The sequence below is a fragment of the Triticum urartu genome, chromosome 3A, assembly GCF_056163025.1.
Source record: "Triticum urartu cultivar PI428250 chromosome 3A, HENAU_Tu73, whole genome shotgun sequence".
Lineage (NCBI taxonomy): Eukaryota > Viridiplantae > Streptophyta > Magnoliopsida > Poales > Poaceae > Triticum > Triticum urartu.
The window spans coordinates 735,934,936-736,078,544 of record NC_141875.1 but is presented as its reverse complement, the minus strand read 5'-3'; the positions used below and the strand labels follow the sequence as shown (position 1 = coordinate 736,078,544).

The 143,609-nt window shown below is 46.8% G+C and overlaps 8 protein-coding genes, 1 long non-coding RNA gene and 2 pseudogenes across 9 annotated transcripts; 7 read left to right on the top strand and 4 right to left on the bottom strand.

Annotated features, from left to right (window-relative positions):
• Window positions 1–32,757: 32,757 nt before the first annotated feature.
• LOC125547377 (uncharacterized) lies at window positions 32,758–41,058 on the bottom strand. The gene is made up of 2 exons (XM_087545690.1): window positions 40,343–41,058; window positions 32,758–33,418 (listed from the first exon to the last, which is right to left on the bottom strand). Exons 1-2 carry the CDS (start codon window positions 41,056–41,058, stop codon window positions 32,758–32,760), a joined length of 1,377 nt encoding a protein of 458 aa, XP_087401816.1.
• A 19,753-nt stretch (window positions 41,059–60,811) lies between these two features.
• Window positions 60,812–61,395, bottom strand: LOC125542194 (uncharacterized; annotated as a pseudogene).
• Window positions 61,396–63,746: 2,351 nt separating this feature from the next.
• Window positions 63,747–67,014, top strand: LOC147982449 (T-complex protein 1 subunit beta-like). The gene is made up of 5 exons (XM_087517339.1): window positions 63,747–63,803; window positions 64,494–64,559; window positions 64,670–64,751; window positions 64,920–65,048; window positions 66,971–67,014. The coding sequence occupies exons 1-5, from the start codon at window positions 63,747–63,749 to the stop codon at window positions 67,012–67,014; spliced, it is 378 nt and encodes a 125-aa protein (XP_087373465.1).
• A 4,793-nt stretch (window positions 67,015–71,807) lies between these two features.
• Window positions 71,808–76,202, top strand: LOC125546329 (uncharacterized). The gene is made up of 3 exons (XR_007300598.2): window positions 71,808–73,882; window positions 73,959–74,030; window positions 74,842–76,202. It is a non-coding gene; the product is annotated as an uncharacterized LOC125546329 (long non-coding RNA).
• A 5,222-nt stretch (window positions 76,203–81,424) lies between these two features.
• Window positions 81,425–83,221, top strand: LOC125546327 (putative E3 ubiquitin-protein ligase RHC2A). The gene has a single exon (XM_048710574.2). It carries the CDS (start codon window positions 81,602–81,604, stop codon window positions 82,793–82,795), a length of 1,194 nt encoding a protein of 397 aa, XP_048566531.2. The 5' UTR covers window positions 81,425–81,601; the 3' UTR covers window positions 82,796–83,221.
• Window positions 83,222–86,634: 3,413 nt separating this feature from the next.
• Window positions 86,635–88,080, bottom strand: LOC125546328 (zinc transporter 1). Its single transcript, XM_048710575.2, has 2 exons — window positions 87,353–88,080; window positions 86,635–87,173 (listed from the first exon to the last, which is right to left on the bottom strand). The coding sequence occupies exons 1-2, from the start codon at window positions 88,026–88,028 to the stop codon at window positions 86,788–86,790; spliced, it is 1,062 nt and encodes a 353-aa protein (XP_048566532.1). The 5' UTR covers window positions 88,029–88,080; the 3' UTR covers window positions 86,635–86,787.
• Window positions 88,081–102,698: 14,618 nt separating this feature from the next.
• Window positions 102,699–103,910, top strand: LOC147982448 (uncharacterized). Its single transcript, XM_087516303.1, has one exon. It carries the CDS (start codon window positions 102,699–102,701, stop codon window positions 103,908–103,910), a length of 1,212 nt encoding a protein of 403 aa, XP_087372429.1.
• Window positions 103,911–113,716: 9,806 nt separating this feature from the next.
• On the top strand, window positions 113,717–120,516 carry LOC125547341 (uncharacterized; annotated as a pseudogene).
• A 1,065-nt stretch (window positions 120,517–121,581) lies between these two features.
• Window positions 121,582–123,568, top strand: LOC147982447 (uncharacterized). Its single transcript, XM_087517338.1, has 2 exons — window positions 121,582–122,802; window positions 123,059–123,568. Exons 1-2 carry the CDS (start codon window positions 121,582–121,584, stop codon window positions 123,566–123,568), a joined length of 1,731 nt encoding a protein of 576 aa, XP_087373464.1.
• Window positions 123,569–125,780: 2,212 nt separating this feature from the next.
• On the top strand, window positions 125,781–131,223 carry LOC147982446 (uncharacterized). The gene is made up of 4 exons (XM_087516302.1): window positions 125,781–125,877; window positions 129,434–130,019; window positions 130,103–130,628; window positions 130,888–131,223. The coding sequence occupies exons 1-4, from the start codon at window positions 125,781–125,783 to the stop codon at window positions 131,221–131,223; spliced, it is 1,545 nt and encodes a 514-aa protein (XP_087372428.1).
• Window positions 131,224–139,907: 8,684 nt separating this feature from the next.
• On the bottom strand, window positions 139,908–142,124 carry LOC147982445 (putative F-box protein At3g21120). Its single transcript, XM_087517337.1, has 2 exons — window positions 141,827–142,124; window positions 139,908–140,797 (listed from the first exon to the last, which is right to left on the bottom strand). Exons 1-2 carry the CDS (start codon window positions 142,122–142,124, stop codon window positions 139,908–139,910), a joined length of 1,188 nt encoding a protein of 395 aa, XP_087373463.1.
• Window positions 142,125–143,609: the final 1,485 nt, after the last annotated feature.

The following is a 143,609-nucleotide window of genomic DNA, read 5'->3' as shown; positions in this document are numbered from 1 at the left end:
TCAAGAAAGGTGGTCCAACTTGAGGGAGTCAAAATCGTCATCATCTAGCTCAAGTGGACCATGTGCAAGGAAAAGGTTTGCCCTTGATAGGTTTTCTATTTTACCGGTCTCATGGTGGTAGTTTGGAGACCGGGTTATAGGATCGTTTGCCGTACTATCAAGGGGGGCTCTCAAGTTGGTACCTTGATCGTATCATTAGTAGAGAGCTCAAACCATTGCATCCTTGCATCATCTTTATTGGTTCTTGTTTGGTTCTCTTTGTGAGTCTTAGAACTTATGGTCATCTTGATGACCAACTTGGTTTCATCGAAAACGGAGTTCGCATGTGTCTTCTATGATGTTTTCGGTGTTGGAGGTTTTACCGGTCTTTTCCGAGGAAGGGTTCTCACCATTTTCTTATGGGCCTTTTCTCATTTGCCTCTTATTGATATTTCTTTGAATATTGTGTTAGCCCTTGTCGCTAGCATTCCAACAAACTTGGTTTCATCGAATTCGGAGTCTGTTTGCAAAAGTTGTGGCAGTTTTGGTGTTCTGAAAAGGCTGCAGCGGTACTACCGTGAATTGGAGAGGATGTAATTTTTTACTACCGCTCCAGAGCAGTACACCCGCAGCTCCTATAGCGGTAGTACCGCTCCGGATCACAAACTCGTCCCAAGTCTTGCGGTGGTAGGCCCGTATGTATTTCTTTTAGTACCGCTCGCAAGCAGTAGTACCGCTACCATTTGCGGTAGTACCATGAGGTCGAGCGGTAGTACCGTGAGGACGAGCGGTAGTACCGCTCCGGCGGTTCTTCTGGCCTTTTGCCTCCTCGCTGTTGTTTTTCAAAGGGGTACTTCCGCTCTAGCGGTAGTACCGCTCCTTGGAGCGGTAGTACCGCTCTGTGCGGGCTGTGAGCATAACGGTTGGATTTTTCCCCACCTATAAAAGGGGGTCTTCTTCCCCAATGAACCTTATGTTTTTAGCTCGTGTTCTTCCCCCATTGTTGACCTTCTTTGATCTTGCTAACTCTCAATCCCTCCATGGATTCTTGCTGGTTTTTGAGGGAAAAGAGAGATGAGATCTAGATCCACATTTCCACCAATCACTTTCTCCTCTATGTGAGGGGAACCCCTTGGATCTAGATCTTGGAGTTCTTGGTGTTCTCCTTCTTGTTCTTCCTCTCATTTTCCTCCCTAGCATTAGTTGCTCCGGTGGGATTTGAGAGAGAAGGACTTGGGCAATCCGTGTGCCCTTGCCATTGCATTTGGTGCATCGGTTTGAGTTCTCCACAGTGATACGTGGAAGTGAAGTTTGAGAAGCTTATTACTCTTGGGTGTTTGGGCACCCTAGAGCTTGTTCCTCTTGGGTGCCTTGGTGCCCTAGACGGTTGTTGTTGTTCGGAGCTCAATCATTGTGGTGTAAAGCTCCGGGCAAGCGTCGGGGTCTCCAATTAGGTTGTGGAGATCGCCCCGAGCAATTTGACGGGTACTGGTGACCGCCCCCAAGGGTTTCCAAAGTGTACGGGTTCGGTGACTGCCCCCAAGGGTTGCCATTTGTACGGGTTCAGTGACCGCCCTCAAGGGTCCCTTAGTGGAATCACGGAATCTTGCATTGTGCGAGGGCGTGAGGAGATTACGGTGGCCCTAGTGGCTTCTTGGGGAGCATTGTGCCTCCACACTGCTCCAAACGGAGATTAGCATCCGCAAGGGTGTGAACTTCGGGATACATCGTCGTCTCCGCGTGCCTCGGTTATCTGTTACCCGAGCTCTTTACTTATGCACTTTACTTTGTGATACCATATTGTTTCTTATCATATATCTTGCTATCACCTAGTAGTCTATCTTGCTTAGCATAAGTTGTTGGTGCACGTAGGTGAGCCTAGTTGTTGTAGGTTTTGTGCTTGACAAATTAACCGCTAGGTTTATTCCACATTTGTTCAAGCCTAAACCGTAATTATTTTAAAACGCCTATTCACCCCCCCTCTAGGCGACATCCACGATCTTTCACCACTCTCTGCCAGCACAAAATAAAATTGGAGAAAGACGCGAAACCGGTTGTTGATCACCAACGACCACTACTATGGAAAAACCTAGTAGTAGCATGGGTTTCATGCCTATTAGTAGCACGGGGAACTGCGCTACTAGTAAGGCGCTACGGCTATTACTTAGCAATAGCGTGTGCGGCACACGCTACTGCTAACACATATAGCCACAGCGCGTGTTTACCCCGGCACTACTACTAATCTAACTAGTAGTAGCTTGTTTCCTGTCCATCGCTACTAGTATTATTATTTTCATTTTTCATATTTTTAGTGTATTTATACGCCGTTATACAAATTTTAGAATAATACCAATTATGAGGTTGTTATATCAATATGTCCATAACAGTGTGTCAAATGAAGGTGGATTAGGTTCAAGTGGAGGCAACATGTGGTGCATGTCAAAAGTATACTACTAATCCAAACTTGATCTAGTTTGGACTAGTAGTACTTTCGATGTGCCCCACATGTTGCCTCCACTTGAATCTAATCCGCCAACACAAGCTATTTAATCATCATCATAGTCATTACCACCAACAGTAGCTATTTAATAATCATAGTCATAGTGTAGCACACATCATCATCTTCAAACTCATTCTAGCTAGCTAATCACCACCAACACTAGCTGCGGTAGCTATATCTAATCACCACCATCACTAGCTAATAATATTCATCATAGTCATTACCACCAACACTAGCTATTTTATCATCATAACTCATTTCTAGCTAGATAATCACTCCTGCTGCTCTCTCTCAGGTAAAATAGCATAATACATGTGTAGCACTCCTGCTTCATCAAGTTGGAGCATGCAGAAGAACCTGTCTTCTAATTGTGGGTTGCGCTTCTGATTGCTGCTCCCTAGTACTTCTCTGCGATCGTTCACAATTTTGCTCTAATGTTTCACTATTAAGCATTCCTCGCTATTAGAAATCCTGAATGCACTAAAGTGCACTGTAGGATGTCTTGGCCATAAGCTAACAATTCTCATGTGACCTTTAGTCTCGATCCAGTGAGGCACAACATTCATCGGGAGTCCCTGTTGAAGAACATCATATAGTAACATACTTAGCAATGAAGTTTAGCTTAAAAAATAATGTATGCAAAAGATGCACTGAGGAAATATAGTAAAAATCTTACCATCTTTCCTAAATAGATGTGACCGTTGTTCAGTATGAACACTATTGGTCGCACGTTTTGAGTACTAAGATTTTTGAGTCCAGAAAAATAATTTGTCCTGACAGTATGAAGATCCTCAAGCCATGAAACATAATGACTTATCTACTCGTAGTTTAGTTCAGCCCCGGGACAGTAGTAGGTCCTGTCTACCAATCGCTAGACATGTTTGCTTGAACGGAAATAAGCTTTCAATAGAAATTAGTTGTCAACTATTTTTGAATAAACAATATCGTAGACATAAATATGGTTGAGAAACTCACATAATGGTATAACTAGAGGCGTATGCACATCGACCCAGATGTCGATATTACCTTCAATATCATCTTCCGGACGAATATCAAAGGTGATAACCATATCAGGCTCAAATGCATAAGTCTTGCATAGTGCTTGCCAAGTTCTGCATTCAAAATAGGTGTAGGTGTCTGCGTTGTATAATTTTGCATGGAAAGTATAACCATGCTCGGTCTTCAAGTAAACTCTCTTTACATCCATAGTAGTTTTCATAGGACTGAAGCCTATCTTATCCAAGACAAAAACTCATGCATGGCAGGGCATATGCTAGTACAATAGTAAAAAATTAAATTATAAGTTGAAGCAAATGAAGCAGATGTCATGCTTAATTACGAAAAAAAGACTTGTCATTGTGACTTACTGTATCCACTTCAAAGTTCTCGTCCAGCTTGATGCTGAAGCGCCTATCATCATCTAGGAAGATTCTGTCGCATAGGCCGTGCTCGTCTTTGTAATATTCCCAAATACTGAAATCCTTTTCGTCGTCAGACATTTCCTAGGTTCATAGTTGAAACATTAATTGAGAATCGATCGAAGGCAACTACCAGGATATTCAACACACAAATACGGGTCACTCGATATTTCCTAGATATTCTGGCACAAGTCATGCCAAAATTCACGGAAAAATCCGGCATGACCTTTGCTAAAATAGGACATATCGAGCGTCTGAAATTTGCCGAAACAGAAATGAATCAACACTCTGGCAAAACATAGACCACTCGGAGGTGTAACCTGCAAACATGACCGGCCAGTTGGGCAAGCACATATCCTATTTGAGCAACACAAGATATACATTTCAAAATATCTTATAGGACTCATATTGACATGAGCATTCAATAAGCAAAACCAAATTGTAAAATAAATAAGTATTCAAATTAGCATGCATTCAATAAGCAAAAGTAAATCATCTCATGCGTCTGTACATCATCGAATATTATCACTAATACATCTCGAGTAGTATCAATCATATAACATCACTAATACAACTAAAACCCTAGCGCACGACGGGTATCGGCGCGGGCGGTGGACACCCAAGGAGAAGGAACCATCACAGGATCATAGCTCCAGTGAGATCCTTGGAGAACCTGCCAGGTATTGGAGAACCTATGCTCCAACGCAAACAAGTAGCGACAGACGTGTGCATCCTCCTTGCTGACACGGTGATGTACCACCTCCGCGGGGTTCTCAAGCCTCTGCATCGTCACTGGTCCACGCGACCGCCACCAAATAAGGTTCGGTTCAACGACCGGCTGGCTCCTCACCAAGCTGCGCCCCCCGGTAGGTAGCGCCTCCCAGTACCAGCCCGGCGGAGCCAAGTCCCGGACATGGCCCATCTGGTCAAGCAGGTGTCCTCCACTGAGTCGATGACGAGGATGCGGGATAGGCATCGTCGACGTCGGTGCAGGAATAATTGCTTTAACTAAAAAAATAACAACAATGTGACATGTTCAACTAGTTCTATTAATTCAACTAATTCTTACTAAAAATGAACTTACTATAAATAAAATTAAACTAGTACCTAATTAGTACCGAGTTCTTACTAACTAATTAGTACCTAGGAACTACTGCCTAATTACCATCTAATTTGATGAACCTAGGGGTGGATAGTGGTAGCGATAATCCGAAATATCCGATATTCGTATTCGATTGGATATTCCAATTATCCAACTTAAAAGTCAAATAAGTTGTCAAATTTTACTCGTTTTATGATTAATCTTAGAAATTATTATGCATTACAATAGTGTTTATTCAAAAACCTATTTATCATTGACCTATTGTATGTCACAAGTTGAATACTTCATGTCACATAGCTATTGACTAATACACTTAAGAAATATGTCGCTATTATTCGTATCCATTTCGAATCAAGAAAACAACCAATTTGTTTCCACCACTAGATGAACCCTAACTAATTTGATGCAATTAAAATTTGAAGAACCCTAGGCAGAGGTAGGGGAGGGGGAGGAGTAGGCGTGCTCACCTCGGGTGCCTGCAGCGAGGGAGGGGCAGGCGGCGTCGAGGTCGGGGTCGGGCCTCGGGCGCGCGGCGGAGGGCGGCGTCGAGGTCGGGGGCGGGGGCGGCGTCGAATCCTTGGTCGGGGGCGGCGTCGAGGGTGTGTGGCGCGCGGCGGCCGACGGGCGACGATGGCGGCGACAGCCGAGGAGTTTGGATATGGGGAAAGTGGCCGTGGGGAGGAACGAACCGCACGGTTAAGTCAAAAGTAGCAGTAGCGCGTTCTGGGAAGAGCGCTACTGCTAAGTTAGCTATAGCGCTTTTCCATATATGCGCTACTGCTATTCCTTTCTCTTTTTTCCCTTTTTCATTTATTTTTTATTTACATTTTATTCTTTTCCTTTCTCCTTTTTCTATTTCTTTCATTTTCATTTACTATTCTATTTGATTTTCATTTAATTTTATTTCCTTTAGCAGTAGCGCCTTTGTGCGTAAATGCGCTGCTGCAAACCAACTACCAGTAGCGCTGTTCGCAGTAGATCGCTACTACTATGTGTAGCCTATCGGCTTGGCAGTGGGAATTTTAGTAGTAGCGATTTTATCTTCAAGCGCGCTACTGCTAAAATTGTATCTGTAGCGCGGTTTGCACCAACGCGCTACTGCTACTTAGCACGCGCTACTGCTAAAGTTCTGTGTATAAGGTTTTCCCTAGTAGTGGACAGTTAAATCCTAAGATGAAAGAAGTGGTAAGAAAAAAAATACTAAAGCTTCTGGAGGCAGGTATAATTTATCCCGTTGCTGATAGTCAATGGGTAAGTCATGTCCATTGTGTCCCTAAGAAGGGTGGTATTACTATTGTTCCTAATAATAAAGATGAATTGATCCCACAAAGAATTGCTACAGGTTATAGAATGGTAATTGATTTCTGCAAATTAAATAAAGCTACTAAAAAGGATCATTACCCTTTACCTTTTATTGATCAAATGCTACAAAGATTATCCAAACATACGCATTTTTGCTTTCTAGATGGTTATTCTGGTTTCTCTCAAATACCTATGTCAAAATAGGATCAAGAAAAGACACTTTTTCTTACCCTTTCGGTACCTTTGCTTATATACATATACCTTTTGGTTTATGCAATGCACCTGCTACTTTTCAAAGATGTATGACTGCCATATTCTCTGACTTTTGTCAAAAGATTGTTGAGGTTTTCATGGATGATTTCTCCGTTTATGGAACTTCTTTTGATGATTGCTTAAGCAACCTTGATCGATTTTTGCAGATATGTGAAGAAACTAATCTTGTCTTGAATTGGGAGAAGCGCCACTTTTTGATCAATGAATGTATTGTCTTCGGGCATAAAATTTCTGAAAGAGGTATTGAAGTTGATAAAGCTAAAGTTGATGCTATTGAAAAGATTTCGTGTCCCAAGGACATCAAAGTTATAAGAAGTTTCCTTGGTCATGTCAGTCTTTATAGGAGGTTCATTAAGGACTTCTCTAAAACTTCTAGGCCTCTGACTAATCTCTTACAAAAAGATGTTCCTTTTGTTTTTTATGATGACTGTGTAGAAGCCTTTGAAATACTTAAGAAAGCTTTGATTTCTGCACCTATTGTTCAGCCTCCTGATTGGAATTTACCCTTTGAAATTATGTGTGATGCTAGTGATTATGTTGTAGGGGCTGTTCTAGGACAAAGAGTTGATAAGAAATTAAATGGTATCCAATATGCTAGTAAAACTCTAGACAGTGCCCAATGAAATTATGCTACTACTGAAAAAGATTTTTTAGCAGTTGTATTTGCTTGTGATAAGTTCATACCTTATATTGTTCATTCTAAAGTAACTATTCACACTGATCATGCTGCTATTAAATATCTTATGGAAAAGAAAGATGCTAAACCTAGACTTATTAGATGGGTTCTCTTGCTACAAGAATTTGATTTGCATGCTATTGATAGAAAGGTAGCTAAGAAACCCGTTGCAGACAACTTGTCCAGGTCAGAGAATGTTCTTGATGACCCACTACCTATTTATGATAGCTTTCCTGATGAACAATTTGCTATGATAAATGCTTCTCATACTGCTGCACGGTATGCTGATTATGCTAATTATATTGTTGCTAAGTTTATACCACCTAGTTTCACATACCAGCAAAAGAAAAGGTTCTTCTATGATTTAAGACATTACTTCTGGGATGACCCACATCTTTATAAAGGAGTAGATGGTGTTATTAGACGTTGTGTACCTGAGCATGAACAGGAATAGATCCTACGCAAGTGTCACTCTGAGGCTTATGGAGGACACCATGCTGGAGATAGAACTGCACATAAGGTATTGCAATCCGGTTTTTATTGGCCCACTCTCTTCAAGGATGCCCGTAAGTTTGTTTTGTCTTGTGATGAATGTCAAAGAATTGGTAATATTAGTAGACGTCAAGAAATGCCTATGAATTATTCACTTGTTATTGAGCCATTTGATGTTTGGGGCTTTCATTATATGGGACTGTTTCCTTCCTCTAATGGGTACACACATATTTTAGTTACTGTTGATTACATTATTAAGAAACTTGATGATGCATTATGGGCCTATAGAACTGCATACAAAAATCCTATGGGTATGTCTCCGTATAAAATGGTTTATGGAAAGGCATGTCACTTACCTCTTGAACTAGAACATAAGGAATATTGGGACATTAAAGATCTCAATTATGATTTCAAACTTGCCGGTGAGAAGAGGCTTTTTGACATTACCTCACTTGATGAATGGAGAACCCAGGCCTATGAGAATGCCAAACTGTTTAAAGAAAAAGTTAAAAGATGGCATGACAAAAGGATACAAAAACGTGAGTTTAATGTAGGTGATTATGTATTGTTATACAACTCTCATTTAAGATTTCTTGCAGGAAAACTCCTCTCAAAATGGGAAGGTCCTTACATTATCGAGGAGGTCTATCGTTCCGGTGCCATAAAAATCAACAGCTTTGAAGGCACAAATCCGAGGGTGGTGAACGGTCAAAGAATCAAACATTATATCTCAGGTAATCCCATAAATGTTGAAACTAATGTTATTTAAACCGTAACCTGGAGGGATACATAAGGGACACTTTCCAAAACATTTCAGACTCCAAAAAGGAATAGGTACGTGGTACGGTAAGTAAACTGACTCCAAAACAGTTCTAATGGCAATTTTTCTCCTTTTTGGAATATTTAAGAAAATAGGAAAATAAGAAGTAGTCCGGGAAGGACACGAGGCGTCCATGAGGGTGGAGGGTGCGCCCTACCACCCAGGGCGCGCCCCCTGCCTCTTGGGCACCTCATGTGCTCTCCGGACTCCGTTTTCTTGCACGATACTTCTTTTGGTCGGTAAAAATTCACAATATAATTTCCCGAAGGTTTTGACCACTGTATCATGCAAATATCCTCTGTATTTGTTTCGAGTTGTTTATGCTGCAGATTAGAGCAATATGTCATCTCAAGATTCGGAGGGAGAAAGCTATGTGGCTGACTACCTTGCAGATCATAAGGTCTACGGGGACTTGGAGCATTGTGGTTGGACCACGGAGGAAGAAGAAGACTATGAGCCTAGGGGAAAGGAGGAGACGAGCTCAGATGAAGATGAAGTCCCATTAACTCAAATTGGGGACATGCATGTGGAGTTCAAAAATTCAAGCCTCCCGAATAGAGCAAAGAAATCTAAGATCGAGTTTATCCCTTTTCGTCTCTTGCAGGAGAATAAACAAGAACTATGCAAAAAGGTATTAAGCCTTGAGCAGGAGATGGAGGACCTAAGGGAACAAAATTCTATCCTTAAACGCAAATTAAGGAAGAAGCACACGCCATCAACAACTCCATCATCACCACCTCAGAAGAACTGAGTATCGGGTATGGGCACTCCCCTTGGCAACTGCCAAGCTTGGGGGAGTGCCTTGGTATCGTATCACCATCACTTTTATCTTTACCATTTTTCTTAGTTCGATCTTTTTGGTAATATCTTGATCTAGTAGAATAAAGTATTAGTATGATCTAGTTTTGAGTTTTGCTTTATGATCCTTCTATGTAATCGAGTCCGTGAGCTATATATAATAAAGATTAGTGTTGAGTCAAGAGCTTGATTACCTTACAATGATCTTGAGGGAATAAAATAAAAGAAAAGGAATAAAAAGAAATAAAGGGATCATGTGGATCTTATGGAGAGTAATGACTTCACATATAAAGAGTATGATGAATAAAAGTTGTTGACAGTTGACAAACATAGTTTTGGTCATCGTTGCAATTAATAGGAAGTAATAAAGAAAGAGAGGTTTTCACATATAAATATACTATCTTGGATATCTTTTATGATTGTGAGCACTCATTAAAATATGACATGCTAAAGAGTTGAGGTTGGACAAGGAAGACATCGTAATGGGTTATGTTTTCTTACATCTGAGATAAATTATATTATCATGGATCATCCAGCATGTTGAGCTTGCCTTTCCCTCTCATGCTAGCCAAATTCTTTGCACCAAGTAGAGATACTACTTGTGCTTCCAAATATCCTTAAACCCAGTTTTGCCATGAGAGTCCACCATGTCTACCTATGGATTGAGTAACATCCCTCAAGTAAGTTGTCATCGTTGCAAGCAATAAAAATTGCTCTCTAAATATGTATGATTTATTAGTGCAGAGAAAATAAGCTTTATACGATCTTGTGATGTGGAAGAAATAAAAGCGACAGACTGCATAATAAAGGTTCATAACACAAGTGGCAATAAAAAGTGACGTTCTTTTGCATTAAGATTTCGTGCATCCAACCATAAAAGAACATCACAACCTCTCCTTCCCTCTGCGAAGGGCATATCTTTTATTCTTGCCTTATACTTCATACAAGAGTCACGATGATCTTCACCTTTACTTTTTACACTTTATCCTTTAGCAAGCACAATGTGTTGGAAAGATCCGGATATATATAGCTAATTGGATGTGAGTTTTCATGAACTATTATTGTTGACATTACCCTTGAGGTAAAAAGTTAGGAGGCAAAACTATAAGCCCCTATCTTTCTCTGTGTCCGGCTAAAACTTCATACTCATAAATATTGCGTGAGTGTTAGAAATTGTGAAAAACTAAATGATAGTTGAGTATGTGGACTTGCTGAAAAGCTCTTATTGAATCTTTCCTATGTTATGATAAATTGAAATTGCTTCAATGACTGAGATTATAGTTTGTTGGTTCTCAATGAAGTTTCTGGTTCATACTTGAAACTGTGAATGAATTGTTACTTTAGCATAAGACATCATATGACAATATATATATATATATATATGTTGTTGTTGTTGTTATAATAATGATCATGATGCCCTCATGTCCGTATTTTATTTTATCGACACCTCTATCTCTAAACATGTGGACATATTTTCCGATTTCCACTTTCGCTTGAGGACAAGCGAGGTCTAAGCTTGGGGGAGTTGATACGTCCATTTTGCATCATGCTTTTATATCGATATTTATTGCATTATGGGCTGTTATTACGCATTATGTCACAATACTTATGCCTATTCTCTCTTATTTTACAAGGTTTACATGAAGAGGGGGAATGCCGGTAGCTGGAATTCTGGGCTGGAAAAGGAGCAAATATTAGAGGCATATTTTGCACATCTCCATATGTCTTGAAACTTCAGGGAGCATGTTTCAGAATATATAAAAAATATTGGGCGAAAGAGGTACCAGATGGGGGCCACCCACCGTCCATGAGGGTGGGGGCGTACCCTACCCCCCTGGGCGCGCCCCTTTCCTCGTGGGTCCCTTGGCAGCCCTCTGATGCCCATCTTTGGCTATATGGAGTCTTTCATCGAGGAAAAAATCATAAGCAACTCACGGGATGAAACTCCGCCGCCACGAGGTAGAACCAATCTAGGGCTCCGCCGGAGCTGTTCCGCCAGGGAAACTACCTTCCGGGAGGGGGAAATCATCACCATCGTCATCACCATCAACCCTCTCATCGGGAGGGGGTCAATCTCCATCAACATCTTCACCAGCAGCATCTCATCTCAAACCCTAGTTCATCTCTTCTATCCAATCTTTGTCCCAAAACCTCAGATTGGTACCTGTGGGTTGCTAGTAGTGTTGATTACTCCTTGTAGTTGATGCTAGTTGGTTTATTCGGTGGAAGATCATATGTTCAGATCCTTTATGCATATAAATACCCCTCTGATTATGAACATGAATATGATTTGTGAGTAGTTATGTTTGTTCCTGAGGACATGGGAGAAGTCTTGCTATAAGTAGTCATGTGAATTTGGTATTCGTTCGATATTTTGATGAGATGTATGTTGTCTCTCCTCTAGTGGTGTCATGTGAACATCGTCTACATGACACTTCACCATTGTTTGGGCCTAGGGGAAGGCATTGGCAAGTAATAAGTAGATGATGGGTTGCTAGAGTGACAGAAGCTTAAACCCTAGTTTATGAGTTGCTTCGTAAGGGGCTGATTTGGATCCATATGTTTCATGTTGTGGTTAGGTTTACCTTAATACTTCTTTTGTAGTTGCGGATGCTTGCAATAGGGGTTAATCATAAGTGGGTTGCTTGTCCAAGGAAGGACAGTACCCAAGCACCGGTCCACCCACATATCAAATTATCAAAGTACTGAACGCGAATCATATGAACGTGATGAAAACTAGCTTGACGATAATTCCCGTGTGTCCTCGGGAGTGCTTTCCTTTATATAAGAGTTTTTCCAAGCTTGTCCTTTGCTACAAAAAGGATTGGGCCATCTTGCTGCACCTTATTTACTTTTACTATTTGTTACCCGTTACAAATTACCTTATCACAAAAGTATCTGTTACCGATAATTTCAGTGCTTGCAGAGAATACCTTGCTGAAAACTGCTTATCATTTCCTTCTGCTCCTCATTGGGTTCAACACTCTTACTTATCGAAAGGACTACGATAGATCCCATATACTTGTGGGTCATCACTCGACGATCACTGGTTTCACCGACTACACCTCGAAGCAGTCACCTAGATAGTTTGACATTGATTTAGTGGTATAGTTATGTACCTGCTGATATGGACTTGGATGGCCACTTGCGATGCTTTTTATTGTATGAGTGATGAATGCTTATGTGGATTATGTATAATGTGCATTATTTCTTGTTCTTTTGTAGATGAACTGGTATGTGGTATACAAAGGAAGGTGTCCAGGAGTCTACGATTCATGGTCGGAATGCAATGAACAAATACTTTGTTATGAAGGCACATCCCACGCCTCATTCAACAACAGAGAGACGGCAGAGTATCATTACATTCAGTATTTGCTTAAGCAAAAGAGAAAAACTGAATTACGCAATGGTGCAAGCCAGACACGGCCTAGCTAGTTCAGTGGATTGAAGAACTTCATAATTCTCTTTCAGTTTGTCATAATTGTGGTGTTGCCTTTTATCATATGGTGCATGCATGTAGACCACTTTGTTGTTTAATTAGTAAGTAGGCACTTGTACTAAAGAGCTACTTTGTGATTTGAAATGAAGCTTATGTGAACTATTTATGGATTAATGCTTATGTGAGTTTGTTGTTAACCTGTGTGACTTGAAATGGAAGTTTGAGTATTGTACAAATGTTTTTGCTGCACCGACTCGAGCAAAAAAAAGTATGAACAGAACTAGGAACAAAACTTTACCGAGGGTGGAACTCGGCAAAGAGGCATGCTCTAGGATCTGGAGGAAGTTGGCTGTTGCAGTTATACCGAGAGGGCCTCTCGTTGGAGCAGTTATTACCGAGGGTCGATTATAGGCAACTTTTTTCGAGAGACCCTCTCGGTAAAGCATCTAACCTAGATATTTTTCCTTCTTGTGCATTCTCAATAATATGTATTATACTTTTTTGTTGTTTTCTTCCATGCTTGGCAAATAACCTTAGCACATCATAATTACCGTCTTGTGTTTTCTTTTTCAGATGGGCCTCGCCCGGTCTCTAGATCGAGCACTCATCTACTGGCCCCGACGGTCTAGGGCGTTGTTCGGCACCGAGAGGTTGTAGGCCACGGTGAATAACTTCTTCTTCGTGTTAGTGCATGTCATAGCGAGATGACAGATCAAGTTTAGGCATGTTCTGTCACGGGATCACCCACCGGAGACTCTGTCTCGCGGACGAACGCAGCCAGTCCTCGATGTTCCTGCCCCGTGTTTGTGGTTTGTGAGGCATGTGCCACGTCAAGGACATGCATTGCCTATTCAAATACCACACCACCCCTGCATGCATATACATGGGCCACACGCATGTAGGGGTGCCCCCCCCCTCGGGCGGTCTCTAGATCGAGCACCCATCCGATGGCCCTGGCGCTCTAGGGCATTGATCGGCACCGAGAGGGTGTAGTCAACGGTGAATAACTGATTCTCCATGTTAGTGCATGTCATCGCGAGATGACATACCAAGTCTAGGCCCGTTCTTCGAGATAGTCTATGGGTATCGAGAGGGAATGTGTCTGATTTGTGCAGGAAGTGCGGGTCCTGTTGCTCCGTTGGCCTCGAAACTTCTCGTGCTCTCAAAGGAGGCCATGGCATGTATATGCATGGGCCATCCGGTGGCCCCTGCGGTCTAGGAAGTTGACCAGCACCGAGAGAGGGGGTAGGCCACGGTCAACAACTGCTTCTTCTCACGTTTATTACTTTACACTCTTTAAAGTTCTCTCTTGGTGCCGGTCTAGGAAGTTGACCGGCACCGAGGGTGGAGGTAGGCCACGGACAACAACTGCTTCTTCTCATGTTTATTACTTTACACTTTTTAATGTTGAGTTTTGAACAAATCTAACCCAAAAAGCTATACATATATATATATATGAGTGCATCAAAAGCCTTTATCAAAAAAATTCATCAAAAGTCATGGCATTTTCAAACTTTGGTCATAAAAACATAGGAAATATGAGATACAAAAAAGAGAGTGCCAAAAAAAAACTAAAAGAGAAGAAAACCAAAAATTAGAGCAGTTGTTACCGAGGGTTGATTATCAGCTCTCGGTAATGGCGTCTTTTTCCGAGAGACCCTCTTGGTAAAGTATCTAACCTAGATCTTTTTCCTTCTTGTGCATTCTCTATAATATGTATTATACTTTTTTGCTGTTTTATTCCATGCTTAGCAAACAACCTTAGCACCTCATAATTACCGTCTTGTGTTTTCTTTTTCAGATGGGCCTCACCCTGTTCTAGAGACCGGCACCCCTCCGGTGGCCCCGACGGTCTAGGGAGTTGTTCGGCACCTAGAGGGGGTAGGCCACGGGGAATAAATGCTTCCTCGTGTTAGTGCATGTCATCGCGAGATGGCAGACCAAGTCTAGGCCCGTTCTGTCATGGGATCACCCACCGAAGACTATGTCACGCGGACGAACGCATCCGGTCCTCAACGTTCCCTCCCGTCTGTGTTGTGAGTCATGGGCCACGTCAAGGAGGTGCGATGCATACGCATGGGCCACACGCATGTAGGGGTGCCCCCCCCCCCCCCCGTCGGGCGGTCTCTAGATCGAGAACCTATCTGGTGGCCCCGACGGTCTAGGGCGTTGATCGACACCAAGAGGGTGTAGTCCATGGTGAATAACTGATTCTCCATGTTAGTGCATGTCAACACTTGATAACATACCAAGTCTAGGCCCGTTCTTCGAGATATTCTATGGGTATCGAGAGGGAATGTGTCAGGTTTGTGCAGGAAGTGCGAGTCTTGTTGCTCCGTTGGCCTCTAAACTTCTCATGCTCTCAAAAGAGGCCATCGCATGTATATGCATGGGCCATCTGGTGGCCCCTGCGGTCTAGGAAGTTGACCGGCACCGAGAGAGGGGCTAGGCCATGGTCGACAACTGCTTCTTCTCATGTTTATTACTTTAAACTCTTTAAAGTTCTCTCTCGGTGCCGGTCTAGGAAGTTCACCGGCAGCGAGAGAGGGGGTAGGCCACGATCAACAAATGCATCTTCTCATGTTTTTTACTTTACACTCTTTAAAGTTCAATTTTGAACAAATCTAAACCAAAAAGCATATATATATATATATATCTATGAGTGCATCAAAAGTCTTTTATCGAAAAAATTCCTCAAAAGTCATGGCATTTTCAAACTTTGGTCGTAAAAACATATGAAATATCATATACAAAAAAGAGAGTGCCAAACAAAAACTAAAAGAGAAGGAAAACCTAAAATTAGATTTGTTGTTGCCGAGGGTTGATTATCGGCTCTCGGTAATGGCCACTTTTTCTCAGAGACCCTCTCGGTAAAGTATCTAACCGAGATCTTTTCCCTTATTGTGCAATATCGATGAAATGTATTATACTTTTTTGTTGTTTTCTTCCATGCTTGGCAAACAACCTTAGCACATCATAATTACTGTCTTGTGTTTTATTTTTTTGATGGGCCTCGCCCGGTTCTAGAGACCGGCACCCCACCGGTGGCCCCGATGGTCTAGGGCATTGTTCGTCACCTAGAGGCGGTAGGCCATGGGGAATAACTGCTTCTTCGTGTTAGTGCATGTCATCGCGAAATGACGGACCAAGTCTAGGCCAATTCTGTCACGGGATCACCCACCGAAGATTCTGTCTCGCGGACGAACACAACCGGTCCTAGACGTTCCCGCCCGTCTGTGTGGTTTGTGAGGCACGTACCACGTCAAGGAGGTGCGTTGCTTATTCAAATAGCACACCACCCCTGCATGCATATGCATGGGGCACACGCATGTAGGGGTGCCTCCCCCCCCTCGGGCGGTCTCTAGATCAAGCACCCATCCGATGGCCCCGACGGTCTAGGGTGTTGTTCGGCACCGAGAGGGTGTAGGCCATGGTGAATAACTGCTTCTTCGTGTTAGTGCATGTCATCACAAGATGACACACCAAGTCTAGGATCGTTCTGTCACGGGATCACCCATCGAAGACTCTGTCTCGCGGACGAACGCAACCGGTCCTTGACGTTCCCGCCCGTGTATGTGGTTTTTGAGGCACATGCCACTTCAAGGATGTGCGTTGCTTATTCAAATAGCACACCACCCATACATGCATATGCATGTCCCACACGCATGTAGGGGTGCCCCCCCCTCGGGCGGTCTCTAGATCGAGCACCCATCTGGTGGCCCCGGCGGTCTAGGACGTTGATCGGCACCGGGAGGGTGTAGTCCACGGTGGATTACTTACTCTCCGTGTTAGTGCATGTCATCGCGAGATGACATACCAAGTCTAGGCTCGTTCTTCATGATAGTCTACGGGTATCGAGAGGGAATGTGTCGGGTTTGTGCAGGAAGTGCGGGTCCTGTTGCTCTGTTGGCCTCGAAACTTCTCGTGCTCTCAAAGGAGGCCATCGCATGTATATGCATGGGCCATCCGGTGGCCCCTGTGGTCCAGGAAGTTGACCGGCACCGAGAGAGCGGGTAGGCCACGGTCAACAATTGCTTCTTCTCATGTTTATTACTTTACACTCTTTAAAGTTCTCTCTCGGTGCCGGTCGAGGAACTTGACAGGCACTGAGAGAGGGGGTAGGCCACGTTCAACAACTGCTTCTTCTCATGTTTTTCACTTTACACTCTTTAAAGTTGAATTTTGAACAAATCTAACCCAAAAAGCATATATATGTATTAGTGCATCAAAAGTCTTTTATCAAAAAATTCATCAAAAGTCATGGCATTTTCAAACTTTGGTCGTAAAAACATATGAAATATGAGATACAAAAAAGAGAGTGCCAAACAAAAACTAAAAGAGAAGAAAACCAAAAATTAGAACAGTTGTTACCCAGGGTTGATTATCGGCTCTCGGTAATGGCGTCTTTTTCCGAGAGACCCTCTTGGTAAAGTATATAACCTAGATCTTTTTCCTTCTTGTGCACTCTCGATAATATGTATTATACTTTTTGTTGTTGTTTTATTCCATGCTTGGCAAACAACCTTAGCACATCATAATTACCGTCTTGTGTTTTCTTTTTCAGATGGGCCTCACCCTGTTCTAGAGACCGGCAGCCCTCCGGTGGCCTCGACGGTCTAGGGCATTGTTCGGCACCTAGAGGGGGTAGGCCACGGGGAATAACTGCTTCCTCGTGTTAGTGCATGTCATCACGAGATGGCACACCAAGTCTAGGCCTGTTCTGTCATGGGATCACCCACCGAAGACTATGTCATGCGGACGAACGCAGCCGGTCCTCAATGTTCCCTCCCGTCTGTGTGGTTTGTGAGTCATGGGCCGCATCAACGAGGTGCGTTGCTTATTCAAATAGCACACCACCCCTGCATGCATATGCATGGGCCACACGCATGTAGGGGTGCCTCCCCCCTCGGGCGGTCCCTAGATCAAGCACCCATCCGGTGGCCCCGGCGGTCTAGGGCGTTGTTCGGCACCGAGAGGGTGTAGGCCATGGTGAATAACTGCTTCTTCGTGTTGGTGCATGTCATAGGGAGATGACAGACCAAGTCTAGGCCCGTTCTGTCACGGGATCACCCATCGAAGACTCTGTCTCACGGACGAACGCAACCGGTCCTTGACGTTCCCGACCGTGTATGTGGTTTGTGAGGCACATGCCACTTCAAGGATGTGCGTTGCTTATTCAAATAGCACACCACCCATACATGCATATGCATGTCCCACACGCATGTAGGGGTGCCCCCCCCCCCTCGGGCGGTCTCTAGATCGAGCACCCATCTGGTGGCCCCGGCGGTCTAGGACGTTGATCGGCACCGGGAGGGTGTAGTCCACGGTGAATTACTTACTCTCCGTGTTAGTGCATGTCATCGCGAGATGACATACCAAGTCTAGGCTCGTTCTTCATGATAGTCTATGGGTATCGAGAGGGAATGTGTCGGGTTTGTGCAGGAAGTGCGGGTCCTGTTGCTCTGTTGGCCTCGAAACTTCTCGTGCTCTCAAAGGAGGCCATCGCATGTATATGCATGGGCCATCCAGTGGCCCCTGTGGTCCAGGAAGTTGACCGGCACCGAGAGAGCGGGTAGGCCACGGTCAACAATTGCTTCTTCTCATGTTTATTACTTTACACTCTTTAAAGTTCTCTCTCGGTGCCGGTCGAGGAACTTGACAGGCACTGAGAGAGTGGGTAGGCCACGTTCAACAACTGCTTCTTCTCATGTTTTTCACTTTACACTCTTTAAAGTTGAATTTTGAACAAATCTAACCCAAAAAGCATATATATGTATTAGTGCATCAAAAGTCTTTTATCAAAAAATTCATCAAAAGTCATGGCATTTTCAAACTTTGGTCGTAAAAGCATATGAAATATGAGATACAAAAAAGAGAGTGCCAAACAAAAACTAAAAGAGAAGAAAACCAAAAATTAGAACAGTTGTTACCCAAGGTTGATTATCGGCTCTCGGTAATGGCGTCTTTTTCCGAGAGACCCTCTTGGTAAAGTATATAACCTAGATCTTTTTCCTTCTTGTGCACTCTCGATAATATGTATTATACTTTTTGTTGTTGTTTTATTCCATGCTTGGCAAACAACCTTAGCACATCATAATTACCATCTTGTGTTTTCTTTTTCAGATGGGCCTCACCCTGTTCTAGAGACCGGCAGCCCTCCGGTGGCCTCGACGGTCTAGGGCATTGTTCGGCACCTAGAGGGGGTAGGCCACGGGGAATAACTTCTTCCTCGTGTTAGTGCATGTCATCACGAGATGGCACACCAAGTCTAGGCCCGTTCTGTCATGGGATCACCCACCGAAGACTATGTCATGCGGACGAACGCAGCCGGTCCTCAATGTTCCCTCCCGTCTGTGTGGTTTGTGAGTCATGGGCCGCATCAAGGAGGTGCGTTGCTTATTCAAATAGCACACCACCACTGCATGCATATGCATGGGCCACACGCATGTAGGGGTGCCCTCCCCCACTCAGGCGGTCTCTAGATCGAGCACCTATCCGGTGGCCCCAGCGTTCTAGGGCATTGATTGACACCGAGAGGGTGTAGTCCATGGTGAATAACTGATTCTCCGTGTTAGTGCATGTCAACGCTCGATAACATACCAAGTCTAGGCCCGTTCTTCGAGATAGTCTATGGGTATCGAGAGGGAATGTGTCCGGTTTGTGCAGGAAGTGCGGGTCCTGTTGCTCTGTTGGCCTCAAAACTTCTCGTGCTCTCAAAGGAGGCCATCGCATGTATATGCATGGGCCATCCGGTGGCCCCTGCGGTCCAGGAAGTTTGTGAGTCATAGGCCATGGTCAACAACTGCTTCTTCTCATGTTTATTACTTCACACTCTTTAAAGTTCTCTCTCGGTGCCGGTCGAGGAAGTTGACCGGCACTGAGAGAGGGGGTAGGCCACGTTCAACAACTGCTTCTTCTCATGTTTTTTACTTTACACTCTTTAAAGTTGAATTTTGAACAAATCAAACCCAAAAAGCATATATATATATATATATATATTAGTGCATCAAATGTCTTTTATCAAAAAATTCATCAAAAGTCATGGCATTTTCAAACTTTGGTCGTAAAAACATATGAAATATCAGATACAAAAAAGAGAGTGCCAAACAAAAACTAAAGGGAAGGAAAACCAAAAGTTAGAGCAGTTGTTACCGAGGGTCAAGATAGTCTATGGGTATCGAGAGGGAGTGTGTCTGGTTTGTGAAGGAAGTGTGGGTCCTGTTGCTCCGTTGGCCTCAAAACTTCTCGTGCTCTCAAAGAAGGCCATCACATTTTTATGCATGGGCCATCCGGTGGCCCCTGTGGTCTAGGAAGTTGACCGGCACCGAGAGAGGGGCTAGGCCATGGTCGACAACTGCTTCTTCTCATGTTTATTACTTTACACTCTTTAAAGTTCTCTCTCGGTGTCGGTCTAGGAAGTTGACCTGCACCGAGAGAGGGGGTAGGCCACGGTCAACAAATTCATCTTCTCATGTTTTTTACTTTACACTCTTTAAAGTTCAGTTTTGAACAAATCTAACCCAAAAAGCATATATATATATCCATGAGTGCATCAAAAGTCTTTTATCGGAACAATTCATCAAAAGTCATGGCATTTTCAAACTTTGGTCGTAAATACATATGAAATATCATATACAAAAAAGAGAGTGCCAAACAAAAACTAAAAGAGAAGGAAAACCAAAAATTAGAGCAGTTGTTGCCGAGGGTCGATTATCGGCTCTCGGTAATGGCCACTTTTTCTGAGAGACCCTCTCGGTAAAGTATCTAACCTAGATCTTTTCCCTTCTTGTGCATTCTCGATAATATGTATAATACTTTTTTCTGTTTTCTTCCATGCTTGGCAATCAACCTTAGCACATCATAATTACCGTCTTGTGTTTTCTTTTTCAGATGGGCCTCACCCGGTTCTAGAGACCGGCACCCCTCCAGTGGCCCCGACGGTCTAGGGTGTTGTTCGGCACCTAGAGGGGGTAGGCCATGGGGAATAACTGCTTCTTTGTGTTAGTGCATGTCATCGCGAGATGACGGACCAAGTCTAGGCCAGTTCTGTCACGGGATCACCCACCGAAGATTCTGTCTCGTGGACGAACGCAACCAGTCCTGGACGTTCCCGCCCGTCTGTGTGGTTTGTGAGACACATCCCATGTCAAGGAGGTGCATTGCTTATTCAAATAGCACACCACCCCTGCATGCATATGCATAGGCCACACGCATGTAGGGGTGCCTCCCCCCTCGGGCGGTCCCTAGATCAAGCACCCATCCGGTGGCCCCGGCGGTCTAGGGCGTTGTTCGGCACCGAGAGGGTGTAGGCCACGGTGAATAACGCTTCTTCGTGTTGGTGCATGTCATAGGGAGATGACAGACCAAGTCTAGGCCCGTTCTGTCACGGGATCACCCACCGAAGACTCTGCCTCACGGACGAACGCAGCCAGTCCTCGACGTTCCCGCCCCGTGTGTGTGGTTTGTGAGGCACATGCCACGTCAAGGACGTGTGTTGCTTATTCAAATAGCACACCACCCCTACATGCATATGCATGTGCCACATGCATGTAGCCCCCCCCCCATCGTGCGGTCTCTACACCGAGCACCCATCTTGTGGCCCCGGCGGTCTAGGGCATTGATCGGCACCGGGAGGGTGTAGTCCATAGTGAATAAATGATTCTCCGTGTTAGTGCATGTCATCGCGAGATGACATACCAAGTCTAGGCCTCTTCTTCAAGATAGTCTATGGGTGTCGAGAGGGAATGTGTCTGGTTTGTGTAGGAAGTGCGCGTCTTGTTGCTCCGTAGGCCTCGAAACTTCTTGTGCTCTCAAAGGAGGCCATCGCATGTATATGCATGGGCCATCCGGTGGCGCCTGCGGTCCAGGAAGTTGACCGACACCGAGAGAGGGGGTAGGCCACGGTCAACAACTGCTTCTTCTCATTTTTATTACTTTACACTCTTTAAAGTTCTCTCTCAGCGCCGGTCGAGGAAGTTGACCGGCACCGAGAGAGGGGGTAGGCCACATTCAACAACTGCTTCTTCTCATGTCTTTTACTTTACACTCTTTAAACTTAAATTTTGAACAAATCTAACCCAAAAAGCATATATATATATATATATATATCTATTAGTGCATCAAAAGTATTTTATCAAAAAAAATCATCAAAAGTCATGGCATTTTCAAACTTTGGTCGTAAAAACATATGAAATATAAGATACAAAAAAAGATAGTGCCAAACAGAAACTAAAAGAGAAGGAAAACCAAAAATTAGAGCAGTTGTTACCAAGGGTCGATTATCGGCTCTCGGTAATGGCCACTTTTTCCGAGAAACCCTATCGGTAAAGTATCTAACCTATATCTTTTTCCATGTGCATTCTCGATAATATGTATTATCCTTTTGTTGTTGTTTTCTTCCATGCTTGGCAAACAACCTTAGCACATCATAATTACTGTCTTGTGTTTTCTTTTTCAGATGGGCCTCGCCTGGTTCTAGAGACCGGCACCCCTCCGGTGGCCCCGGTGGTCTAGGGCGTTGTTCGGCACCGAGAGGGTGTAGGCCACGGTGAATAACTGCTTCTTCGTGTTAGTAGATGTCATCGCGAGATGGCAGATCAAGTCTAGCCCTGTTCTGTCACGGGATCACCCACCGAAGACTCTGTCTCGCGATGAGTATATCCTTTCCTGACCAACCCCTCCGATTTATATAGACACCGGGGGGATCTAGGGTTTACATAGAGTTGGTTACATAAGAAGGAATCTTCATAGTCGGTCGCCAAGCTTGCCTTCCACGCCAAGGAGAGTCCAATTCGGACACAGGTACAGTCTTCGGCCTTCATGTCTTCACAGCCCATCAGTCCGGCCCATGGATAACAGGTCGGACGCCCGAGGACCCCTTAGTCCAGGACTCCCTCAACTACATCGGTTGCTAGTACTTTGATTCATCCCTCTTGTTCCTCAATTATTCGATTTTGTCTAACTAGGTGAAGGAACCCTGGATGAAGGACGATTGTTGGGAGGCCCTGGTTAACATGTGGTGTGACCCAGCATGGCAGGCGCAGCATGTGGAGAAGGGAAACAATCAAGCTAAAATGCCAGGCCCGGCTCATGTCCAGGGGAGCCGGAACCTAACCGCTCTTAAGCAACACATGGTATGTGGATTAAGATGTTAACTTTTTCACACGATGCATATTGGTTCATTAAACTTGATGGTTAATTTTGCAGGAGGCGAAGGTTGGTCGCCCGGTCCACATCCTGGAAGCCTGGAGAGAAGGCCACAAGGGGAAGGATGGCGCCGAGTTCTACAACGAGTCGGTGGAGGATAAGTGGGGGACCATCAAAGAGGACTTCTAGGTGGTGCACGGGCAGGAAGCCGAACCTACGTCCAAGCCCCTTGATCCTGAGCTTCTCATCATTGCTGGCCAGGAGAAGGGCCATGGCCGCCACCTCCTTTGCAATGGGGCGATCGCCACCTCCTCGGATCACAAGCTGCACGAGATACGTGCGTCGAGCACTAGCTCAACTCCATCCATACGGAGTCGCCCAACCACCGCATCACGTGAGATAGAGCGTCTCAAGGTTAGCATCCTAACCTTTCATTTATGTCCATGCCTCGAAATAGCACTGTTCCAACCTATATGAGCCTAATGCCATGTTACAGGATTTAATGAAGCAACAGGCTGTTGAAGAGGAGCAAAGGCGGAAGGATGAGCAGGCATCTAGAGAAAAGGAACGGGCAGACACGAACAATAGGTTGAAGCTGCTTGAGGATCAACTACAGGTAGAACATTCTCTAAACTAGAGTAGAAGATTCATTACATAGGGACGAACCACCCTCACGTGACTCTACTCTTATAGGTTCTTATGCAATCTCAAAGCAGTGCAAGTGATGCCCCTCCTCCTCCTCCGGAATGTTAACCTGATGGCCTCTCCTCCTCAAGATGATCTATATATGAGTAAGTGTACTTCTATTGTGAAGTGCACGTGTTTTGCAAGTAGTGACAATATGTATGAATTTGCGACTTGTGTGTGACGTCTACTAGGATACTACAATCGACTTGTGTGTGACAATATGTGGACTATCCCTAATTATGTTGGAAATATGCCCTAGAGGCAATAATAAAATGATTATTATATTTCCTTGTTCATGATAATTGTCTATTATTCATGCTATAATTGTGTTATCCGGAAATCGTAATACATGTGTGAATACATAGACCACAATGTGTCCCTAGTGAGCCTCTAGTTGACTAGCTCGTTGATCAACAGATAGTCATGGTTTCCTGAATATGGACATTGGATGTCATTGATAAAGAGATCACATCATTAGGAGAATGATGTGATGGACAAGACCCAACCTTAAACATAGCACAAGATCGTATAGTTCGTTTGCTAGAGTTTTTCCAATGTCAAGTGTCTTTTCCTTAGACCATGAGATCGTGTAACTCCCGGATACCGTAGGGGTGCTTTGGGTGTACCAAACGTCACAACGTAACTGGGTGACTATAAAGGTATACTACGGGTATCTCCGAAATTATCTGTTGGGTTGACACGGATCAAGACTGGGATTTGTCACTCCATATGACGGAGAGGTATCTCTGGGCCCACTCGGTAATGCATCATCATAATGAGCTCAAAGTGACCAAGTGTCTGGTCACGGGATCATGCATTACGGTACGAGTAAAGTGACTTGCCGGTAACGAGATTGAACGAGGTATTGGGATACTGACGATCGAATCTCGGGCAAGTAACGTACCGATTGACAAAGGGAATTGTATATGGGGTTGCTTGAATCCTCGACATCGTGGTTCATCCGATGAGATCATCGAGGAGCATGTGGGGGCCAACATGGGTATCCAGATCCCGCTGTTGGTTATTGACCGGAGAGTCGTCTCGGTCATGTCTACATGTCTCCCGAACCCGTAGGGTCTACACACTTAAGGTTCGGTGACGCTAGGGTTGTAGAGATATGAGTATGCAGTAACCCGAAAGTTGTTCGGAGTCCCGGATGAGATCCCGGACGTCACGAGGAGTTCCGGAATGGTCCGGAGGTGAATAATTATATATAGGAAGTGCAGTTTCGGCCATCGGGAGAGTTTCGGGGGTCAGCGGTATTGTACCGGGACCACCGGAAGGGTTCCGGGGGTCCACCGGGTGGGGCCACCCATTCCGGAGGGCCTCATGGGCTGAAGAGGGGAGGGAACCAGCCCATAGTGGGCTAGTGCGCCCCCCCCTTGGGCCCCCCATGCGCCTAGGGTTAGGAACCCTAGGGGAGGGGGCGCCTCCACTTGCCTTGGGGGGTACTCCACCCCCTTGGCCGCCCCCCCCCTAGGAGATCCCATCTCCTAGGGCCGGCGCACCCCCCTAGGGGGCCTATATAAAGGGGGGAGGGAGGGCAGCCGGACCTCAAGCCTTGGCGCCTCCCTCTCCCCTGCTACACCTCTCCCTCTCGCAGAAGCTCGGCGAAGCCCTGCTGCGGTGACTGCTACATCCACCACCACGCCATCGTGCTGCTGGATCTTCATCAACCTCTCCTTCCCCCTTGCTGGATCAAGAAGGAGGAGACGTCACGCTGACCGTACGTGTGTTGAACGCGGAGGTGCCGTCCGTTCGGCGCTAGGATCTCCGGTGATTTGGATCACGACGAGTACGACTCCCTCATCCCCGTTCTTTGAATGCTTCCACTCGCAATCTACAAAGGTATGTAGATGCATCCGATCACTCGTTGCTAGATGAACTCATAGATGGATCTTGGTGAAAACGTAGGAAAAATTTTTGTTTTCTGCAACGTTCCCCAACAAATTATGCATATATACGTGGACTAGATCAAATTATGCCTATATATGATCAAATTATGCCTATATATGTGTGGACTACTCCAAATTGCACGGTAGTTGTTTTCATCTACAGGGATCAGAAAAGAAATTGCTTAATAGAAGAATGGATGGGAAAGATTTCGAGAGCAACACTCAGAAAACGACATACTACCGAGAGCACCTCTCAGAAAAATGGTCGTCTGGGAGACACTACTGTTGTGCCACACCTTTTTCGAGAGCACCTCTCAAAAAACTGGTCGCCTGGGAGGCACTGCTGTTGTGCCCACACCTTTTCCGAGAGCCGCTCTCGGAAAAGAAGATGAGCATTGCCGAGACAAGCTCTCGGCAAAGATATGTAAACTGTCAGCTGCCATGTGGACCATGTTGTCCTACTGGTCAGGAGAATTGCCGAGAGCAGCTCTCGGCAAAGATATCTTCATTTTTTTCAAAAATATTTAGCAAATTATTTGAAACTTTTACTGATAAATGTGACCAGTGGGACCACATGTCAGTTAGAAAGAACACACGAAAAAGAAAATAGGATGTGCCATATACTTTGCCGAGTGTCGTTTGGCGGCTCTCGGTAATGTACGTAGTAACTGACGGAGCCGTGTGTTGCGGACGGGCATGCCAGGTGGCTCTTGGCGTCTTTGCCGTGAGCGGCTCTCAGCGTATGCAGGGTTTGCCGTGCGGTGCCTCTTTGCCGTGAGGCAGTGACGGCAAAGAAGGCAGTTTGTCGTGAAGCTAGGTTTACCAAGAGTGACTCTCGGCGTTGTTTTCTTTGCCGAGTGTTCGTGTTTTTGCACTCGGCGAAGAGAATGATACCCGGCGTACGTGAAAATTCCAGTAGTGACGGCAGTCTCTTGAGACTTATTGCACCAATTCTGGACAGATGGTGAGTGTGACAAAACAAGTATCTTTTTCTGGCCCAATGTTGCCCTCGGTGTGAAGTTAGATATTGGTGCGTGCCTACGTGTCGATAAGGAAACTCTCTCTGATAAATACCTTGGTGTGCCACGTTGGTTGGGCTGGACAGAAGTGATTGCTTTATACATTTTGAGTAGAGAGTCAAAACATACACACAAAGGGATGGATGAGAGACAATTATGCAGGTATACAATGGAGTCTATGCATTCTTTTGTATTTACCCAAGTCAATATGACCACACGGAACGTTGAAGGCTGACAACTTTCTTTGCTCGTGAATCTGAATAATCTTTATCATTCCAAACTTCAGTAACTTTCAGGTTTGCTGCTTCAACTTCTCATGCATGTATTTAATTTCCAAATACATCGTCCTTGTACCGTCCCTTTGGATATTTTTTCATAAGCATGTAGTATTATAGTCACAGGCCCACCATTGATAGAAGATATGATAAGTGAGGGGCTTAAATGGCATCTTAGTGAATCATATATAGCGCACTTCCGACAGGTTAAGAGTACATGCCATTTTTTTCATTTGAGAATATAAGTACATGTTCAGAATTCATATAGCAACAATTCAATCTCTAATACTTTAAAGCTATGGTAAGGTATCAATTGCATGCAAATGAAAAGGGAAGCGAGTACATGCGTGATTGTCTCAGTTAGAAAATGAAAATATCAATTTCATATGAAAAGAAAAGGGTTGGCAGCAGCAACAAAGTCAAACAGGAAACAACTTCACATGATAAGTATTATTCTCATTGGAACATACCGTAAGGCGGAACCAAACATAGAATCAATCAAAGAAAACTGAATAATTACATGACACTGAAATTAGATGCCTATAAATAATTTCTTATCTCTATACTACGATCTAAATGTTATTATTTTTTATTTATTTTTTGTAGAAAAGGAGGAAGACCCCCGGCCGGGCGATACATGCAGCCACTTTATTAACTATTCACAAAGACCTTACAAAGTGATACATCATTATATCCAACATGTTTTTGCTACACTAATAGCTCACTGGAGGTTGGGATATCTATTTCTTAACTTTCCTTTTAGTTTAGAATATTGTTTGTCAATGCTAGCTGATAAGCTTTCTCATCTGGAATTTCATAGATTATGTATTTCCATTCCTAGCCATTAATTCTATGGTCAATGCTACCTCCCAACAAAAAGTCTTTAGGGAATTGTAGTGTGAACAAAACTAAGTGCAACCATCTGTACAAAACCGCAGAGATGCGAGATGCTCTATCAATTTCACCCTTGCTATTTACTATGCTGAGATATCTATTCACTTTGGATTTCCTAAAATGGGGCAAGAGGCCCACCTCGACGTGTAAGCATGAGTTATGCTATGCTACTTATATTCAACATGGATACTCTGTATTATTTTCTCATATTAATAAATATAAATGTTCCATACAAATAATACTCACAGAGATATGTCGCAACCAATTCCTGCAGCAACACGCAAGGAATCATATAATTTTAAATATATCATTCAAATAAAACTTATTTCAGTCATTTCAAAAGACTAATTTCACTCGATTCACTTGAAAGACATGTTTCAATAATTTTCAAGACTTAATTTCACTTATTTATAAAAAATTACTTGTTTCGGGAAGCCGGTACAGGGCAAATACAACTAAGGGAAGCACTAGGAATCAGACTACTGATTCCTAGCCAACCATCAGACTAGCATGCAGCTGTTGGATCACAACCTGGTGGACCGTTGGATAGTACTGAGTTATTTGGATTTTGGAAGCAAGTTTGTTGAGATATGGAAGCACGTAATATATAGGGAAACTAATACCAGATATTTAGGAAACCAATCGAGGAGTTTCAGGAAAATAATTAGGGGGGAATTAATGTAGCGTAGAGACTTTCCAAAAGAATTTTTCTTCCTTATGAATCACAGTTTATTTCCTTACAAAGCACTTCTTGTTTCTAGTATTCCTTCAAATTGCATCGAGCAAAAACAAAATGTGCTTCGATCTAAAAGAAACTGTTTTACTTGTTAGCAGTTGCTGACTATAATTTTGCTTCCATGTGGAAATAATGTTGGTTAATTAGGATTAGTTTCAAACAAATGGATGTGGAACGGAAGCATTCCTTTGATTCATGGAAATATTACAAATAAATGTAGTAAAAAAATCCAAGGCGTATGTCTATGCAATGATAACATAGCATTTGTGTGCTTCCTTGAAAACATCCCAGTAGACCAAAGCAAATAATTTGTAGTGCAGCAGAAACATATTGATCAACACAAGCATTTGATTTGTGCTATGTTTCTAAGAGCTTCGGAACCAAAATTTTGATGTAAAGGGAACACTCTTTTTGTATATAATGGAAACATTTCCTTTGGAACCAATTACAACTCTTTTTTGCACCAAAACTAGAAGACTACTAGAACACTATTGTAACATTGTCATAGCTAGCGTGGTGGACACTGGATAATCTGATCACGATGGGATGATTTGCTGATGCCACGAGCCCTACGTCATTCACAGCACAACCGACAACCTAGGGCCTGTTCGGAGTCTCACCACTCCAGAACTCCACTCCCGGAGCGAGGGTAGCTTCAGCTGAAAATAAAGGAGCAGGGAAACACCCGCTCCGCAGATCCTCGTATTTCTTGGAGCCGTCGGACTATCGAACAAGGCCTTAACTTGATCTCATCTCATACATACTCAACGCATTAGAAGATCATTGGGAGTATGCTGGTAACAACGAAGCACAGCTAGAATCAGGTGTGGCAAAATATCTGTACAATAGAAGCATCCGGTGAGAACGAAGGAAGCACACTGTAGTGATAAGAAAATCACTAAACAAAGCAAAATAATTGTACAACAAAATTTACTAACAGAAGCAACACCGGTAATGGTGAATTACATTAGTAGTGGTTGAAGCATATGCTAGTATCTGATAATGGTTGAAGCAAAAAAAATGTATAAAAGTAGCACACACTTACAATGATGGAAGCAAAAAAATTACATTAGATAGAAATATGCAAGAAATTAAAGGAGGAAGCATGGTGGATTGGAAGCATAGTTTCATTTTATCACACCATATACAAGACACCTGGAAGCACGCAAATTTGATCGCTAGCATGATTAGGGCATAAAGTTAATTAAAATATAGAATCTTAGCTAATATGAACATAGGATATTGTGAATATAACCACAAATATGAACAAGACTAAACTATTTTCAGTAATAAAACTATTAGCAAACTGATCGTGGACTATTGCCACCAATTACAAAGATTGAAGAAGCAGATCTATGATGCTTAGGAATCATGGATTTTTGAAGCATCAATGATATCTCAACATAAAACAAGAGTACACAAATAAAAGCATATTTAGAATGTCAACTCTACGTAGTGAAGAAGTACAAGTATGATGCATATGAAACATGGATATTTGGAAGCATCATATTCATACAGCCTCAACAAAGCTTGTACATACTTCAAGAACAATATTGGAAATTGAGGATAACCCATGCTTGCCACCAATACGTGAGTCCAATTATTTTAGATCTAGAACAACAATTTCATCGAAACTAATTGTTGGTTTGGTGAGCTCACACACATTTCAATCTAAGACGTCATCATTGAGCCGAAGTGCTGCATATCGACCCTTGAGCATACAATCTGTTTCGGCATGTTCATTGGTGTGTGTCCAAATATGGGAATTGAAGGAATAAACCGAGACACGAACAGGTTCACTGAAAGTAAGTGTATGGAAGCAAGACAATGGAATTAAGAAGCTTATCCTATGTACCTAAGTACTCCCTCTGTCCCACCATATAAGACATTTTTGCAAGGTATGCTATCTTGCAAAAACTTCTTATATTATGGGACGAAGGGAGTAGTTTATTAAACACAGTATGTCGATTCGTAGGAAGCGTGGAAATATGACAGCTCAACATTATTCGTCTTGGTCGGAAGCATAGAAATAGATAATAGAAACAATTAAGATTGCTTCTAACATGAGGATGTTGCTTTTCGTCGCCTACATACAAATTTAACCAATTTTTTAGTGACCAATGGAAGTAATTTTCTTGACAAAGAAGCATCAAAAAGTGAGCTCGGTACATTTGTATTATTACTTGGAAGCATTGAAAATTGAAAAAAAAAGGCACAAATACTAATATTGCTACCAACCAAGGAGGCATATTTGTGTGATGCATCTACCCAGTTCACAAAAATATTGTGGTTGATTTAGTGATCCAATACATGCTAGACGGCACAAATTCACACCAACAAACATGGCATAAACCAAGGTATTGGCATCTAGGTATCATATGAAAATCAGAAAACAATTATTTTAGGAATCAACTAGCACTGCATCATTAAAAAAGTAGAAGAGGAGAGGACTCAAACCCTAGTTCTGATGAGGATGTGGTGGGAGAACCTATGATACTCCATACGAGCTTGCTTTGTTCCTGAACCGAGTGCTACACCAACGAGGTGGACCGGAGTCCAGAACGGCAAGTGGAGCGGGGCCTGATCCCGGTGGAGATAAGTGCGACGGTGAGTTAGCTCGTGAATTCGTTGCTGACCAAGGACGCGGAGCTGGCCGGTGGAGTCAGCTGTGTGTGAGGCGGGGGAGAAAGGGATCTGGGCGAGGCAAGCTAGAGGGCTGGAGGCGATGCGCATGAGGTGCAGGGAGAGCTGGGTGCTGCGTGCGAGATTAGGGAGAGAGATTTACGGGCTTTGATTGCGGATCGTTAGTCCGATTGGATTTTTATAATTTTTCATTCACATAAGAAGCAGAACCTTAAGCATCCGATTTCAATCGAATCGACAGCAGTCAAGTGGTCTGGCGTTGGCATCTTTTCAGACTATAGATAGAAAGTGTTTCCCTATAACTAAAACTGAAACAAGTGAACGAAGCAACTTCACAATAAATGCACTGAAATAAGGAGTTTCACAAAAATCATATTTCAATTTGAATACTGAATTCACTCATTTAAAATTTATTGTTCAAACAAAATTTATTTCACACATTTCAGAAAAAGAATTTCACCCATTTCATCAAACAACTAATTTTAGTCGTTTCAATTGAAAGAAACACATGTTTCAATAAATTTCAAAAGCTAATTTCACTCATTTCAAAATAAAAATACTCTTGTTTCAGAAAACTGATTTCCCTCATTTGAAACGTTGAAATTTATACATGTTCGAATGTATTCAAGGTTGATCTTGTTCTAAAGGTCTTGGCCCCAAGAGTTCAAATATATAAAAAGTTTCAAAAGGTTGATCTTGTTCTAAAGGTCTTGGCCCCAAGATATGGTGAATTTATATTAGCATAGGTTGAATAAAAGGATGGATTTGTTGTGTGGGAGAGTGAGAGTGAGTTTTTATCTGCCATGCATCCATGTGGAGGAGAGAGATAGAGAGAGGAACATGTGTGGGGTCTACCTAGATTTGACTTAATCGTATATACGAAAAGTGGGCTGAAAAATACAAAGCAATACAATGAAGTGGGCCTACAACCAACACAAATCACATTGCACTTGGACGGCAGATCATTCGCCGCCACATACAGGAACCGGTAAAAAGTCTTCGTGATTATAGAAAGACATTGTTCCACCATACAATACCCCTTTTTCTACTCTCCACAAATTTATATTTCTACTCCATGGGTATAGATTTGTGAGCTTTCTCTCATGCCCAACCATTGTATACACGTCCAGCACCGGTGAGCTCCTCACTCTCCCCATCTTCCTCGACATGTTTTCCCTTCAGGCTTTTCTCCGGCTTCTTTTGCACATGAATATGAGAAGTCGAGAGATAGAAACGGAGAAATTTGATCGGCACTGATTGATCACATGATGCAGTGCAGTGATGTGCAAGTCTTGTTTATCTTCTTTTTTGTGGGAAAACGCTTTGTAGTTATTTACCTAGAGCTAAGCGATTGATATAACATTGCATCTTATAATACAATAACTGAACTCTGGCGGGCTATATACCGAAATGAGGTAACGACTAAATTCATTACATATTGGACAAATTAAGCAAATAAATAGATAATCCTAGTCAATAACCTGACCATGATAACTATTACAGTAAAACAATTTAGACAATTATTATAATCGAGCACTCCAACTACATCTCCCCATACTCCGGGTGGAAAGAACTTTACTCCGTCGACGCCTCTGTTTCACCATGCTCACCTCTGCAGCACTTATGGCGACCATTGCAAACCCTGTGAGGTCTCGGTCTTCTTCTAGTATATCACCTTGCCACCAAACAGTCTACTACTGAATATGCTGAACAATTGTTGCAGCAAGCTGAACAATCGTTGCAGCATGATGAACAAGTGATGCAGCCAAAAGCTCTTCGCTCTGAGAGGTAGGTTGGACATCAGCACCCAAGCACAAGTTTTATTGCTTCTTGAAGTAGTAGCTGGACCCTGGTTGACTGGAGCAATTGTGAGCTGGGGGAGGAGCCACACACACATCTCCTGGTCCCATCCTTGGGGCAGCCACTCGACAAACTCTGTCGTGTTGTTGATGAGGTTGTGCCTGAACACGCCATGTCGCTCGTGCAACCGGCAGCCGCCCTGGTCGTCATAGTACAAGAAGTAGGCGAACCCACCGCTCATGCCGAGACGGGACGCGTCCAGGGCGAAACTATTGGGCCACCCCAGGAACAACACGCGGTCCTCCAGGCTCCGGCCATCCTTCCTCGTCCACAACAACTTTTCCGGCTCCTTGGTGACCTCCTCAAGCGTGTGCATGGACATCGAGAGTGCATCGACGAGGTCATTGACGCCATTCTTACCTTGATCGGGGTAATGCATCAAAATGTGCACCGACACCCACAGCAGCTCCCCGCGGGACTCGAGCACATAGCTGCGCTCGTACAAGTAGCCGTCACACTGGCGTCACTACCGGAATCGCACCCTATGCCGACGGCCAGGGCCGTCGGCATAGCCCTGAATGGCCGTCGGGACAGGCCTATGCCGACGGCCCCCGTCGGCATAGGGCCATCGGCAAAATATCCGTCGGCGTAGCCAGAAAGGCCGTCGGCATAAGACCTATCCCGACGGTGTCCGTACATCTATGCCGACGGCCAAGGCCGTCGGCAACGTTATCGCCTAACGGTGGCCGCCGTCAAGTCTGCCCAACGACTTGTCTCCACGTGGCAGCCCTATGCCGACGGCCTAGCCATCGGCTTAGTCGAAAACTGTGCCGACGGCTAGACCGTCGGCATAGATGTGCCACGTGCCGACCGGCCGCTGCTCGTGGGCCAGGGCTATGCCGACGGCCCAGCCGTCGGCATAGTCTGAGATTAAGCCGACGGCCAGGCCGTCGGCATAGTCCTTCAAACAGAGATCCCAGTTGCTGACACGTGGGCACCTATGCCGACGGCCAGGCCGTCGGCTTAATTTCAAACTATGCCGACGGCTAGGCCGTCGGCATAGGTGCCCACATGTCAGCAACTGGGAGCTCACGCTGGCCCTATGCCGATGGCCTAGCCATCGGCATAGTTTGCTTTTAATTTTTTTTTCTTTTTTCTGTTTGTTTTCAAATCAGTTCAATTCAGATAACATCACATATATAACAGCACATATCAGCAGCACATATCAACGAACGTAAGCATAAGCATCATGACAACAATAGATCATCATCACACAAGCATAAGCATATCAATGAATGTAAGCATAAGCATCATCACACAAGTCAGCTAAATGATCATCAGCACACACAAGTCATCTCAAGCATCATCATCACATCTCAAGCATCATCGAGCACCGCGGAGGTCGTCACCGCCAAGACGGCCAAAGTCCAGGTCATCAGTGCTAGCGGCAGCGCTACCGCCTCCGCCTCTGTGGATCGGAGTGGTCAGGCTCCGTGTCTCCGGAGTGCTGCGAAGACCACTGCCAACGGTAGATCCACCTGTTCCCTGCATGTTGAAAAGACATGTGCACGGGATCTATGACTGTGTTGAAAGGCATGACATGCTTTGGGTGAATAGATTGGGGATGAACTAACCGGCGAGGGGCCAGCGTTCTATGCCACAAACTCCTCAAAGCTCATCAGCACTGGTTGTGCTGGAGGGCATTGTGCTGTAGGGAACTGAGGACACCTGCCGGCCGCCATATCCTGAAAAGCCTACTGCATCTGGCTATCCCTCTGCACTTGGTGTTCATAAAGCCTCTGATGCCACGCCATGGTCTCCTGGCGTGTGTACTCCATGTAGGCCTACGGTATGACATGATGGAACTCATAAAACTACTAAATGCGGAAAATGAAGTGAGAAATGAAGATAAGAGGGAAAATACTTACAGATTGTTGCTCCTGAAAGAGGGACTATGTACTAGTCACTGGCTGGCTCGTGCGCTGGCTCAGGCTCGGGTCGATCCGACGAAGCTGTGTGTAGGAGATACTAGGAGTGATCACAGCATCGAGAACCGCATCCCGACCGTGCTCCTTGGGCCCCATCCTCACCACCGCCATGTCGTCCAGAGGCGCCGCAATGGGGTCAGGTGTGTCAGGATGTAACTCCAGATACGCTTCGGAGTAGGCCTTCTTCCTCCCTGCGGTCTTCTTGCCGTAGTACTTGGGCTCGCCAGGCTTGGGGTCCTTCCGCGTATGGGCGATCTCCCACGCCTGCATGTGTGAGAGCGGCCACTTCAGTTTCTCCTCCTGCACCACCAAACAGAGGTTAGTCATACATAAGAAAGTGATGGTAAATAGAAGAAGAAGAAGAATGTTTAATGGGGTTAGTCATACATTAACTGCCTTGTGGAGATAGTGGTTTCGGTTTCCCTGAGCATGTACTCCCTCCGTCCCTCGGTTAGCCTTATTTTGGGTTCTCATAGCCGCCCAGGCTCCAGCCTCATCACACCAAAGATCCACCAATGCCGCCCAGGACTCGTCTTTTCCATAACACCAATTTGGACACACCTACATAATAAAAGCATAATGGCATGTAGGTGTGTCCAAATTGGTGTTATGGAAGCATAAAGCATAAAGCATAATGTACCACAAGGTAATGAAAGCATAATATATGAAAGCATAATGAAAAATCTTTTATACTTACCGCCAAGAACTCGGGCCTCTCCAAGGTAATGCCCATCCTCCGCGCTTCTTCCTTGGTCATCTTCACACCAAGATAGTCGTGGTAGTATGTGGAGATGGCCACATAGCGCACCTCGTACTGCATCTGGCGGGCCTTCTTCTTGCATTGGCGCAGCACGATCTGGTCCGCTCTAGCCCTATGATCCGGAAGAACTCGATAGAATTTCTACAATCATGCATGAAACAAGAATGGGAGAAGCCATGAGTTAAATCATTCATGAAACTAGAATGGACTTGTGCTTCTGAAGAGAACTCACCCAGAAAGTAGTGATCACGGCCTTGGCATGGGTCTCATGGTCCGCGTGGCGGGCCGCTTCCCAGTGGTCCCAGCTCGTGGCCAAAACCCGACGGTCCGGCTGCCTGACTGGATCAGGACAGTACAACCCCGGCCAATATAACTTCAGCAAGACGGTGATGAGGCCGTTGGGAATACGGACCCCTTTAGAATATATCCAGTTGCTGCAAAAGAATGAACTATTAGCATGTGACAAGAAAAATAAATAACAACCGGAATAAGCATGTGACAAGCAACATAATGAACCACTTACTCTTTTCCCGTGGGCTCAATGAGCCACTTCTGCTCCTCAGTAGCAGGAACCTGCTTTGGTAGCTTTGCGTTGCCACGCAGCCACCCCTTCGTGTCAACCCCCTTCCCGTCACCACCATCATCCCCGCCACCACCCTCCTCCTCACCTGCCTTCCCCTCCCCAACCTCCTCCCCAACCTCCTCCTCCTCCTCCTCCTCGCCTGCCTCCTCCTCCTCCTCCTCCTCCTCGCCTGCCTCACTAGAGGAGGGTACCTCACTAGAGGAGGGCCTCGAAGACAACACCCCTAAGTCGGTGAGGGTGCGCTCTTTCTGGCCGCGACCCCCTGTAGTGGCTCTCCCCCCAGCACCTCGTCCTCTAGAGGCTCTCCCCCCGCCCCCTCCTCCTCTAGGGGCACCTCTCCCTCGACCTCCCTGTGAGGAGTCATCGTCAAGTAGCCGAGGGGGAGGATTACGTGCTCGACCACTCCGACTAGGCTGGCTGACGACCTTGCGTAGGAAACCCACGCCGTCGGCCTTCCCCTTGCCCATGTTCCACGAACCTGCATTGAAAAGAGAAAAGGCAATTAGTAAATTAATGAAATGAAGGAAAGGCATGATAATAAACACATTAATAAAAATGCATAAAAAGGCATATTCCTAAACTGTAGAAAAAAATACTTGAAACGTACATCTGCTAGGGAACATACCCAATCTACACATCCTCGGGCTGTCCGTGGAAAACGCTGGACAATCCGAAAGAGCTGCGGTGATAAATATGCAATTGAATGCATATTTATCCATGCAACCCTTTCGGACAGGAGACGCCTAGGTTACGTCAGTTGACTTGAGAATGAAATCTAGTCACATGATTCGTAGCTCACCCTCGGCTGTAGAGGAAGTAGTCCAATAACAGAGGGACAATCGGGGACCAACAACTCTTACGATGATCACTCCACCGAGATGGAACACCACAGAACCTGCACCATGACAAAAATTAAGAACATCACAATATCATCATTATCATCATCATCTATCATCATGTAACAATCATCGAAGCATAAAAAAATCATCATCGTCTATCATCTCTTCCGCAAAAAAATGGACATCATCATCATCATCTAAAAATTAACAAGGCATAAAAAAGCATCATCATCTATCATCATCAACATCATAATCTATCATCATCAACATCATGATTTATCATCTAATTTTTTTTGCATTTCTTGCATTTCTCACATTTCTAACTATCATCAAATCATCTATCATCTAACTATCATCATACATAATTCATCCATCCATCTAACCATCTATCATCATACATAATGCATCCATCCATCTATCATCTAACTAAATTAACAAAAAAATTGCTTCAGAGAGGGAGGGAAGGAGCTCACCATGGGGAAGGGCCGGCTCGGGGGAGGGCAGGCACGGAGGGAGAGACGTAGGGGAGCTCGGGCTCGGGCTAGGCTTTATCATTTAATTTTTTTGTTACGGCATTTTTTATTTTTTATTTTTTTGTTACGGCATGTGCTGCACCCCCCAACACCATTCCGGCCCAAACCACCCAAAGATACCCTCCGTGTCGGCCCGACGTGGCCGTTTCCCCCCTCCGGGACACGGCGGCTGCCACGCCCGTGAGGTCTACACGGCAGGACGGGGGTCGTGGGGGGTAGGAATGCCACCGGAGCGTCGCACCGGGCCCTCATACATGCGGGGTGGTGTGGTGGCATGTCCGAAGAGGCGGCACGCGTCTCCGGGGTGTGCCCCCCCTCACGGACGGCGCCGCCGCCGGCACCTGGAGGGGGGAAACGGACGCGTCGGGTCTACACGGAGGGGATCTTGCTGTGGGTCTGGCCCGGATGTTGCTCCAGAGTGTTCCTATGGGCTGACCTAACACAACCGGGTGGGGAGGTCCACTGGTCAAAGCCAGTGTGACCAGTGGAACTATCCACCCGGTCGTGTTAGGTCAGCCCATACGAACACTTTAGAGCAACATCCGGGCCAAACCCACAGCTAAATCCACTCCGTGTAGACCCGATGCGGTAGTTTCCCCACTCCAGGTGCCGGCGGCGGCGCCGTCCGTGAGGGGGGCCACGCACCGGAGACGCGTGCGGCCTCTTCGGACATGCCACAACACCACCCCACATGTATGAGGCGCGGTACGACGCTCCGGTGGCATTTCTACCCCCCAGGGCCCCCGTCCCGCCTAACCCTGTAGCGTTTGACCACGGGATCTAGCCCTTTGACTTTGCACGGACGGGCTTTGACCAGCGGACCTCCCCACCCGGTTGTGTTCGGTCAGCCCATAGGTACACTTTGGAGCAACATCCGGGCCAGCCCCACAACAAGATCCCCTCCGTGTAGACCCGCCGCGTCCGTTTCCCCCCTCCAGGTGCCGGTGGCGGCGCCGTTCGTGAGGGGGGGCACACCCCGGAGACGTGTGCCGCCTCTTCGGACATGCCATCAAACCACCCCGCATGTATGAGGGCCCGGTGTGATGCTCCAGTGGCATTGCTACCCCCCCCCCCAGGGCCCCCGACCCGCCTAACCCTGTAGCGTTTGACCACGGGATCTAGCCCTTTGACTTTGCACGGACGGGCTTTGACCAGCGGACCTCCCCACCCGGTTCTGTTCGGTCAGCCCATAGGTACACTTTGGAGCAACATCCGGGCCAGACCCACAACAAGATCCCCTCCGTGTAGACCTGACGCGTCCGTTTCCCCCCTCCAGGTGCCGGCGGTGGCGCCGTCCGTGAGGGGGGGCACACCCCGGAGACGTGTGCCGCCTCTTCGGACATGCCACCACACCATCCCGCATGTATGAGGGCCCGGTGCGACGCTCCGGTGGCATTGCTACCCCCCAGGTCCCCCGTCCCGCCTAACCCTGTAGCGTTTGACCACGGGATATAGCCCTTTGACTTTGCACGGACGGGCTTTGACCAGTGGACCTCCCCACCCGGTTGTGTTAGGTCAGCCCATAGGAACACTTTGGAGCAACATCCGGGCCAGACCCACAACAAGATCCCCTCCGTGTAGATCCAACGCGTCCGTGAGGGGGGGGCACACCCCGGAGACGTGTGCCGCCTCTTCGGACATGCCACCACACCACCCCGCATGTATGAGGGGCCGGTGCGACGCTCCAGTGGCATTGCTACCCCCAGGGCCCCGTCCCGCCTAACCCTGGAGCGGTTGACCACGAGATCTAGCCCTTTGACTTTCCACATACGTGCTTTGACCAGTGGGTCTCTCCACCCGGTTGTGTCAGGTCAGCACAGAGGGACACCCGGGAGCAACATTTGGGGCCAAACCGACAGCTACATCCCCTGCGTGTAGACCCGATGCGTCCGTTTCCCCCCTCCAGGTGCCGGCGGTGGCGCCGTCCGTTAGGGGGACCACGCCCCGGAGATGTGTGCCGCCTCTTCGGACATGCCACAACACCACCCGGTTGTGGTAGGTCATCCGATATATATAAACACTTGGAGCAAAGTCCCCTTCGTATAGACCCGATGCAGCTGTTCCCCATTCCAGTTGCCGGCTGGCGGCTGCACCGTTCGTGAGGGGGGTCACACCGCTCTGTACAGAACCGAAAAATAATGTAGGTATGCTTATTAACACATACGGTATGTAAGTTAGTTAAATAATAATAATAAAGAAAACAGTGAAGAAAAAGAAAAAAAAACTATATGTATGCTTATTAACACATACTATATGCTTATTAACATACTATATGCTTATTAACACATACTATATGTATGCTTATTAACACATACTGTATGCTTAATAATAATAATAATAATAATATATGGAAAAAAGAAAAAAAAGAAGAAAAAAACTATGCCGTAGCTGCGGCCAGGGCAGATGGACAGCGCCGCGGATCGATGACGTGTCGGATATGCCGACGGCCGCCCATCACGGCCGTCGGCATAGATTTGACGTCGTTAGCCGACCGTGATGCCCGTTGTCAGCGGGCCCGCATCTATGCCAACGGCCTATATATGCCGACGGCAGCTGTAGGCGTAGTCTTGGATAAGCCGACGGCTGTTGTGTGCCGACGGCTGCTGTCGGCGTAGACGTGGATAGCCCGACGGCCATTGTACGCCGACGGCCAGGAGCTAGCTGTCGGCATAGCTCTGACTAGGCCGACGGTTGCCGTCGGCATATATTTGGCTGTCGGCTTAGAGCCCTGTTCCGGTAGTGCGTGGCATCGACCGTGGCCTAGGAACCTGTACGTCGTCGTTGTTGGTTGCGGCTGTGGACTCCCCTGTCACGCTCACGACCTGCCAGAGGCTGTCCTCAACGGTCACATGGATCTTGCCGTTGTGATAGGCGACACAGAACGCTCCGTCGAAGGGGGATTCGAGAGTCCTGTGGACAAACATCCACTCGGTGTCACCAGGACGCAGGAGCGCCGCCCTGAACTCGGCGGTAGTTGTGTCGAAGCTGTCGTGTTTGCTGAACAGAAGGACGGCCCCGTTGTTGTAGATGATGCCTGTGGGATTCTCCTCCAACCGGCGGAGGACGTTCTCGCCAGGCAGGTGGGTGGGGGGGCCTTCGGCGAGAGGGTCGTGGAGGGTTAGGCCGTGAGGTTCGAAGGCGGTGAAGTAGCGGACGGTGGTGCCGTCGGCGCTGGCCACCCAGTTCATCCCGGTGCCACTGCCACCAGATATGGCCGGCGGCGCGACGTAGCTTGTGTTGGAGAAGACGCATCTGAAATTGAGGGAGTCCCCGCTCTTCTTGATGGGCACCAGGAGCCACGGCAGGAACTGACCAGCCCCCGTCGTCGTCGATGGTCCGTGTGAGTCGCGCCATGGCTTACACACGGCGTGGAAACGGATGAAGTCGGCGCCGACGTGCAGACGGCAGGAGACCTCTCGGAGCAGTTCCGGCAGGAGGTCCGGCCACCACGTCCCGTGCATCGCGGCAGGTTGGTTCTAGATCGTGATGTGATCGACAATCGTATATAGCTGGCACCTGTACGTATCGGTACCTAATCCGATTCGCTCTGGTGTGAAGTACTAACACGTCTATATTTTGCCGCTGGAATTTTCAAAGTAGAGAAAAGGTGTTTTCGGACCTCACCAAGTTCTCCGGAATTATCTCCAAATTTGATCTATCAGATTCAGAACTCGTTCAATTTTAACAAATTTTAAATTTTCCCACAAAGAAAAAGACTTAAATTAAGGACTCTAATGTCTACATGATGTTCAATCTGGAAGGAGCATCCAGCAAACGAATCGTTTCTTTTTCTTTGTTCTTTTTTTCTTTTTGTTTTTTTCTTTTTTCCTTTTGATTTCTTTTTCTTTATAGTTTGCCTTCTTTTTGTTTTTGTTCCTTTCCATTTTCAAATTTGAAAACTTTCAGTTTCTTTTTTATTTTCTTTTCTACTCTTGTATGCGGTTGAGCTATGGACGACACATTCACATCGTCCAGGCGTGGACATTGTGGAGGTGGATTTAGAGGATGTGCTTGTTTGGACATCCATTTACATGAGCTGTTGGACGTCCGTTTTGGGCTCATATTGTGGAAAACTAGTATAGACTTTCATATAGACAAGCTATTGGAGATGCTCTAAGCGCTCTAGATTTCATTCACACCATTGCAAGCTTGAATAATTTCCAGCGAAACTGATTCAACAATCAATGGTTGACATCCAAGGTCTTCCAACAGTTCTAGTCCTCGCTGAAGTGCGATCGCCTCCGCCGTTATCGCATCATGGATAGACTTAGAGCATCTTCAATAGATGGTCCAAAATCTGGCGGTCCAAAACCGGAGATGTAAAATTTGGACCGTCAAAAAGTGCCTTTTGGAGCTCCGAAAAAACCTCAACTCCAACAGATGGTCCAAATTGATGGTCCAAAAGAGCAACTCCAATAGATGGTCCAAAATGAAGATGTAAATTTCTTAAAACAACAAACTACTAGTCCATTCAACATAGTTCAAACATCAAATTCAACATAGTTTCATACATGAACTTCAACTACTACTTATTCATGTTGGAAATATGCCCTAGAGGCAATAATAAATTAGTTATTATTATATTTCATTGTTCATGATAATCGTTTATTTTCCATGCTAGAATTGTATTGATAGGAAACTCAGATACATGTGTGGATACATAGACAACACCATGTCCCTAGTAAGCCTCTAGTTGACTAGCTCGTTGATCAATAGATGGTTACGGTTTCCTGACCATGGACATTGGATGTCATTGATAACGGGATCACATCATTAGGAGAATGATGTGATGGACAAGACCCAATACTAAGCCTAGCACAAGATCGTGTAGTTCGTATGCTAAAGCTTTTCTAATGTCAAGTATCATTTCCTTAGACCATGAGATTGTGCAACTCCCGGATACCGTAGGAGTGCTTTGGGTGTGCCAAACGTCACAACGTAACTGGGTGGCTATAAAGGTGCACTACGGGTATCTCCGAAAGTGTCTGTTGGGTTGGCACGAATCGAGACTGGGATTTGTCACTCCGTGTAACGGAGAGGTATCTCTAGGCCCACTCGGTAAGACATCATCATAATGTGCACAATGTGACTAAGGAGTTGATCACGGGATGATGTGTTACTGAACGAGTAAAGAGACTTGCCGGTAATGAGATTGAACAAGGTATCGGGATACCGACGATCGAATCTCAGGCAAGTACTATACCGCTAGACAAAGGGAATTGTATACGGGATTGATTGAATCCTTGACATCGTGGTTCATCCGATGAGATCGTCGTGGAGCATGTCGGAACCAACATGGGTATCCAGATCCCGTTGTTGGTTATTGACCGGAGAGTTGTCTCGGCCATGTCTGCATGACTCCCGAGCCCGTAGGGTCTACACACTTAAGGTTCGATGACGCTAGGGTTATAGGGAAAGTATGTACGTGGTTACCGAATGTTGTTCGGGGTCCCGGATGAGATCCCGGACGTCACGAGGAGTTCCGGAATGGTCCGGAGGTAAAGATTTATATATGGGAAGTCCCGTTTTGATCACCGGAAAAGTTTCGGGTGCTATCAGTAACGTATCGGGACCACCAGGAGGGTCCCGGGGGTCCACCAGGTGGGGCCACCAGCCCTAGAAGGCTGCGTGGGCCAAGTGTGGGAGGGGACCAGCCCCAGGTGGGCTGGTGCGCCCCCCACCAAGGCCCAAGGCGCAAGGGAGAGTGGGAGGGGGAAAACCCTAGGTCCAGATGGGCCTTAAGGCCCACCCTAGGTGCACCCCCCTCTCTCCCCCCTTGGCCACCACCCTAGATGGGTTTTGGGGCTGCCGCCACCCCTAGGGAGGGAACCCTAGATGGGGGCGCAGCCCCTCCCCTTCCCCTATATATACTTGAGGTATTGGGGGCTGCAAGACACACGAGATCATCTCCCTCTTGGCGCAGCCCTACCTCTCTCCCTCCTCGTCTCTCGTAGTGCTTGGCGAAGCCCTGCTGGAGTCCCGCGCTTCTCCACCACCACCACGCCGTCGTGCTGCTGCTGGACGGATTCTTCCTCAACCTCCCCCTCTCTCCTTGCTGGATCAAGGAGTGGGAGACGTCACCGGGCTGCACGTGTGTTGAACGCGGAGGCGCCGTGGTTCGGCGCTTAGATCTGAAAGTGCAACTATCCCTAGGTGGTTTTGGTAATTCATAACAACATATAGCTCATTGAGCTAATGCTATTCCAAGATGACTATTTCAGGAAAGCTCAATGATTGGCATGGCATGGATGTGAAAGTGGAACCCTCAAAATTCTAAGGACAAAGGATTGGCTCAAGCTCATAAGCTCAAGACTCTTCATTTTATATTTTAGTGATCCAAGATCACATTGAGTCTTTAGGAAAAGCCAATACTATCAAGGAGGGATGAGGTGTTGCTTAATGAGCCTCTTGCTTCATGTGCTTAGTGATATGCTCCAAAACCCTCAACTACTTTCCCATATCCACATATGACCTAAACCCAAAGCCAAACTCGGTCCTACCGATTCTTTCTATCCGGCGCCACCGAGTTTCACTTGTCATAAGCCACTTCCAAACCCTAGCAAATCGGTTCTACCGATAGGGATCTCGGTCTCATCGAGATGGGATTGCAAACTCTCTGTTTCCCTTTCGTAACTTTTCGGTCTCACCGAAAGAGCGGATCGGTCCCACCGAGATTGCAATGTAAATTCAGTGTTTCCTTTTTGTAACTTTTCGGTCTCACCAAAAGAGCAAATCGGTCCCACCGAGTTTGCCTGACCAACTCTCTGGTTAGCTAATTACCAAAATCGGTCTCACCGAGTTTGTGTAATCGGTCTCACCGAGATTACGTTATGCCCAAACCCTAACCATATCGGTCCTACCGAGTTGCATGTCAGTCCCACCGAAAATCTCTAACGGTCACTAGGTTTACCTTTTCGGTCCGACCGAGTTTGTTGATTCGGTCCCACCGAGATTGGAAAACTGTGTGTAACGGTTGGATTTTGTGTGGAGGCTATATATACCCCTCCACCTCCTCTTCACTCGTGGAGAGAGCCATCAGAACACATACACAATTCCAACTCATATGTTCTGAGAGAGAACCACCTACTCATGTGTTGAGACCAATATATTCCATTCCTACCATATGAATCTTGATCTCTAGCCTTCCCCAAGTTGCTTTCCACTCAAATATTCTTTCCACAAAATCCAAATCCTATGAGAGAGAGTTGAGTGTTGGGGAGACTATCATTTGAAGCACAAGAGCAAGGAGTTCATTACCTACACACCATTTGTTACTTCTTGGAGAGTGGTGTCTCCTAGATTGGCTAGGTGTCACTTGGGAGCCTCCGACAAGATTGTGGAGTTGAACCAAGGAGTTTGTAAGGGCAAGGAGATCGCCTACTTCGTGAAGATCTACCGCTAGTGAGGCAAGTCCTTTGTGGGCGATGGCCATGGTGGGATAGACAAGGTTGCTTCTTCGTGGACCCTTTGTGGGTGGTTGCTTCTTCGTGGATCCTTTGTGGGTGGAGCCCTCCGTGGACTCGCGCAACCGTTACCCTTTGTGGGTGGAGACCTCCGTGGACTCGCGCAACCGTTACCCTTTGTGGGTTGAAGTCTCCATCAACGTGGATGTAGGATAGCACCACCTATCCGAACCACGGGAAAAACATCCGTGTCTCCAATTGCGTTTGATTTCTCCAAACCCTTCCCTTTACATTCTTGCAAGTTGCATGCTTTACTTTCCGCTGCCATTATACTCTTTGCATGCTTGCTTGAATTGTGTGATGATTGCTTGACTTGTCCTACAATAGCTAAAATCTGCCAAGAACTAAAATTGGGAAAAGGTTAAGTTTTTATTTGGTCAAGTAGTCTAATCACCCCCCTCTAGACATACTTTCGATCCTACAAGTGGTATCAGAGCTTTGGTCTCCATTTGATTTGATCTCCATAGCTTTTGGTGGTCATAGCCTTGGTTTCACAACCTAGGAGAGTATGGCGTCTAGCGAGGGAAATTATCACCGTAGAGGTCCTTACTTTGATGGTACTAACTTTGCTAGTTGGAAGCATAAAATGAAAATGCATATTCTTGGACATAACCCCGCCGTTTGGGCTATTGTGTGTGTTGGTTTGCAAGGTGACTTCTTTGATGGGAAAGAACCAAACCGTGAAGCTACCGCGGATGAGTTGAAGATGTTGCAATACAATGCTCAAGCTTGTGATATTCTCTTCAACGGATTGTGCCCCGAAGAATTCAACAAAATCAGCCGTCTTGAGAATGCAAAGGAAATTTGGGACACTTTGATTGATATGCACGAAGGTACCGACTCCGTCAAGGAATCCAAGTTGGATGTGCTTCAAAGTCAACTTGACAAGTTCAAAATGAAGGGTGGTGAAGGTGTCGCTGAAATGTACTCTAGGCTTGCTCTCATCACAAATGAGATTGCCGGCTTAGGAAGTGAAGAGATGACCGATAGATTCATCATCAAGAAGATTCTAAGAGCCTTGGATGGAAAATATGATACCGTGTGCACATTGATCCAAATGATGCCCAATTACAAAGATCTCAAGCCAACGGAGGTGATTGGAAGAATTGTTGCTCATGAGATGTCACTTAAGGATAAAGAGGAACTTCACAACAAATCAAGTGGTGCCTACAAAGCCTCATGTGAAGCCCCTACATCATCAAGTGAGAAACAAAACTTCAATGAAGAATTGAGCTTAATGGTGAAGAACTTCAACAAGTTCTACAAGAGTAGAAGCAAAGATAGAAGCTTCAAGTCAAGGTCCTACAATGACAAAAGATCTTCTAGTCGAGAGCGAAACTGCTACAGTTGTGGAAGACCCGGACACTATTCCAATGAGTGTACGGCTCCCTACAAGAGAAGAGAAGATTCTCCAAAAAGAAGACGCAAAGAATCACCACCAAGAGAGAGAAGGAGTAGAGATGATCGTTATGAACGAAGATACTCACGGAGAAGCAGGGATTCGGAAAGGAAGGAAAAATCATCAAGGAGCTACACAAAACGAAGACATCAAGCTCATGTTGGTGAATGGGTATCCGGCTCCGACTCCGACAGCCACTCCGAGAGAAGTTATCACTCCGACTCCGAAGATACTCAAGATGAAGGTGTTGCCGGTCTAGCACTTGTGTCAACCAACTCCTACGACATATTTGACTCACCAAATGAAGGAATTGGAAGATGCTTCATGACCAAAGGTCCTAAGGTAACACACCCCGAGTATGTTGATTTGAATAGTGATGAAGATGACTTGTTAGGTGATGATTTGCTTGTTGACAACTCTAGTGATGAATACTATGATGAAACGTCAATTAATCATGCTAATCAAGATAAAACGAATGACAATGATAAGGAGAAGATTGAGGCTCTAACTAAAGAACTAAACACTCTTAAGTTAGCTCATGAAATTATCTTCGAAGATCATCGAGAACTTTTAAGAGCTCATGAGAAATTACGCTTTGAAAAGCTCAATCTTGAGCAAGAGCATGAGTTCTTAAAAGCAATCAATGATGATCTCCGCAAGAAAAGTTCTTCTTACATTGCCAAGCATTTACTCTTATCCACTTACATGCCTCAAGTCAAGTCTAGTAACAAGAACAAGAAAGATTCTTCCTCTAGCAGTAACAATGATCATGCTAAATCCAATATTGTTGCTTCTAGTAGTTCTCTTGATTCCACTAATGATTCTCTTAGCCAAGTTACACTTGAGCAAGAAAATAGCTTATTGAAGGGAATTATAGAGAAAGTAGTGTACAAAAGCCTTGCCAGGAGTAAGCAATTCGAGGAAATTGTGCGCAAACAAGGAATGCACCGGAAGAATCAAGGTGTTGGTTTTGAACGAAAGTTCAATGCCAATGGAGTTGAGTGGGAAGAAGATCAATACCCCAAGACAAAATTTGTTCCTCAACAAGAGAAGTATGATACTTCTTTCAAGGGGACACAAGCTCAAGATGATCTTCCACCACAAGACTACAAGCAAAAAGGCAAGGACAAGCTTCAAGAGGAAATTGATGCATTTGAAGAAGCTCCTAAGACCTTAGTCAAGTGGATTCCCAAGACTACTTCAAGTTCCACTTCATCAAGTACGACTACAACTCCAAGGATTCCCATCAAGATGGTGTGGATCCAAAAGAAGAAGAACTAGAGAGTTCTTGAGGGTGACTCCGCCAACATACTTCACTCTTATCAATTTGGCAAGAACAAGTGCAATCAACTTCCACATCTTGCACTAGTTCAAGGAGTCACAAACCCTCTTGTTGGTAAGACAAGGGACAAGGTAACCTAAAAGTTTTCATGGACATCATCTTGTGTGTGCATCACTCTATGTCTATGGATATCCTTGTTTGTTCCTTGTGGGACTAACCCATGTAGGTATTGAAAGTGCAATTCACTCAAATGGATAGCTCCAAGTGATCTACATCAACATTGAGCATCCACATCTTCAACATCTATATGAAGTCATCATCGACAAAACCCGAGGTTAGTTCACCCCTCTAAGGGGGATATCACATCTAGGGGGAGCTTTACTCTAAGACTTGAGCTAAAGCAACTCTAAAGATGTGAACACAACAATGCTTTATGTAAAAGTGGTAACCCCACTTGAGCTTAAACGATGAGTATGACCTATGATCAAGTGTTCTCACTTGACTCCTAAGTCAATATACTCATATATAGATGACCTTGTCATCGCAAATTGCTTGGTATATGCTAGAATTGGTTGTGCATGCCTTGTCACATATTTCATTTGCCATCTTATTGTGTGAGCATGCTGGTTGCATATTTTACTCATTCGAGGACATCCACTTGTTGTTTTGATTGTTTGGTTTTATTTCCTTTTGCCAAGTGGATGGACAAGAATGCCTAAGAACCTCCTCTAGCTATCTATGCTTTTCTCGTCTCAAACTCTATTCATGCTACATCACAAAATTTGATCAAGTCAGATTCGAACCACTCTGTGTGAGGAGCGCTCGGAGTCCCCGATTCGTCATAGACTTAAACTTCCAAAACCTCTTTATGATTCTCGGTCTGACCGATACCCCACTTTCGGTCCTACCGAGATCATTAAGTTGATCTAGGTTTTCGATCTCGGTGCAACCGATTTGAACCTTTCGGTCACACCGAGTTGCAACAACTGTATACAGCTTTGCATCTCGGTGTCACCGTGTTGTTCCACTCGGTCACACCGACATGGTCGGGCTATATATAGCCACGGGCAAAAATTTGGAAATTTCTCCAAACCCCTTCGCCCGCGCGATAGCCTGCTCTGCCAACGTGGTCTCCGGATCGTCTCCTCGCCGCCAGCCGCCTCCAGTCGCTGGTCTCCGTCGCCGTCAACGGGAATTCTACCCCGCCGTTGCCGCCGTTGCCGCCGTAGCGAGTCTCCGCCGAACTAGGGTATGGACTCGATCTTTGTGCTATTCCCCAATCCGATTCTTAGCACATTGTGATCATCATGATTCTTGCCACGATTGAAACACTCCTATCCAGTCAATGCGCTCATAGATTAGGTTTGATTCGAAAATTCTAGGTTTAGGTTTCTGCCGAAACCATCTCAGACCCACCGAGTTGAAAAACTCGGTCCCACCGATTTGGCTTATGCCATTGCACAAGTGAGACTCGGTCTGACCAAGAATTACTTATCGGTGTGACCGATTTTGGAGCTCTATGAAACCCTAGCAGTCTCGGTGCCACCGAACTGTGACTCGGTCCAACCGAGTTCACTAGTTTAGGTTCCAAAACTGCTTCGGTATCACCGAGTTTGAAAATCGGTAGATCCAAGATGATTTCAGTGGGAAACTAAAACTAAGTTTTTGAGTCATTCTTTTGCAAAAATCTCTGCATTTTGTGATGCTCATCTATTCTACCTCATCTATAAACTGTTCACAGGGTCAGCAGTCAGCTTGTTCATCATGTCAGACCAGAGTGATAGCCAGAACATGTCAGAAGAGCAAGTGCAGATGAGTGAGGGCACTAGTCCCTCAAGCTCTTCAGATGATGGTAGCAGAAGTACTCCTAGCAATTTGCCAAAAGCTGCCACCAGACAAAGGAAGAAGAGAACCTCAGAATCAGAGGATGAGGATTATGTGGCAGAAGAGGAAGCAACTTCAAAGAGAGTAGTTCTTGAGAAGGAACATGGCTCAGCTCAAGGCACAAAGCCAGGCCTGAAAGTCAAAAGGCCAGCAGGCAGGCAGCCTATGTCAAAGGCCAGAGCTTCAACTGAAAAGCCTGCACCCATAGAGCCAGTTGCTACTGAAGGCAAGAAGAGGAAGGAAAGGGTCAAGAAGACCGTAGCCAGAGTGCTTGGAAAGGCTTCCATCATGGAAGAAGAGGAAGAAGAAGAGGTAGCTGCACCAGCACCTAAAGCACCCAAGCTGATGGGTGATGCCATATGATTAGGGGCAGCTGCTTCCAAGGCCAAGCCAGCTCCAAAGCCAAAACCAAAGAGAAATACAAGAAGCATCCCAGCTGCTGAAAAGAACAAGGCCCCAGTGCCTGAAGCTGCAGAAGAAGAGGAAGAGAATGTTCTGAGAAAGCTCAAGCCCAAGATCCCAGACCACAACGATGCTCATCCTGTGGCTGAGGATATGAAGCTCAGGAGAGACTCAGGGCTCAGGAAGTGGAGAGAAGCAGATCCATATGCTTCAAGGAGAAGAACTGCTGTGGATTACAGATTTCACACCAAGGAACAGCAGGACTTCTATGAGACAGTTTTGCTTGACAAGAAGCCAATAGTTTGTGACATGAGATGGGTTGATTGGGAGTACATCAAGGACAATGAAGAGCACTATCCTGGAGTGCAAGATAGCTTTAGTGCTTGTGGAGTTGCAGACTTTGTTGGGCAGAAGCTCACAAAGTGGAATGAGGGGCTTATCATGCAGTTCTACTCCACAGCACACTTTTATCCAGATGGTAGGATAACTTGGATGTCTGAGGGTACGAGGTACCAATCTACAGTTGCTGAATGGGCTCAGCTGATCAATGCCCCTGAAGAGCATGAGGATGACTTGGATATCTATGCCAAGAAGAAGATGGATCATAACTCAATGTCCAATATGTACAAAGAAATTCCAAATGAAGCTCTTGAAACTTTCAAATTTGGCTCAGTGCATTATCTTCTGTCAGGGCTGCCAACTATCAATTGGATCTTGAGGCACACCTTATTGCCCAAATCTGGAGATCACAAGATGATCTGAGGCCATGCAATCAATTTGCTTCATGTATTTGATGTTCCTCAGAAATTCAAGGTCATGAGCCTCATAGTAGAGACAATCAAGAGGACAGCAGCAGACCAGAAGATGATCTGTGGATATGCCCCACAGATTCAGGAGCTCATCAACTCAAAGATGGGCACAGGCATATACTCATTGGACAAGGAACACCTGCCCATCCGTCCAGATTTTGAGGATAATCAAGTGGTTATGACTGAGAATGAACCATCATCAGCACAAGCACAAGCAAAGAAGGAGAAGGCAAGGAAGGAGAAAGCTGCCAAGATGCCAACTCAAGAGGAGGCATCTAAATATTTCTTGAAAACTAAACAAGAGCAGCTTGGTTACCTAATTGCATCCACCCTGCGGATTGAGAAAGGACTAGCCACCCTAACTCAGAACCAGGCAAGCCTAGAGAGAATTATGGAACAAAAGTTCTATGACTTGGATGTCAAGGTGACAGAGATTCAGACTGCAGTGGAGCAGCTCCAGGATGACATGCAGGAGAGGAGAGGCAGGACTACAACTGATGCCTTTGCTAGAGTGCCACGAGGTCCAAGGTCGTCTGCAGTGCCAGTTGCTGACACCAGAGCCACCACTTCTGCACCAGCTACAGCCTCAGTTCCACCAGCTCCAGCATCTACTTCAGCCCCAACTCCAGCGTCTACTTCAGCGTCTACAGAAGCCTTCGTCCTTGGAGTGATCCGGACTCCACCACCACTTGAAGATCAAGCCTGAGCATCGATCTAGCACTATGCATTTTCTAGGAACTTTTTGGTAACTTGTTGCCAAAGGGGGAGAAACATGTATAGATCATAGGCTTCGAGAGAGAGAGAGAGTGTTGCTTTTTTCTCTCTTGCTTTATTTGGTGGTTTTTTGAACTTTGTTTGCTTTTGAGTGCTTGAGATACTATGTCATTGCTCTTGAGACATTGATGATCATGTGTTTGATCATAAGCTACACTTAATGTTTGCTTAATGCTATTATCTTATCTATCTTATGTGATCATTCACTATTCTTGGTGATGAATGCATGTATTTCATTCTTATCATTTTAAGCGCTCCACCAAGATGTATGTGACATGGAAGAGTAACCCATGACTCTAACTCTTTGTGCATTTGCAGTCCAAAGCAAATTTTAAATATGCACAAATTTAGGGGGAGCTCTTACTTATCACATACTTCTCAAAGCGACGATATATTTCATGCTTATTATCATTTGTCGAAGCTTTGATCTATATGTTGTCATCAATTACCAAAAAGGGGGAGATTGAAAGTGCAACTATCCCTAGGTGGTTTTGGTAATTCATAACAACATATAGCTCATTGAGCTAATGCTATTCCAAGATGACTATTTCAGGAAAGCTCAATGATTGGCATGGCATGGATGTGAAAGTGGAACCCTCAAAATTCTAAGGACAAAGGATTGGCTCAAGCTCATAAGCTCAAGACTCTTCATTTTATATTTTAGTGATCCAAGATCACATTGAGTCTTTAGGAAAAGCCAATACTATCAAGGAGGGATGAGGTGTTGCTTAATGAGCCTCTTGCTTCATGTGCTTAGTGATATGCTCCAAAACCCTCAACTACTTTCCCATATCCACATATGACCTAAACCCAAAGCCAAACTCGGTCCTACCGATTCTTTCTATCCGGCGCCACCGAGTTTCACTTGTCATAAGCCACTGCCAAACCCTAGCAAATCGCTTCTACCGATAGGGATCTCGGTCTCACCGAGATGGGATTGGAAACTCTTTGTTTCCCTTTCGTAACTTTCGGTCTCACCGAAAGAGCGGATCGGTCCCACCGAGATTGCAATGTAAATTCAGTGTTTCCTTTTTGTAACTTTTCGGTCTCACCGAAAGAGCAAATCGGTCCCACCGAGTTTGCCTGACCAACTCTCTGGTTAGCTAATTACCAAAATCGGTCTCACCGAGTTTGTGTAATCGGTCTCACCGAGATTACGTTATGCCCAAACCCTAACCATATCGGTCCTACCGAGTTGCATGTCAGTCCCACTGAAAATCTCTAACGGTCACTAGGTTTACCTTTTCGGTCCGACCGAGTTTGTTGATTCGGTCCCACCGAGATTGGAAAACTGTGTGTAACGGTTGGATTTTGTGTGGAGGCTATATATACCCCTCCACCTCCTCTTCACTCGTGGAGAGAGCCATCAGAACACATACACAATTCCAACTCATATGTTCTGAGAGAGAACCACCTACTCATGTGTTGAGACCAAGATATTCCATTCCTACCATATGAATCTTGATCTCTAGCCTTCCCCAAGTTGCTTTCCACTCAAATCTTCTTTCCACAAAATCCAAATCCTATGAGAGAGAGTTGAGTGTTGGGAGACTATCATTTGAAGCACAAGAGCAAGGAGTTCATTACCTACACACCATTTGTTACTTCTTGGAGAGTGGTGTCTCCTAGATTGGCTAGGTGTCACTTGGGAGCCTCCGACAAGATTGTGGAGTTGAACCAAGGAGTTTTTAAGGGCAAGGAGATCGCCTACTTCGTGAAGATCTACCGCTAGTGAGGCAAGTCCTTTGTGGGCGATGGCCATGGTGGGATAGACAAGGTTGCTTCTTCGTGGACCCTTTGTGGGTGGTTGCTTCTTCGTGGACCCTTTGTGGGTGGAGCCCTCCGTGGACTCGCGCAACCATTACCCTTTGTGGGTGGAGCCCTCCGTGGACTCGCGCAACCGTTACCCTTTGTGGGTTGAAGTCTCCATCAACGTGGATGTAGGATAGCACCACCTATCCGAACCACGGGAAAAACATCCGTGTCTCCAATTGCGTTTGATTTCTCCAAACCCTTCCCTTTACGTTCTTGCAAGTTGCATGCTTTACTTTCCGCTACCAATATACTCTTTGCATGCTTGCTTGAATTGTGTGATGATTGCTTGACTTGTCCTACAATAGCTAAAATCTGCCAAGAACTAAAATTGGGAAAAGGTTAAGTTTTTATTTGGTCAAGTAGTCTAATCACCCCCCCCCCTCTAGACATACTTTCGATCCTACAAGATCGGAATCAACCGCGATCTGAATCGCTACGAGTATGACTCCTTCATCCGCGTTCTTGCAACGCTTCCGCTTAGCGATCTACAAGGGTATGTAGATGCACTCTCCTTCCTCTCGTTGCTAGATTACTCCATAGATTGATCTTGGTGATGCGTAGAAAATTTTAAATTTCTGCTACGATCCCCAACAGTGGCATCATGAGCTAGGTCTATGCGTAGTTTCTATGCACGAGTAGAACACAAGTTGTTGTGGGCGTCGGTTTTGTCAATTTACTTGCCGTTACTAGTCTTATATTGATTCGGCGGTATTGTGGGAAGAAGCGGCCTGGACCGACCTTACACGTACTCTTACGTGAGACTGGTTCCACCGACTGACATGCACTAGTTGCATAAGGTGGCTAGCGGGTGTCTGTCTCTCCCACTTTAGTCGGATCGGATCCGATGAAAAGGGTCCTTATGAAGGGTAAATAGAAATTGGCATATCACATTGTGGTTTTGGCGTAGGTAAGAAACGTTCTTGCTAGAAACCTATAGCAGCCACATAAAAACTTGCAACAACAATTAGAGGACTTCTAACTTGTTTTTGCAGCATGTGCCATGTGATGTGATATGGCCAAAAGGATGTGATGAATGATATATGTGATGTATGAGATTGATCATGTTCTTGTAATAGGAATCACGACTTGCATGTCGATGAGTATGACAACCGGCAGGAGCCATAGGAGTTGTCTTAATTTATTTATGACCTGCGTGTCAACATAAACGTCATGTAATTACTTTACTTTATTGCTAAAGCGTTAGCCATAGTAGTAGAAGTAATAGATGACGAGAAAACTTCAAGAAGACACGGTGATGGAGATCATGATGATGGAGATCATGGTGTCATGCCGGTGACAACGATGATCATGGAGCCCCAAAGATGGAGATCAAAAGGAGCAAAATGATATTGGCCATATCATGTCACTATTTGATTGCATGTGATGTTTATCATGTTTTTACATCTTATTTGCTTAGAACGATGGTAGCTTAAATAAGATGATCCCTCGCAATAATTTCAAGAATTGTGTTCCTCCTAACTGTGCACCGTTGCGAAGGTTTGTTGTTTTGAAGCACCACGTGATGATCGGGTGTGATAGATTCTAACGTTCGAATACAACGGGTGTAAGCCAGATTTACACACGCAATACACTTAGGTTGACTTGATGAGCCTAGCATGTACAGACATGGCCTCGGAACACGGAAGACCGAAAGGTCGAACATGAGTCGTATAGAAGATACGATCAACATGAAGATGTTCACTGATGATGACTAGTCCGGCTCACGTAATGATCGGACACGGCCTAGTTGACTCGGATCATGTATCACTTAGATGACTAGAGGGATGTCTATCTGAGTGGGAGTTCATTAAATAATTTGATTAGATGAACTTAATTATCATGAACATAGTCTAAATTGTCTTTGCAAATATGTTGTATATAAATAGCTCACGTTGTAGCTCTCTGTTTCAATACGTTCCTAGAGAAAGACCAAGTTGAATGATATTGTAAGCAATGATGTGGACTGGGTCCATAGTCCGAGGAGTGTCCTCACTGCTACACAGAAGGCTTACGTCTTTGATGCACCGCTCGATGTGCAAACCCCTACAATGTCGTATGTGGATGTTGTGAACACCTAACAGACACATCCTGATGACTACTTAATAGTTTAGTGCACCATACTTTACGGCTTAGAATCGGGATTCCAATGACGTTTTGAACACCATAAGACATATGAGATGTTCCAAGAGCTGAAATTGGGATTTCAGGCTCATGCCCGTGTTGAGAGGTATGAGACCTCTGACAAGTTCTTTTGCCAACAAGATGGAGGAGAATAGCTCAGAATGTCTAGGTGCTACAATCACTTAAATCAAGTGGGAGTTAAACTTCCAGATAAGATAGTGATTGATAGAGTTCTCTAGCCACTATCACTAAGCTACTAGATCTTCGTGATGAACTATGACATGCAAGGGATGGAGTTGATCCCGGAGCTGTTCGCGGTGCTTAAGACCGCAAAAGGTAGAAATCAAGAAGGAGCATCAAGTGTTGATGGTTTAACAAGACCACTGGTTTCAAGAAGGGCAAGGGCTAGAAGGGAAACTTCATGGATGGCAAACCAGTTGCCGCTCCAGTGAAGGAACCCAAGGTTGAACCCAAACCTGAGACTCAGTGCTTCTATTATAAGGGGAACGGTCACTGGTAGCCTCACTAGTACTCCTGGTAGCACCTGGGTATTGGATACCGGTTCAGTTGCTATTATTGGTGACTTGAAGCAAAAGCTACAGACTAAACGGAGACTGGCTAAGGGCGAGGTGACGATGTGTGTTGGAAGTGTTTCCAGAGTTGATGAGATCACCATCGCACGCTCCGTCTGCCTTTGGGATTAGTATTGAACCTAGATAAATGTTATCAGGTGTCTACGTTGAGCATGAATATGATTAGATCATGTACATTGCAATACGGTTATTCATTTAAGTTAGAGAATAATGGTTATTCTGTTTACATGAATAATACCTTTCATGGTCATGCACCCTATGTGAATGGTTCAGTGAATCTCAGTCGTGGTAATACACATGTTCACGCCAAAAGATGTAGATAGTACCGCTTTCTTGTGGCACTGTCGCTTAGGTCATATTGGCGTAAGATGCATGAAGAAACTCCATGTCGATGGATGTTTGGAGTCACTTGATTTTGAATCGCTTGACACATGCGAGCCATGCCTCATGGGCAGGATGACTAAGACCCCGTTTTCAGGTAAAATAAAACGGGCAAGTGACTTGTTGGAAATCATACATGCTGATGCGTGTGATCCAATGAGAATTGAAGCGTGCGGTGGATATCGCTATTTTCTCATCTTCACTGACGATTTGAGTAGATATAGGTATATTTACTTAATGAAGCACAAGTCTGAAACATTTGAAAAGTTCAAGCGATTTCAGAGTGAAGTTAAGAACCATCATAACAAGAAGATCAAATTCCTACGATCTGATCGATGAGAATTTCTGAGTTATGAGTTTGGCAATCACTTAAGACATTGTGGAATTGTTTCACAGTTGAAGCCACCTAGAACACCACTGGGTTATGGTGTGTCCGGACGTCGTAATCGAACCTTATGAGATATGGTGCGATCTATGATGTCTCTTACTGATCTACCGTTTCATTTTGAGGTTATGCGTTAGAGACAGCTACATTCACTTTAGATAGGACACCATCTAAGTCCGTTGAGACGACGTCATGTGAACATTGCTTTGGCAAGAAATCGAAGTCGTCGTCTCTTAATGTTTGGGGCTGCGATGCTTAAGGCTTCAGCCGGAGAAGCTCGAACCCAAAAGAGGACAAACACATCTTCATAGGATACCCAAAGGTGACAGTTGGGTATACCTTCTATCTCAGATTCGAGGGCAAATTGTTTGTCGCTAAGAACGGGTCCTTTCTCGAGAAGGAGTTTCTCTCGAAAGAATTGAGTGGGAGGAAGATAGAACTTGATGAGGTTGTCGAACCTTTACTTCAACCAGAGAGTGATGCAACACACAAAGATGTTTTCTGTGGCACCTATGTCGGTTGAAGAGGAAGTTAATGATAGTGATCATGAAGCTTCGGATCAAGTTGCTATCGAACCTCGTAGGTCGACAAGGATATGTACTACTCCTGAGTGGTACGGTAATCCTGTCTCAGATACCATGTTGTTAGACAACAATGAACCTACGGGCTATGGAGAAGCGATGGTGGGCCAGTATTCCGACAAATGGTTAGAAGCCATGAAATACGAGATAGGATCCATGTATCAGAACAAAGTATGGACTTTGGTGGATTTGTCCGATGATCGGCAAGCCATTGAGATAAATGGATCTTTAAGAAGAAGACGGACGTGGGCGGTAATGTTACCATCTATGAAGCTCGACTTATGGGAAAGAGTCTTTTCACAAGTTCAAGGAGTTGACTACGATGAGAATTTCTCACCCGTAGCGATGCTTAAGTCCGTCGGAATCATGTTAGCATTAGTTGTATTTTTCGATTATGAAATCTGACAGATGGATGTCAAAACAAGTTTTCTTACCAGTTTTCGTAAGAAAAAGTTGTATGTGATACAATAAAAGGTTTTGTCGATCCTAAGGATGCTAAAAGGTATGCTGGCTCCAGCAATCCTTCTGTGGACTAGAGCAAGCATCTCGGAGTCAGAATATATGCTTGATGGAGTGATCAAAGCTTTTAGGTTTATACAATGTTTGCTAGAAACTTGTATTTACAAGAAAGTGAGTGGGAGCATTACAACATTTCTGATAAGTATATGTGGATGACATATTGTTGATCCGAAATAATGTAGAATTTCTGGAAAGCATAAATGGTTGTTTGAAGAGTGTTTTTCAAAGGAAGACCTGGATAAAGCTGCTTACATATTGGGCATCAAGATCTATAGAGATAGATCAAGACGCCTGATGATACTTTCAAAGGACGCACACCTTTGACATGTTTTTGAAGGAGTTCAAAATAGATCAGTCAAAGAAGGGGTTGTTACCTGAGTTGTAAGGTGTGAAGTTGAGTAAAACTCAAAGCTTGACCATGGCAGAAGAAAGAGGAAGGACGAAGGTCGTCCCCTATGCTTTTGTCATAGGCTCTATACGGTATGCCATGCTGAGTACCACACCAGATGTGTGCCTTGCCACATGTCTGGCAAGAGGGTACAAAGGTGATCTAGGAGTGGATCACCAGATAGCAGTCAAAATTATCCTTAGAGGAATAAGGAAATGTTTCTCGGTTATGGAGGTGATAAAGAGTTCGACGTAAAGAGTTATGTCGATGCAAGCTTAACACCTATCCGGATAGCTCTGAGTAGAGATATCGGATACGTATAATGGAGCAACAATTTGGAATAGGTCCAAGTGGAACGTGGTAGCAGCATCTACGATATGACATAAAGTTTTACGAAATACATAGGGATCTGAATATTGCAGACCCGTTGACTACAACCTCTCTCACAAGCATAACATGACCAAACCCAGAACTCATTGAGTGTTAATCACATAGTGATGTGAACTAGATTATTGAGTCTGGTAAACTCTTTGGATGTTGGTCACATGGCGATGTGACCTGTGAGTGTTAATCACATGGCGATGTGAACTAGATTATTGACTCTAGTGCAAGTGGGAGACTGTTGGAAATATGCCCTAGAGGCAATAATAAATTAGTTATTATTATATTTCATTGTTCATGATAATCGTTTATTTTCCATGCTAGAATTGTATTGATAGGAAACTCAGATACATGTGTGGATACATAGACAACACCATGTCCCTAGTAAGCCTCTAGTTGACTAGCTCGTTGATCAATAGATGGGTACGGTTTCCTGACCATGGACATTGGATGTCGTTGATAACGGGATCACATCATTAGGAGAATGATGTGATGGACAAGACCCAATACTAAGCCTAGCACAAGATCGTGTAGTTCGTATGCTAAAGCTTTTCTAATGTCAAGTATCATTTCCTTAGACCATGAGATTGTGCAACTCCCGGATACCGTAGGAGTGCTTTGGGTGTGCCAAACGTCACAACGTAACTGGGTGGCTATAAAGGTGCACTACGGGTATCTCCGAAAGTGTCTGTTGGGTTGGCACGAATAAAGACTGGGATTTGTCACTCCGTGTAACGGAGAGGTATCTCTGGGCCCACTCGGTAAGACACCATCATAATGTGCACAATGTGACCAAGGAGTTGATCACGGGATGATGTGTTACTGAACGAGTAAAGAGACTTACCGGTAATGAGATTGAACAAGGTATCGGGATACCGACGATCGAATCTCAGGCAAGTACTATACCGCTAGACAAAGGGAATTGTATACGGGATTGATTGAATCCTTGACATCGTGGTTCATCCGATGAGATCATCGTGGAGCATGTCGGAACCAACATGGGTATCCAGATCCCGTTGTTGGTTATTGACCGGATAGTTGTCTCGGCCATGTCTGCATGACTCCCGAGCCCGTAGGGTCTACACACTTAAGGTTCGATGACGCTAGGGTTACAGGGAAAGTATGTACGCGGTTACCGAATGCTGTTCGGGGTCCCGGATGAGATCCCGGACGTCACGAGGAGTTCCGGAATGGTCCGGAGGTAAAGATTTATATATGGGAAGTCCCGTTTTGGTCACCGGAAAAGTTTCGGGTGCTATCAGTAACGTATCGGGGCCACCAGGAGGGTCCCGGGGGTCCACCAGGTGGGGCCACCAGCCCTAGAAGGCTGCGTGGGCCAAGTGTGGGAGGGGACCAGCCCCAGGTGGGCCGGTGCGCCCCCCACCAAGGCCCAAGGCGCAAGGGAGAGTGGGAGGGGGCAAACCCTAGGTCCAGATGGGCCTTAAGGCCCACCCTAGGTGCGTCCCCCTCTCTCCCCCCTTGGCCGCCACCCTAGATGGGTTTGGGGGCTGCCGCCACCCCTAGGGAGGTAACCCTAGATGGGGGCGCAGCCCCTCCCCTTCCCCTATATATACTTGAGGTATTGGGGGCTGCAAGACACACGAGATCATCTCCCTCTTGGCGCAGCCCTACCTCTCTCCCTCCTCGTCTCTCGTAGTGCTTGGTGAAGCCCTGCTGGAGTCTCGCGCTTCTCCACCACCACCACGCCGTCATGCTGCTGCTGGACGGAGTCTTCCTCAACCTCTCCCTCTCTCCTTGCTGGATCAAGGCGTGGGAGACGTCACCGGGCTGCATGTGTGTGGAACGCGGAGGCGCTGTGGTTCGGCGCTTAGATCGGAATCAACCGCGATCTGAATAGCTACGAGTACGACTCCTTCATCCGCGTTCTTGCAACGCTTCCGCTTAGCGATCTACAAGGGTATGTAGATGCACTCTCCTTCCTCTCGTTGCTAGATTACTCCATAGATTGATCTTGGTGATGCGTAGAAAATTTTAAATTTCTACTACGATCCCCAACAATTCAAACTACTAGATAAACTACTCCTCATCGTCAGAGCTACGGAACTGCGCCCAGAACTCCTCCTTCTCCGGGTCGTCAACCCCTCCTCCTCCTCCTCCGAGAAGTCTGCCTAGTCCTCCTCGGAAGAGGACTCGATGGGGATCACCGTCGAGGGACCGTCCTCGTCCTCCTTCTTCGCCCCCTTCTTCTTCTGCCCCGCCTCACGCTTCCAGTAGTACTCCAGCTCGGCCTGGACGTACTCCGAATGCTCCCGAGCAAACCTCACCATCACCTGCTCGTCGGTCTCACCGGCACTAACGACAACCGAGGGCTTCTTCGCCGTCTTCTTCTTCGTCGGGATCTCCTTCATCTTGATGCCCTGTGGCACAAGCATCTCCGCTTCCGCCCGACTCTCGATCTCTAGGAAGTTGAGGTACTCCCGAGGCCTCTCGACACGCCACACCGCCACGTCGTAGGCACGCACGGCCTCGTGGGCGGAGGGGTACATGCCGATCCACCAACGCCTCTCAGTGTCGGAGAACTCCACTCCGAAGTTACAGGAGAGCTTCTGCCTCACACCGAAGAAGCCCGACTTGCCCTTCGGAGTCTTCTTCGGCGCCATCGGAGAGTGGTGGAGTGGCGGCGGCGTGCGTCCGGGGCGGTGGTGGATGGAGCCGGGCAGGGCGGAGCTGAGGGGTGGTGGCGGACGGAGCCGGGCGGGGCGGTGGCGGACGAAGCCAGGGCAGTCGGAGCTACGGCGAGCGGAGCTGCGGCAGGTCGGAGCTGCGGCGGGGCGGACGGGGCGGCGGCGTGCGCTGCGGCTGTGTGCGGCGGGGCGGCGGTGGGGCGTGGAGGCGACGGGGCGGCGGCGGCGCTGGATCTGATGCGGGCAGCGTGCGGCGGGGCGGAGGCGTGGAAACAGCGGCAGGGGGCAGGGCGGCGCCGGATCTGATGCGGGCGGCATGCGGCGGGGCGGCGGTGGGGCGGCGGCGGACGGGCGGGAGGTCGCGGGCGGGCGGTCCGGAAAGGAAAGGAACTGATGGTTGGGCGTTCGCAGGCGACGGCTGGTTTTGGACCAGATGCACCTCGTGATGTAAATTTGCACTGCGAGGTGTTGTATTTTACATCACGAGGAGGCCGCGGTCCAAATTTTTTTACATATGAACCGTCTGTTGGAGCTGCGTTTTTGGTCTCAAATGGTCCAAAACTTAGTTACTTTTACATTTGAACCATCTATTGGAGATGCTTTTAGCAAACTTTTGAACATTTAGAGGACAAAAAACAGCAAACCAGCATATATACTCTTGGCGAAATCACTAATTAAGGAGTACTCGTTGCAAAGAACACTCCACTTTTCCAGGTCGCGATAAGTGACGCACATACAGCGCGCCACTTGCCGCAACCTGGGAGTTTTCTCTTTTTTCATAGATTCATTTATTCAAAATGATCTATCTTTTAAACCGTGCGTCCAAATCTCGAACCGTTTTCACCATTGGATTCCTCATGTCGAGATCTTCAAAACTAGATCCCATGTTGATAGGTTTTGATAAACTTTTTTCAGAAAAAAAAACGGACGAAAAAAACCGGGCGAAAAACCGAACCGGGAGCACGGTTTTTTCCCTCTCGAAAGAGGCACACCCATGCCTCTCGCGAAATCACACTCGTGCCTCTCGTGGAAGCAAAACCGTGACTCTTGTGAAAGGAAAAAAACAGAAAACGCGTTTTTTTCCGTTTCCAAGAGGCACAGCCGTGACTTTCGTGAAAGCACAACCACGCCTCTCGCGGAAGCAAACCGTGACTCGCACAAAAGAAAAAAAAACAGAAAACACGTATTTTTTCCCTTTCTGAGAGGCACGGCCGTGACTCTCGCGAAAGCACGACCATGCCTCTCGCAGAAGCAAAACCGTGACTCTCGTGAAAGAAAAAAAAAACAGAAAACGCGTTTTGTTTTTCCCTTTCCGAAAGGCACGGCCATGACTCTCGCGAAAGCACAACCGTGCCTCTCGCGGAAGCAAAACCGTGACTCTCGTGAAAGAAAGAAAAAAACAGAAAACGTGTTTTTTTCAGTTTCCGAAAGGCACGGCCGTGACTCTCGCTAAAGCACAAGTGTGCCTCTCGTAGAAAAAAATCATGACTTTCGCGAAAGAAAAAAAAAAGAAAACACGTTTTTTCGCGCAAAATTTCTTTTTTCAAAAATTTTTTATCAAAAAACTAAGGAAGACCGGGGAAAAACCAAAACGTTGAAAAAAACCAGAAAAAAACTGTTTAAAAAACAGAAAACGTGTGCGAAAAAATAAAAAAAAACAAATCCGAAGGGAGCGTCCAGAGCGCGACACATGACGAATGGCTGAGAGCGCGCCAAGTGGCGCGGATCGTTGCGAGGCTCCCGAAGAAGCGCTCGTTAACTAGTTTTTTTTTTGAGGTAGACGCTCGTTAACTAGTTGGTCCCTACTCTTGGTCTAGAGCAGCCTAGCACGCCTTGCTCATTACACTAGTGCGCTGGGCCTGGCCCATATGCGGGGTGCTTCCCATACACGCGCCGGTTTAAGCAAGCCCTAGAGCCAGTTCTTTTGAGCGATTCTTCCAGAATCGCCCTCCTCCCCAGCTTATTCCAGAATCACAACTCCATATGTTTTTTACAATCCTAGCTAATTAGATTTTAACTAGATAGGATTATAAAAAAAATATGGAGTGGCAATTCTAGGAGAAGCTGGGGAAGGGGGCGATTCTGGAAGAATCGCCGAAAAGAACTGGCCCCTAGGCTGCTGCTGTGTGTCTTATTCTGCTCCGCACCGCCGCCTTTGCAGCCTCCCCGACGACGAGACGGAGCGAGATCCACCTCTCCCTTGCGTCTGCACCGTCGCCCGTCCCCAAGGTGCTCCGCCAGACCGCCCCCGGTCGGTTGAGTTCTCTTCTCCGTGGTTGGATCAGAGCGATGGATTCCTGACATTTTCTGTCTTTGTGGTTGGGCGGATGGAGAGGGTGCTCAAGGATGACGCCATCCAGGAGAAGGCCAAGCGCGCCAGGATGGTAACCACCCCCCTCTCATCTGATCTACGTACTTGTTTTCCTTTTTCGTCTGTCTGGGTCAGTTCGTCGTTAGTTAGGGCATGTACAATGGTGCTGACACGTAAGATAAATGATGAGGTGAAGAAAAGAGAACTTGTAAGAGATGATCTCTTAGCATAATATGCCTCACCACATTTTTAGGAATAGCTAGTTATTGAAGATAAGGCTGAGAAATGACTTATTGTAGACATCCATTTTTGGCATCTCATAAATTACATGCAAGACTTAAGATAAGACTGTCTTATCAACCATTATACATGCCCTTAGTTCGATGACGTTGTTGCAACTGCGGGCAATTAGTTTACTCATCTCACTCAGACTGCAAAATCCATATATTATTAGTTCGACAAGTACTAGATCAACAACCTGACCGTCAGCCTCCCTTAGTAGGATCTGTAGGTTTCCGCGGCGCGCACACACACACACTGACGCTATATTTGCTGTTGGATAATGCGCTTTTGCAACCGTGCCCAATGAGTTTACCGGTCTCTCCTTCGACTGCAGAAGCTGAATATTACTCCCTCCGTTCATAAATAGGTGATGTGGTTTTAGTTCACTTATTTATGAACGGAGGTAATACTTTGTTGAATCATCGTTCAGCCTCTTTGTTTATGTGGGGTTCTTACTCATTTGATTTTGTCCTTCTGGCAGGCATCTTTTCAACACGCCATGGCGACCGCAGACTCAGTCAAGACCACATCGGGACCAAAAGGAACGGTATGTGCTGCTCACGGAGAAAAAATTGCAGCTGGGCAAAAGATGGCGCCAGCCATTCGAATGCTAGAGGACTTTCCTTGGAATTTACATGTTACCTTGTTTATGTCCAGGACAAGATCCTTACAAATGATGATGGTGCTACCATTTTGAAGTCACTTCATATCGACAACCCTGCTGCCAAGGTCCTTGTTGGTATCCTTTTGTTTGAATCTACTGCTTGATGCTTTTCCTGCTGAGATGATGCTTGTTTCTAGATATGGCAGTATAGGCTTCTTATAGCTTCTCCTGACCCCGTTTGATTAGTTCGTTGTATGGATGTTCTCCCTCATTGAGAGAAATGTAGTCCTTGATGATTCTTAGACATCTCAAAAGTCCAAGATGATAAAGTTGGTGATGGAACAGCTTCTGTTGTTATTTTGGCTGGAAAACTGTTGAGGGAAGCTGAAAAGTTGGTTAACATGAAGAGTCATCCCATGACTATTATTGCAGGTAATCCTCATTTTAGACCCAGTTTATTCAACGTGTTCTCCCTATAACATTTACAAATTGTCCGACTCTTAGTTACCACTTCAATACATGTTACCAAGTCTTTGATGAGTAATGATACACCAACAACATCTCTAGATCAGTAAGACGTGTGAAGTCTGGAAAATGACATCTCATGCTTACATACTTCTTTTTTGAATATGTCACGCTCAAATGATTAAAAAGCAGCTTACTCAGTTTTTTTCTTTTCTTTTTCTTTTTATTTTTCTTTCCTTTTTACATTTTCATATGCGTGAACTTTTTTCAAGTTTGATTTTTTTTCTTTTAAATTTTTTATGCATGAACTGTTTTTAAATTCAAAAACTTTCTTTGATTTCTTATTTTTTTTTAAAAATCATTAACATTTCTTCAAAGCTTCTAATTTTTTAAAAAAATAGTGCACTTTTTTCTAAATCCATAAACTTTTGCTAAATTTCTGAACTTCTTTTTCAAAATCGGTGAACTTTTTCGCAACCCACGAATCTTTTTCAAATCCAGGATTTTATTTTAAAACTCAATGAATGTTTTTTTCAAATCTGTAAACTTTTTCCAAATTCGTGATTTGTTTTCAAAATCGATGAACCTTTCAAATCTGCCAACTTTTTCCAAATTCGTAAACTTTTTTTTATAAATCTGTAAAAGAATTTCAAATTCACGAGTCTTTTTAGAACCCATGAACATTTTCCAAATTTGGGAACTTTTAAAATTCTGCCAAGTTTTTTCAAATCTATAACTTTTGGAATGCTAACTGATTAGCGCTCAACTGCATCCGGCAGAGCGTCTGAGCTGCTTTGCTTTTGTTGGGCCAGCTCAGAAAGGCCGGGCGCATTAGCACTGGTTCTCCTGGTCAGCGCTGGCTAGGACGTCTCCAATTAAGCATCTAGTACATTGTCGACGATTAGATAGCTGTACTCGTCGGCCCGTTAATTAGTTCGGCCAAATTCCCTTGTGCTTATCTTACGCAGGACTGATACCCTAATATTTTCTTACAACTGAAGCTTGAAAATGCAATTAGTTGGAACAACAAATCCTATATATGAGTTAGAAAATATTTAATTAACAACTTTTAATATACATTGATTTTTTTTAATTTATGGCATACATTTTAATTTACGGTGAACTATTTTTCATATATGATGAAAATTTTAAAAACATATGGTGAAGATTTTTTAAATATATCTTGAGCATTTTTATGTATGGTGAACGTTTTTAAAATATACAGTGAACATTTTTTAATATAAAATGAACGTTGTTTAAATAAACACTAAATATTTTTAAAATATATGTTTTACTTTTTAGTATGGTTTTATATTATTTTAGAAACATAAATAAGGTCCAACCACTTTATTTTCAAAAAATAAATGGGAAACCAAAAGAAAATAACCACTTAAGTGAGTTACCCTATTGGGTCAACCCATTTGCACTTCCCTTCACGTGTTGCCTCGCCTATTATCCCGAAATCACTATATAAGGATACTGTTTGCAAAGGTCACACCAACCTTCTCATGTGCTACCTATTGGCACACTGCATGTGCCTCACTTGTCACAACCTGGCTGTTTTTTTGTTGTTGATTGTTTATTCAAAATGTTTTATCTCTTAAACTGTGCATTCAAATTTTGAACCATTTTTATCATTGGATTTCTCGCATCGAGATCTTTAAAACTAGATCCTATGTTAATAGGTTCTGACGAACTTTTTCACACAAAAAACACCAAAGCCGAAAACATGAAAAAAAAAGTAGAAAAGTAAACCAGAAGAAAGAAAACGACAACCAAGAAAAACGAATAACAATAAAAAAGAAAAGAAACAGAGCACAAATGCATGGTTGTTGTGTTTTACTTTTTTCCCCTTTATCAAACTGTTTCATGATTGGCTTATTTTGCAGATAAACCCAGAAAGACAAAACTTGTTAAGCGAGGGCATAAATAAAGTTGAGTTCATCGCTGGCGAGGTCTTCAGAGCTGCGCTGGGATGGAAGATAACTCGCTGAATTGTTGCAACCTAAAATGAAGCATTCCATCAGTAAAAGCTCCTTTCGACTTCTGCCGACGGCTGCTGGACTATCTTATACCTCCCTAGTTTGGTGCTTATGTTCGTTTGTGTGTCGTTAAAACTATCTACAACCGAAGATAGTAAACATCCGTTATGGAGATCTCAGCTATGGAAATCCAAAGAGGATGAATGTTGAAGTTTAAACATTGTCCTTTGGGTTATCGGCAATACTATGTTGATATAGCCTCACTCTTTGTGATCTGGATAGACAGATGGGGCTAGCCCATGTTGTTTTATCTCAGATCGGCCATCATATCTTTCTTAGTTCACTGCTGTTTAGCTGTAGAATCTAGGTGGTTTGTAACAGATATGTGGTTTCTAACAATAGAAATCGGAGAGAGCGCTCTTTTTATCAAACTTTTTAAAAAAATTGAACTAAAACCACGATACTAATTCTTAAAAGGGGGGAGTATAATCGATCGATGGCGATAGGCATATGTATTCAAATATGCACCCTAATAACAGTGATTTGCATAACCTTTTTCACGGAACAGACACAACATACGCCCAGCTTTTTACAGACTAGCAAAAGAGCCCGTGCACTGCAACACACATGTTCTTTATTTCAACATGCATTAGTGGAATCGGAAAATTTGTGGGTTGGTCAGCTCTTTGCAGTCAAATTTTGAGTCAAGCCCCCAATAGGTCAATTTTCTTCATTTCAACATGCACTACAAGAATCAGGAAAATTGCCGTCTGGTCAACTCTTTACCGCTAGCTTTTTGTTGTGCTGATGGCAACTCTCTGCCTCCCACAATTCTGCCAGCCGACGACCTCCGCCTCCCGTCGCTCTGCCGACTGATGACCTTCGCCTCCTGCCGCTCTGCCCGCAGCAGCCACTCCCATGGCAGCGCCTCGCCAGGCCTCCTCTTCTCTATCCTTGCACTCTAAATAGCATTCTAAAAGTGGTTAAGAGGTAAAATAACATCATATTCGGATTCTACACAGTTTTCTAATGAAATTCAATATATAACATGTTAAAATTGAAGCTATGGTTTAAAAGATATGAATATTTCAAAAAAAACATTTGTTCTAGGTGGACTACGGGTTAATTACCATCAAAGACATGGTGTTTTCTATAAAAATGCAAAAGCGATTCGTTTGGTCACTTCAAAGTGAACTGCTAGTTAATTACCTGAAAGTGTAGGGGTTTTAATAAAATAAAATAAAATGTATCATTGTGTCCCTTAAAGTAGGACTGCGGGTTAATTCATCAAACCATAAGGGGTTTTCTATAAAGAGGCATGACGGACGGGCAGAAACACTAATCACTTTATTAGCGGGTATAGATATAGATATCGATTTTTTGCGATAAAGCCCCCAGATCTATATTGAAGGATCAAACAGCTGTACAAACACCCCAAACAAAATAGAAAATACATCCAGGTCTCTGGAGAATCTAGCTACCATATCCCCCAGTGCGGGACGAGGGCGCGGCGCCGCCGCCACCGCTTCACCCGAAGCTGGCCAGACCTTGAATCTCATGGCATCTACGCGGACGGGAAGTCTCCAATCTTCAGTCCAGAAGGACCGGCACATCAGGGATGAGGCCACAACCAAAGGATTCCTGCAAAGAACTAGGAGGCGGAAACCACCGTCGGCGCCTAGAACGACCTCCAGCAGCCAAGGACCAACCCCACCTCCAGCCAGATGAAAGAGGGGGACACCATACTCATGAGCTCCCCAGCGAGGTCTCTACTCGCCAGATAACGCCGGACGGAAAGGGAACTGGAGGACCAAGCCACCGCACCACGCCATCCACTCCATTGGATGTCGCCCGTCATCAGGCGCAAACACAACACCCCCCCTCCCCCCCCCCCCATCCTAGCGCCGCCGAAGAGAACGCCGGGAAGGAGGGAGGGGGGCCGATCCATTATTCGAGGGTAGCATCAAATCCTCCATCACAACCAAGGGCGGAGCTAGGATTTGGACATGAGGGGGCGAAAAGCTAAAAGCATTTCTTATTCATTTTAATTCATCTAAAGTTTCGTCTACCATATACATAACTTTATTAGTATAATTTTTCTTCTCTGATTCTTGTCTGAACTTTTCGAGGAAGTAATTTAAGAATTTCTTGTAGCACGATATGTAGCTATAGTTCGCATATGTTGGTACATTTTCCAAGACAACATCATTTATTTGCTCTAATAAGGCAACAACTTCAATGGTTCGAGAAAATTAATAAGCCAACAGCTTCAGCAGTTCAAGAAGATTACCTTGATTTGTAGATTGTGGAGATTCATCGTTATCTCTATAAGCACAATCTTCAAATGTTAACCACCTCATGAAATCATCAAGAAAAGAAATTGTTACTTTTTACTAAAGTATATTATATATGTTGTCATTCTCAAAATAGAAGAATCTTTCTTACTTGATGGAATCAATTGTACTTTAATTAAGCTTTAGTTGCTTCTACAACCATATTTGCAGTTGTTTGTACAATTGCTCTCCAAAATATAAAATGATCATGTATGGATATTCTCTCAGGCAAGGTTGATAAGTACCCTCCAGAATATAAAAGAGTTGTGCTTGTTTGTTCTTATTAGCATGGAGTTCTCAAATTTGTTGGAGCTTACTGGGTCACTCTCATAAGTTGTGCTTCCAATTATACATTGTTCTCCGACTTCCATCGATGCCACAACCTCTTGATCAGCGATATTGTTATTTGCAATAGGTTCCTCCTCATATGGATTTAAATTTTCGACACCAGTAATGTTGGAGGTTGAAGTCGAAGAAATTGGCTTCAAAAAAGAATTTATCCCCTTAATAGTTGGTGCCTTTTGTTTCATCTTTGACTACTATAGCAAAAAAAACTTGATTAATAGATTAATGACCTTCATTACACATACTATCAATTGACCAAACTAAGATTGTATAATTCAGAATAGAAATCTTAATACCTTGTTCCTCTATCTGATCTCTCGACGTTTAGCCGTGCTCTGATCTGTATGTAGCCTACGTTTGACACCGGAGAGGACACTGTAAGTCAACTGATGGCATTGTCATGATGAGCGAGCAGCGGCGGCAGTGGAAAAATGGCGCCCTAGGGCAGAACATACATGTACGCACGTTCAGATAATCGGTGAAAAGAGTAGTTTTTTGTTTTGTTTAGGAAAGTCAAAAGAGTAGCTAGCGAGGCCAAAACGTACATGCCTACATGAGCCATTGGGCTTTGGCTTCTAATAATTTGTGTAGCCAGTTCAATTAATAATTTGTATGTGGGCTAACCATGCAATTAGCTCCGGCCAATTAGCACACATAGTATAGTACCTGTTACAAATCATTGAGGGGGGCGAGCGATTGGCAGGGGTGTAGCCGCTGCTCGCCCCTCCCTGTCCCACCCCTCACAATGATGCCACCGGAGACTAAAACTACCCTATCTACACATCGGGGCCCGAGGATCGAGATCCCCACCTCCTTCATCCACCGGAACGGCGACCGAAGAAGGCAAGGATTAATGACCAAGCCGGCGGGAGGAGGGGAAAACTCCAGGTCAGAATTTACCCCAGGGTACCATAAAAGAGCTCTTTGGGTAACCACTATAGGACAAGCGGTTATCTCTAGATATAGATATACTTCCTTCGTCTCACAATGTAAAGACGTTTTCTGGCACTATGTAGTGCCAAAAACGTCTTTACATTGTGGAACAGTGGGAGTAGATTATATATGCAGGGCTTGTGAGATGTTTCAGTCTTGGACAATGAAAGCCCTGAGGACTTAATAATTTAACTGCGACAATCTGTAATGTACGTGAGGGATTGATTAGCATAATATAATTGCGACGTCTCGAATAATATCATTCTATTTTCCTGTGTAAATCGAATAATATCATTCAAGGGAACCTACTTAGCCGCTGTAAGCTGCGAATAATATGAAGAGAACTTAATTACCATATGTATAGTAGTGGTAGTACATATGTTTGGTGCGGCGAAAAGTTTAATAAGAGGGACATTATGCTTATTTTCAACGGGCTTTCTATTATCGATCGGTCAGCTTGATGCTAGTGCTCCTGTGGCCACGTCACAATTGCATCGACCGACCATACTTATATGATAATATGGGTCACATGCATGTTGAGCAAGCATCAGCATCGCTCTGCGTGGTGAAACGAGGTATCTCATTCGCCATCATGCATGTGGAGTGGATCATGTATCCACAATCGTGAGTTGAGCATCTAACCTGATGTCGGCGATTCGGCAACTGTACCCGTAGCTCGTTAAATAGTCCGGCCAAAATTTCTTGTGCTTACGAGGACAATAGTATCCCTAGCTTACAAGAGTTCAAATTTTGGTGCTCGCATTTATCCTAGATTTATTTTAGCTTTTTCAGCGACGCGTATTCAGTGTGAAAAGACGTTTCCGTCGACTACGAGGTTTCTATGGTGACTTCGTAAAATCTGAAGATGATATATGTCGGCTCAGCCTCTCAGAGGTGCTCATCTACTATCTACTATCACTATAAAAGAAAGAGAGGGGCAGATCCAAACAATCAAGCGCGTCCATCGACAAGATCTAATGGCCCAAAAGTCTTTGTGTTTAACACAACAAGCCACTAAACAAGCCATCGACCCAAAAAAACTAAACAGGCCACTAATCCTCCGTACCCCACGTATCATCCAACTGCACGCACGACTCCGCTGAGAAACACACCACACGTTCTGTCCCCGACGCCCGCCGCTCCTTATCTGCTGCGACGCGAGCGCAGGGCCGCCGTCCTGTCTGCCACTCCGAACCTCCGCGGATCGCCATAGGCATCCCTGCCCGCCACTCCTCCTCTGCTGCAGACGCCGGCGCACGGCCGCCGCCCTGCCAGCCGCTCCTCCTCCGCGGATCGCCCTTCTGCTCTGCTGCCCAACGGATGCATCGCGGATCGCCATCACCATCACCGCTCGCCGCTCCTCCTCTGCTTCCCCACGGGCTCGCCGTTGTCCGCTCTCCTCTTGGTCGGCTGCTGCCCCACAGACTCGAGCACGGTCCGCCAACGCCGCCACGTTCAGGCCCTCGCCAGCGGCAAACTTTGATCAGGTTTTTTTCACATTAACATCAAGCCACCAATTGGGTGTACGGTGTACCTCGTACTCTATATAGCAATCAAAGGGATCTGGTTTCATGAAACACCATGGATAGGCCAACAAAATAATTAGAAGAAACCCATGTGATTTTCCTTTTGGTAAACCACTACGACGTGCTTCATATTCAGCTTTCTGCTTGCATGCTTGAAGTGTATACAGATTGCATGTTTCTGTTCTGGATTTATCCGAACCATTTGATTCCAAATTATATGTAGTCAGGAGGAGATTTCTACAGGGTCTATAGGGCGAAGCAAAAAAAACTCTCAGATATCTCTTCTGATTGATGTGAAATTCATGTCTTTACAGGAATTGACATTTTTGGAAGGTGAGAATAGATGCAATGCAGAGAAACAAAAGCACTCATACATCTCTTTTAAATATTGGGTCTGTACTTTGCCACTCATCATATTATAATACTACTACATATAGAAAGGGTGGAGCTGATAAGTGAGGTAGTACCCAACTGAAGTATCGTTTTGTTTTTAATTTCTTTTTCGTACCTAGGACTTCCTTGTACTGATATATGCAGATAGCCTTATATGAGCCTCCAATTCAGCTTGCAGTTGCTCAACTATGATGTATTGTGCTTCCATATGCTTGTTTAATAATCAGTCGTGGGAAAATAGCCACAAAACTAACGGTTGGTCAAACAAACATCAAAAGCTGGTCTGATAAGCTGAATTATCATAATCCAACGCAATGCCAAACAGAGCCTATTAAACTGCAAGAAAAGTACTACATAAAAGCTTGTGAACTTTTAAGGATCCAGTTTTGATCCCTGTGCATTTCTCGCAACATTTAAGAATCCAGTCTAGATCCCTGTGTATTATGAATTTATTAGAGGTGTACCATCATTATGTGCTTGACCTGATTTAAGAAGTTCGCCATTTTGTTTTTTTAATCCCATTGGTTTTTAAACGTGACACTGATGAAGAATCATCATCCACCTCCATCCCCGGTAGGATCAGGGGAATGTTGCCTGTTTAAAGACCTCAAGAATATGCCTATTCATGTGAATGCAAATCAAGCGGGCGAAGAACTGCGAGAAAAAAACCCAAAGAGTGGTCAAAATGGGTGGGCGCGAATGTCCAATGACAAAAGAGCAGAATACATCAAGAAGCGACGGGCGGTCCGCGCAGAAAAGAAGGCTGCATCTCTGATTAGCATTGACCATGGGCAAGTACGTCAAACACATGGTTCGTTCATTAACTTTGCAGAGTACTGTATTGAGAGATTGTGCTGTCGTAAGTAATGTGTTATGTTTCCTATTGTTGCACGTGTAATATGTACCACTGCAGCCTCGACTGATATGAACCATCGCCCAGAAGATGCAGGCGTTGGGTGCAACAAATGAAGTGGTCAAGGGTGGTATGCAAGTCTATCCGACGAGAAGAAAGCAGAGCACTGCAAGAAGCTCCGGATCTCCAGACTAGCAAAGAAAGCTGCAGCCACCAACGTCCAAGTATCACGTGGACGTTTCGACAAATAATTTCTAACACTATGAAGTGCATATGATGCAATGTAGCATTGTAGGTATTGGTCAACTTGAATCAACACAATCTTCCGTCAACATGCTAAACACACCATGCAGAGGGTCATCTATAATTGAAGGGGCCCAGGGACAAGAAAGCTTTCTGCCTAGAAGTAACTCAGTTCGATCAGTTCAACTGAAAGGTATGCTGGCGAATCATTACGGACTGACTCATTTCGAGTTTACAGACAAAGTATTCTAACCATTTATCGGTGTCAGAGGCATCTTCTGGGAAGAAACGGCGGCGTTTGAGAGAACAATATGTTTGGATGATGGCAGAAGATAAAGAAGGTATGTTGAGTAGGAAACGTTTGGACCATTTAGTACAGCAGCTGTACATTTATGATACAAATGAAGCCTTGGAACACAGGGTGAAACGCTCTCTGGATCTTGATATCAATCTCGTACGGGTGATTTTACATATATTGGAGAAAATTATCTGATTCCTATACACATTCAGCCTTGTGTATTGACAATGCTTGCTTGTTAGATAAGAGGTGACACTCCTGTTATACAAGAAGAAAGAACTACTGACCTTGCCAATCAGATATTTAGAGTTTTGTAGATGTTGTTGCAGTTACAGAAAGTACTTAATGTCAGTGGTTGCACTGAAATTGATTCTCTGCTGCTCTGTGTCATCTGCATAGATTTGTTACCTTTTTGAGTGAACTATGAATCTATGATGCACAACTGTTCAATCCAACTCATCTTCTACATTTTCTAGGCCTCATTCTGTAGGATAGCACATGGAAAATGACATGCTTGTCTATACTAACCAGTAACCGTTTGAAAACAAACAGTACCTGAAATAAGAAGTTTGAGTGACTATGTATCCACGTGAGATTATTTATTTATTTCCTCAAAGATATATTCTTGAAAAGGTACAGTTCCTGCCTGTTGTCTTATGTCCCCTTCCTCAATTAATGCCACCATATCTTGTAGTATCAGTAGCAGGCTTTATTATTGTAAATCTGTGATGCAAACTCCTGTCCTGATGGACCCACTGTCAATGAACTCTATACCTGTACATTATTATACAGATTCTAGAGTATCAGTTTTGTACTGTATATCTTATTGTTTATGGAAAAGGCTGCTGATACAGGTACTCTTTGGCCACTGGAGAAGCCTGTGCTCTGTAATGCGTTGGTGAATTACACACCGGCACATCTCCGGGAAGATGCTGATGCAGGCAAGCCACCATATAAAAATCAGGGACTTTTTTTAGACAAATCAGAGAAATTCTCAGTAAGTGGCACTCTAATGCAAACTTAAATCATAATAAAAAAATGTCGAATGCTATTTTTAACCTGAATTATTTACTTGGCATATGATTATCTTCTTTATCGCCGACTAATGTGTTCAAATGTTCACCATATTATTGGTGGAAGTAATTTTGCATCGGTTGTTTGGAGCGCTCAAGTTTTGCATCGAAAATTACGGTTGTTTGTTTTAGTTGGTTGTTTCCAAGCTTTCACTTCATATTCTCAACTTCATCTCAGCCGCTTTCAAGCTTAAATAGAGTAGGTCACCTATATGTCAGGTCCACACATGTATAAATTAGCGTAAAAAATGTTTTATGCTAAGAATCTGTGCATACTGGAAGGGGAAATTAGATCATACATCTCGGTACCTCCAAAGAATATATATCAGATGTTTAAGTTTTCATTTTTTTTGCTTTATTTCAGGATTGATGGAGAAGTTGGTCTGCAGTTCAAGCTGGATCGTGATTTACATGGCTAGCCTGACCACAAATTATTCTAAGCTTAGTAGAAAACTCACATATATGATAACGGTTTAGAACTTCAATCTAATTTCTACATGATTCTCAATGTGCAGATTTTACTTTTGTTTACCTCTAAAAAATATGTTAATTTCGTTTAACCATTTTCTGCTAGGAATAATGTTGATTTGAATTCCTTTAAACTTTCCAGCCAACCTCGAAGCCTACCACATAACTAGAAGCACAGTTGTTCCATTACATAGATAATGTTTATTAGGTTTGGGGAGTTATGACCCTTTGCTGCTGTTCATTTTTCAGGGGACTGTACCATACCATGTTCTGAGTATTTAATGTTGGGATTAAAGTCTATAATGAGCCCACATGATTTCAATGATAAGCTGGCCTGAAGTATTTTTTATGCTTTAGATGGCTTGCTGAGATGACAAAAGATATTGTATGGCCATTGCTTTATACTCACTGGTTACCTCCCATCTGGAGCTTAGTGTTAGTATCAACAAGTCCTGTTACCCATCACATTGATGGTGTGTGTCCATGTTATCCACTGGCAGCACACCATTCCTTGTGATTTGAAACTCCTTTTTTTTCATTAGTTTTAGTTCTATGCAGTCATGGAATAGGAATGGTCTCAATCTACCAATTTGCAGGGTTAGTTTTCATTGTTTCGCATTTTGACATTCTACTATGTGAAAACTCCTAAGATAATAACTTAATATTCTCATTCAGGATGGGGACCAGCTAAGGAAGCACTTCTTGGTGCACCTACGCAGTTACATTGACAATACTAAGATAGTAGTGTCTTTTTGGCTCTATATGCATATGATGCTATATTAAAATATTTTTTTTGATTTCTAATATTTTTAGTGCAATCAAAATATCTTTTGTGTATGTTAATTCTCACATATATTTGTAATATTAGGCGAGACGTGCATTTGCATGTACATGCTTACTAGTAGGGGTAGGGTGTGCGTGTGTGCATTTATAGAGGTGAGTATATGCGCGTATATATGAACGTTTGCGTCTATATTATGTTAAAAAAATCTAGTAAGTACTTCGTGCATGAAAGAATTAACCAAACCTAGCCGCCTCCTCCTCTTCCTCCATAAAAAAGCTAGGGTTTCTGCCTCCCGCCGGCGCTGTCGCGGGTCTGCCTTCTCTCCGGTGGTCCTAGGGCCATGGGGCCGCGGTAGATCTCAGGAAGGGCCGGCGGGAGGGCTCTACTTTTAGTCGTTTCTTTCAGTTTTGCTAGGGTTTGTGTCCTGCTCAGGAAGACGAGACAGCGACGACTCCCTGGAGATGGAATAAAGGTCTCTCCGCCTAGCCCCCATTCCGGCGGTGCATCTAGCACCGTTGATGGGCGTGTGGAGGTGTGTCTCCGGTGGATCTATCTTTGGTGGATTTGCTCGGATCTCGTCGTTGTTCGTCTACGTTCGTGTGTCTTCAGATTGGATCTTTCTGATCTACATTATTCTTCATCTGCGACGGGTGCTGTTCTAGTGCGCTGGTCCTACGGGGCCTTAGCACGACGACTTCCCGATTGTCTACTACAACAAGTTGTGCCCGACTCCGGCGATGGAGGGGCGATGACGGCGGCGCGCCTTCGGCTCGCTTCAGTGCTGGTAGTCGTCGCTAGGTGGTCTACAGATCTGGATGTAATTTTTATTATTCCTGGTATTCGTTGTAGTGCCATGATTGAAGATGATAGATCGGAAATTTTCTCACAAAAAAAATCTAGTTATCCTACGCAGGGTAAATTCCCTAATGTTTTCTTATGAATGAAGTTTCAAAATGCAATTAGTAGTTGGAACAAAAATCCGACTCCCTCCTTTGAAAACAAGTACCGTGATTCAAGTTCAAATTTAAAATAAAATAACAATACTGATTTTAAAACGGAGGAAGTACATATGAGTGAGACAACGCTAATCGTTTTGTAGCACGGATCGAGTCGGATACATACATACAGTAGCAATCGCATGACTATCCAGCACATCCATGCATACCAGATGGCGTAATTGGTTTGAGGCAGGTGGCAAATTTCCTGATTCTTGTAGTGAATACACCCCATCGGTGTTGTCGTTTGTCCTCCGTCCCATTCTCGCATATGATGATCATACACTTACAAAACCACAACATGTTTGAATGCGGTCAATCATAAACTCTCTCTCTCTCTCCGCATAAGATGAGTTTTTTCCCTTGCTAGGTTTTGTCAAGGCATGCATGAGTGGTTACTGATGGTTTCGTTCGTCTCTAGTTTTGTTTGTCGAGGTGTTCATTTGCAATGTAGATTCACGCCAGCACGAAAAAAGACGTATCATGCGCTTTTGGAAAAGGTTGCACTCTAAATAGCATTCTAAAATGGTTAAGAGGTAAAAAAATTCATATTCGGATTATACACTGTATTATAATCAAATTTCATATATAACATATGTTAATATTGAAGTTATAGTTTAAAAGATATGGATATTTCAAAAAAGCATTTGTTCCAGGTGAATTGCAAGTTAATTGCTAAAAAAGAGATGGTGTTTTCCATAAAATCACAAAAATGATTTGTTTTGTCACTTAAAAGTGAACTGCGGGTTAATTAGCTGAAAGTGTAGGGGGTTTCTATAGAAATCAGCAAAACAAATCAGTTTGCCCTTGAAGTAGGATTGTGGGTTAATTCTTTGAAATGTAAGGGGGTTTTCTATAAATAAGCATGACAGACAAGCAGAAGCACTAATCTCTTTATTAGTAGGTATAGATTAAATATGCAGGGCTTGTGAGATCTTTCACTCTTGGACAGCAAAAGCCCCGAGGACTTAATAATGTTGACACCAGCAAAAAAGAAAAGAAATTGTGACAATCTGTAATGTACGGCGACTGATTAGCATAATGTAATTGCGATGTCTCGAATAATATCATTCCCTTTTGTTTGTGCAAGTCGAACAATATCATTCAGGGGAACCAAATTATAGCTGCTGTAAAATTAGAATAATATCAAGAGAACTTAATTAGCCATACATGTAGTAGTGGTAGTACATATGTTTGGTGCAGCGTTTTTTTTAAGGAGAGGGACATTATGCTTATTTCAACGGGCCTTTAATTATCGATTATCAGTCAGCTTGATGGTAGTGCTCCTGTGGACCCGTCACAAATGCATCGACCGACCACACGCGTATATGATAATACGGGTCACATGCATGTTCACCAAGTAAGCATCGTTGGGTGCATGGTGAAACGAGGTACTCTCATGATGCACAATCGTTTTTGTCAGTCAATAAGCACCGTTGGTGAGTTGAGCATCTACCATGATGTCGACGATTAAGTAGTCCTGCGACGTCGTTTGCCCCAGTGATGACGTAGAGCTTGAGAGGTAATTCAGTAGCGATGCTCTGCATCCGCGACACTTGAAAGATGATGGATTGTGTGTTCGGTTCGTGGTTGTGGTAGACAGGTATGGTTTTCTCTTTTGATGTCTTAGTCGTGCAGGGGTGACAGATTTGGAATTCGACCGGTTCGGTCAACGACAATGGCTTCTCCTTTGATGAGCCATCTTGGAGGTCCGTAAAACTGCATACTAGCGATGGATCCGCGTCGAGCTCGGGTGGGCGGACGAGGGGGCGCTGGTGTCAAGCTCAGGTGCTTTTCCTATATTTCTTTTTCTTGACTGGTGTTCCTTTGTGCAAAGACTAGCATTCTGCCGTCTTTTCAGTTTCGTCGTTGGGTTGTTGTCTACCTGACTTGTACTATGGTTTTTTTGTTTAAATAAGTATTACCATGTGAAAAATAAATATAATGTGAGGAGGGACATGGCATGGCAGCAAGGAGGCGGACGAAATTCCAAATCCAAAAGGCAAGGAAACGGAAAAGATGTGGGCGGGGAGGGGAGATGGCCGGACAGGGACAAGGCGAGGTGGGCGGGCCCCGCTGCCATAGATTATTGGAGCTGAGCTGCGTCAGCCATTTGCAACCAGTAGCACATACAACAAGGCAAAGAAATTGCGTGCGTACCCACACACACACTTTTCACGTCTCCTTGCTGGCGAAGCAACCTGCCCGTCGCCTCGCCGTCGCCGGTGCAACCACGACAGCCGGCCGGTCGCCGCAGCGCACGTTGACGAGGACGGGCGGGCGGGAGGGGGCAGGAGGAGACACGACAGCCACGTCTGGCTGGGGCCCGGTCAACAGTGACAGGGATAAGTGGGTGGGTCCCTGGTCTAGACATCTACTCCTACTAGCTGGTATACTACTAGCTCGGACAATTCTCGCTGGCTGTCATGTGGGGCCGGGCCCGCCACAAGCTATACAACTGTGCCAGGCTGTCCGAATCCGACGTGGCCTAGCGGCCTCCCTCGTGCTCCTGCTCGTGCCGGGTCCGAGGGGCATTCTCGTCCTTCCGTCCAGATGAGTGGCCTTTGACTCCCTGTGACGCCGTTAACTTGCGTTCACGGGCCGGCTCCCTTTTCGTGGACCGGGCCGACTTTCCTTCCCCTGGCTGGATCATGGGCGCCACGAAAAGATTTGCGTTGGGATTTCTTTCATTTCAGGGCATCTGTCTCAATACCTGCTTTTTCTCGTTTCTTTCGGTGGACTGGTGACAGATGCTGCTGCTGCCTGCTGGGAATCGGCTTGGTGCAAACCAAAGCTGGCCTCTCCTTTTTCTATGGCTCAAACATCTGCTGCTTGATACTTATGCTGTCAAAATATATTGGTGGAAAACCACGCAACATGATACCAATACGGAACATACATCTATTTGGTTCTCCATCTATCTTAACACCTAAGGCATCATGCTCGTGTCAATGGAAATGTATGCAAAAAATGTGTGCAAACAGAAGGCTTGGCGACTGAAAACAATCTTGCGACAAGTCGATTCAGACGGAAACCGTGGGGACGGAAAAAAGTTTTGTGACAAGTTGATTCAAAGTGAACCGTTGGATCAAGATCCAGCGGATCCCCATTCGCCTTCTAGCACAGGCCGACGCACTGCTCACTCTCTTCCTCTGACTGCCGCCGATCCAGCCCATGCCTCCCCCACCACCGAGCTTGTCGTCGACCAAGACCTTCCCTCTAAGCCCCGCACCCATCAACCTTCTAATTCACCTTCGTCCGCTTCCTTCTTCCCCAAATCGACTAACCTGAATTCTAAAATTAGGCGACTTATGTCCAACTAAACTGAAAAAAATACATGGATCTGTTCACTGGGTACTGAAAGAAACATGTCGTTTGTAGCTCGAACTCCATATGTTGGGTAACCTCAATTGGGGAGCATATGGTTAGAGGCTTCTTGCCTACACCCAACGATATTGCCCATGCTCCGACACCTAGCTCCGTTTATCTCCACTACCCTTGTTTTTTTGCTCGCATATCGTGGTTTTGGCTTGGCTATCTACCACAGTTATCGGTGTTTAGCCACATGGCACTCTATATTGTGGTTTTGGCTTGGCTATCTACCGCAATTATCGGTGTTTAGCCACATGGCACTTCATATTATGGTTTTGGTTTGGCTATCTGCCGCAGTTACCGGCGTAGAGCCACGTGGAACTTCAATGCTCCTTCGGTATCACACACCCTAGCACTAACTAGTCCTGCGGTGCGCGCCTCTCCCTCATGTCGCCACCGGTCGATAGTCAACCACTCCTCTGAATCAAGCTCGATGGAGACGGCCGATGTAGGGCCGTCCATCCATTAGGAATAATTCTGTTAGAATTTCCAGTAAATAAATGGCGGGAAAAGAAACGAAAAATCAACCAGAAAAAAAAGCACAACGGCGCGTGGCACGGGAACCGAACGGCGTTGGGACATCAACGGCAGAGAGGAGAGGAGAGGAGAGGAGACGAGAAGGAAGGAAGCGTCTCCCCTACGCTGCCAGTCTGACAGCCCGGCCCCACGCGCTTCCCCCGCCGCTGGGTGGAAATATTCCCCATTCCCCGTTCCACTCGGCCCGGTCCAGTCGCCGCCGGTTAAAACGCCACCACCCACCACCAATCATCCCCAACCTCCTCCCTTCCCTTCCCCCATCCCCCCCTGCCCCCGCGCCGCCCTCCCCCCTGCTCCGATCCACCACCCAGCTCCAGCTCCAGCTCCTTCTTATCCAGCTCAGTCGGATCTGGTCCTGCGGAAAGCCCGCGCCTTTTCTCTCCCCATGGATCGGTGGGCGGCCACGGCTGCCGGCCCGGCGGCGGCGGGGGCGGCAGGGACGCCGTCCTACTGGTGCTACAGCTGCGAGCGGTTCGTGCGCACGGCAGGGGACGCCGGCCTGGTCTGCCCCGGCTGCGACGGCGGCTTCCTGGAGCAGATGGACGCGCCGCCGCCGCGCAGGGCCGTCGCGCCCTCCGCCTTCCTCCGCCGCCGCGCCGCGGAGGCGCCCACCGAGGTCCGGCCCCGCCGCGGCCGGCGCGGCGGCGCGTCGGGGGACCGCTCCGGCTCCCCGTACAACCCGGTCATCGTGCTCCGGCGCTCCGCGGCCCCGCCCGGCGACGAGGCCCCCGGCGCCACCAGCAGCTTCGAGCTCTTCTACGACGACGGCGCCGGATCCGGCCTCCGCCCGCTGCCCGAGAGCATGTCCGACTTCCTCATGGGGTCCGGCTTCGAGCGCCTCCTCGAGCAGCTCGCCCAGATCGAGGCCGGCGGCTTCGGCGCCGTCCGCCCCTGCGACAACCCGCCGGCCTCCAAGGCCGCCGTCGAGTCCATGCCCACCGTCGTCGTCGCCGCCTGCCACGTCGGCGCCGACTCCCACTGCGCCGTCTGCAAGGAGGCCTTCCAGCTGGGCGACGAGGCCAGGGAGATGCCCTGCAGCCACATGTACCACCAGGACTGCATCCTGCCGTGGCTCGCGCTGCGCAACTCGTGCCCCGTGTGCCGGCACGAGCTGCCCACGGACGTGGCGCGGCCTGCTCCGGCGAGCGACCTGGGCGCCGCCGACGACCAGGGCAGCAACACCGGGGCTGAGGCTGGCAGCGAGGAGGAGATGACGGTGGGGTTGACGATTTGGCGGCTTCCTGGAGGAGGCTTTGCCGTCGGGAGGTTCGCTGGTGGCCGGAGGGTCGGCGAGAGGGAGCTCCCAGTTGTCTACACCGAGGTGGACGGCGGTTTCAACAATGGCGGTGCCCCGAGGAGGATCTCATGGTCATCAAGAGGGAGCCGTTCGTCGCAGAGGGGAGTTATTAGACGCATGTTCGACAACATGTTTGCTTGCTTTGGGCACACCCATTCTACCAATGTGACTCGAGCCTCATCCTCGAGGTCGGAGTGGAGCTCGGTTTTCACCCGTGGTCTGAGGAGCCGCAGCACAAGCTGGAGATCCCAAGATAGCCACGCCGATGCGATCGCCAGGTGATCACTGCATCACGCATTGGGGAATATTACGACATTAGATGTTGGAGAGCCGCAGATGTTTGCTTCCGTTTGATGTTTTCTATATATAAGTCAGTTGAGAGATAAAGAGGATTTGTAGAGCGCAAATTGCATGCTGATTTTGTACATAGAAGAGCAGAACTAGAGATGTTGCAATGGAAATGTCCTCCAGTTTGCGTATTCAAGACGGTTGGTCTTCCTTTTGCATTTTGGAGTATCATTCAGCAAGACAAGTTTTGTTACTGATAGATGCAAGCATCTGGACAGTGAGCGCTTAAATTGCTGGCAGCACTCAATTGTTTCTTCGAATTCCATCTCGCTCAATGCGACGGGGGTTCGTCCTTTGTAACCATGACTTGTTGGAAGGTTTAAACCGTAGCAAAGATTCAATAAAGCATCACTCAAGATATTTTCTGCTCTTCAATTGGATATATCGTTGTACGAGGATCAGTCACCCTTTCATCCTTGTTTTCTTGCTTTCTTCACTTCATCGCGTATACTGTCTTTTTCAGCAAAGGCAGCTCAGTTGACTGTTTTCTTGTGCTCTGTTACTATTGTCATCATCTTTACGTTCTTGTCAGGCTTTGCAATCCAAAAAAGGAAAAAATGATCACCATTTGTGAAATATCTTCATCAAATCTGTTGTTCCAGAAAAGAAATATCCAAGAACCTTTTTGATTTATGTGAAGCAGAGCTGCACAACGCTCATCATATTATGATACATAGATTGTTTTCAGCATCTCAATTATTTCTTTAGGGCTTGTTGATTGTACCCACGACCTGTTAGAAGGTTGTGGATGCTGCAGCAGAGATTCAACAAAACATCATTCAAGATATTTTTAAGTTTTTTTCAGCTCTTCAGCTGGATATGATTGTATTGATCATGGTCACCTTCTCATCCTTCTTTTCTTGCTTTCTTCACCAGGGACAGGAGGTCATATTTTTTGTCTTATTCAACAAAGCCAACGAGCTGAATGTTTTTTTTATGCTCTTTGACCATCGTCACCATCCTTACATTCCTGTCATAGTTTCAAAAAAAAAATGATCACCATTTGTGAAATATCTTCATCAAATCTGCTGGCATCTCTCCAAGAAGAGAAAGATACAAATAACCCTTTTGTTTTATGTGAAGCAGAGCTGCACAACACTCATCACATTAGGATAGTAAAATCATTCCAGTCTATGTGATTCTACAATTTCGTTCTCGCATCCAATGTTTAACAATTAAAGGAGTTATTCTATGAACAGCCCATGTAGCTGCTGCAGTGTCTTGTGTTTCCCTGATTGCCAATGATTCAGATCCTGTCCTAGTCCTGCCATTAGTTTTTTTTTGCTCTGGTTGCTTAGCTGCAATTGCAGAGTTCTGTTGGTGGCTGGTGAAGGAAGATACCAGTCTGTTCTGTCCTTTGTTGCTGATGCATGTGCTACCACTGTACTACTGCAAGAATTTCTTGGAAGGATAGCAAAGATTCAATAAAGCATCACTCAAGATATTTTCTGCTCTTCAATTGGATATATCATTGTACTGATCAAGGTCACCCTTTCATCCTTGTTTCTTGCTTTCTTCACCAGTTATACTCTCTTTTTCAGCAAAGGCAGTTGAGTTGACTTTTTTGTGTGTGCTCTGTTACTATTGTCATCATCTTTACGTTCTCATCAGACTTTCCAAAAATGAAAAAAATGATCAGCATTTGTGAAATATCTTCATCAAATCTGTTGTTTCAGAAAAGAAAGATCCAAGAACCTTTTTGTTTTATGTGAAGCAAAGCTCCACAATACTCATCATATTATGATATATAGATTGTTTCTTCAAATAACATCTTGCCTCTGATGTGACGGGTGGCTCGTTGATTGTACCCACGACCTATTGGAAGGTTTAGATGCTGCAGCAGAGATTCAACAAAACATCACTGAAGGTATTTTCTGTTTCAGCCTACAGTTTTTTTTTCAGCTCTTCAGATGGATATGATTGTATTGATCAAGGTGACCTTCTCATCCTTCTTTTCTTGCTTTCTTCACTAAGGATAGGAGGTTATATTCTTGTCTTGTTCAACAGAGCAACAAGCCTGACTGTATTTTTTATGCTCTCTTACTATTGTCACCATCTTTACATTACTGTCTTAATTTCCAAAATAAATGATCACCATTTGTGAAATATCTTCATCAATTCTGCTGGCATATCTCCCAGAAGGGAAACATCCAAGAACCTTTTTGTTTTCTTAGAAGCAGAGCTGCACAACACTCGTTATATTATGACACACCTCAATTATTTCTTTAGGGATCGTTGATTGTACCCACGATCTGTTAGAATGTAGGTGCTGCAGGCTGCAGCAGATATTCAATAACACATCATTCAAGTTATTTTATGCTTCAGCCTACATTTTTTTCAGCTCTTAAGTTAGATATGATTGTATTGATTAAGGTCACATTCTCATTGCTGTTCTTTACCAGGGACAGGGGGTTATTATTATTTGTCTTATTCAACAAAGCCAACAAGATGACTGTCTTTTTTATGCTCTCTTACTATTGTCACCATCCTTATATTCCTGTCACAGTTTCCCCCCAAAAAATAATTTTGATCACTATTTGTGAAATATCTTCATCGAATGTGCTGGCATATCTCCCAGAAGGGAAAGATCCAAGGACCTTTTTTAATTTATGTGGAGCAGAGCTGCACAACCCTCATCACAATAAGATATATAAATTCATTTCAGCTCGATGTGATAGATAGTCTGCATGACTACAATTCCATTCTGGTATCCAATGTTTTGCAATCAAAGTTGTTATTCCAGAAACGGTCCATGTAGCTGCTGCAGTGCCTTGTGTTTGCCTGATTGCCAATGATTCATGTCCTGTCCTAGTCCTGCCATTTTTTTTTTGCTCTGGTTGCTGAGCTGCAGTTGCAGAGTTCTGTTGGTTGTTGGCGAAGGAAGATACCAGTCTGTTCTGTCTTTTGTTGCTGGTGCATGTGCTATCACTGTAGTACCGCAAGAATTTCTTTTTGTATGTGGAGGAAAGATATCATTGTCATTTCAATTGCAGATCATAGCTGTAGCCTGTCGTGATGGTCTTATTTGTTCCAAGAAATGTTCATGTTCTCTGAAACAATCTGAGGCTGAGTTAGTAAAGGACATAGATCTGCAAAATATTGACTAAGTTGTGTTGAGGTTATATGCTACCTTTTCCAGGTCAAGTTAATATTCTTACTGTGACGCCTGAATTTTTTTTTACTGTGAGGTGCTTCTATTTTTTGCGGGTCAGCAGTCTGAGTGACTGAGGTTAGGGTAAAAGAAAACCAAATAGGAAAGAAGCTATGGGCTGGAAGTTGGGCTGGGCCTGAATAGAAGCTTTTCTTAATATTATTTCTTCCTCCATACACAGCCCTTCAGTTCATCTGCATGTAAAAGAAAAAAAACTTCAGTTCATTTGAATGCTCTGCTTCCCTAATAAAAAATAGAATAAAATTGATTGTTGTGCTTGCTTCAGTTCTTTCAGTTAGTTTAAACTTAATAAGGCGCTCGATTTAATTGTTTTGGACTCAGATAATTTAATATAATCAAGGCCAACGTTTTCTTGATCTCCAGTAATTGCAAATAGACCCAGGGAAAAATATCTAATTTTCTCATGTTAGTGCAAAACTTGAGATGCGGCAGGCCCCTTTGTGAGCGAACCCCACATAATAATTGGCCAAGTTAAAACGTGTTTTACTCCCTCCTATCCATATTGTATAATTTTGTACAAAACCAGCGATAATTAATATGGATCGGAGAGACTAACTAATTATCCATCACCTCATTTCACAAATGATCACGCACTCACACAAACAATCCAAACATGTACCAAATGCAATTAAATCAGATAAGTACATATGTCTACAATGATCCACACGAAACCAAAATGAAATTAAGCATACCGTGCATGCGAGCAATCAAATCAAAGCACTTAAACACCCTCTTGATTTAACCGACGGATAAATCAGTCCCATATCATGACGACACACATTACGGATATGCCGGTGAGCACACTCAGGAACTTGAAGATGGGCTTGTCGAAGTAGTTTGGCTGCTGCGGGCGGTACCCCTTGGCCATGAGGTGGTTGATGGCAATGTAGACGAAGACCCCCGTGGCGATGCCCATGGAGATAGCATATGTCCAATCCGAGCCCTCCGCCGTGGCATCAATGGCGATGCCGATGCCCACCCCTACCGGGCTTGACACGGCGAACGCTAGCGAGTAGAGCACCGTCAGGAGGAATGGGCGTTTGGGGATCATCCGGAGGAGCGCGATGCCCATGGCCACCGCCGCGAAGATCTTGTGGAGCCCGATCGTCCAAAGGTTCCTCCACGCCTCTCCCTTCGTCGCTGCAAATTAATTGATTTTGATCAAACTTTTGAAACATATGCATTTTTATGGTGTGCGCTTTCTCTATTAGTTCTGATTTTCCGATATAAAATACTCACTCCATCCCAAAATAAGTGTAGTTGTACAACATAAACTATCCGTTCACCTGAAAATTATGAAATGGATCTATGGTGTTCACCTGAAACGCCTATGGCGATCCCCTCGAAGATGGAGTGGAAGCAGAGAGCGATGATGAGGAGGATCGCGTCCTCGAAGGACGATGTCGCCGTCATGAGCATAGGGTGCGCGTGCGCCACCGCCGGCCCCTCCGACGTTGACTCGCCCTCCTCCTCCGCCTCTTTCTGGATGGGAGCTGCCCGGTTGACCCTCTGCCTGTTGGCGACGGCGACGATGACGACGTCGCTGAGCATGGTGAGGAGGAAGCCGGCGCAGGCGAGCATGAAGGAGAAGGGGTAGGGGCTGTCGGTGAGGGCGTGGAAGGTCTCGGTGACGTCGGCGAGGTAGTGCATGAGGGCCGTGCCGAGGAAGATGCCGGCGGCAAACTGGGTGCCGAGGAGGAGGAAGGCCTCGTTCCAGCGGTAGAAGTAGGGGGACACGCCGCCCAGGAAGGTGAACACCAGCAGGATCACCAGGCACCACACCTTCACGGCGATGAGCCCCCTGGACCGGAGCCCCCCGCCGACGCCCGCGTCGCCGTGGTGGCCATCTTCGTCCTCCTCATCGCCGTCACCGTGGTCGACGCCGCCATGGCCGCTGGCCTGCTGGAAGAAGCAGGTAAGCAGCAGCAGCGAGAGCAGCAGCAGGGTGCAAATGAGATTAGACGTCCTCCTGGTCGACCTTGCCATCTTCGCCATGGTGGTTTCTTCAAGGCCAGCACGATATATATGCAGAGGAGTTTCTAGGTATATTTGGCCAGTACGTACGTACGTACGTATGTAGTTATCTCCTCAGCGCATCTTGCGTTGAAGCATGATTATTTAGAAGAAAATCCCATAATTAATTAGTAAGATAACTCCATCTTGTGTTCTTGTGTGGTGTGGAGTACAGGGCTGACTTTTTTTGTAGTACTACTGCTTGACAGTACAACTCGATCGCCCGTGTGTAGTACAACAACAGCTAGTCATTGTCAACGCTACTCTTAAGTTTATTCCCATGTTTATTTATAGGATTCTTCTAAGCCTCAGTTTGATTGACACTTTTTTATGTCTCAATCAATCCTTAAGAAAATGCAACTTCAGTTTATTCTGTTTAGCGACGACCGTAAGTTGCATTTGTAGAAAACGAATCAGATTTGAGAAAATCTCAGTCGACTGTAGAAAGAGCGAAACTTGATGTCGAGACCATACGTGCTAGGTACTTTCCTGTCCAGAGACATCATATATGCTACCTCTGATCCATAATAAGTGTCGCACTTTTGAACTAACCCAAGTTCAGAACTATGACACTTATTTTGGATGAGAGGAAGTAACATTTATATCCAAATGACAAAGACTAGACAGAGGATAATGTTTATTCATATGTTTATTTATAGGATTCATCTAAGCCTCAGTTTGATTGACACTTTTTTATGTCTCAATCAATTCTTAAGAAAATGCAACTTCAGTTTATTCAGTTTAGTGAGAAGACTGTAAGTTGCGTTTCCGGAAATCGACTCAGACTTGAGAAAATGTCAGTCGACTAAGGATTAGTAAAACCGATATACTTATCCAGCTATATACCTTGCAACAGGCCGACTGTAGAAAAAGCAATAGTTGATGTCGAGACCATACGTGCTCACTGTTAGGTATTTTTTTGTTAAGAAACTCCGTACTACCTCCTTCAAAGTTGTACTAAGTTAGCGACACTTATTTCAAGACGGAGAAAGTTTATAACATTTATATTCAAACGAGAATGATGGGACAGAGGATAACCTTGATTAGGTGTGTTTTGGGTGAAGTGCTTTTGAGAGGAAGAGTCCATCTGATCTATTGGATAAGTATATTTTTATCTCTCGACTTCCTTGAAAGTATAGAAATAGTTCCTCAATTTCAAAATCGGCAAACTGTGGTCCCTCAATTTATAAAACCGGATAAATTTAGTCCCTCATATCATTTTAAGTGGTTTTCATCCGACGTGAACTCAGTTTTAAACAAAAAATTGACATGTCATCCTGATTAGACTGCCACATCACGAGCAGCGACCGCACTGTATGCTGTGTACACATGCTCGTTCGTGCTGGCTGGCTCATGGGATATTGGCCCTCGCCATGCTCACCGTCCTGGTCATGCCGCCGGCACCGGAAGGGGGGCAGGCGCCGTGGCGCTCGGGCTTGACCTACACAACAAAGTTAGCTTTGGATGTTCATGTGAAAAGCTAGCTAGATGCCGAGCGTATGGACGACGAGCACTTGGACGATGTGCATGCTGAGCGCCTGAGCGGTCGAACACGTACGACCCGGTGTCCATGACGTTCCCATGCTCGATCGCCGAGGCCATGTGCCCATGTTAGAGGACGCCGAGCGCATGGACAGCGCGTGCCGAGCGGTCGAACACGCACGGCTCGACGTCCATGGCGTTCCCGTGCTCGACGGCATGCGCGCACCCCTCGTCGGTGCCGACGGTAGATGACGTGAGTCGTTTGCGTTCCCAGCCAGCGGCAAATTGGCTTGCGTGCCTAGCTTGCACATGAGGAATCGATCAGCTTTGCTTGTTGTTTACGTGCGTGTCGAGGAAACAATCAGCTTCCTTGTTGTGTAAGTACGTGCGTGTCCAGGAATCGATCAGCTTCTATACATTCGTGTCGAGGCGAGCTCAGTCCTTCCCGCGTGTCTGTTGCTCTCGGCGAGATGCCGAGATCGACAATGTACAGTCTGTTGGATGGCCATGCATCACCGCCGTCCTGCTACAGCTAGAAAAACCAGCTCTTCGATACCACGACACATCAAACACCACTGACATGTACAACTCCGACAAGCTGACCCATGTCAGGAGAAAGAAAGAGAGATTCAACAGTTCTGTGTGACGTGGCGCTGATGTGGCGAGGTCAAAGGTCAATACTCACCCCAAAACCACCTTGACTAGCCCGAGGGTCGAAAAGTATCCGGTTTTAGAAGTTAAGGAACAATGTTTGTCTGGTTTTGAAATTAAGGGACCATTTTTACATTGTCGGTAAAGTTGAAGGACCAAAAATATACTTATCCCTTTTCTTTTTATTTTAAGAAAAAGGGTTTCGCCCCGCTTTATAAATAAAACAACCATCACCGAGCAAGTCGATACAAACACACACCCCACACCAACACAACACACACACACCCAAGACAGATACAAGGACGCTGAAAACAGCAACATCACCCCAAACTACTCCAAGCAAACATTGGATAAGACCCTAAGCACTACTATGAAGTCGTTGGGGCCCTCAACCGTTGAAGAATCACTATGATGAGGAGAAGCCGTGCATGATGAACAATGGGTTCCAAGGCGGTGCCTTCAAGAAGGGAACGACGTCGAATCGGCGCCACCGCCCAATCCAAGGATTAGGGTTTCCCCCGGAGCACCACGGTTACAAGCAAGGTACCGCGACGACGCCTTCAAGAAGGGAACGACGCTGGAACACCGTCATCGCCGGCCTGACAAGACAGAGCGGGTTTTCACCCCGGCCAACACTTGCCGTCACCAAATTGGGGTACGGACAACCGCGCCACCACCATTGAGCGACACACCTCGGCCACCATGCCGCCCACACGGCCATGGTGACCGGAAAGCGCCCGAGCCGCGTGCTACGCCCACAAGCACCCCGGCTCCCACCAGCAGGGCCGCCGCCCAAGCATCCGAGCCCCATCCCAGTCCACGGACACACCGTACCGACATGACCGACCGGAAAGGAGCAGAAGACCCTTCCACCCCAAAGCGGAAACCTTGGCAGGGTTGGTGGCCTCGGCGGCCAGATCTGGGCCAGAGGAATTCCGGCGGCCACGGAGCAGCCGCCAGATGCAACGGAGGGGAACCCGTGCCCCCTACCCGAAGTCCACTGCCACCTCCGGCAAGCCCATCCGCACACCAACACCGCACCATGGAACCATCCCTGCCTGTCGCGCCCGTCCCTGAGTCCGTAGAGGAGGAAGGAAGCTCACCCGAGTAAGCCGCAGACCACCACACTGGAACAAGTCCCGCCGTCGCGCGAGCAGACCGGCGATCACGGGCTGCAGCCATGCCGCTGCAAGCCACCCGCACGCAGATCCCAGGAGGACCTCCGTTGCCACCGGGGACCAAATCCGCGAGGAACTGGCCAGGAGCGCGCCAGCCCGCCACCGCCCGATCTGGCCCTGCCGCAGCCGCCATGCCGCAAGCACCCACCAAGTCGACGCTGAGCCGCCACCAGGGACCTCCGACGCCATCCTGACGGAGCGCCGCCACGCCGCTCGCCCCGCCATAGGCCAGCGCCCCCGCATGCGAAGCCGTCCCGCACCGGCCATGGACCACGGGTGGAGGGGAGAAGAAGGCCCCGCCGCCGCCCCAGCCGGCCGGGCTTCGCACGGCGGTCCTGCTAGGCGGCGGCGAGGGAGGAGGGCAGAGGATGGGGAGGAGGGGGCTGCGATTTAGGGTTCCCCTCGGGGCAATCATGGGAGCGCCACGAGAGGGGAGGGGGGAAAGATCCCTGCAGTTCCGTTCTCAAGGTGGATCCCTGCAGTTTCTTTTTATTAACACTGCAAGATTAAGACTAGTACACCCCCAACTTTCTAAATCATTAGAAAGTCAACGCTTAACACATCTTCGAACTAGAAATATGGTTTTATTGAAAATAAGAAAGACAGTAACTGTGTCAAACATGCAAATAAACAGTAGAATCAATTTTTTTTTTGCAACAAAGAGTGAGTCATGGAGGAATCAATGCATAACTAGGGCCGCAAGATCTTCTTGGCGGTGACCATTCTGGATGATCCACAGGCACCCATTCCTCACGAGGGTGCTCCAATTGCTTGCGTTTTTTGTGTCGAGCCCGGTTGGGTTGGGCATCAGCATTGGCGTCGAGCATACGAAGGAGGTAGGCGGTGGTGGACTAGCGCATGCCGTCAGGCCAAAGAAGGAGGCCGGCGTTGTTGCCATCTCCGTCCGCTGACGTGTTGACATAGCTGATTCATCGACTGAGCTCGCTTCGACTGCATGCATGTTAGTGAGCTAGCAATTCTGTGGCATACACGGTACATTCTTACATGAGAGCAACTCCAACGGGCCAACCCAAATGAACGGTGATTTCGTTCGTTTTTTGTTCGTTTGGGCCTGGCGGACACGGACGTCCGTTTCCGCGTTTGGGTCGGCGTATGCGCCCAACGCTCGCCTGACCCATTTTGCTGGCGCCGAAAAAAAACTGTACATGCATATTTCAAATGAAAACAATTTAATTAAACATTAAAGCCGGCCAGGAAGGCCGGCGAGAGTCCACGCGTCCACATTAGCATTAAAAGAAATTAAAAACAACCTAACTACGAGGCGGCACGCTGCCCAGCACGCCCTAGGCGTCGTCCTCGGGGTGGATGATGTCGATGAGTGCCGGCGCAGGGCTGGCCCAGGGGAACGTCGTGTTCCAGGCGGCGGTGATGTAGGTCGCGGGCAGCTGTTCCGGCGGGGGCAGTGCCGGCGCAGGGGGCTGTTCCGGCGCGGGCAGTGCCGGCGCGGGGGGCTGTGCAGCCGGTGTGCAGCCGCGGCTTGGCGCGCCTCCTCCTCGAGGTCGCGCTCGAGCATCTCCTCATACTCGCCGCGACGGCGCTCCTCGGCGAGCCGTCGCTGATGCCACATCTCGAGGTACGCCGCCTCTTGCGCCGGGGTCGCCCCCATCCAAATCGGTGGCACAGACACCCACTCGGGCACGACTCCCGTCCAGGAGAAGCGCACGATGGGCTCCGGCTGCGGCTCCAGGTCGGCCTTGACGAGCCGTCGGGGAGGGGATGGCGGGGCCACTGGCGGCACCACTCAATCGCCGGCCGCAGAAGGCGTGGGCCTGCGCCATGGCCGCCTCGTAGCGAACCTCCTCTTCCTCCACCACCTCCACCCTGCGCCGCTCGTTCTCCTCGCTCTCGTGGTAGATCGCCGCAAGGGCCGCCTGATCTTCCTCCCGGACGATGAGCGGGGGCGGCGGCACGCTGCGGTCGACCTCTCGCATGCCGCGTCGCCTCGCCTCCTCGTGCTTGAAGGCGAACCACCTCGCCCAGTTAGGCGAGTCGGTGGCGTAGATGGCGTCGCGGCACTGCTCCGGCGTCAGCATTGCCCGCCGGCGCCGCACCTCCTCCGCGTGCGTCCTAGTCGACTGCAGCGCTGCCGGCACCGGGATCCTCTCTGGATCCAGATGCAGTCGTGCGGCAGGGTGACGTCGCGGTACGGCAGAGGCACACAGTGCTGCCAGTGCCACTCCGCCTGGTGCACTGGCACACTCACTCGCACCCTCTACCGGCGAGCCGGCGCCGGCGGAGGCGGTATGAACTCCGAGGGGAAAGGGACGGCGGGGGCCTTGTCCTTGGACTTGCTGCTGCCGGCGCCGGAGAAGAGCCCCATTTGGCTAGGGTTGGCTAGGGTTTTTGCTAGGGTTTGCCGGCAACGGGGGAGCGAGCTTGCCTAGATGTGGACGGCGAGTTTGGATGAGGACGGCCCCGCCGCATGGTCTGCTTAAAAAAGGGCGACCGCCATCACTGACGCGTGGGTCCGTGGTCATAAATTAAGCTGACCGCGTGGGCAGCGGGTAGTTGGGCGGCCGCCAGGTGGGGACACGGCGGACAGCGAGAAGGCGCGCGTGGCGTCCGTTTGACGTCCGCCGACGCATTTGGGACGCAAATTTGGGCCGCAAATGCGTCGGCACGGACGCGAAGCGAACGTGATTTGGGTTTGGATCGGCGCGTTGGGCCACCAATTTTGGCCCCGCCGACCCAAACGGATGCGGGCGGACGAAATGGGTCGCCCCATTGGAGTTGCCCTGAGGCCTCTTCTTACATTCTTATGTTCTAAACTATGCAATTTATATTTTGGAATTGTGTGTGAAATAATTTTGATGGATTTGCAAAATCTTGTCCCACCAAGTTTGCAGATGCACACCATGTATGACCATATAGCAGAACCAGAGCCAATTATAGGTTTATATAGGATAATATCGAAGGAGGATTTCGTAAGAAGTTGCCCATAAATATAAGATTTCTGTATGGGTCGTGCTGCGCGTTGGCCGGCAGATCTGCCGCCTCGTGAGCCATCTGATGTGACGCAATTGTGTGGCAGAGCGGCGTCTTTCACCACTCCAACAAAGCTGCTGTTGCAGAATTTTTTGCAAGAGAAGTCTCGTTGCAGAAATCTTTGCAACACATGTCTTATTGCAGAAAACTTTTGCAATTTTTTTTGCGGAAATAATACTTGTATTAGTCAATTACCAGGTCCTTACAATCCTCTTGGAAAAACTTCCAAACATCCTCAGGCCCGAACCGAGCCATGTAATTGTTCGACCCTCTACTCTAGCAAAACTAGCTAGTCTATCACTCGCTTTATTTTGACAACAAGGAATAAGAGTAATACAAGATTGCCTAAGACTCAACAATAACTTAATTTCACCAACCAGAGAAGCATAAACCGACCGATCCACCTTGCCACAGGAAATCATAGCCACCGCCGTATTCGAGTCCATTTCGACTTCGATTGGACGATCAGAACGCTGAAGTGCGAAAGACAATCCTTCCATACATGCACACAACTCCGTCTCTAGAGCATCTCTGCACGAGAACAGGGCTCTGCAAGATGAGAAGATGACCGAACCCGCAACATCACGCAAGATCATCCCGGCACCCGCACCACCACCAGATGAATAGGAACCATCCGTATTTAGCTTAACCCATCCTTGTTGAGGCGGCCTCCACTCAGATTCACGAACTGGAGCCTTAACAAGAGGTGTGGCACTGAGATAAGAAATACTGCACTTTCCATTGGCTGGGTCACAGTGGGAGTTGAGCTTGATACCAAGAAGTGTATCCAAATAATTTTGCAAAAAGCGTATAGAGACAGCCATGGGCGGGGCAGGTTTGGAATGTGTTACTTCGTTTCGAATATACCAGCTTCTCCAGAAAATTAATAATACCATACATCTCTGAATATCACTCAGCTCACCAAGTGCATGAAGCAGCCACTCCTTCCCACTGTGTTGAAACGAACTTAGAGCAGGTAGACTCCACACTTCTGCCATGGACAAGTAAAGGTCGCGTCCAAACTGGCATCTCACGAACGGGTGAAAATTGTCCTCCACTTCCATGTCGCATACAGGACACCCACTAGACGATTCCAGACCAATCTTGTGCTTATTTTTCCACGTCGACAAAGAATCAATCGATAGTCTCCACACAAAATTACGCACTGTCGGGGGAACATTACATCTCCAAATAAACTGCCAGCATTTCCTGTTCCCGTCCGGAGAGGAACTACATACCACTGCCGAGTCCCTGTGGGCTTCTTCAAACGCCATATTGTAAGCTGATTTTACCGTTAAGACTCCAAATTTACCCGGACCCCATGCGATGACATCCTCCCCAAGTCTTGGAGATGCTCTTATCTTTATTATTTCTTCGACATCAGCTGGTATGAAGTATTGCTGGAGCAGTTCCAGATTCCACGAACCATTGTCATTGAGCAGACCGGATACAAAACGTATGCGGCACCGACCTTGTAGTGACACCGGTTTGTATGAGTGAGGTCTTGGAATCCAATTGTCTCTCCATACTCTGATACTCCGTCCATTCACTAGTAGAAAACGGGCCATTAGTACCGGTTTGTAAGGGCCTTTAGTGCCGGTTATGAAACCAGCACTAAAGTTTCGGCATTAAAGGCCCCCCCTTTAGTACCGGTTCAGCACGAACCGGTGCTAAAGGGGAACCACGTGGCACGAGCCAGCTCCGGGGGCCGGGAGCCCTTTAGTACCGGTTGGTAACACCAACCGGTACTAAATGGTTGTGGGTTTTTGTTTTATCTTGTATTTTTCAATTAAATTTGTGTTATCAATTTAATTTAGAATTGTTTTACGTTATAATGAGTTGTAGTCGTTGTCATCATCATCATCATCGCATATTAATAAATAAATAAACTCTAGCTAGCTAAAAATCATCGTAGTCGTCTAATTACCACTATTTAATCATCATAGTCATTACCGCGCTAGCTATCTAATCATCATCAACGCTGGCTAGCTTAAAGAGGAAACATTCACTTTGTAACAGAAGCAAAGATATCATCAAGTTCAACATAATCGTCACCAAGATCGAAGTTTCAGGACACGAACATGAGACAAGTACTAATTAAGAGCATGAACTAGTAGCTATTGATCCTGCTGCTCCCTCTCAGGTAGAATAGCATAGAACATGTATAGCTCTCCTGATTCATCATACTGAAGCATGCAGATGAATCTGTCTCCTAATCTTGGGTTGCGCTTCACCTTACTGCCCCCTAGTACTTCTCTGCGATCATTAACAATTTTGCTTCAATCTTTCACTATTAAGCATTCTTCGCTTTCAGAAATCCTGAATGCACTCATGTGCAATGTAGGAAATCTTGGTCGTAAGCTAACCATTGACATGCGACCTTTTGTCTCGATCCACTGAGGCACAACTGTCATCGGAAGTCCCTGTTGAACAACATCGTATAGTAATTAATATACTAAGCAATGAAAGTTTAGCTTCAAAAATAATGTATGCAAAAGATGCACTAATTAAGGACAAATATTTAAAATCTTACCATCTTTTGATTATAGATGTGACCGTAGTTCAATACGATCACCATTGGTCGCACGTTTTGAGTACTAACATTTCTAAGTTTAGGAAAAAAATTTGTCTTGACAGTATTAAGATCCTCAAGCCATGAAACATAATGACTTATCTCCTCGCAGTTTAGTTGAGCCCCGGGGCAGTAGTAGGTCCTGTCTACCAAGCGCCGGACATGTTTGCTTGAACTGAAATAAGTTGACAATACAAATTAGTTGTCAACTATTTTTGAATAAACTGTATGAAAGACATAAACATATGCATGCATGGTTGAGAAAAACTCACCAAATGGTAGAACTGGAGGCGTTTGCACATCGACCCAGATGTCTATATTACCTTCAATATCATCTTCCGGACGAATATCAAAGGTGATAACCATATCAGGCTCAAATGCATAAGCCTTGCATAGTGCTTGCCAAGTTTTGCATTCAAAATGGATGTATGTGTCTCCATTATATAATTTGACGTTGAAAGTATACCCATGCTCTGTCTTCAAGTAACTCTCTTTACCTCCATATCATCTATAGCACTAAAACCTATCTTATCCAAGACAAAAATTCTTGCATGGCAGGGGATGCGCTAGTAGAATAGTAAAAATTTAAAATTATAAGTTGAAGCAAATAAAGCATAAGTTTTGCATTCAAATAATAATTGACAAAGTGACTTACTGTATCAACTTCGAATGTCTCATCCAGCTTGATGCTGAAGCGCCTACCATCAACAAGGAAATTTTGGTCGCACAGGCCGCGCTGGTCTTCACAGTGTTCGCACAAAATAAAATCTTTTTCGTCGTCAGATGACATTTTCTATGTTCATATAGGTGAAACATTAAACACCTATATCTAGCCAAATATATATTCATCTAACATTTGACATTAATATATCTAACTATATATTCAATTGACATTACTATATATTTAACTTTTCTATCTAATTCATCTAACATTCGACATTAATCTAACATTTATATAAACTCAAAATATATAAAAAATTAAATAAACAGAAAAACTCATTAACAAATAATATTTTAATTAGATCATCAAATCTCATATACCTAAATTTTCTTACTAAAATAAACTAGTTATATTAATTATTCAACTAGTTCTAATCTCATATACCTAAATTTTCTTACTAAAAATAAACTAGTGATATTAATTATTCCACTAGTTCTAATCTCATATACCTAAATTTTCTTACTAAAAATAAACTAGTTATATTAATTATTCAACTAGTTCTAATCTCTAGTTCGACAATTTTTCTATCTAGCTAGCTAATTCATCTAACATTCGACATTAATCTAACATTCGATCATCTAATTAACTTTTCTAAAAAACAGAAAATAAGTAAAAAAAATGTGTGTGTGTGTGTATGTGTGTATGCATGTGTGTGTATATATACGTATATGTGTGTACGTATGTGTGTATGCGTGTGTGTGTGGTATATGTGTGTGTGTGTGTGCGGCCCCGTACACCGCCGCCCCGTACGTACGAGCGGGGGCGCCGGCGTACGGGGTGGGGGCGCCGGTGTGTGTGTGTGTATGTATGTGTGTGTATGTGTGTGCGGGAGCGAGAGAGAGACGTACGGCCGCGGCGATGGCGACGGACGGCGGCGGCGTTCGGGGCGGCAGCGCGAGACGACGACGACGACGGGCGGCGGCGGGGACAGCGACGATGACGACGGACAACGGGCGGCGACGACGGGATCGAGCGGCGCGCGCGGCGGAGGTTGGAGACGAAGTGGGGATGAAACTGAAATTTTCGTAAGAGCTATATATAGGATGGGCCTTTAGTACCGGTTGGTGGCTCCAACCGGTACTAAAGGCCTATTTTCGCATTACTTATTTTCTTTTATTTATTTTTGAGTAGTTTTTATATAGTTTTTTCTTTTCTACATTATTTATTTTCTTCTATTTATTTTTGAGTAATTTTTTTGTATATTTTTTTTTATTTTCTGCATTATTTATTTTTGTATAGTCCAAAACCCTGATACTCGGAAAGAGTTTGTCCAATTTGTACACGAAGTGCGTCCAGTTTTTGCCGTGACCCTCTCTACTCTTTCGCGCATGCTATGCGGGTGATATAATGATACCATGCCAAGTTTCAAAATTTTCAGGATTCATTTTATAGTGATTTTCAATTTCACGGTCATTTAGCTCTCTAAACAATTAGGTAAATGACCGAAAAATAACAAATGATGTCAGAACATGTTGGAAATTGATAACGCCGCTTTAAATGCTGCATACTAAACACAAAAGAAGTCCGGAGTTTAAATAAGTTATTAAAAATAAAAAAGAGGTGCAATGCTGGTTAATTTGCTTCAAGCCATTCGGAATAGTGTAGACTGCACTGCACATAGCTCAGTGCAATCTATGCTATTCCGCAAGGCTTGAAGCTAATCAACATGTAGGTGAGCATTGCAACTCTTCGTCATTGTCTGTGCACTCACGGCTTATAAACCGCTCATACTGCCTCTCTCTTGGCGAAGATCACAAGATAGTTTGGTTAAATTGCATTACTTGTAAGTCCAGTTAACATGGATGCTTATGATGCAAGAGCAACAGCAAAAGTGAAAATTTGGCACAAATAGGTAGTTGTGTAACTAAAATAGGTAGGAGGAGAGATAGCTCTTATGTCACAAAAAAGAAGTTGTATCAAACCTTTTATGTCGGATCTAGAACAAACCAATCGGTATCGCCATCATACAGCCCAACCGTGGCTCGTGATGCATATATATGCATATCAAATGCACGGTTGGACGTATGATGGCGAATCCGAATGATTTGTATTCAGTCGATGAACTGGTAGATGTATGCAGTCGATGAACTGGTAGATGTATGTAGTCGATGAACTGAAAGACTTATGCAGGGAAGGCGAGAGGTGGGCTAGCTATATATAGGGTCGTCTGGCTCACAAAGTGATTGTGGTAGTTTCGATCCAACGACTCACATGAGCTAGGAAGAAACACACCCTTGATCCAACGACTCGCAAGAGCTAGAAAGAAACACACGATCCGTGTGATTCTTCCTGATTGGTGGGATGCACATTAGTACCCATTCCGGACTCCGAATCCCTGATACTCGGAAAGAGTTTGTCCAGTTTGTACACGAAGTGCGTCCAGTTTTTGCCGTGACCCTCTCTACTCTTTCGCGCATGCTATGCGGGTGATATGATGATACCATGCCAAGTTTCAACATTTTCAGGATTCATTTTGTAGTGATTTTCAATTTCACGGTCATTTAGCTCTCTAAACAATTAGGTAAATGACCAAAAAACAACAAATGATGTCAGAACATGTTGAAAATTGATGACGTCGCTTTAAATGCTGCATACTGAACACAAAAGAAGTCCGAAGTTTAAATAAGTTATTAAAAATAAAAAAGAGGTGCAATGCTGGTTAATTTGATTCAAGCCATTCGGAATAGTGTAGATTGCACTGCACATAGCTCAGTGCAATCTATGCTATTTCGCAAGGCTTGAAGCTAATCAACATGTAGGTGAGCATTGCAACTCTTCGTCATTGTCTGTGCACTCACGGCTTATAAACCGCTCATACTGCCTCTCTCTTGGTGAGGTGGGACTAAAAACAGCTTGCCACAACCTCATTAGTACCGGTTCGTGGTAAGAACCGGCACTAAATGGTGATGGTGGGGCCATAGCCTGACCGCAGGCTGATGCAGCCTCTTTAGTACCGGTTCGTGGCATGAACCGGTACTAAAGGTTCGCCACGAACCAGTACTATTAATCGCCGCCACGAACCGGCACTAATGTACACATTAGTGCCGGCTCTAATTCAAACCGGCACTAATGTGCTTCACGTTTGATCCTTTTTCTACTAGTGATTTCCAACCCTCCAAATTAAGCCTTTCTTCAAGAGATCGAGCCCATGACTTATAGCTTGCCACGATGATGAAGCATTACCTGAGAAGACCGTGTCCACTAAATTACCATGAGGATAATACATAGCCTTCAAGACTTGGGCGCACAGACTGTCCGGTCTAGATAACAATCGCCAAGCTTGTTGGGCCAACAACGCTTGATTGAACATTCGAAAATCACGGAATCCAACACCTCCTTTGTTCTTAGGCTGTAAAAGGTAATCCCATCCTCTCCAATGGACCTTTCTTTTTTCCTTCTCTAGACCCCCAATAAAAATTTCTCACCATCCTTGTCAAATCATCACACACTGAGTAAGGTAACTTGAACACACCCATGATATAGGTTGGCAATGCTTGTGCAACTGATTTAATTAAAACATCTCTTCCTGGCTGGGCAAGAAGTCCATCCTCCCACTGTATCAAACGCTTTGTGAGACTAGTTTGTAGATTCTGAAAACGTCCCTTGGACATACGCCCCTCAGGAGTTGGGAGGCCCAAGTATTTTTCCTCAAAAACCAAGCTTGTTACCCCCAACACATCTCTAACTTGCTGCTGTATCATCACAGGGCATGTAGCACCAAAGAAAACAGAGCATTTACCATAGTTCAGACTTTGTCCAGTGGCCTTACCATAGAGTTCCAAAGCAGCCTTCACATTCTCTGCTTGGGCACTAGAGGCCTCGAAAAACATTAAAGTATCTTCGGCGAATAACAGGTGAGATATACCAGGGGCTGATCTGCATACCTTAACTGGGGTGATCTCACCCAGCCTCACTTTGTTCTTTAAAATTGCAGACAAGCCATCCGCAGCAAACAAGAATAAGAATGGTGAGAGAGGGTTGCCTTGCCGAAGTCCACGCGGCGGTGCAAATGAATCCAAGAGGGTCCCATTTAATTTGACAGAATATCTCATCGATGTGACACACGTCATAATCCAGTCAATCCATCGCTGAGAGAAACCCCACTTTTGCAATGAAGGTCTTGTTGCAAAAAAACTTTGCAACAGTAGTAATGTTGCAGATTCTTTTTTGTCTTCTCCTTTGTAAGATGTTACGGAAGAAATATTTTGCAACATGATTGATGTTATTATATAAAATCTTGCAAGAGAGAAGAAGTTGCAAAAAAAACGCCATTGTGTTCGCCGCGAGCTCTGATAGATTAGGGGTGACAGCGGATCGGCGCCGCATGTCCCGGCTTCGCGCCACCACCGGCGAGCTCCATACCTCCGACCAGGCCGCCTCGCTGCCATCCTCCACTTCCTTTTGTTTTTTTCCATCTTCCTCTGTCTCTTGCCGCACGAGCGTCGTGCGCCGCTGCCGTCACGGTCCTCGCTGTGAAGCTCGCCTCCACCCCCGCCAGACCTCGCCGAGCCGAGCCCTCACCGCTCGCGGACGTCCCCGCCTCCTGACCTCACGCCATCCTCATCGGATCCGGCGAGATCCGACTGGAAACCTCGCCGCTGTCGCCTTCCTAGCTGCATCTGTCTCGGCCACCGCCGGTCTCAGACGTCCCCGCATGCCATCCTCGTCGAATCCGGCGAGATCCTGCTGGAATCCTCGCCGTCGTCGCCCTCCTAGTCAAACGAGTCTCTGTCGTTGCAGGATCTAACCCTTCTTCGGTGGTCAGTTGCAAACTTTCTTTCCTGAAACAAAAGCTCAGTTGTAGAAAATGTGGACACAGAGAGGCTTACTCTGGACCGTATGATGAAGAGTCAATCTGACGGACACGGAGGCGATGGACGCTCGCACGCGATTGGTCGGCTGAAGGTAAGCAACCAACTAGTCGGCTAAAGTAAAAAAACAACAACTAATTGGCCGGCTGATACGCAACAAACAAACACATGTACATCGATGATTCTCCATCTGCAGCTTCCTTCTTTCTTTCCAAGTTTCCATACGCCGCCATGCGCCGGAGCAGGTGGTCGAACCTCCCGGTGGATCTGCTCAGCGAGATCGCTGGCCGCCTGCACGTCGCCGTCGACTTCGCCCGCTTCCACACCGTCTGCAAGCCATGGCGCAGCTCACGCGACCTGTTGTCGCAGACAATGGCGACCCACCTGTTCCTGCCCTGGATCCTCGCGCCGGTGGTGTCGGACTCTCCACTCAAGCTCAGGTTCGTCTTCTCCAAGTCCGGCTACTGCGCGCCGCCGACAATGCCTTTTAGGGACTGGGTGTGCAGCGCCGACGCCACCGCTCTTTGGCACCACCCTGTCACCACCCATCTTTTTCTCCGCCCCAGCTACTACACCTACCTCTCTCGTTCCCCGCTCATCCAATGGGAGGAGGGCCGTCCAAGTGGCATCGTCTACGGCGACGGCACCACCTTTTTCTACAGCATCTCCCGCGTCAAGCATCTACATGACATCATGACCAGGTTTAGTGCGGCTCTTTTGTGTCCCGGTGACACAGAGTGGACGCTCGTCGAGAGGACCCTTGAGACCCTCTGGCCCTGGTGGTCGAGTGAGTTTTGCTCCGCGTACCACGGCGGCAAGATCCTCCTCACTGTCAAGGCTAAACTGTGGCATGCCATCACGCTCAACAGCAATGTCGCCTGCGACGTGGTGGTCCCGAGGCTGTTGATGCCAGACAAGCACGACAGCTACTCAGAGCTGTCTAACTACGTCCTCGAATCCCGTGGCGAGCTTCTGTGGGTGTCGGTCCAAATCTGGTCACGTTTCACTTATAAGTTTGCGTTTGGCAGCCGCCGATTTCGACAGTTCTCAGTGTCAGTGCATGCACTAGAGGAGTCATTGTTAGTGCCCAAGAGGATCCAGTGGGTGAGGAAAGACACCCGTAGCCTGGTTGATCGTGTGTTCTTTCTAGGCTCACCCATTAGTTTCGCGGTGGATGCCTCGCTTATGGGCGGCCATGGCGGGTGTGCCTACTTTGCATCGACGAGGCCTGATGAACAATATGGTGTGTTCAGGTATAGCCTCATTGATGGTAAGACCAAGTTGGTCGAGCAGCTGCCTCTGGGATGGCACAACGAGAAGTGCACGTGGGTCGTCCCCCAGCCCATCATTGCTCCAATTCAGGTGCACGCTGTCTTCACTACCGGAATAACCTTATATGCCTACGGCCTTATCTATGCCGACGGCTACCGTAGGCACAGATAGAGCTATGCCGACGGCCTGGGGAATACCGTCGGCATAGAAAAGCCGTCGGTATAGCTCCATCTATGCCTACGGCAACCGTAGGCATAGTAAGGCCGTCGGCATACATCGATCTATGCCTACGGCAGCCGTAGGCATAGTTAGGCCGTCGGCATAGAGGTGGCCCTGGTGGCCCGGGGACAGACGGCGGACTGACGCCGTTAAATCTATGCCGACGGCCCTGATGGCGGTCGTCGGCATAAATATCATCTGTTTTTTTTACCGGGAGCTGCCACGTCGCAGAGCTATGCCGACGGCAAAGCCGTAGGCATAGTTTTCCATCTATGCCTACGGAAAGGCCGTAGGCATAGCCCCGCCACATGGCGCCTCCTGGTAGCCCTGAGAACTATGCCTACGGCATGGCCGTAGGCATAGATATCATCTGTTTTTTATTTAAATTATTTTTGTTTTTAAGTTAAAATTTGAATGATTTAAATCAAACTTATCTAAACTTAAATATACACAAATTATACATCGACTTGGGGTAGAGTTTTTCATGGATGATGAATATCCAATTTGTTTTTATTTTTTTAGTATGTTAGAAATGTGACCTCATGCACTTTTGCATATAGGTCTTTATACTTTGTTAAAATCATAAGTAATTGATACTTGGATTGATTTTGAAAAAAGTATATGGTTTTTTATCAGAATCTTGAAAGGATTCTGCTGCTATACTATGTTTCAAATTTGAACAAACTTAAAACATGTTTGCTTCAAATTTACACAAAGCACCCTTTTGTTTTGAATTTTTTGTGTATTTTTCATTCCTTGGCCAATCGAGACAAATTTTATATCTACATCCATCAGACTGTTTCAAGGATTGTGGTGGCAGGCGCAAACACCCGACAACCGGCTCCGGAGTGTGACCCCTTCATGGACGACGATGCCGTCAGCACTTGAAGGGGGAAAACGGCCACGTTGGGCCAATACAGAGGGAATCTTATGGCCAGGGGCCTTTGGGGGCTAGCTAGACACCAAATCTTGCGTTGGGTCCTCTTACATGTTTGGAAGTGTGGTGTCAGGTGCAAACACCCATCATGCGGCTCCCGAGTGTGACCCCCTTCACGGAAGGCACTGCCGCCGGCACTCGAAGGGGGGAAACGGCCGCGTCGGGTTGACACAAGGGGGATCCGATGGTGGGTTGGGCCCAGATCTTGTTCTGAAATGTTCCTATGGGCTGACCTATCACAACCAGGTGGAAATGTCCCTTGCTCATAGGCTGTCCAGTGAAAGTCAAAGGCCTAGATCTTCGGGTCAACGGGGCTAGGGTTAGCTCGATCGGGGGCCTTCGGGGGTAGCAATGCCACCAAAACATGCATTTGTGTCTTAATATATGTATACAAGTGTGATGGAGGGTTGAAATAGCCAACGGAGCAACGGGTAGCACACTTCCTTCACAAAATCGGACACGTTCTCTCTCGATAACTAGATACTACCTTGGAGATGGTGTAGTTTACAAGCGGCCTCTGGTCAGGCTTCTGCGAAACATGCTCAAACTTTTACCAAACCCTACAAGGGCCATATGACTACACCATGCCAGGTCCCGAGGATTTTCGGCATCGTATGGTTTCCCGTGGATTTTAACGGCTAGATCCGGCATGCCGCTGAGGTACATTCGCCTCCCGGTGGTGGGGCATACCCCTCCTTGGGTTGCACTAGGCCTACACATACTGCAAAGACATCATATATGATTTGCCAAACCACTTCTGGACATCTTTTCAGGTGGACGCCGTGCAGATCTGCAATTTCCCGCATTGAAACCCTACGGATGTAGTAAATGTCTCAAATATTGCAGGCTGTCCCGAAAAATGCCATGTATTGGCATGTGTCATGCAATGCCCCCCTTTGTGCGCACGAGAAGTTTCGAGGCCAACGGATCAACGTGCAACACACTTCCTTCACAAACCGGACACATTCGCTCTCGATAGCCAGATACTACCTCGGAGATGGTGTAGTTTACAAGCGACCTCCAGTCAAGCTTCCGCGAAACGCGCTAAAACTTTCACCGCACCCTACAAGGGCCATAAGACAACATCGTGCCAGGTACCGAGGCAATACGTAGCTCCAGAGTGTGGCCCCCCTCACGGACGGCGATGACACTGAAGTAATGTTTTGCAGTTTTGGTATTGCATGAATATTCTTGAATGCTCAGAGCGAGATCAATTCAGTGTCATCTCGCACGCAGCTTCGGAGTGTGACCCCATCACGGACGGCACTGCCACCAGCACTTGCAGAAGGGAAACAATCACGTCGGGTCAACACGAGAGGAAATCTTGTGGTGGGTTGGGCCCGAACCTTGTTCTGTAGAGTTCGTATGGGATGACCTACCACAACCAAATGGAAAAGAACGTTGGTCAAAGCCCGTCCGGCGAAAATCAAAGGCCTAGATCTTCAAGTAAATGAGGTCATGCTTAGGGTGGTCATGGGCCTTCGGGGGGGGGGGGGTAGCAATGCCACCAAGTGTGGTGGGATGTTTAAATAGGCAATATGCAGCTCTGAAGTGTGCCCCCCTCGCGGATGGCGATGACACCGTAGTAATGTTCCGCGGTCTTCGGCGGCTAGCAATGCCACCAGAACTTGCGTTGGATCCTCTTACATGTCTGAATGTGTGGTGGTAGGTGTGACCACCTGGCACACAACTCCGAAGTGTGACCCCTTCATGGACGCCACTGTCGCCAGCACTTGGACGGGGGAAATGGCCATGTCGGGTCAGCCCGAAGGCAATCTTGTGGTGGGTTGGGCTAATACCTTGGTCAGACATGTTCCCATGGGCTGAGCTATCACAACATAGATTCCGAGCCGGAAGAGGTCGACAACATGCATATCTCGTGGAACATCGTACTCGCCGTGCATCACCCACCCATCGCAGAGGAAGATCTATGATGTTCCATCACACGTGTTCATGTTCGGCCTCACAACCCCCTCCGAGTTGCATGTGTAGCAGTTGTGAGGACGGCGACGACGAACGCCAGTTCTTCCTCGACCTCCATGACGTGAGCCGACAGTTAATTTGAGTTTCGTGTTCCGAAAGCCGAACGAAACGTGTAGGCTCTGCTCGACACCATGCCATGTTCCAAAAGCCAGATGAAACATGCACGCAATGCTTTCGAAACCCAGCCCATCGGCCCGCCAACCATATATCATTTCCTTTCATTTTCACCGGAAAAAAAAATAGCCCGCGAATGAAATCAGAATTAGAAAAAAAAGAAAAAAAAATCAAGAGAGAGACCCACACACTCAATTTCAGTTTCACTTATTCTCATTGGTGGATCCATTTGTGCCACAGATCGATGACCTGGCTCACATCCTACCGTCCATTTGTGCCCAGGAATCCCACAATCCCACATCCATCCATCCATCCGACCCAACGCACCAACACACACACACACACTCTCTCTCTCTCGCTCGAACCCACCCAAACCCTCGTCGCCTCCTCTCTTCCCCCCGAACCCCTCTCTCCCTTGCCGCCGCCGCCACCCACGCCGCCCGGTTCTGGTGAGCTCCGGCCGCGCGCAGCACAACGGCGAGATCCCCTTGGTCCGCAACTGGCTTACCTCCATGAAGATCCGCGGCTCCCCCACTGGCTAGGGTTTTGCATCCCCTTTTGTTCGCCGGGATCCGCCATGGCAGGCCACGGCGAGGCCATAGGTGACCGGATCCAGCACTGGTAAGCCCCTCCCCCTCCTTCTTCGCCCACCATCTCCTCCTCACCTCATCTCATCTTCTCTTCCTTCTCTGCAGGTCGCCATGGGCGTGCCGGCGACGACGGCAGGAGGGGCGCACCTCCGTGGGGCGGGACGCCGCCATGGAGATGGATTCCCTTGTCCGCCACCACGCAGCGGCACCATGGAGCCTCCCAGCGCCCCAAACCCTAGCGGAGAGAGAGGAGCTGCTCCTAGTACAGCACGCCATGGAAGGGATTTTTTGGGTATTTTTGTTGTTGTTTCTCTTCCCGATCTAATCATGTGGAAGGCCCTTTTCCTCACCATGATTTATTCATCTCCCCTTCCTCTGTTTTGCGCAGGTTGCTCTAATGGCGAAGCTTCTTCTGCAGGACACCCTCCACCCCTCCCCTGCATCCACCTCCTACCCCCATACATGGTGAGCTACAACCTCTCTTTCTAGCCCTTGCAAATCTGATCTGGAGTGGACATGAATTGCAATTGTCATGGACACTACATAACAGCAAGTATTGGTTCAGTTTTTGTGTGAAATTCGATTGTCATTGTGCTTTTTGATGCTTGCTTCAGAAAAATAAAATCATGGATAGATAGAAGATGGAAACAGTGAGCTTCCTTTCAAGTTAGTAATACTAAAGATCATTTGGCTCATCAATTTTTCATGTCTTGTGTTAAATCCGCTCCGTTGCAATCTGGCTATGTATGGATGGTTTGGTACAATTTGCCATGGATGAGTATAGTAGTTACGTACACATGTGCTCTGTAGTTTTAGTTCTTCTTGTGTTGCTGCACTTAGTCTAGAGATACAACAACATTAGTTAGGTCATGGATGGATGGATCAATACATATAGCTAGCACTGCTAGCAACAACAACAAAATAACCTTGTGATTGATTCTGTTGACGCTAGCATGCTCTATTAGTTTTGGAGCCCAACCATGGACTGTACGTACTAAGCTAGATCAAGCACACACACATGCAGCTTGATTTATTTCTGTAGATACTAGTAGCAGCACGCGTGTCTCCTATACTAGCTTGCTTAATTTTTGTACTAGATCAACGACACTAGCACTTACTTGTTTGTTAGATTCGGAGCAGCAGGCATCCTCCGTGGACGATGACGACAACCAGGTCATCCACCGCCACGACGACACCCCGCACATGGTCCAACTCGACTACAACATCCACCGCGTGACGGCGACGTGGTCGTGTGCGGCATCGACCAACCTCCTCTCCTGTGAATCCATCTCCTACCTGTAGCTCCCGCTCTTGTGCTGCTATATTAGTACCTTGCTCTGTTTCATGCGTATGGGTGATTTTGTTTGTGCTTGTCGTGCTTGTGTCATGGAAAAGATCATTCCTATTTATTTGTGCTCTGTTTTCTTTATTATCACGAGTTGCAAAATTAGTAGTCGGAAGTTTGTTAACTTGTTGGTTGAACCAATGGAACTACTGTTATATTTGATTTGTTGCTCAACTAGTGCTGCAATGATGGGATCGAATGATTGCATGACCCTAATGTTGGCCTATCATTTCAATTATCTTGGTCTTATAGATGTTATTGTTCCTGTCATATAGCACATGCTAGTTTCTTTATTGGTTGGCTGCTGGTTCTGTTTGTTCATATGCATAAGTGCTACTGTTTCTTTGTTATCTTATAAAGGATATAGTCCTTCATTTGTATATAGCCGTAACTCTCTTATTGATCAACATATACTGATTCATCTCTTTACTGCAATTACTCTGTGTACTTCATGATTTGCTCCTGTAGTGGTATAAAATTATAGTTTCTCTTTCAAGCTGGTATCTGTGTTTGATATATACTAGTCTTTATCTAAATACCATGTATTGGTATTTCTTGTATGGTTTAGTACATCATCTACTGGTGGTTTAGTTGTATATTGTACAGGACATAGTCCTGACGGTTGCATGTAGTGATAATTCTTTCTTTGCATTAGCTATTTCATATGTTTCAGATAATTTAGATGCATGCTTATAGTCCTATCTATACCAGGTGCATGTGTTGTGCTTGTGTACCTATATACAGAATAGTACCCATGTGTAAGTGGGTGTATGTGTTCTGCTTATAGCAGATGTTTAGTAAATGTGCTATCAATGGCCTATTTCTTCTTGCAGGTTATGGACTATATCTTTCCTTGCCAATTCCCTCTCTCTTAAATCTGATTTAAACAGATGCTGCACTGGTCTCTTCACTTTCTTTCTTTCTCTCCTACTCTCACTGATAAGAACAGGTGCTCCTTAATCTTGCCATGCCAATGATGGTGTCCTGAGGCTCTCATCGTTACTTAAAGATGCTGCACTACTTGATCCAATGATGCAATAGTCCTAGCACTACTAGGCTGCCTGAGGACAATCCCTACTTCAAACCCTACCTCTGGGCTAGTTGATTAGTAGTGGGTTTGTTGGATTTCATCTGAAAACTAACCCAAGCTTAATTGAGGGATCCCCTAATCATGGAGTTAGTTCTAGTTTGAGTTGATCTTTGGGTTTGGCTTTGATCTATACTTTGCTGGCTCTACTTCTGCCTTTTGGGTTATTGGCTCCATTTATGCAGTGTTGGCTCTCTTCTACCGTTTCTTTGATCAACTTAATCTGATTGGGGTTTGACTAATGTTTCCAAACTCGTAAGTGCTAGCTCCTACAGCAAAGGCATTTTGCTAAGGGGAATGCTACATTTAAACCTTGATCAAGTTTTTCATGTTTGTTGTTTCTTGTTTTGCAGGTTGATGAACTGGAAGAAAGAAGCAGAAGATGAAGAACTAGATAGTTTAGTATAGGTTTAGTTTAGGACTTTTTCTTTCTTCTTTTATTTCTTTTTCCTCTAAGTGTAATTCTTGAATGCTTGTAATTGACATTTATATTAATAAAGTCTATTGTTTATTATTCAGACCAAATAATTGTAGTGTTCCATATATTATGAATATCGTTTCTTTTATTCACTTTTTGCAAAATCACTTGTATTATTTATTCATCAATATATGCCGACGGGGCCGTCGGCATAGACGAGGCCGTCGGGATCGCCCGAGATACGCCTACAGGGCCCGTCGGCATAGGTCAGGCCGTCGGCTAGCGTGAGCTCCCAGTAGCTGACACGTGGAACTATGCCGACGGCTAGGCCGTCGGCATAGGCGCCCACGTGTCAGCTACTGGGAGCTCTGAATGAAGGACTATGCCGATGGCCTGGCCGTCGGCTTAGTTTCACATTATGCCGACGGCCAGGCCGTCGGCATAGCCCTGGTCCTAGAGCAGCGGCTAGTCGCCACGTGGCACACCTATGCCGACGGTCGAGCCGTCGGCATAGTTTTTGACTAAGCCGACGGCTAGGCCGTCGGCATAGTGGTGCCATGTGGCGACCGTTCGTTGGGCAGACTTGACGGCGGCCGCCGTTAGGCGTGATAGTTGCCGACGACCAGGGCCGTCGGCATAGATGTACGGCCCCCGTCGGCGTATCATATATGCCGACGGCTTTTCTATGCCGACGGCCTCCCTGGCTGTGCCGACGCATATGTTGCCGACGGCCCTATGCCGACGAGGGCCGTCGGCATAGGCCTATCCCGACGGGACTCAGGGCTATGCCAACGGCCCTGGCCGTCGGCATAGGGGGGCGATTCTGGTAGTGCTTGGAAACATCTTAAACTGAATTTTCTTTGTTAATAGATTCATTCATTAATTGTCTCATCGTTTAAGAGTTTAAGACCTGCAGCTCTGGTGCTAACGAATCACCCATGGTTTGGCTGTATCAGGAAATCACGAAGGGGAGTAAGCTGAAGGCTCCAAAACTACAACAACATCATCAGACAGCTCCAGTAGTTACAAGCCGAATACACATCAATCACATCCAGAGGCATTACGAGCCTAGTTTCAGGGTGTTGGTCTGCCTCTCACGGTGAAGAATTCTCAACTGCGACACTTCTTCAGCAGGCATGGCAAAGTTTCCAGTGCGGAGGTAATCTACTACAAGAAGACCAAATCCTCGCAAGGTGTCGGTCTCGTCACAATCGTGACGACGCACCTCCATCGGGATGATGCTCTCGCCGCTCTCGGTGGGCTAATTTTAGATGGATGCGACCTCAATGTTATCTTGGTTGACGACAGACCACGAAGGCGACGGCGCAGCAGCAAGTTGGTCTTCCACCAGAGCTAATATAGCTACACGTAGCTCAATCTCCGTGACTCCATCATAGCTATAGTGAAGACATTTCTTCCTTAACTGTATACTCCTTCAGCCTTCCTATATTTATCTCGAAATTTGCCTTTGTAGTCATGCATAATGACGAAATGTGCTTGAAGAAACAACGTCCTATCCCTACTCTTTAGGACCGTGCCAGGCTGAGAGCATCTCCAATAGCTTTTCTATTTTAGGGCACCAAAGTGTGCGTGGAGTAAAATTTAGGGCAAGCAAAAGTGGTTTTTTGGCACCACAAAGTGGCGTCTCCAACCGCTGCCCTAAAAAAGTGCACCCAAAACAGTAAACCTTATTTTTTTAAACATTCGTACTACTTTGATCATATTTCATACTTCGGTCAAAAGTTCTAAGCAACTAAAGTTTAAACATGCAAATTACAAACATTGTTCAACTACGACATGCAAATTTAAACTAGAAACACTACAGGTTGTCCCCGTCAATTTCGTTGGACACGTCACTCTCGCCATCAGAATCTAGGTTGACCACACCAGAGGGGCCTGCGTCCTCCTCCTCCTTGACAAGTGAAGGCCCTGCCTCGGCATCGTTTTTATGCTTCAACTTTTTGAGATCCCTCTTCTAGTAGAACTCCATCTTGTTGTGCACGTACTCCGGGTGTTCCCTTGCAAATCTCGGCATAGCCTCCTCGTCACTTTCCTGGATATTGTCCCATTCCTCAAACTCAATGAGGATCGTCGGCTTGTTCGGGCTGGACTCAATGGTCACCAATGGCCCGACGAGTTCCGCTGCCTGCAGAGACTCGATCTCCCGGAAGTTGAGCCTCTCGCGTGGCAGGCCAAGCCTCCACGCCGCGATGTCGTAGGCATGGGCGACAATATCTGCCGCCGGGAATGTGTGGAGCCAGTACCGCTAGCCGGCGTGCTAGAACTAGACGTCGAGCCAACCGTTGGCCACAACCGAACTCGACTTTGCCCTTGCCCTTTGGCATGGTGGCTAAGGTGGGCCAGACGGGGAAGGAGGCGATGAGGATGCGGCGGTGATGGCGATGTACGTGAGGCGGGGATGATGTGTCAACGTGATTTGGCCGGTTTGGCAGGAGGCGGCCAAGGGAGGTGAGTGGATCTGGTGACAGTGGGGTGCGGCGGTCGTGGATCTGGAGACGGCGGTGGCGCGGGGGAGGGGTGGTGTTCTGGCGCGACTGTAGATGGAGGCTATGGGGGGTTGGCTGCAAGCCGTTTTTTTTTGCGGCAGCCACCCGTGGTGCTGTATATTTGCAGCACCGGCAGCCGCATTTTAGGGCTGACCAAATTATTTTTGCTCAGATATTTATGATATGAAAGCTACTTTTTTTGCCCCAACTACCTAAAAAGGGTTAACCTTCTATTTTAGGGCAGCTATTGGAGATGCTCTGAAGATGTAGTGGGATAGGATGGTCATGGAGCAAAGGAGCATGTAGATGGAGAGGTGTGAGTCAAAATTGGGAAATAAGAGGTCACTCCTTCTGCTTTTGTACAAGCAAAAAGGCCAAACTAGTTTTTTTTCCCTAGAAGATTATAGCATCTACCTTAAGCAGGAAGCTGGACGGAAGGATGCATGCACGGGATGATGTCCCGAACATGAATCAGGTTCAGTTTGTCTAATTCACATCCAGATGTTTTTTAAGGATGTCACATCTAACTTCCCACAAGTATATAATGCATCAACAAGAAACAAAAAAACTAGGATAAAAAAAATAGACCACAAACAGAGTGAAAATCAGTTTAGATGTGTTCTAGACAGACCCAATCAGGTTTTCTAGCGTAATATAGGTACATACACAATACCCATTACAATATTACATACGTGCGAGGCTGATCCGCTTGCGTGAGGCGTACGTTTGGTGGAGATTCAATCTCGATATCAACTCAAAGTTGATCCTCCCGCCGCCATGCACGAGACGCGATGGCCGGAACTCCCGCCGGAACTGCTCCGTGAGATCTCCTCCCACATGCATAATGTCGCCGACTCTGTCCGCTTCCATGCCGTCTGCAGGCCATGGCGTGACTCGCACGAACCAACCACGAGGACTGATCATCAGTTCCTACCCTGGCTCCTCGCGCCCTGCTACAAGCATGTGGTGACGCAAGCATACAATTCGCTCAAGTTTAGATGCGGCTTCTCGAACGCAAGCTACGTCGCGCCGCCGCCCATATCCGGTGGCCCCGTGATGAATTGGGTGGCCAACACCGACGGCACGGATGTCCGCTACTTCACTGCTTTCGGGCCCCATGGACCAGGCCTCCAGGATCCTCTCGCCGGAGGGCCCCCCACCCACCTGCCTGACGCGAACATTGCCGGACAGTTGGGGAGGAGAATTCCAGTGGCATCATCTACAAGGATGGCGCTGTTCTTCTGTACGGCGAACACACCAGCAAGCCATGTAGCATCGAGTTTAGGGCCGCTCCTGCGTCCAGGCGATGACAACTGGACGTTTGTCCAAAGGACTAGCATATATCCCGGGACAAGTGGAGAGTTCTGCGTTGCCTATCATGCCGGTAAGATCTTTGTAGCCATGGAGGACAACCACCGGCACGTCCTGACAATACCGCCCGCCGCCGTGACAACCGGTGACGATGCGCTACCCAGGATGCCGTGCGATTGCTATGGCTACATCTGCGAGTCCACCGACGCCCTTGAGTCCCGCAACAAGCTTCTCCGGGCTTCTGTGCATATTAGTATGGATTACACAGAAAAGGGCGACCACAACATAGATCGCCTGGTCTCTGCGCTCTTCGTGTCGGTGCACGCGCTCAGCCGATCGCTCGCTCGTTTCCTCCCTTTCTCTCTCGCTCTGATGAACAAGAATAGACACTCGAGGTTTTGCGCAGCGAATGCCTTGCTGCTTTTCTCGCTTTCTCGTTCTCTTATTCAGTTGGATCGAAACGGGGTCGGCCGATGCGCGCGCCACTACCCGCACAGATCGAACGTGCCATCCCACGCTCGCGGATGGGACGCGCTCACCGTGGCCACCTCCTGAACTAGTCGCACTCGGGCACGCACAAGTCGCGGCCTCATGCCTTATTTCTTACGGAAAGAAAAACGAACCGGGAAAACCGATCCGAGCTAACTAACAATTCAGGGTTTATCTAACAATGCCTCCCTAAACCCTGAATTTCTACTGAACCTGAACAACACCAATAGCCTCCTGCAGCTCCTGAAACTTGGCGCGCCCAAGAGCCTTCGTCAGGATATCAGCGAGCTGGCCACTGTTGCCGATGAACTCCACCTCAACACGCCCATCTTCCACGCACTCGCGGAGAAAGTGAAACCTCGTATCAATATGCTTACTGCGGTCATGGAAGACGGGGTTCTTGCTGAGGGAGATGGCTGCTTTGTTGTCGATCTTCAGCGTGATCTTCTCTGCCTCTGCATTCTTGATGTCGCCGAAGAGCCGGGCAAGCCAAACGCCCTGGCAGGCCGCCGTTGCGGCGGCAATGTACTCTGCTTCGCAGGTGGACAGAGCTACCACCCTCTGCTTGTGCAATTGCCAACTGATCAAGCTCCTCCCAAGGAAGAAGAAGACGCCAGTCGTGCTCTTGCAGGTGTCGACGTCGCCCGCCATGTCACTGTCGCTGAAGCCAACCAAGGTTGCTCCAGCGGCTTTCCCTTGCATAGAAGCAACCGTGCTGCTGCGTTCCGGCAACGTACCTTATGATCTGCTTGACGGCGGCGAGATGCTCCGTCGTTGGGGCCTCCATGAAGCGGCTGACATAGCCCACGTCATAGGCTCTGTCCGGGCGCGTGTGCACAAGGTAGCGCAGCGCGCCCATGATGCTCCTGTATGTCGTCTCGTCCGTGGGAGGCGCCGTGCTCACCTTGCTGAGCTTGAGACGCGCCTCCATGGGAGTCTGGCTGGGGTTGCACCTGACCAGGCCGGCCCTGTCGATGATCTTGCCCGCGTATGCAGCTTGGTTGAGGGAGATGTCGTTCACCGTTTGCTTTACCTCGATGCCGAGGTAGAAACTCAGCAGTCCCAAGTCGCTCATTCTGAAAAGTTTCTGCATCTCCACCTTGAACTTACTGATCTCATCGCCGTCGTTTCCCGTGATGATGAGGTCGTCGACTTAGACGCCGACGAGCAGGCGCGTTGCTCCGTTGCCCCGTCCGTAGATGGCGTGCTCCGCCGGACTCCTGGTGAAGCCGAGCCCGAGCAGGCACTTGTCAAGCTTCTCGTTCCAGGCCCGCGGCGCCTGCCGCAGTCCGTACAGTGCCTTGTCGAGGCGGAGCACCTTGTGCTCCTTGCCGGCGACGATGTAGCCCGGTGGCTGTGACACGTACACTTCCTCCTTCAGTTCGCCGTTGAGGAAGGCACTCTTGACGTCCATGTGATGAACTTGCCACCCCTCGTGCGCTGCGAGAGCGACCAGCAAGCGGACGGACTCGAGGCGCGCCACGGGAGCGAACACCTCCTCGAAGTCGATCCCCTGCTTCTGGACGAACCCCTTTGCCACTAGCCGGGCCTTGTGCTTCTGGATGACGCCGCTCGCGTCGCGCTTGGCCTTGTACACCCACTTCAGGCCGATCGGCTTGTGGCAGGCAGGGAGATCAACCAGCCGCCAGGTCTTGTTGGCGACGATCGACTCCATTTCCTCATCCATCGCGTGGCGCCACGTTCCCTCCTCCTCTGCTTCAGCAAAGGTTTTGGGCTCGTCGATCTCGCCGAGGTAGAGCTCGTCGTCGTGGGCCAGCAGCACGTAGTCCTCGTAGAGCTTGTTCGGTTGAACGATGCCGTCGCGTGCGCGCGTCCTCATCGGGTGCAGCTGGCGCCGCGGCTCGTCGACGTGGTCACCCTCGTCGTCGCGCGGCTCGTCTGCCTCCGGCTCAGCGACGCGGTCCGTCCCTGCCGCACGCAGTGGACTAGGGACGTCTTCCCGTTGTGCGGTCCGAGCTGCGCTCATGGGCGCAGCCGAGGAGGGCTCGCTCCTCCCGCCTTCGTTGCCCGGCGCCGGGTTCGCCAGGGTGCGCGTCACCGTGTAGGAGTAAGTGTCCACCGTGAACTCCACGGCCGCCGGTGTTGCCTCGTTCGCCTCCCAGTCCCACCGCGCGCCCTCGTCGAACACGACATCGCGGGAGACGTGCACGCGGTTGCGGGCCGGATCAAAGACGCGGTATGCCACCGTCCCAGGCTCATAGCCCAAGAGCACCATGGGCGTGCTCCGGTCGTCCAGCTTCGCTGCGTGTGGCTTCACCACTTTGACGTGTGCCACACACCCGAAGACACGCAGATGGCCCACGTCCGGCTTGTGCCCGTGCCAGGCCTCGTACGGCGTTCTGCCGTCGACGCTCTTCGTCGGGGACCTGTTGAGCAGGTACACGGCGGTGGTCACCGCCTCGCCCCAAAAACATGCGGGCACGTCCTTGGCTTTCATCAGGCTCCTTGCGGCGGCGACGATCGTTTGGTTCCGCCGCTCCACCACACCGTTTTGCTGCGGTGAGTACGGCGCCGTGAGCTGCCGCCCCACGCCCTCTTCGGCGCAGTAGGTGGTGAAGGTGGCGGAGGTGAACTCTCCCCCGCGATCCGTGCGGAGCAGACGCAGCTTGCGCCCGGTCTCTACCTCGACGCCGGCCTTGAAGTGCCTGATCGCCGCAGCAGCCTCGTCCTTGGTCGTGAGAAGCGTGAGCCACATATAGCGGCTCAGGTTGTCGACGAGGAGGAGGAAGTAGCGCTTCCCTCCTGCTGTGGCCGGGGTGATCGGGCCGCAAAGATCACCATGGACAAGGTCGAGCAGGCCCTGAGCTCGCCTTGTCGCAGCCCGCGGGAACGAGGCCCTCCTTTGCTTCCCGGTGAGGCAGCTATCGCAAAGCTGTTGTACGTGTTCGATCAGTGGCAGTCCCCGCACCATGTCGTGGCGCGAGAGCTTGCGGAGCGCGTCGAAGTTGAGATGCCCGAACCGTTCGTGCCACCTCCACGCGGCTTCTCCGGCGTGCGCGGCGAGGCACACCGGCTGTGCTACGTCGAGTGTGACGACGTACAGGCGATTGCGCGCGCGCTCCACCCTGATGAGGAGCCGCTGCTGCTGATCGTGCAGGCGCAGCACTCCGTGCTCGATGAGGATCTGGCAGCCGTTTTCATCGAGCTGGCCGAGGCTGATGATGTTGCTGCGGAGGCGAGGGATGAAGTAGACATCAGTTAGGGTGCGGTGCTCACCATTGCGACACGCGAAGAGGATTGTGCCGCGCCCCTGGATCTCCACCACCGAGCCGTCGTCGAACTTGACCGTGCCGGTGACGCCGTTGTCGAGCTCAGCGAAGACTCCTCTCACGCCCGTCATGTGGTTGCTGGCCCCCGTATCGAGGAACCAGACGTCGTCGGCGTGAGCCTCCCTGGTGAGGAACACCTGTTCCTCGGCCAGGGTGACATGCGTGTGCGCGTCCGTCGCGCGCGGGACGCCGCGTGCTGGCTCCTGGAGCGGTCCCGCCGGCCGCGTCGTGGCCATCAGGAGCGCGGGCTCCTGCTCGTGCAAGGTGCACGACCTCGCCAGCAGGAGTCCTGCCTCGTCGTCGTCGATCCTGGCCAGGTTGGCCCGTGGCTGTAGTTGGGGCTGTGCCGCCGGCGGCTGCGGCGTCGGCTGGCCTTGCCCCTTCCGCTCGCGGCGAGGCTCCTTACAGTCCTTGGAGAAGTGCCCGTGCTTATTGCAATTGTAGCACTTTACCTTGGACATGTCGCGCCCCCGTCGCTGGCCGCCGCCACTAGCTTGCGGCTTTTGCCCGCCGCCACCAGCGGCGCCGTTGGAGCCCGAGCCCTGCCCTTGCTCCCGTTGGTTCTTGCGCGCGTACCACTCCTCCTCCGTGAGCAGGAGCTGTCCGGCGTGGCTCTTCTGCTCGGAGCCGTAGCGTTCCTCGGCCAATCGGAGTCGGCCGACAAGCTCTTCCACCGTCAGTGTCCTCAGATCGAGGAGGGTCTCGATGGCACAGGCAATCTGCGTGTACCTGGCCGGGACGACGCGCAGAAATTTCTGCACCACACGTACTTCCTCCACGTTGTCGCCCAGCGACATGGGGTTGTTGACGAGGCCCGTGAGCCGCATGGCGAACGCGTCCAGTGTTTCACCGTCCTTGGAGTTGACTTGCTCGAACTCCGTCCGGAGGCGCTGCGCCGTGGCCTCTCGAACGCGCGTCACTCCCATGCGCATGGTGCGCACAGCCTCCCATGCCTCGTACGCTAAGTTCTTCACGGCGAGGACGACGTGCATCTCCGGGGGCACCGCCCGGATCAGCGCGGCGAGGGCAGCCATGTCTTCGCAGTATGTGACCACGCCCTCGCCGAGCATGGCCTCCCAGAGTCCTTGCGCGCGGAGATTGATCTGCATCACAAGGGCCCACTCGATGTAATTGGTGGGAGTCAGGGTGGGGTAGACGATCGCGCCGCTGTGTCCGGTGTCTTCCCGGATCACGCGCTCGTGGACGATCACCTCCCCCGCGTTCCTCCTAACACGGCTGCGTCCGCGGCTATGCCCCCGCGTCTCTGTGCGCTGCTGGGGCGTCGCCTCCCCATCGCGAGCCTTGGAAGCGCCGTCCGGCGTGTCGTTGCCGGCGCGCTCACCGCTGCCCGCCATGGTCCCTCATCGATGATGGCTCTGATACCAATTGTCAGCAGATCGCTCGCTCGTTTCCTCCCTTTCTCTCTCGCTCTGATGAACAAGAATAGACACTCGAGGTTTTGCGCAGCGAATGCCTTGCTGCTTTTCTCGCTTTCTCGTTCTCTTATTCAGTTGGATCGAAACGGGGCCAGCCGATGCGCACGCCACTACCCGCACAGATCGAGCGTGCCATCCCACGCTCGCGGACGGGGCACGCTCACCGTGGCCACCTCCTGAACTAGTCGCACTCGGGCACGCACAAGTCGCGGCCTCGTGCCTTATTTCTTACGGAAAGAAAAACGAACCGGGGAAACCGATCCGAGCTAACTAACAATTCAGGGTTTATCTGACACACGCGCTCAAGGAGGTCGTCAATGGGCCGGAGAAGATGCGATGGGTGTCGAAGGATGGTTTGAGCCTGTCAGACCGCATCCTGTTTATGGGGTGGCCCAATAGTTTTGCCATGGACGCGTCGCGACTGGGCATGAGCGGCGGATTCGCCTATTTCATGTATTGGGACTACGAGGGGAACGGTCTGCCGCTTGAGCAGAAGCATGGCGTGTTTAGGTACAATCTCATGGATGACACGGCAGAGTTTGTGGAGTTGCTGCCACAAGGACGGAACACAAAGACGTGCACCTGGCTTGTCCCCCGGCCCACCATTGCTACAACCATTCAGGGTCCAGCTGCTACTCCAAGAAGCAATAATATGATTCGCATTGCTAGAATCCATCAGGGTCTAGCTGCTACACAAAGAGGCAATAACATGATTCACATTGCTACAACCCAACATGGCCTATATATTACCTCAAAAGGCAATAACATTATTCCCATCAAGAGAATATATGGCCCTTATTTTAGGGTGTTGGTACGCAACCTACCACTCACCGTGAAGAGCTCTCAGCTTCAATACTTATTTAGTAAGCACGACAGAGTGTCCAATGCCGAAGTAATCTAATACAGGAGGACCAAGACATCGCAGGGTATCGGCATTGTTACCACGTCCATGACACATGCTCGGCACGCAGATGCCCTTGCCGCTCTTGACTGGCTGTATCTGGATGAGCACTGCCTCGAGGTGAGCTTAGTGAAAGAGGGGCGACGCTGATGACCTATATAGGTCGACAGATCGATCAATCTTAATCAGCTGGCGATCATAGTTTTCACAGTCCTGTTGCTTGATTAGAATTATCTATTCTTTTTCATTGGAATATATAGGTAGGAAGGTGAAACCTCAATGCATGCATATGGCTGCACTGCGAACATGTGATGAATCATTGATGACGTCTCAACTATGCCCGTGAAGTTGAAAGATGAAGATAGGTGGAGAGGAGAAGAGTTGGTCGTAAGTAGAGGTCATGGGTTGAGCACTGTGGTTGTGAGAAATATTATGCATATAGATTCCTAATGACACCTCAAACATCTTTTGGAATTTTAAAAACCGACATGAAAATACTGGAATAGGTTCGCAACTGCCTTAAGCAAACTTCACTTTCCCTCAATGGGTAATTTTCTCTCATTCCATCCCCTTGTATGTATGTTGACTCTCTGATTGAAATGTAAAAGCAAAGCAATCACTTCTATCCACCCCAACCAACATGGCATACCAAGTTATTCATCAGAGAGAGCTTCCGTATCGATATGTAGTCACGCACCAATATCTAACTTCACATTGTGGTCATTATTGGGGCTGAAAAAGATAGTTGATTTCATCACGCTCACCATATGTACGGAATTGCTACAATAATTTTCAAGAGCCTGCCGTAGCCCGTAGGGAAGAAGTTGCATTAGTCATATTTTCTTTCGTCAGTATAAGAAAATCATCAACGAGGATGCATTCTTGCAACCTCTAATCACCCTTATCCTATCCATGGCACCAACTTCCTCAAACAACAGTAAACTTGATAAAGCTTCTGCACACAACTAAAACAAGGGGAGAGGGGGTCTCCTTGCCTAATACCAGGTGTTGGGATGAATCTGTCAGTATCTTGAGAGTTAGGGTGTATCTTGAGAGCTAAAAAGAAAAAAGAAAAAAAAAGAACAATCAAAGTACGAGCCTTATAAGGTCGGTTCGTGGGTCAAATCAATGGGCGATTATATATAACGTGGCAAACAGAGCCGACCAGTAGTACGTATAACCGTCTCATCCCGTCTGCTCCCGTATCACGCCGCCATGCACGCAGAAGGTTGGTCTGATCTACCGCCGGATCTGGCCCGCGAGATCTGCCGCCGCCTGCACCACGATGCCGTCCACTTAGTCCGCTTCCACGCCGTCTGCAAGCCATGGCGGGACTCCCAGACGACAACGGCGACCGACCAGTTTCTGCCCTGGCTCGTTGCAGCGGTGACGGAGGACGAGACGCGCCTGGAGATGAGATGCGTCCTCTCGGGGTCCAACTATCGCTCGCAGCCGCTGCTGTCCGAGCCGGCCCGGTGGAACTGGGTGACCAGCTCCGGCGCCACTGCCCTCCGGTGCCTGAGCATCCAACGCCTCCGCCCTAGTCTCCATGACCCTCTCACCGGAGCAGCCGAACACCTGCCTCTACTCCCGCAATCCCTCGGCCTGTGGGGGGAGGAGATCGATCCGCGAGGCGTCATCAACGGCAACGGCGCAACCCTTCTCTACAGCATCTCCACCACCGGCGACGTGGTTGGGCACAGGCCCACGGCCATGTTCACGGCGGCTCTACTTCGCCCCGGCGACGGGGAGTGGACAATCCTCGAGAGGACCCTCGAGCATAAGTACGAGCATGGGTTCCAGAGCTGGTCACCTCGTCAACCTGTTTTGACGTCTGTCACGTACCATGATGGTAAGATCCTGGCCGTCATGGAGGATGACCAACCGTGGCGCCTCGTCACACCAAACTGCAATATCGCCCGCGATGAGCTTGTCATGAGCCCGGGGAAGCCGGCGGTGCAGCTGTGGTTTGGCGAATCCACCTGCAATTACAGCTACGTCCTCGAGTCCCGTGGCGAGATTCCACGGGTGTCAATCAACGCCTGGGAATATGACAGGTATCTCATGGGGACAAACCCCTACCTTCTCAAAGTCAAGGTGTCAGTGCAGGCACTCGATGGGCCTCTATTGTCAGAATCGTCGCCACTTGAGAAGATGAGATGGGTGAGAAGGGATGGCCGTAGTCTGGCCGACCGCGTGCTGTTCCTTGGTACGCGCCATAGCTTTGTTATGGATGCGGGGCGGGTTCCCAACGTCCATGGCGGGTGTGCCTACTTCGTCTACCACAATGATAATGCCTTTACATATGGCAAGCGTGCCGTGTTCCGGTGCAACCTCATCAATGGGAGGACAGAGCTTGTACAGCGGCTGCCTCGATGTTGGGACTACAGAATGTGCCTGTGGTTCAACCCCAAGTTCGTCAATACTCCTCCCCAGGTAAATATATATACATTGCTGAAAAGAGTTCGAATTTCTAAAGCCAGATTTCTCTTATAATAAAATGTCCTATTATTATGCACTACTAATGGTGGCATCAACCTAATACACTGTACACGAGCTTAACCCGGAACACTCCATAAGCCATCTAAAAATTATTTTTCAATAACAAAAATCCATATGTGTTGACCTTATCATCACATCAAGCCGATGGAACCGTACATTTGCTAATATGCCATTCATTTTGCTCCGCCAGGAAATCAGTGAGGGGCCACCGAAGCAGCAACAGCAGATAGCACCAACAATTTCTAGTCCTCCAAGACACACCATTCATGTTGAGAGGCATCGTGTGCCCAGGTTTAGGGTGCTGGTGCGCAATCTTCCTCTCACGGTGAACAGCACACAACTACGACTCTTCTTCGGCGAGCATGGTAAAGTGTCCAGTGCTGAGGTGATTTTCTATAAGAAGACCAGGGCCTCACAGGGTATTGGCCATGTGACCATAGAGACAACACATTCCCATCAGGAAGATGCTCTTGCTGCTCTCAATGAACTGGTTTTGGATGGATGCCGTCTCAAGGTAAGCTTGATTAAGGAGGAGCAGCCACGACAACGAATATACATGGATTTTGCATCTTTGTCTGTGTTGCTGCTCCGGGATCTCCTCGCCTTCATATTTTTCAGTGTAGTGAGGTTAGTACTCCTCTATGTCATAAGTAAACTTTTAAATTTGACTACGAATAATTATTTATATTGGAAAATTTAAAAATCATATGTACAGATTTCTCTTAGTACTAGGATTATCTTGATTTTATAAATATATCAGCAAGAACGGATTTGCTAATTCTTATGTGAATGTGAATTAGTTAGAGCATATCTAATCCTGAACCGTATGATCCTTTTGCACGTATATTCATGTTTTGAGAAGCAGTGGGGATCGCCTTGCGCACGTGTTGTTGCCCGTGTGCATTGTTTCGTCGGCCTTTTTTCAGTTTCGTTTGAGTTGCGTGGGCTGTGTAGGTCACTCGGGTGTGTCGTAAATCTCCTGAGGATTTTGACTTCCTCCCTCATTACATTCCCCAATCCTTCTCCACTGAGGCATTAGTAGAGAAATCCCTTATAGGATTTTATTAGTAGCTGCGTCCACCATGAAAAGGACGCTGTAAGTACTTAGCCTAGATAGCTGCAGCGTCTAGGAAAAAATGGAACACTGTTGCGTATCTTGTACTTGCGGCATGCAGTAAATATGAATGCTGCTAGTTTGCCAGACCTAGGCAGCCCCTTGGGCAGACCAAATTCGGGGCGTTTGACAAGCACACACGCTGCTAATGTGAGTACCACCTAGCAGCGTGCGGTGTTTTGTGCCTGCCGCTAATGCGGCCCGCGGGCCACAAGTGTGGGCCCCATGTGTTGAGAGATAAACGCCACATTTTTGGGATAAATTACAAGGAGCGTATGAAAATTTGACTTACGAATGAAGAATTTTCATTATAGCTTCAATCTAGTGGACGGCCATGCCACCGCCGTCGTTGCTCCTCCTTGACCAAGGTAAAGAGGCTGCATCCATCTAAGAATAATCCGTTGAGAGCATCTAGAGCTTCTTGGTGGGCATGCATCTAGAGCTTCTTCTTGGCTAATGTTAGGGTCGTTGTCTTCTTGTGGTAGATCAATTTAGCATGTGACACTATGCCGTGGTTCCTGAACAAGAATTGCAGCTGAGACGTCTCAACATGGTAAGTTGCGGACCAACACTTTGAAACTAGGCTCGTTATGTCTCAACATGGTAACCGATTGTAGTTTCTTCAGTTCTTGAGCCATCAGTGACATCTTAGTTATTTGACTTATTTCCTATAAAAATAAAAATCAATGGTAATTCATTAGCACTTCGCTGGTTAACATGCTTATGCAGAGTTTTGTGTTAATGCGATGATGATATTAATGAATTATTGTATTGTCTAGAAGATCAATTTCCGGTTTATTGTTACCGTGTACCTGAATGGGAGCGATAGCAGGATGGGGGACAAGCCACATGCATTTCTTGTCTTCCCATCCTGGAGGCAGCCGATCGACAATTTCATTCCACCAACCTACCACGAGGTTGTACAAGAACTCACAGAATTGTTCATGCGGCAACATCTTCTTATTCTTGTAGTAGATGAAGTAAGCACACCCGCCGTGGCCTCCCAGCGGTGAGGCGTTTACGGCGAAGCTATTGGATGACCCTAGGAAAAACACACGACCAACCAGGCTACGACCATCTTTCCTCACCCACTGCATCTTCTCCGGTGTCGACCCCTCCTCGTCTAGCTTGTGCATGAACACAAAGAACGAAGGATCCGTGAGGGTGTGTGCCCCGGACTGATAAGTGAAATAAGTGCCAACAACCGACGCCCACAGCAGCTTGCCGCGGGATTCCAACACGTGGCTGTATTGGCACGTGTTGTACCCATGCCCCTGCTGCCACCAGGATGAATACGGCTTCGGGACCAGCACGTCACCGGCCTTGTCACTGCCTGGCGTGATGACGCACCACACCATAGCCTCAGCGGTGAGCAGGATCCTGCCTCGGGGGTCTCAATATTTCGCTTGATGAGCATCCACTTTGTGTCGCCGGGGTGTAGGAGAGATACCCTGAAGCTGGCCTTGCGGCCTTTGTCGCAGTGGGCAATGCTGTATAGAAGGATGGTGCCGTCGCGGTAGACGACCACATGGAGATCACCCACGTCCCACTGGAAACGAGCCAGGCCGATGACTTGTCCGGCGATAGGATCATGGAGTCTAGGGTTCAGGAGGTGGTTGACAATGAGGTACTGGACAGCCGTGCCGTCGGCGCTGCAAACCCAGTTTCCTTGGGCTGCCGAGGGCGGCGGTGATGTCACGTAGTAGGTGGACTTGGAGTAGATGCACCTGAGCTTGAGAAGGGTCCGGCGCGAGGAGCCACGGGAGGAATTGGTGGGTCGTCGTGGTTGTCCGGAACGATGGCGGCGGCGCTCTCTCGAGTCGTGCTACGGCTTGCAGACTGCGTGAAAGCGGGCAAAGTCGGCGGCATCGTGCAGGCGGCCGGCGTTAGTGCAAGTTTTCATCTTTTTTCACGCTTCCCTTGGTTGATCATTCAGTTTCGAGGAAATTAATTGTAGGAGGTGCATATAGAACTTTGACTATTGTTTCCCACACGAAACAAACTATTTTTTGCCCATGAAAATATTCATGTATGCCGGGTAAAATATCTTCATGTCTGTCAAATAAAACATTCGTACAACTTATTATAACAATGTTTTTTAAAACATATTTATTATGAAGGTTCATCATAAATACAAAGCATCCCAAACATTTTAAATCATCAAGGGATGCAACAAGAATATCAAGTAATAAATCACATATGTTACCCGCACAAAAAATGTGTCAACAATAGGTCTCATCTACTACTGGCAAAGCAAAATTATTGTGCAATAGCTGCACATCTCATGTGCTCTAGATCACAATCCGCATCTATTCATAGATCACCCATGATGCAATTGTTGGGAAACGTGGTAAAAAACCCACACTATGAATCAAGTTCCCAGGTTCACTATGAAGATGCAGATAAGATTGGACCAGATCATTACCAACTATAGTGCACCTGAAGTAGAGTTGGTGTTGATCGTTTATGCAGAATCCCGCGGCTAGGACTTACAACCTTCCAACCCCGAGAATTTTTTGGTTGAACCAAAGATCCAAAGTACGATCTCTCTTTGGGTATCCACGCGTACGGCAGCGCCAATCCAGCAGGCCTTAGCCATCAATAAAGAAATCATACCTGAGAACTAGAAGAGGAGGTGGAGCAGCCTTGTGGTGTGGATCTTTTCTTTGGATGGGGCAGGCTCTGTGCAGAAGAAAGAATGTCTTTGGAGGGGGCTGCCCCTCTCTATGTGTAGGCGCAGTGAGGATGGGCTGCCTCCTCCTAGGGTCGGCTGCAGCAGGGTGGGCCGCACCCCACAACCATAGCCAACATTCATGGCTTGGAAAATAAATGTCCCGATTAGCGTAAATAATCTACCAATTGGCATAAATAAATCTTGGGTTATGAAATGAGGAAATTAAATCTCCCGGTTGGCATGAATAAAAAGGATTCGAGTATTTTATACAAACATTTACATTATTTTTTATAATTATTATAGGTGTCGATTGATATAAATGTTGCATTTTCTCATCCCTTTGCAATGCACATGCAATCTCTTTTCATGTGTTGAATATTTTACACATTTGTCTAAAGAATAATGATTCTGCAAATTCTTGATGTGGTTTATGGTGTATGAAATTGAAAGTTAACCGTTTCTTTGATAAAAAGCAAGTGTATTTTTCACACGTCGGTTCATGGATTGGTAGCAGATAGTCATTAGTACAATGTCATATATCAAATAACTATTTAGTTTACTATAGTATAGTCGTACATAGAAGTTAAAATGAGTAAACAACATGTATTTTTCTTGATTTAATTTGTATGCTTCCTAGAACGTCATTCCCCTCTATGTTGTCTCTTTAGGAGAACTCTAAAAAATTTGTGGTATATAGTGTGTTACAAATTATGTTTGAAGGAAAATAGCAGGAGAGGTGTGTAATTATGCCTTTGTAAGTTGTACCGATGCTAATTCCTTTTTTTAAATCTCTAAAATCATTTAACCTTTGGTCCCAAGATTTACACATTAACAAGATAAAATTTATGCTCTTATATAGTTGAGTATTAAAATGGGGTTTTCTACTTTCAGTCGAATGCAATATTTGTTGGGCATCATCAAGTAACGCTGACAAAGGTGTGAAGAGATACTCACAACCATGTAGATTTACTGAATTGTCTCATGTTTACATTTCTGCCCAACACCACTTGTAAAGTTGTCATGTTGTTTCTCATGTGGGAGCGTTAGGATTTCAAAGAGTTAGTTGGTGTTGTCAAGGTTGTGTGGTTGGGGGGTTGGCCTTTTTTTAGAAACACTAGTAACTTTATCTTTCCGTAATAATAATAAAACAAGGAGTGCTCCTGGTGGTCCGTCATGCAATTTTGCACAAAAATCCCCTGTATTTTATGTGAATCAACCCGCACTCCACACTTAATCAGAGCCGAACCGTTATTTTGCATTTTTTCAGACCCCCTGTTGTTTTAGGTAATTCACCTGTGGATCATATTTAAGTCAAACATTTGTTTTTAAAATTATCCTTATCTTTTAACCGTAACTCCGATTTTAACATTTCATGTATGAATTTTCATTAGAAAAATGTGTAGAATATGAATATGATGTTATTTTCACCTGTTAAATAATTTTAAATATGGATTTTGCAAGCAAACTTATAATTATATTGCGCGGTCTGTTTTTCTTTCGTATCGGCGACGATTCGGATTGCAAATAAATATCCACCAAAACCATATGAAGACGAAAGAAAACAATGATAACCACACATGCACACCTTTGAAAAACCTCGTAGGGAAAAACAACAGATTTCTCACTGAGAGAGAGAGCGGGGGAGGGAGGGAGAGAGAGAGAGAGAGGGAGAGAGAGAGAGAGGGAGAGGGAGAGGGAGAGGGAGAGAGAGAGATAGAGCTTAGGATTAACCACATTCAAACACGTTTTGGTTTGCGCGAACATTGAACCTTCCGCCAGTGAGGGTGAGAAGGAGGATAAGCGGCAAAACAAATGTGATGCCCCCCTGAAACAAATTACGTGGACCTATTGTGGTCTTGAGTAATGGTTATGGGGTTAAGAGCGTGTGCTATTTTTTCACGTTGCAACGCATGAGCTCTTTTGCTATTTGATACTCATAACAATTACAGGTACACTAATTTGGACCTAAGATCCAAAAAAATACAAAGTAACTCATATGCCGAAGAATTAAAATGAAATCTCTTGTAAACACCTTCTTCACGGTATCAATATCTACTCAAAGAAATACTCCAAAGGCTTCGGTAAAGAGGCTGCAATTAGATTGGGGAAACGATGTTGGCACTCTTTCACAGCATGAACATTACCGATAATTGATTTTTGAAAGCGCCTTGAGTCGCCCAGCTAAAAAGATAGAAAGCCTTGATCGATGAATGTATTTGGGCCGGGATGATCCCCTAGAAGTGCAGGCGGTCGAACCATTATATCTTCATCATGACATCGATGAAAAATTTCAACTCCCCAAAGAAGCAAACCAACAAAAAAAGCTTGACACAGCAACATAAACTCATCAGATCCAAATAATCGAATCTGGGACGACAGAAAACTATAGAACTTCATGGCACTGCCAAAAGAACAAAAGGAAGTTTATTCTCACAAAAATATGATAACCACTAGGTGTTGACGAAGAACATAGAGGTTTCGAAGATCCGAGGTCCCCCCACCTCTCAGATCCAAGATGGCAGCTGGAGGCTAGGGGACCAAAATTTCTTAGATGGCGGCCGCGATGGGGGCTTGGCCTATTGTGGTAGGGAAGTGTGATTCTTTTCTCTTAATGTGTTTTAGTAAGTACCCTAATTTTTTCTAGTAGTAAATACAGATGGAATACGAAACCTTAAAGGTCGTGGGTGTACAAGATGTAACCATCCGTTGATGTACCATTGGCCGGCCAATCAAGTACGTTTCGGTGTATCATATAACTGGCTGATCTCTTCTGCTAGCTCCCCAATCATGCCGCGCCATTCCCGGGAGGCGTTGGTCTGATCTCTCATCGGATCTGACACGCGAGATCTCCGCCCGCTTGCACGACGCCACCGACTTTGTCCACTTCCACGCCGTCTGCAAGCCATGGTGTGGCTCATGGTTCCCAACAGCGACGGAGAAGGCTCAGTTCCTGCCATGGCTCATCGCGGCGACGAAGGAAGACTCGACGTGCCTGGAGATGAGATGCATCTTCTCCCAGTCGAACTACCGCTCACAGTCGCTGCTGCCTAGGCCTCGGGGAAACTGGATGACCAGCTCAGGTGGCGGGACACTGTGGTTCCTGACCATCGAACGCCTCCGCCCTAGCCTCCAAGAAGCTTTCACCGGAGCCGCCGCCACACACTTGCCTCCACTCCCGCGAAACCTCAGCGACTGGAAGAACATGGACTATCTCCACGGCGTCATCTACGGCGACGGCACAACCCTTCTCTACAGCATGAGCTTCGCTGGCACCGGCCATTTGACGGCAGCACTCCTTCACCCCGGCGATGCAGTGTGGACCCTCGTGGTGAGGTCAATTGAGCGGCCAGGTTCCGGCATTTTGTTCTGTTCTTTGTTGCGTACCACGGCGGCAAGATCCTGCTGAAAGTGGGGGCTGACTTATGCCGCATCATCACGCCCAATAGGGATGCCACCCGCGACGTGCTGGTCCCAAGGCCGGCGACACCGACGGTGCAGGTGCAGCCCTACATTGAATCCTTGTACGAGGACAACTACCTCCTTGAGTCCCGTGGTGAGCTTTTGTGGACGTCGATCCAGGGCCGGCAATATGAAACTTATGAGCCCAGCCGGGGCGCCTACATTCGCGACATCACAGTGTTTGTGCATGCACTAGAGGAGCTGTTGGTGTCAACTTCGCAGTTGCCGGAGAAGAAGATGAGATGGGTGAGGAAGGACGCACATAGCCTCGCCGATCGCGTCCTATTCTTGGGGTTGCACAACAGTTTCGCGGTGGAGGCTTCCCAGCTGGGCAACAGCCATGCCGGGTGTGTCTACTTCATTTACCATAATGTTAGAATGGTGCCGCATGACGTGTTCAGCTATAACCTCGTCAATGGCAAGGCCAAGCTCGTCGAACGGCTACCTCAATGTTGGGATAACAATATGTGCACCTGGTTCAATCCCAAGTGTATCATTACTTCCGTTCATCAGGTAGCTAGCTAAAAAAATCTCAAATTTCTTAAGTTGATTATCCTCATATTACTATTGATCACATTGCCGCATTAAACTAATACAGCCACAGAAGAACCAAACCCTGAACTTTGCATAGGCCCTCTCCAATTATTATTTTTGACAAAAAAGAAAACATGTATTGATATTTTCATCATGTCAATCCAAGACAATCAGTACAATATGTGCTAATATATCGTTGTGTTTGCTGGATCAGGAAATCCATGAGAGGTTATCGGAGGATACAAAACTGACGAAGGAGCAACTGCAGAAAACGGCTCCAACAATTTCTTGTCCTCAAACACGGACCATTCACATTGAGAGACATCGCGCGCCTAGTTTTCGGGTGCTGGTGCGCAATTTGCCTATCACATTGAAGACCGCTCAGCTGCGACTCTTCTTTAGCAAGCATGGCAAAGTGCTCAATGCTGAGGTAGTCCGCTATAAGAAGACACAGGTTTCACATGTTATCGGCCATGTGACCATAGAGACGACGCATGCCCTCACTGATCTCAACAAGCTGATTCTGGAAGGGCACAGTCTGGAGGTCAGCTTGGTCAAGGAGGGGCAGCCGTGACTGTGTCAATGCCAGCTTAGATGTACCTAAGAAACTAGATTTTTATTTTTGCATTGTTGTATAAATGAGTTATGAATATGGCGGACAACCATAATTTTGTAACACAAGGTTAGCATTGGCCATGGGATCTGTTTCCCCTCCCCCCTCTACCTCTCCCCGTGCCACCCCCGCAGGCGTCCAAGGAGAAGCCTAGCACGCCACCGGTCTTCCACCCTCCCCTTCCCTCCTCGTCTGCTGCCGCCGGCGCGCGCTAACGGGCATAGCCCAGTCGGTGGCGTCGGCGGCGGGGCCTTCTCTCCTTCCGACGTTTCCTCCTGGTGGTGGCACGGCGTGAGCGTGGGGTGCGGCGGCGCGGTCATGCATGCTGGCGGCAGTGGCCATGGCACGCAACGGCAGTGCGGAGGGCTACGCGGTGGTTTGGTGGTTGCGTGCCCTAGTAGCGTTGATGGAGTGGTTCTGGGCCGACGCGTGCAGGCGGCGCGGTCTGGCCTCCGTGCGCGGGCGCTCCTGGCTGGCCGGCGGCCTGCCCCTTCTTGCTGGTGTGCGGGGGCTCGGGCGGTGGTTGCTGCGTCCCCTTCCTGCGGGCATGTGGCGATGGATGTGGGGATGCTGGCGGCGGTCTTGGTGCTGGACGGGGTTGGCGGTGCACTTCACGAGGAACCGCCGGAGGATGTAGCTGGCGTGATGGCCGGCTACCATGGGCTGCCTCTCGTCTGGATTTGGACTGCCCGGTCCTCCTGGTTATACGCGTTGGTAGTGTGTCGGCGTCGTGGGTGAGTCTCCGACCAAAGTTTGACGTGGTCCTTCCACCCAAGGCTGCCTGTTCCGGAGCTTTACGCCTTGGAGTCGGATTTGCTGGCTCTAGGCCACCTCTGGTCATGCTTGTGGCCTCGATGGGTGGCGTCCTCACGTTATGGCGTCGGTTGAGGGATCATGGCATCTTCGAGAGGGACCGTTATGCCGCCGGACAGATCAGCGCAGTTGGCCACAAGCATGACGGCGTGTGAGTCGCCTAGCCGAGGCTTGCTTGACGATGGCCATCGGTAGTCACTGGATCATGCCCCCCGGGTCCACTGTGACTGGCTTGGGATGCCGGCGTGGGCGTTTCCTAAGGTGAAGACGCTGACCCAGATCTGGTGGCTGATGGCGAGCTTGGAGTAGGTGGAGTGACTCTACCCCTCCTACCGTGATTGGTGTACTATGGTGAGGGCAGTTGATGGTATCTCGAGACATGGATGCCGGGGTGGCGGCCCCAGGTGGAGGTCCATATGGTTGGATCTTTGACGGGCACCATGACGACGGCGATGGCTATGCTTATTGGTCATTTGAGCAACAAGGGGTGTAGCGGCGATAGGCTCGGGCTCGCATCTTGTCGTTGGCAGTAGCGATGTCCAGATATGTAACTTGATGCTTGTGCTTGTCACAGTGGTTCTCGGTTCCTCACCGTGGCATGGGCGAGCTGCCGAGCGAAAGTTCCACGCTTTGGTGCCGGTGTCGGCGACGCTTGTGGACGCTGCTCACCACTTGAGGTCGTCGTTGTTGTTTTCCTTTCCCGTGCCAGGGTTTCAGGTGTAGACGTACATCTGTCCTTCGTGGACTCGGCAACGGCCACGCGTAGCGCCGTTCTCCCTCCTGAGGGCGTTGTCATCGAGCCTAGTTGTCCTAGTGCGTGTCGTGTCCTGTTTTCAGGCCTACCTGTATTAGTTTTTGGCAGCATTCTCGTATTCGTGTGTGTTGTTCGATTATCCCGAGATCTGCTTTGGAAGAGGGAAAAGCTTGTGAACAGCAGGGCTGATCCAACACTGCGCGCCCGCCGCCTTGAGCGTGTGATGTGTGTCCTATGCGTGGCCCGCCACTACATCTTTACTGTAATTTTTCTGCAACAACATCCATGTTGCAAAAGTACCTTCCGCAACAACACCAATGTTGCAAAAACGTGGAGACATAAAAAAATATGCAACAAGATGCATATTGCAAAAAAATGCAACAAGACCTTTGTTACAAAAAAATGTCACAAGACCTTTGTTGCAAAAAAAATATTTGCAATACTAACCTCGTTGCAAAAAAATTTGCAACAAGACTTGTGTTGCAAAAGGAAACTTGCAACACACCCTCTATTTCAGAAATGAGGAGAACACTAAGCCACGTGATCAGAGGCGGAACCATGATTTCTCAAAGCCTAGGGCTAAAATTAACTGACTAATTATAATGTCAAATATTACGCACATCAATGCGCATTATAAGTATGACAATAAATCACATTCAAGATGAAATAAAAATTCATTATTATCACGAGAGGAAGATCCATAAAAAAAATAGTTTAATAAAGTGTATCATTGCAAACATGGTTTGGTACCGAATTAGTGAAGACTTGCTTAATTCAAGGCCCTCGTTTCTTCACCAGGACCTGGATCTGCAAACATAAAATCAAGTATTTAAAATCAAGACACTGGACATAAACTAAATCAATTGTTCGTATGAAGTATCTAATTTCCTGACAAACAATTTAATAAAATTGACTAAATAAATAAAACTCACTAAGTTTGGCTGGTATAAAGGAATTAGGGATAACCAAATTTGATGATACAGATTACATATTACCTGTGCAACACACTAGCACAAAGTGCGGTGCTGGGTGTGTGCACTTCAAATCAAAAATAGATTGCGAAGAACAAGAGGCGGGAGGCCAGGGCACTGGACCCGGCGGCCGGTGCGGCGGGGAATCGCCAATCGCGGGTTGACAAGTGCGGCCGGTGGCGGCGCAGCGCTTGGGCGCTCTGTTCTAGCGAGGTGAGGATTTCCCTGTTGTCGCGATCAGGCGAGGGGTGTTTTTTTTCTTTCTTGATTGACTTGATCGACGAGCGATCAGGCTACAGATCGAAGCGTACCGTCGATTGGTTTTCTGTTCGATTGATGGAGTTGGGCTAATGGGTTGAAGCCTTGAAGGCCTCTACGTCTATGTGAAGCCTGGGGCTGGATTTGTATGTATCTCAGATTCTGAATTTTTTTCTACTATGTGTACAAGTGCTACTTGGGCCATGCCTGGGGCTACAGCCCCAGTTGCCCAGGCCTAGCGAATCAACCTGTGGTTGAGTTGGTTAGGTGGACAGTGGTTAGGTGGACAGTGGTATCCCCAACCCACCAGGGTTCAAATCTTGGTGCTCGTATTATTTCTGGATTTATTTCAGGATTTCCGGCGATGCGCTTTCAGTGGGAGGAGACGTTCCCGTCGACGACGAGGCGCCTACGGTGACTTCGTAAATCTCAAGATGATATGCCGGCTCAGTCTCTCGGAGGTGCTCATAGGGGTAGGGTGTGCGTGTGTGCGTTCATAGGAGTGAGTGTATGCGCGTGTATATGAGCGCTTGTGTCTGTACTGATGCTCAAAAAAAAAAGTTGCCCCAGGCCTAGTTTCGCCCCTGCACGTGATACAATGGATCTGACGACTCACAACCCGGTGGATCCTTTAAAAAGATTCGCCGGTTGACGCATAGCACGTCCGAAAAAGATAATCTGCAACACAACACATGTTCGCTTGTACGACACGTGCCCCATGTGACATGTGCTCCTGATTCCTCGTGACCCTCCTCTAATTTTTCTGCAACAACTCCAATGTTGCAGAAGTTTCTTCCATAACATAATATATGTTGCAAAAAAGTGAAGACATTTTTTTTCCAACAAACCTCAGTTATAAAAAAAATCTGAAACAAGACCTCAGTTGCAAAAAAAATCTGCAACACATATTGTGTTTCAGAAAGGTAAATAGCGGTTCCGACATTTTGCAACAAGCATCCTGTTGCAGGACTTGTTCCGCAACACCGCCCTTGCAAAAGGAAGGTGGCACTTGTGAGTGAGTAAATGTGATAGACATCCCCGCGTCCATCCAACGGCCAACAAGGCGGCGGATGTTTTCTAGCTATCCGTCGGCGGACGCGTAGCGTGACCCTTGGAAGAGAGCGTCCTCATCGCTTTGTATCACTTGGCCGTGCTTTATATATATAAATATAAAGCGGGGTGTGAGCCTGTTTTGAGAACATTTTGTAACAGAAGAGAACGAGTCTGGCTGCCGTAAGTCAAACCCTGGACACCTTCAGGGCGAGCAACTAAATTGAGGCAACTCCAGGACTATTAATCTTCAAACAGCGGGGCGCTCCAATGACTTCTATATTGGCAGACCTATTAATCTCCAATGACTTCTATATTGGCAGATAAAAACAAATAGCCCACGTTCCAAGCGATTTTTTTGACATGAAAAGAAGGGCAGTCCAAACAACAAGGAGACGACGCTGACGACGACGGCAAGCTGTTCGACAAAGCCCACCTTTCGAAAGGTTTGTGACTACCGGAAAAAAAAAAGGAAATACCCAGTGCGTCTTAAAGAAAGCTCGATGGGTATCCTTACGTATTAGAGCATGACACGGCCGTACGTAGCTATATAAAAACCCGGCTTTCACTCAAAAAATAAATATAAAACCTGGCTAATCCGATTCCATCTAATCCTCTATCCGTCCAGCACAAATTCTCGCTCGATCCCGCCGTCATGGAGCAGTCCAGGTGGCCAGACCTCCCACCGGACGTGCTCCATGACATCTCTGGTCGCCTTTGCAATGCGGTCGCGACTCATCCAAGCCGATCCACTCCTTCCCACCGTGGCTCCTCGCCACGCCGGAGAACTCCGTTCCACTAAGGTTCAGGTGCGTCTTTTCTAAGTCTAGCTACCGCGCGTTGCCGTCTATCTCCAGAGCCGGGAGGAGGATCTGGCTGTCTACTCCCGACGCAACCACCATCCGGTACCTCACGGTCGAACATCACCGCCCTAGCCTCCACGACCTCTAACCAGAGCCGTCACCCATCTGCCTCGCTTGCCGCATGCGTGCTGCCTCGACAACCGATGGGAGGAGAACCTCCATGGCTCTGTCTATGCTGATGGTACCACCTTTCTCTATGGCATCTCCACCGTCTTCATGGACATCAAGACTATAGCCAGCTTCACGGAGGTGCTCCTGCAACCCGGTGACGCAAAGTGGACGCTTGTGGAGAAGACCTTTGAGAACACCATTAGGAGCGGAGGGTACTGTGCCACTTACCATAATGGCAGAACCCTGGTAACTGTTGAGTCTAGCGTGTGGCAAATCTCAACACAGCGGGGCGTTGACAACATGGCGAGCCCATTGCAGCAGCTGCCGAAGATGTGTGGAAATTACCTGGAGCAATACAGTTACCTGCTTGAGTCCCGTGGTGAGCTTTTGTGGGCGACCATCCATGTCCGGACATACTACAATAATTCGCACAGGTCCTCCATGTGGGTGTGCACGCTAGAGGGGGATAAGAGACAGTGGGTGAGAAAGGATGGCTACAGCCTGGCCAATCGCGTCCTCTTCTTGGGGTCGCCCAACAGCTTTGCCATCGACGCCTCCATGCTTGTTGGCCATGGAGGCTCCGTCTACTTCGTCTACACCAATAGTAAGGCCGCGCCATATAAGCAGTACGGTGTGTTCAGCTACAACCTCGTCGATGATGAAGTCAAGTTCATTGAGCGGCTGCCTCAAGAATGGGATTGCGAGAAGTGCACTTGGCTCATCCCACAAACAATCATGGCTCCGGTTCAGGTAATTAAACACCTGCAAAATAAACATCACAAAATTATATTTCGCATAATGCTATTTCTGGTAGTTTTATCTTGACATATGGCTAATAGAACCGATACCATCTAGAGTTTAACAGTCGGAACTATGTGTAAGCAAGCATCTCGAGGCCTAGACGTACATGATAAAATTCTAGTAGTAATGATTAACATTGATGTTGCTCTATCAGGAAATCAATAGGAGCTCTCTGGAAGCTCGTGGCGTGAAGAGGCAAGAGATTACATGTCCAACGCACGTCATTCACATCGAGAGATATCGAGAGATATTATGAACCTTGTTTCAAGGTCTTGGTGTACAACCTACCTCTCACCGTGAAAAGCTCTCAGCTGCGACTCTTGTTCAGCAACCATGGTAAAGTGTTCAGCACCGAGGTGATCTGCGACAAGAAGACCAAGCGCTCACGATGTATCGGCCACGTAACTATGTCAACATCCCATGCCCACCTAGAAGATGCTCTAGATGCTCTCAGTGGCTTGGTTTTGGAAGGTTGCAATCTCCACATTAACATGGTTAAGGAGGGGCGTCCACAGCAGCAGCGGAAGAAGCTACCCTCTTTCATCGGAGCAGCAGCGCAGCTACATATAGGTCCATTCTCCTGGCTCTGGTTATAATGAATTTGATTCTTTCGGATTACCAGACGGGAGGCAGGAAAATGAAACTTGGTTTTCTGCTTTGCATGTTGGCAGTAATAAAAAAACACGAGTGCATTGTTGTATGTGTAGTGATGGATCAAGATAAAATGTGCGGGCACTGATGCACAAAAATATTGCTCCTATTATTATCTATACTCATGTAAGTATAGACATTAATCTCAACATATATAATTACGTATAGAAGAAAGTTGAAGAACATTTGCTCCTAGTCTGAAAGAGTGAATGTTTGGAGTGAATCGTTTTCTTTCCTGCTTCCACCCTTAGGTGAAACCTTAGGAGTTGTGGCGCCAGCGCCGATCTACCTCCCCCCCCCCCCCCCCCCCCCCCCCCCCCGGGCAAGATCACGGGCCCCCTCTTCTCCCGTGAGACTATAGGAGCTGTGGAGACGTTTATAGGAGGCCGTTCCTCCTCATCTCTTCCTTGGAGAAAATATGTGGAGGAACGACCATCACCAATATGCGAAATACCACTGAGGGAGTGTCCACGATATTTACAACCATTTGAGAGATGACAGTTGTTGAGAGCCTTGACGGACTGAAAGTCGGCTCAAATGCAGAGTACGTGATTCTTCTAGGTTTGACTTATGCTAGGTTTAGTCTGTGTCTTGACTTCGCAATTCAAATCCAATGTGTTTTTTCTTCATGTTAGGTCCGTGTGTTCACTAGCGGATGACAAAGATGGTCTCGTGGAGATTCTTAGTTAGGGAGATCTAGGCCCCCCACAGGATGGCTGCCGTGGCCGAGAGGGCGGCTACCTACCATGATTCTCTCGTGCAGCGGGCGAGAGGGCGGTTGAAGTGGCAGGCAATGCCGAGAGGGCGGCTGCAACGGCACGGAGGGCGAAGTCCTACGTCGAGGTCACGGTTGCCTCTGCGGAGAGGACGGCTACAGCTGCTGAGATGGCTGAGTCATCTGCCAAGACCGCTTGACCATCAGTCGATACCTCGGCGGCTGCCCTTGTGGCGATCGAGACTGGAGCGCCCCCCTTGACGGACCTCATAGGTTAGCATGAATTAAATATAATTACTCTTTGTTGTGAGATTCTTAGGTTATAGTTGATTGTGACACTAGTTGGTTGGTACAATATAGTATGAGTTCGTTCGCTAAACATGACTTAAATTCAAATTAAATCTAAATGTTCAAATGGTATCAAAAGTTAGTATTGTTCAACAATGTAGCCATTAAGGATTTGTGTCTTGGTTTTAGTCTGATGGTGCTCCCTTTGTCAGAGATGTTCATGGAGAATGGATCCCGACTGCTGTCGTTGGGGTGGTTCCTTTATTTATTTTTCTTCCACCACCGACCTTGGTAACAAGGAAGGTAGAGAAGGAACAACATGGTCGAAATGCTAGCGAGGGAGTGTCCACCATATATACAACCACTTGAGGGATAAGAGTTGTAAGAGATATTCCCAAAGGAAAGGTATCGATGGTTGTTGTAGGTGGTGATGTGTGTGAGCCCGCGGAGGGGATCGACAGATCAACCATCACCAACAGACGACATTATGTTGCGACTACAAAATATGCACGTGGTTCAACCCCGAGTACATCATTACTCCTCCCCAGGTACCTATATATAGAATGATAAAAAGAGTTACAGTGAATGAACTAAATCGAAAAAAATGCACACATGCTCCCTACGTCCTCTCTAGTTCCCTCACTTCCTCACAATATAGTATGAGATACATAAGTAATTGATACGAGCACGAGACATAAAGACCCTAGTACAAACAAAGTTACAACGAACTATTTGAATTCGTCATCTCTAACTCCCGCCCATTCCGCATTCCTTCAAATATGAATATAACTTTCTAAAAGCTGAACGAGTTAGCCATCATGAGATTCAAGAACCCACATGAGCTCGTGAAAACTCATGGCATGACCCTTATAACGTTACGTCCGCTTTATCTCTTGACCGCCAAAAAAGAGGACCAAGAGATGCCATGAGAAAAAACTATTGCTCTTTTATCACGAAACAAAATGTGTATTTAAGGTCGACAACCATTGACAACGCGATCCTCGTTGTAGACCGATGAAAACGTTAGCTGCTCACACAACCTAAATTTATTCAAAGGTAAAAAACCAAGCATCTCACTAAGGATGCAAAAATCTCATCACATCCAGCCACACCCGGTAAAGACTAAATAGAGGTTTTCACCTCGGTGTGCAATATCTCAACACTGCTTAATGGGTGCAGCGTCAGATGGTTATCAGACTGACTAATGAAAAGTTTCAGATAGATGCCTTGTGACGTTCTAAGCTTATTTGATACGTAATTTTCTTATAAGAAGATAAGCAATGCATACTAACCAATCTAGGTAAAGAATAAAAGGCTTCAATGAGATGAAGCCTTTGTTGCACCAAATGTTACCCAAGCTGAAACTTCAGCTAGATCAAGACGAAGCTTGGGACGTAGGGGATTGCATCAAAGTATGTGGCAGTTCGGCTTGGATATTCAACAAGTGGGCCCTCGTCGACGTTGTCATATCTTAGGTCATTCATACAAATTGTATGGTTGACCGTGACACCTTTTCCAGGTTGAAAAGTGCAGCGGTGCAGATAATTACCAGAGGATCGGCATACGAGTACTCCATTACCCAACATGGCCACCGGATGAAGAGGTTGGGTCCAGTCAGAGAGGATGTTGTAGCACTTCTCCCATTGTGGAAGGTCCAAGTCGGTGCATATCCACATGTCAAGGGATCGATTCATTAACCCTACACTTGTGGTCAAGCACAACACTTCCCTCAACTCAGATAAAGTGGATGCCTCGTGGTCGTCCCATGACCAGCAAGGAGGTGGTGGAATGAGGCTGAATGTTTCCTCATCCAACCTAAACCGCAGAAAACCCAATTGACCATTACGATTCTTTTGATCAACGGTCCAGATCAAGGACCCCTTGAAGCAGATCGCCGCCGGCCGCCTCTTGACGTGAAACCACGGGGGTTGTGACACCGTCTCGTGCCAGCACCGGTCTGAGCTTCCAATCGTCAACACCTCTACACGCGGAGGCATGAAGAAACGAACGACCTTGTAGGCGTCGGAGCGAGGGTCGCGCCCGAGACCGAACGCCTCGAGGTAGCTGAAGGACGTTGAACCGCCAAGGCGCCCCCAGGGTAATTCCACGACGCGGCGCATCACTGGGTTGAGCACCCATGCTGCGGACCGGGTTCCCACGAGCACCAGCCCGTCGCAATGGACAAGGTCGTGCGCCTCGAGAAATTCGGGAAACGGAGATACCGGCATTGGGTACAGGAGGGCCGTCGCGGTGCCGTATGATAAAGACCGGACCTCGATGGCGAGATTCGATCTCTTATTGCGGCCTGATCTTTCACGACACTCCACCTTCAGTAGCAGTAACCTCTAGCCCGCACACGCGATGTACACGAAGTAGAGGGTTTGAACCTTGCGGCTCAGCACGAGAGAAACAATCTGTACGACGGCACCTCACGCGCAAAACAATTTCCTTGCAGAAATCGCAACAAAGAGGTTTTCTAAAGTTACCTCAAAAACTTGATACGGGTTTCTACCCTCGAAAACACATCTCTATTTCATATAAAAATAACCTCCCCCTATTACATCGTTCTGGCTTGGCCTTATATAATAGCTGCAAAAGCTAACTAGCTTGGGAAACAAGCATCGCATCCTACCATCCATCTCACGTATAAGATAGATAGATAAAAAAAAGGTACCTTCTAAAACTAGGACTCTAAAATTATCTATTAGATCACTTGTCTTATAGTTTGACAAGTTAATCTCTATATTAACATGGACTATTTGTTGGTCCGTTTGTGGTGGACCCCATCCCAAGGCACACAAGGATAGAGTTCTCCACAACACAAGCCTCCTGCAAATTCTTTCTATCTCTTCAGGTGGGCGTGGCATGTCAAAGTAGTAACCTGCAGCGACATCTCCTTTAATTCCAACTGAATAAAATTCCTGTACTTGCAACCTTGTACGAGCAGCCAGCAAATCCTCCATATTAACCATGCATGCTTCGTTTCTTCTATCTCCAAAAAAACTGGAATCTTTACATGCATTAGTAGCATGCAAACCACGCTCTCCAAAATATACGTACGTGCATGCACTTTCTCCTGGAACTACGTAGAATTTCTTATCCTCTTTCATCCGTTCTGGCTTGACCCGTGTAGCATGCTTCATAGGAATAACAAGTAATTTTTGTTCATTATCGTAGCTTGGCCTTGGGCGCTCTGGTGTATGCGTAGCATATGTTTGGACAACACCGACTTCAAGCGAAACAACAACGACCTCAGTATTTATATTACACGAGGTCATATCACCGTAGGCATGGTCCTCCTCCCACTGGTAGAGGCCGGTGAGGCTACCGTTGAAATTTTTGCCGATCGCATGGATCCGCGGGGCGATGAGCAGGCACGGGTCGTCGGTCCTGTGCCGGCGAAGGTGCGTGCGCTGGAAGGATGGATCGTTGCAGATGGTGGCGTTCCATGCCTTGGAGACACGCCTGAACCGGAGAAGTGATGTGACGGGCAGCGGGAGGAGGATCTCGGTGACGACCTCATGGGGGATGTACGGGTTCGTCTTGATCCGGATCTTGGCTGCTGGTGCCGCCGTCTCATCCTCCATGGCCTGCCTGCCCTAGATAGATCGATCTCTCCGAGGACTTACTTGCTCTATATAGATCCAGCCTGGCCGTGTACGTCTGTACGTGTTGATCGACTCTCTTGCATGACCTGGCTAAATATATCGATGGCTTGTCCCACGAAAAATAATAATAACAGATCCGTACCTTGCGTAGTTTAATTTCCTATAAACGCTTCTTCTGGCGGCCTCGTGGTCCCACGGGTGAATTGCCAAGCGAAAACTCCGTGCCTTGGAGCCGACGACAGAGGCACTCGTGGGTGCCGTGCTCTTCTTGAATATGTTGTTGTGGTTCTTCTCACTATGTTAGCGTTCCGGATGAAGACCTTTTATCCGATGTTGAATCGGTTGTGGCAACACTTTGCGTCGTTCTCCCTCTTGGGGGGGGGGGGGGGGGGGGCGTTATCGTGGAGCTTAGGTGTACTTGGGCATACCCTGGGGATGTTTTGTTCTTTCGGTTCTCATTGCTGGCAGCGTAGTCACGTATGTTCTTGTATACCGGATATCTCATAATCGGTTTTGTAAGAGGGCTTCTTCACTATCTTTTATTCGGCAGTGTACCTCTTTGATTGTTGCTTTATTTATAAAGCGGGATGAAAGCCTGTTTTGAGACAGTCGAGCCGACTGAGCCGAGTTGCATTCTCTGGTCTTAATCAAGTCGGTTAGATATCTTTTATACTCCCTCTGTTTATAAATATAAGTTGCTCTAAACTTTTTATAAACAGATGTATATAGGCATGTTTCTGTGTGTTTGTTAATTCATTGCAGTCCTTAGGTAGTTTATACTATTAAAATATCAAAATAAATCTTATATTTGTTAATGGAGGAAATATATGCTTACAGCCCTGTAACTTGAACCCTACCTAAGAAATAAAGAAATGAGTGTGGATTTGTTATACCACAATATCACTGTAGTCTCTGTTTAGACCATTCAGTTTGCGTTAAGACTCCTGCTATTCTTATAGAAATTTCACCTTTTTGTTTCTCCCAAATATGAGAACTTTTGAATTTGAAAACTTTGCAGTTCAACTATACACAAGTGTCACTCATTGCATGAAACATAAATTTGTCAAATTTTTAAATTTTGAATGAGTTGTACCATTTTTTAATATTTAAGTTGCGTCAAAATATCTGAAAGCATTTGCGCACATAGTAGTACTTGTTTGATGCTGATATGCAAAGTTTCGATTCCAAATGTTCTTTTATTTGAGAAACAACAAAGGAAAATTTCTTGCACAAACTTTAATGCAATTGAACGAGGGATAGAGGGTACACTAGTATGCAAGTACAATCAGAACTTTCTCTAAAGAAACTTGTGTTTTCTGTGCTTCTTGTGTTTCAATTAGAATCAATCAAGTAGATTCTAGATTGTTGGCTAGCTACCGTCCTAATTGGTACTAGTAGAATACCCGTGTGTTGCAACGGGGATTGGTGACTTCTTTTTTACCGTTATAGCGCTCTTTTCTTCAT

What these genes read in the sequence shown, in the direction of transcription:
- LOC147982449 (XM_087517339.1), top strand. Translation starts at nt 63,747, where the DNA reads ATGGAGAGGGTGCTCAAGGATGACGCCATCCAGGAGAAGGCCAAGCGC. An exon ending in AGGCCAAGCGCGCCAGGATG is followed by an intron (nt 63,804 to 64,493) that starts GTAACCACCCCC and finishes TCCTTCTGGCAG; the next exon opens with GCATCTTTTCAACACGCCAT. An exon ending in TCCCATGACTATTATTGCAG is followed by an intron (nt 65,049 to 66,970) that starts GTAATCCTCATT and finishes CTTATTTTGCAG; the next exon opens with ATAAACCCAGAAAGACAAAA.
- LOC125546328 (XM_048710575.2), bottom strand. Translation starts at nt 88,028, where the DNA reads ATGGCGAAGATGGCAAGGTCGACCAGGAGGACGTCTAATCTCATTTGC. An exon ending in GATCGCCATAGGCGTTTCAG is followed by an intron (nt 87,174 to 87,352) that starts GTGAACACCATA and finishes ATTAATTTGCAG; the next exon opens with CGACGAAGGGAGAGGCGTGG.
- LOC125547377 (XM_087545690.1), bottom strand. Translation starts at nt 41,058, where the DNA reads ATGCACGGGACGTGGTGGCCGGACCTCCTGCCGGAACTGCTCCGAGAG. An exon ending in CCTAGGCCACGGTCGATGCC is followed by an intron (nt 33,419 to 40,342) that starts ACGCACTACCGG and finishes ATTCCGGTAGTG; the next exon opens with ACGCCAGTGTGACGGCTACT.
- LOC147982445 (XM_087517337.1), bottom strand. Translation starts at nt 142,124, where the DNA reads ATGGAGGATGAGACGGCGGCACCAGCAGCCAAGATCCGGATCAAGACG. An exon ending in CCAGTGGGAGGAGGACCATG is followed by an intron (nt 140,798 to 141,826) that starts CCTACGGTGATA and finishes TCCGGTCTTTAT; the next exon opens with CATACGGCACCGCGACGGCC.
- LOC125546327 (XM_048710574.2), top strand. Translation starts at nt 81,602, where the DNA reads ATGGATCGGTGGGCGGCCACGGCTGCCGGCCCGGCGGCGGCGGGGGCG.
- LOC147982448 (XM_087516303.1), top strand. Translation starts at nt 102,699, where the DNA reads ATGCGCCGGAGCAGGTGGTCGAACCTCCCGGTGGATCTGCTCAGCGAG.
- LOC147982446 (XM_087516302.1), top strand. Translation starts at nt 125,781, where the DNA reads ATGGCGGCGGCGCTCTCTCGAGTCGTGCTACGGCTTGCAGACTGCGTG. An exon ending in GGCGGCCGGCGTTAGTGCAA is followed by an intron (nt 125,878 to 129,433) that starts GTTTTCATCTTT and finishes CTCTTCTGCTAG; the next exon opens with CTCCCCAATCATGCCGCGCC. An exon ending in TCATTACTTCCGTTCATCAG is followed by an intron (nt 130,629 to 130,887) that starts GTAGCTAGCTAA and finishes AGGTTATCGGAG; the next exon opens with GATACAAAACTGACGAAGGA.
- LOC147982447 (XM_087517338.1), top strand. Translation starts at nt 121,582, where the DNA reads ATGCACGCAGAAGGTTGGTCTGATCTACCGCCGGATCTGGCCCGCGAG. An exon ending in TCGTCAATACTCCTCCCCAG is followed by an intron (nt 122,803 to 123,058) that starts GTAAATATATAT and finishes TTGCTCCGCCAG; the next exon opens with GAAATCAGTGAGGGGCCACC.